The 144,179-nt window shown below is 40.5% G+C and overlaps 1 protein-coding gene across 2 annotated transcripts; it reads left to right on the top strand.

The window, feature by feature from the left end:
• Nucleotides 1-76,212: 76,212 nt before the first annotated feature.
• Nucleotides 76,213-141,791, top strand: SNRK (SNF related kinase). Of its 2 annotated transcripts, XM_007983844.3 has the most exons (7): nucleotides 76,213-76,349; nucleotides 90,825-90,886; nucleotides 94,117-94,811; nucleotides 122,194-122,335; nucleotides 130,951-131,163; nucleotides 133,666-133,800; nucleotides 137,992-141,791. In XM_007983844.3, exons 3-7 carry the CDS (start codon nucleotides 94,223-94,225, stop codon nucleotides 139,208-139,210), a joined length of 2,298 nt encoding a protein of 765 aa, XP_007982035.1. In that variant the 5' UTR covers nucleotides 76,213-76,349; nucleotides 90,825-90,886; nucleotides 94,117-94,222; the 3' UTR covers nucleotides 139,211-141,791. The 2 variants fall into 2 exon arrangements, with proteins under 2 accessions (XP_007982035.1, XP_007982037.1); XM_007983846.3 differs by lacking the exon at nucleotides 90,825-90,886.
• Nucleotides 141,792-144,179: the final 2,388 nt, after the last annotated feature.

Raw genomic sequence — 144,179 nt, 5'->3', positions numbered from 1 at the left:
AGGTTAGGAAAAGTGCAGGTAGTCTTCCTGTTCCTCCTAGGACCAAAGACTGGCAGATAGGAGGGGGTGTCCAAGACTACAGCTGCTGGATTAAATAGAGGCCATACAGTTTAATCCAGAGTGCAGATAAATAACAGATACTCTTTTGTTAGTATAAGTATGTCCCAGATGTCTCATGGGACATACTGATAGTGAAACATTTTTGTTGCTTATCTGAAATTCAAATGTAACTGGGCATCCTGTATTTTTATTTGCTAGCTCTGGCAACCGTACCCCAAGGACTTCACCACAAGAACTTTTCTCCTTTAATTCCCTGCTGAGGCCAGAAGTGGGAGGCCAGATGGCTAAACAGGACTTCATATCAGGCTGGATAGGGAGTTCAGATCTCCCTAAGCAAGCTATTGATCTGAGGTCAAATAAAATTGCTTTTCAAGGTCTTCCCCTAACTGTTCCTGGGAAGTGTGTTCATGGGTCAGGAAATGAAGGCCAAAAAAATGACCAAGGAAAGAATTCCTTGGCAGAGCCTCAAATTCCAGAATTCCTATTTCCAATGTAGCTCCTTAGATTTTTAGTCTGTCATTAACTTGCCTTATGCTTATGAAGAAGTTAAATACTACTTTATTTTTAAAACCACAACAAGAATGGAGAATTCATTTAAAATTAAATGCCATGTGCAGATTTTAAAGCCATGGAGATGTACAACCAGCCCCAAACTCAAATTTGCCCCACACCTTTTTCCTAGCAGAGCACTTTCCCAGCAGCTACTACCTTTGGACCTTGACACAGTCTTGGGGACGGGCAACACAAATGTTATCCAACCCGCTGGCAGGTGAGGCAGGTTGGGCCAACACAAGTTGAGGGGCCCGTCCAGAGCAATAGGGACGGGGTCAGAAGCCTCACCTATGACCTATCATCTGAACAAGTTGTTAGGAAGTGAACCCGGAGCTTGATCCTGGATTTCCAAGTCAAGGTCTGGGGTATGTTATTTAAGCATTTCAGACCCTGCCTTCCATGGTATATCTGGCAGAGTCTACAAGTGTATTCTATAAATCTCAATGGAACATGTGCAATGTGCCAGGCATGTTCTAGATGCTGGGGACACAGCTGAGGAAGGCAGACAAGGTTCCTGCCTTCGTGGGGCTCACATTCTGGAGGGGACAGGCAGGCAGATCATAAACAAGTAAACAGATTAGTAAGCATGTAGCAGATGGTGACAAGTACTGGGAAGCTAGGGACAGAAGTACAGGTGGAAGGCGGGGCTGCTTTATAGAGGGTGAACTGAAGCTCTTTCTGGAGAGGAGATGCCATGTGGGGTTCCAGCTTTTAGGCAGAGCAGCTGCGGTGCCAGGTGGGACAAGCCTGGTTTTTGAGGGACAGCAGTGAAGTTGACCAGTTGGAGAGCAGGGAGACAAGGTCCAAGCACCAAGCACCGTCAGGCCATGGTAAGGAGTTCAGATTTTATTTAAAGTGTGATGATGATGCCGGTGGAAAGCAAGTCTTAGCCTAGGTTCTCAGCTTCTTCTATAAAGATCAAGGTCACAGACTGGAGAGGACCCAGAGGCCCTCATGGACAACCATGAGCTGGGCCATCTCTTGAATGAGCTCTGGAAGGGGGCAGGTGAGACACCTGGCCACTGCCTCATGGACAAAGTTGGGGTCCTAGAGCTTAGGGTTTTCTCAGGATATAAAATTCTATCTTCCTTCAACTTTATGTGCTTCTACAGGAAGCTACTGAATACGCTGATAAGGTTTCAGACCCTGCAACAGTGATTTGTAGGCCCTGAAGGCCTTCTAACCCAGGCTTGGATGGCCCAGTCTGCTTATGCCTTCCTGCCAAAAAAAGATAGCCCAGTCCTGACATGGGGATGAGCAGAGCTGGGCCCTGGCACAGTGGCCGAATATTCTATATACCTATTTTCTTGGATTTGGGCGGTTAATCTGGCATCTTGTCCAGGGCCAGATGAAAACATGTGGACCAGTGGTTCTCAAACTGTGGTCCCAGGCCAGTAGCCACAGCACCAAGTGGGAACTTGTTAGAAATGATAAAATCAGAAACTTAGGGGTTTGAACTCAGCTCTCTGTGTTTTAACAAGCCCTCCAGGTGATTCTGATTCTCAACAAAGTTTGAGGACCAATGCATTAGAAGAAAGCTGGGCAGGTGGTTAAAACAAAATCCTCCATTTGCTGAGACTTGGCTCTCAATGCAAAGTCAAAGCACAGCAAAAAAAGAAACCTTTCAGGGCACCAGGATGTGTGATGTACTGTCTTCCAAATACCTGACCAACCACAGAACCTAATATCTGAGGTATAACTTTTCTATCCAGCGAAACTCTGTGGTGAAACAGATTGATAAAGAATAAACTTTGGCTGTTTCTCCCAACTAGATTCTGAGGCCCCTGTTTATTCTTGGTGTACTCTAGATGCTACTGGGTCATTCATTCATTCTCACACTCATATCTGTTTAAGACACAGAGATAATAAAATCCTATCTCCACTCTCGAGTAGCTTGTATCAAGAGGAGGAGTGTAACTTGTGAATGAAAAAAGTGACAACACAGGGTAGTAAGCGATTGCAAGAGAACTCTGGTTTGGGGTTGGGAAGTCATGGGGAAGGAGAGGAGGGTGTCAGCCATGCCTAGAGGAACAGAAACACAGGAGTGTGGCAGGGGCTGGTCTAGTTCAACGAGTTTGGTGGCTGAGTCATTTCACAAAATCATCAGATGGGAAAACTTGAGTTCACATTCCCACATGCTCCCTGAGAACAGACTTGCCTGTAGGTCCAAATACACCTGATGGATTCCCAGGGACCCCCACGTGTACTGGAGGTGCTGAGAGGAGCCTAGAGGAGTGGGAGCACCACTGGCAGCCCCGGTCCCCAAGGAGCTGACCAGGGGCTTTTTTCCTAGCTCCTTTTTTGACTGGAGCTCTCACTGACTGATCGGCCAACTCCAAAGACCAGCATCCCCTTCTCAGTCTTGTCCCACTTCTACGTCAGAATGTTGTCCATTGGAAAGTACTTTCCATTGAGCAAGGCAGGACTGGGAATAAACTCCTGCCCATAAAGTCAACACTTGAACCACTCCAGTCCTTAGCATCTAGACTTAGCAATTCTACTCAAACCCCCAGCATGGCCGCCTTTGATAATTCATTCATTCAAAACTATTTATTAGCCAGGGCCTGACCCAAATGTCCCTCTGAGTCATCCTGTTACTGATGGTTAATAATTATTCAGGAATTTTTAGCCTCACTAGTAATCAACAATGCAACAAAGAGCTACTCTTTTTCACCTGTCAAATTAGCAGTGCTTTTTTTTTTCTGGAGAATACTCAATGCCAGTCAGGAGGCTGTGAGATGGGCTCCTTCAACCCTATCATTAGTAAAATAAATGCGACATCCTTTCTGGAAAACAATTCAACAACATGTATCAAAAACTGCTTAAATATTAAAACTCATTAACTCTGCAAATTCATCTAAAAGTTTACTCTAAAGGAAATAATCAGGGATTTAGGCAAATATTTATACTAGTTACCATTTATTATGCTGAAGGGAGTATACCATGTGCCACGCACTTAATACGTAAATTATCTCCCACACCAACAAAGATGTTCACAAAAGCATTGTTTTTAATAGAAAAAAATTGTAAACAAGCTACATTTACAAAAATGGAGAATTCTTACACAACTTAGAATTAGTCTATAGAACATTATACTACACATTAGAAACTAGGTCTTTAAAGAAAGTTAAATGTCATGGGGAAAGTGCTTTTATATACAACATAATTCTAACTTATGAAAGATATATAACAAATATACACACATTAGAATAAAGAAAAATAAATAAAAACACTAGTAGGTAGTACAGGAACTTTTTCAATGCTTTCTACATTTTCCTATTTTTCTATGATTGACATACATCCCCTTTTATGATGAAAAAGTTATAAAAATAAAAACACGCACACACAAATGTGACTTTCCCCTGGGTGTAAGGAACTCCTTTATCTCATTCTCCCTTCAGACAGTTGCCTCCTCATCCAGCCCTGGTGATTCACTCACTTTGTCTGAGTGTTTTATTTTCTCTTTGCCAAATGGGTGCAATAATCCTGGCCTCTCTACCGCCTAAGACAGTTGTATGTTACAGCGACCTTCTGCTAATAAAACCCCAGGTAAACGCTAATTACTATGGCTACTAACACACTAATGCTTTCTGGGAGTGGTGAGTCACACCAGGCTCACATAAGGAAGGAATGGTCTCCGGGGACAGGATTTGACATGAAGACTCCTCTTCCCAGAAGCCTTCTGCCTGTATAGATTTCCAAGACAGACTGGAAGGTAGAGTGGTGTCTCCATCAGCTATTACTGGGCACCAAACAACCCAAAACCTCAGTAGCATACCCCTGAGCATTTGTTTCTTGCTCACACATCACAGATCAGTGGGTATCTGGCTGATCTTGGCTTGGATCAGTGGGGTTGTGCCCCAGGCTACAGTTTGGTCCAGATCTGTTCCACATGCTTGTTGTCCTCCCAGGACCAGCAAGCTAGCTGGGGCATGCTCTTCTCATGGCAATGGCAGAGGTACAAGAGGACACACACAGTCCCACAAGCACATTTCGACCCCTCTGTGCGTCACACCTGCTAATATTCCACGGCCAAGCCCAAAGTCAAGGGGTGGGGAAGTTGTTCTTCCAAAGTTGTGAAAGGATCAGCAAAGTTCCATGGCAAAGGGTGTGGATGCGGCAAAAGGCGAAGAATTGAGGCCAAGAACTCAGCGTAGCACAAGGAGGGTGGAGAAGGTAACATGAGCCACAAACCTGTTGTCTGACTGTCCAGACCAAAGGAAAGGAGGAAAAGGGATGGAGAAGAGATGGGCTATGACCTGTTGGAGGCAGCTGGGAAATGCCTTCTTTAGGTTCATTCACTCATGCAGCCAACAGACATGTATTGGGGTTTGGGCTTAGAGCTTGGTGAGGCTCTGAGCTGGGTGGTGATACAGGTGAGAATGAATGCAGGACTCTATTCCCTCTAATTGTTTTCCTAAAAAACTCTTTCGAAACCTGTAGCCTACAGCCATATTTTAAATGCACTTTAATTTTCAGCCTTCTTGTCTCTTGTGTTGCTATGGTTTTAAAAGGTTGAGTGTATTTTTATAATCTCAAGACCATATCTCAAGCACTTCTCCCACATGTAAATATCTTTATGATCTGAATTCCCTTTGAGAAAAAAAAATGGATGTGACCCCAGTCTGGACTATAAGGAGGCATCTGACAGTGCTGTAGCCTGGGATGGTGGGTTTGCTGGGTGCCTGGGTCCTAAGGAAGGTGGTGGGGGTGGCAATCCTACAGATGTGCACATGCAGGAGTAACTGAGGAGATGCCTCTGCAGAGACAGCAGAAAAAACACAAGAGGTTACAGAGGCAGCGTCAAGGGTCCAGAGCTGGGAGGCAGCTAGCCATGTGCATGCTGCAGGCTGTTACTCTGGGTTGAGTGGGGTAAGACAAAGGCATGAGGAAGAGTTGCTTACCAGGAAACAAGTACAACCAGATGACAGATAAGTGGGCAGGGCAGAGCCCTACAGTGCCAAGCCCCCAACAGTGTGCCTTTTACCTTTTTCTGTGCCAGGGCCCAGTTTTAAGAGGGATGAATGAACAGGGCCAGCCGGGGGTGCAAAGGAGCCAAATGCAACCTGCAATCCTGAAATATGGAGGCTAACACAGACCAAGGGCCCTTTTGCCTCATAGCTACTGGAGAGTCTGTGTTAAGATTATTCTTTTTAAATGGAACCGGATGACCCAGAACAACTACAAAACAGGAGTCTCTTTCTTCCTCCAAAAAGAAACAAGTATGTAAAACAACAACAACAAAAAACAAAACTAGTGTGGAATTCTGCATTATACCTATCAAGAAACAAGGACTGAACCCCAGTCTAATCATGAGAAAAAATAATCAGACACATCCCCAGACACCTGACCATCACTCCTCAAAATCATCAAGGTCATCAAAAACAAGGAAAGTTGGAGAAACTGTCACGGCCGAGAGAAGCCCAAGGACAAATTATGATTAAATGTAATGTTGAATTCTGGATAGGATCCTGGTACAGAAAAAAGGAATTAGGTAAAAATTAAGGAAATCCAAATGAACTATGAACTTTGGTTAATAACAGTGTATCAATAGTGCTTCATTAATTGTAACAGATGTGCCATACTAACATAAGATGCTTATAATAGCATAAACTAGATAGGGAATATATTGGAACTCTCAATACTGTCTTCTTAATTTTCTATAAATCTGTTCTAAAAAAATAAAGCCTATTTAAAAAAATCTAAGTCAAGGGTCAAGAGCACAGATTTAGAAGCCAGGCTGCCTAGAGTCCAATCTCAGCTCCTCCTTACCAGTCGTACAACTGTGGGGACCAGTCACTCAACCGTTCTGTGCCTCCATTTCCTCATGGTGCAATGGGAATAACCATACTAACTACCTCCAACTGTCATGGGTACTAAATGAGTTAAAACTTGTGAAATGAGTTAAAACTTTACCTGGCACCAAATAATACACGTGTTTATTTCATACATAAATGAAACTAAAGGTACAGGTTCACTTCAAATATTCTGTAAGACAGGACGAAGTAAACACTAGCTGAGTTTCTCTCTCTCTCTCTCTCTCTCTCTTCTTTTTTTTAAAAAAGGAGCATGCTTAGGGCTCAGAGTGGTCTCCACTGTGCTACAACTCCCCCAGCTCTGCCCTCCTCCCTCTAGCTTAGCCTGAGTTCCTTTCTTCCTGAGCTTTCTATACTTCCTTCTTAAGGATTCCCATTCTCTGCTAGGGTCAGAGGAGATGACCCAGCCTGGAATCTTCTTGCCAGAGACCATCTTAGCACAAGTAGATCTACCGCCTTCTCCCCCAGAGCATCTTTCCAAATCTAGGATCCAGCAGTAACCCCCAGATACCTCCAATCCCACCATCTTCCTCCAGATGCCTAATCCCAGGCCCCAGACCATTCATCTGCCTCTCCTGACTGCACTGACACCCTTTCAGCTGGAAGCACCTTGGTAAGGAAGTGAACATCACCACCCAACAGGATGCTTGGGAAATGCACATGTTCCTCATTGCTCAGGAAGAGGTCTCCCTAAAGAACAATCCTGAAACTTGTCCAAGTGACCGAAAGTTTGACATGGGTCATCTTCCTGTGAACATCTGGAAAAGAGCCTCCAGGCAGAATCTGACTAAGGCATCTGCAGTTTCCTTCAGGCAAGACCTTGAATTCCCGGAGCATTTCCTTTTGCTACTTCCACCACACCCCCTTTCTGGGGCTGCTGGGTAAAATAAAAGCCAAACACTGCAACAATGTGTCAGCAACTAAAAACTTAAAGCTACAGGATAAAGATGAGTCTACCAACTCTATTTCTCCTGGCTGCCCCCCTTCTTCTAAAAAAGCATATTGTCGAAAATCCTAAAACACTAGTGAAGGAGGTCATTCTTATGACCCTCATTTTACAGGTGGGGAAATCAAGTCCTTTTTGGTTTTGAGACAAAAAAAGAAGAGATTTCATGTGTGTTTCTTGTTTGGAGAACAGGGTTGCAGTTCCTCATCCACGCTCTATCTGGGGTTATTGTGTCTGCTTTGTTTTTCTTTTCTTTTCATCATGCCAGTAGTTGGCAATGACCTACATAGACCACATGCTTAATAATAATTCAAGCTTTCTTAGCACCCAACCTTCAAGGGCCTCTGGGGATCTGGCAAAGAGCAATATTTATGAAATCATCTCCTTGTTGCAAACCAACATTCATGCCTCTGGGGTGGCCTTTGAAGAGAAGAAACTGCAGGCTGAGAATATTTGACATGGCAGTCACATGTCTGGCTTTTTTCATTTTTTATATGGAAATGTCTAAGACTACAGCACATTTGCACAGGGTTGATATTTAAGATTTATATCAACTAGTATGGCTGAGGCATCAACCAATTAAAAATAATGTTGGCCAGGGTACCCAATCAAAGCCCCACTGGCATCCTCCCACTCCCAGTTGGCCAGGCATTGCCCCTTAACTTGCAGGATTAAGGGAAGGTCCAGAGAGTTCTGGGGAAGGGTCTAGGTGGTCATGGTGGTGGGCAGATGGCTATACCAAGTGATATGGAAATAATTCAGTATTTACCTAGCTATCAACCTCAAATTCATACATATTCTTAATTCCTACAAAGTGCAGATCCGCAGCACATGGCTGAACACAGACTTGTCCCTAGGTGTACATGATGGTTAACTGTGGCCGGTGTGTTTGGATTCAGGAGACTTGAAGATGTCATTTGGCTGCATCTCACCTCCCTTCTGGGCTGCTGGAACTGGAAATGAAACTGCAGGTGGGTCAGGTGAGTGGATAACTGAAATGGACAGACAGAGGAAGAACAAGACAGTAGGTGCAAGTCATGAATGACAGCCTGAAATGGTCCAAGCTGGGGAAGCCCAAGAGGGTCCCCAAGCCCAAAAGATGAGTAAGGAATCAGACCTAAGAGATAGGGGAAAAAAGAGGGCAGTTGCTGGCGAGATCTTAAGACAAGAGAGTTGAGAAGACCAGAGCACAGTGAAACAAGTGGGTCTAAGGCCACTGCTTCAAAAGCTCTACCATAGCATTGCCATGGGAAGTTTGGTTATGATTGAAAGTTTAGAGTAGGGCTGGAGCTCCTCAATGCTTATTCAGCTCTTAGAACTTCCTTGTGAAAAGATTTCCCCAAGTGTTTGCAGTTCACACAGCAAGTTCTTTCTAGAAAAAGTGTCCCAGATGCCAACACTGATGCTTCAGAAGGACCTTCATCATTTGAAGGGCTACTCCTCACTGGGAACAAGCATGATTTGGGTGAGTAGCATTTTTGATCACAGAGTCCCAATTCTCTAGGACTTTGGCTATCTCAGGGCAGAGTAGCTTATACATTTTTGCCTATGCAGTAATTTTAACAGTCATTTTCAAAGCAGGCTTCAAAGCACTGATGGGATACAAGAATTCTCCTGATGAGTGCAAACTGCTTTCCAAATAGGTAAATCCGCTCTGCTCTTCTGAGGGAATGCCACACAGTCCTCCAACTGTCGTTTTTATGGAGAGTTCGTTGCTTCTTACTAGTAATCTATTAAGAGAATCAGCAAGGATAAGTGAATTTGGAATTTGTGAACCAAAAGTAGTATGTGACCTGAATACTTTAATTCAGGCTTCTACTCCAAATTCTGTCATCCATGCAGCAAGCGGCAACCGACAAAATTTCTGCTGTGCATCCATACCTGCAGATGGCTAGAAGTCCCACACTTGGAAGGAAGCAGTTTGTTCTCTCATTCATCAGTGGCTGCTGCTGTGCTATCCACGTAGTTGATTGCAGATAATCTGCTCTCCCTTGCAATATCTAGATTTCTATATTTACCACATCAGTGTTGGGGTCTTGTAATTTTCTAATTGGATTGAAATATATGCATCCATTTTGGTTCAAATAGGAATCACCAATATCCTTCATGCAAAAGCAAATGTTACATAATACCACTCCCTCCAAAAAGAGCCCTGCTCACACAGCAACATTTTGTTATTATACGCAGGTCTCATGGTTTTTCCTTGAGAATGTGTAAAAGGGTGGAATAGACGAACAGTGAGTCTTTTCCTCCACTTAAGTGTGTGAAAGTAAAAAATATTTGAGGGGTTATTTTTCTTCTCAAGGAAAAATTTTTAGATGTAATTTTATTTCATTTTTGAATAACTTACATATTCTTATGATTCAAAAGTCAAAATAATATCAAAAGGAATCATTGAGAAGTTTTTCTCCACTGCTACCCTAGTCTATTAGGATCCTCCCCTCCATCCCCTGGAAGTCACCACTTTATTAGTTTCCTGTATATCCTTCCAGTATTTCTTTATGCAAACAGAGATGTATTTCACTAATGCATAAAGCTCCCCTGCCCCCACATTAGCAGATAAAGCTGAAAAAGGTAGACAAAAGCAGAAGTGACCTCAGAAGACTGAAACTGCATCTGAAGTCTATCTCCCTATGACCTTCAGCAGCACAGGTATTTTTTTTCTACATCTGATCCTTGGGAAAATGATGGAATAAAAACAGTCTTTTTACATCTCCCTAGCTCTGCTTTTATACTCTTCTACCCCATCCCATGCCAACACCCCACAAAGATCTTCAACAAAGTTTTGCTTTTTGTTCTACACTTCACCCCTATCTGCAATAAACACGTCTGTTAAGGGTCCCATCACATCAGTGCCTGTGAGAATGGGCAAATGGATTCTAATGTATACGGTATTCAAGGAGGAGGTGGCTGGCTCATTCAAATCAAAGTGTCTTCCCACTGTAAATAGTCCTTCAAAATGGATCTCATGAGGAAACTTTATACTGGAGGATATCTCAAATGTGCAATGTTCAACATATGTATGGAGTGCTTATGTGCCAGGTGCTATGGCCAAGTGCCAGGTAGAAGGGTGAACAGGACACAGATCCCGCCCTCGCAGACCTCACAGCCTCATGAGGAGAGTTACAACACGTTGTAATAAGAGTCATGAGGAAGCACAGAAGAAGGGTCCCTAACCAGGGTGGAGAGCTTGGAGAAGGCTTTGCAGGGGACGCCTCATTAAAGCTGAGGCCAGAGAGGTCAGCAGGACTCAGCCAGGCCGTGAGTGGGGCTCTGAGGCAGATTATGCACAAAGACCTTGGGTTGAGCAAGCCATGGCTCATTCCTTTTCTCTTACAACTTTCTCTTTGACTGGCAGAGGACCTTCTGGAGATAATTCAGGTAACCAACAGAGTGACTTTAATAGAGGGATAATAGCAGCAGGAGTTGGAGCTTCTTGGGAGTGGGTAGAGATGTGGAATCCCTCACATCACAACACATGGATGTGGGCTTTGCTCTGTGCATGATCATGTTGGGGGTGGTACCAGGGAAGAGTCAGGAAATTAAGGGCCTTCTCTCCTCGGCCCCCCACGTTTATTCTAGATACCATGCATGGCTTGGAAACCTCAGGAAAGCTCATGGCAATAGGAGCTTCAGGGGGAAGGCCTTGAAATGTGAGTCAGGAAGTAAATCAATCAGATTCCCAATAGAAAACAGATGGCATGCTCAATACAGGATGACCTGGGGAGGGAATATTTACAAAAGTGCAGGTGGGTAGGGGCACAACCAAAAGTGCAGTTGCTATGGCCTTACCATCCTTACACCTAAAGGTCCTAAGGGACAGTAACCAGAGCACAGCAGGAGACAGTGTCTCATTAGGCTCCTGAGTCTTGAGAGGAGCAGCGATCTGTAACAAGGTGACCTTGCAGGGAGTGGGGCAGGGGAAAAATTTCACTGACTTTGCTCTCATTCCTTCTGCCAAGCCTTCCAAATAGCCAAACACAGCCATACAAGAGGGCACAGGGCCTGCTGATGAGGCTGCAGGCACACAGCAGCACAGGGCATGGATCTGGAGGGCACAGAGGGCAAGGATACAGAAGGCAGCCCACCAAGTCCTCACCACAATTCGGGGTGGCAGGAGACCAGACAAGTTTTCTTTTCTTCTTTATGCTTTTCTCCATTTTTCTAATCTTCTCAATCTTCTGATCTTCTCGCACATATCACTCCTAGAATTGGAGAAAATATTGTTTGTAAATTAAAAAGGAAAACAAACAAACAACAATAATAACATCAACAAGAAATATGCACCAAGGAGGTACCCCAGGGCAGTACAAAAGCCTTCATTAACAAGAGTTGGGAAAAGGAGGCTTTAAGAAATTTTTGTTCCACTCTGAATAACCAGCCAACCTTTTTCCACAGGACACTGACTACAACGAAGGCAAATGCAACTGGCAGTCTCAACTAAGTTCTTGGGAAGAAGAATCATTGGGGCATAAAGAAAGTGGTGCCCAAGCCCCTCTTGTTTCTCTGAAGTGAATCTTGTGGGGAAGGAGGTAATCAGAGGGAAAGACACTCAGCATTCCAGGGGCATCTGTTCAAGTCCCAGCTCAGCCACTTCATCAAGGTAAAACCTCAAGCACATCATTTGCAGACTCTTGAAATCACTGTCAGGGTCCATGGTCTTGTAAACAATTAGACATTCTACAAGTCTTCCTTGTGAGTATCAGAAGGGAGTGCACAAAAGATCAAAATCACCACAAAAGGCACAGAAAAATACCTCAACAGGCCCCTTCTGTTGCAGCCCGTAGCACCTAGAAGGCCTGTAGCACAGCTACTCCTTGAAGGGAAAAAAAACAGTCTTGGGTTAAACTGAGCAAAACATACACGGAGGGCCAGAGGCAGGTGTGATCAATTTCTCTATTTCCCATTTGATGGCCTCTCTCTCTCTAGCATTCTCCTTTTTTCTGCCTTTTCCATGCCTCAGCCCCCTGAGTTCCCTCTGCCTGGGACATGGCCAGGAATCTCTCATAGGGGTCTCTCCTTACTTAGAGGGTGGAGGTAAACTCTCAGGTTTAGGAATTCCAGTGATTTTGAAGGTGAGTTTACTTAGTGAGTTATAGCTGGGTCTAGGGAGGCTAGAATTCCAGGGCTAGAAGTGACCTTCACACATTCTAGCATCCATTTATCCCACACATGTTTGGGCATCCACTATGTTGTAGGCATTGTGCTAAGAACAAGGGACACAAAAGGAAGTAAAAGCAGACATCATAGAGAACATTGAGTCTGGCAGGAGACAGGCATTAACCAAATAATCACGCAATAGGGGACCAGTTGAATAAATTTTAGTAGATTTACATATTGAAATAAAGTTAAGTAGAAACTCTGTAATTTGAAATTTGAATTGGAAATAGCGTATGAAATTATATTATTTCCCTCTAAAAAATATTTATTTGTAGTGTCATCCACTGAAAAAGTCTGATGATGACAAGCACCCCTAGTGCCCAGATTGTGGTTTCTAAATACCATTTCTCAATATGAGAGGCAGAGTTCCTTGGAGAGGTGCCTGATTCCAAGGGTGAGTAGGAAATGTACAAGATAAGCCTGGGACATCTTGTGCCAGAAAAAAAAAAAATATATGAAGACTATGTAAGAGATACCCAGAGGTCAACCTGAAGAGTTTCCACTCCTGAAGACTGGAAATTCTTAGCAACAACAACAACAACAAAAAATATAACAGTAGATTAAAACAGCAATATAAAAATCCATGAGTTCAAAATAATACTTTAAAAAAAGAAAAGAAAGGAAAAGATCATGGTTCTCCTCTAGAGGTTGCTAGGGCTTCAGCTCATTACTTCAAAAATTGGTAAACAGACAGAAAGAAAAACATTTATTTTAACTTTCTAGTCTGTATAACTGTATTTCTGGATAATTGAATTGTTTCTGGGGAAATTTCTTTACAGAAAAATTTCCACTATTAAATGCAGAAGGAATGATATAATTCCATTTGTGACTTTAGTGGAATAATTAATTTAGGAAACAATTATTAGTGGATGCTGAAAACCTTAGAGGAAATGTTGATGGGGAATTTCATAACAAAGCAGTGAGGCTGACACCATCTAAACCCACTGATCTATCACTATTAGTGAGATAACCATGCCTTATGTGTCTACTGAGGTGAGGCAACATGAAATACACAACACCAACTATGACATATTCTTGCCTTTGAAAAATTAATCCTGAATTTTAAAAAGCCTCTAGATCTCTTACCAGTTTACAGGAAATATAGGGGACTGAAGAACAAATTAAGCAACACTGCAAATAAGCAATCAGCCCAATCTAGATTGTGAGACATTCAACAAGATAAATGACCAAGTTTCTTCAGCAAATCAATAACATGGAAAAGAAACAAAAAGGAATGAGAAATGTTTTTGTTTTTAATAAAAATTGTGTATGTTTAAGGTGTGCAATGTGATGTTTTGATATATACATATAGTAAAATGATTACTACAGTCAAGCTAATTAACATATCCGGCACTCTGCATAGTTGTGTGTGGGGGTGTGTGTGTGTGTGTGGAGAACACTTAAAGTTCTACTCTCTTAACAAATGTCAATATACAATACAGTATTATTAACTGCAGCTACCCTGCTGCACGTTAGGTCTCCAGAACTTATTCATCCTTTCATCTCTCCATTTCCTTTGCTGCACTCCCTATCCGTGGTGTTAAAAGGTAAACTTAGGCACATTAAAATTTTAAAGAGTTTATTTGAATAGACAGCGCTTCATTAATCAGGCAACTCCAGACCATGAGTGGTTTGGGGACTCCCCTGCAGAGGCACAAAAGGAAGACTTTTATAGGATAAGCACGAAAGTAAGGCAAAGAAAATATTTGATTGGTTAAAGTGGAGCAGTAGCCTTATTTCAGTGGAAAATCCCTAATTAGAGATTTGTTGGCAGTTTCTGTTTGGTTAAGATTAGGTAAGACCCAAGGCCTTACCTCCTTAGCCTAATGACCTCCCAACTAACTATTTTAACTATTTTAACACTGGTAACCACCATTCTTCTTTGGTTCTATGAATTTGACTTTTTTAAAAGATTCCACAATAAAGTGAGATCATGCAATATTTTTGTGTGTATCTGGCTTATTTCACTTAACATACCATCCTCTGGGTTTATCATGTTGGGACAAATGGTAGGATTTTCTTCTTTTATGGCTGAATAGTATTGCATTGTGTATGTTTACTACATTTTCTTTATGCATTCATCTGTTAACAAACACTTAAGTTGATCCCATATCTTGGCTATTATGAATAATACTTTCATGAACACGGAAGTGTAGATACGCCTTCGACATGCTAAATTTATTTCCTTTGGATATATACACAGAAGTGAGATTGCTGAATCATACGGTAGTTCCATTTTTAATTTTTTGAGAATACACCCTACTGTTTCTTCATAATGGCTGTTTCAATTTCTATTCCCACTAACAGTATCCAAGGGTCCCCTTTTCTCTACAACTTCACCAGCACTTTTTATCTTTTGTCTTTTTGATAACAGTCATCCTAACCGGTGTGAGATGATCTCTCACTGTGGTTTTAATTTGCATTTCCCTGATGATTTGTGATGTTGGGCAACTTTTCATGTACCTGCTGACCACTTGTATGTCCTTTTTGGGAAAATGTCTATTCAGTTCCTTTGCCCATTTTTTAATCAGATTATTTGTTTTTGTTTGCTATAGAGTTGTATGAGCCCCTTATATATTTTGGATATTAATCCCTGATCAGATGTACATTTTGCAAATATTTTCTCTGAATTCCATAGGTTGTCTTTTTATTTGTTGATTGTTTCCTTTGCTGTGCAGAAGCTTTTCAGTTTGATGTAGTCAGGATTGGGAACTATTAGAGAATAAAAGAGACTTAAACATATGACAGTTGAATGAAATGAATGAGCCTTGTTTGGATTCTGATTTAAAAAAAAAAAAACCCTAAAGAGATATCTTTGAAAGAACTAATCTAATATTAAGGAATAATTATTAACTGTGTGAGGATGGATAATGGCATGGTGGTTACATTTCTAAAAAGTCCTTATAAACCTCAGATACACGTAAGGGATGGAATGGCAGAATGTTTGGGATTCAAGGGCAGGGAGTAATGGGAGGCGGTATTATCACTGTCGAGTGGGGTGATGAGTGTCTGAGGTTTCATTATACTCTTCTGTCTATATCATGTACATCTGAAAGTTTTCATAATAAAACATTTCAAAATATCAACAAACATATGACTATAAATTGTGTGAGGTGCTGAATCAGACACCTCTGGTGTGACTTCAGCATCTGCCAGGCTTACTTACGCTTGCATCCATAGCTGGGGTGGACAGTTCCATGAAGGCTTTGATCGTCCTCATTCCAGAGTGAGTCACATGTCTCTGATTTGTGGCACTGGATGCTAACTAGGGACTGCCCAGGATTTTGCCATCACCACATATGCTTCTACACAGCAAAGGAAACAATCAACACAATGAAAAGGCAAGCTATGGATCCAGAGAAAATATTTGCAAACCATATATACAGTATGTCTGATAAGGGGTTAATACCCAAAATATATAAGGAACTCATTCAACTCAATAACAACAAAACACAAATAATCTGATTTTAAAATGTGCAAAAGACCTGAACAAACATTTTTCCAGAAAGGACAGACAAATGGTCAGCAGGTATATGAAAAGGTGCACTGCCATGAGGAGCTCACAGTGTAGGGAAGTTAATGCCCAGTGGGATAGTAAGCACAAGTGTCTTGTTTTAAAGGTGTATAAACTAAGACTCCTTCATCAACTGGTAGGTGAAAGAGCTGGACTAGGGCTTCTGTCTTGATGCCTTCCACAGAACTCAACAGAGGGCTTTGCTCAAACTGGGCCCTCAATAAGGATTTTTGCATGATTAAGCAAATGCGTGAGCAAAAGCATAGAGACCATAAAAACACAACACAATTAACAATGGAGAGTTCTAAAGATAGGTCTAATGAATAGACATTTCTCAAAAGAAGATATATAAACAGCCAATAAACATAAAAAAATGTTTAACATCACTAATCATCAGGGAAATGTAAATTTAAACCACAAAGAGATACCACCTCACTCCTACAGGAATGGTTATAATTAAAAAGTCAAAAAACAATAGATATTGGCATGAATGTGGTAAAAAGGGAATACTTTTACACTGCTGGTAGAAATATAAATTAGTACAACTTCTATGGAAAATAGCATGGGGATTCCTTAAACAACTAAAAGTAGATCTTCCATTTGATCCAGCAATCCCACTGCTAGGTATCTACCCAAAGGAAAAGAAGTCATTATATGAACTATTCCAAACAATTGAAAAGGAGGGACTCCTCCCTAACTCATTTGATGAGGCCAGTGTGATCCTGATACCAAAACCTGGCAGAACTATAACAAAAAAAGAAAACTTCAGGCCAATATCACTGAAGAACATCAATATAAAAATCCTCAGTAAAATACTGGCAAACTAAATCCGGCAGCACATCAGAAAGCTTATCCACTATGATCAAGTAGGTTTCATCCCTGAAATGTGAGGCTGGTTCAACATACACAAACCAATAAATGTAATTCATCACATAAGCAAAACTAAAGACAAAAACCACATGATTATCTCAATAGACAAAGAAAAGACTTTCAGTAAAATTCAACACCCCCTCATGTTAAAAACTCTCAATAAACTAGTATTGAAGGAACATACCTCAAAATAACGAGAGCCATTTATGACAAACCCACAGCCATTATCATACTGAATGGGCAAAACCTGGAAGCATTCCCCTTGAAAACCGGCGGAAGACAAGGATGCCCTCTCTCACCACTCCTATTCAACATAGTATTGGAAGTTCAGGCCAGGGCAATCAGGCAAGAGAAAGAAATAAAGTGTACTCAAATAGGAACAGAGGAAGTCAAATTGTCTTTGTTTGCAGATGACATGATCCTCTATCTAGAAAACCTCATCATCTCAGCCCCAAAGCTTTTTAAGCTGATAAGCAACTTCAGCAAAGTCTCAGGATGCAAAATCAATCTGCAAAAATAACAAGCATTCCTATACACCAACAATAGACAAGCAGCCAATTCATGAATGAACTCTCATTCGCAATTGCTGCAAACAGAATAAAATACCTAGGAATGCAGCTAACAAGGGAAGTGAAGGACCGCTTCAAGGAGAAATACAAATCATTGCTCAAGAAAATCAGAGAGGACACAAACAATGGAGAAACATTTCATGCTCATGGATAGAAAGAATTAATATCATGAAAATGGCCACACTGATCAAAGTAATTTATAGATTCAATACTATTTTCATCAAACTACTATTGACATCCTTCACAAAATTAGAAAAAAATATTTAAAAATTCATATGGAACCACAAAAGAGCCCATATAGCCAAGACAATCCTAAGAAAAAAGAACAAAGCTGGAGACATCATGCTACCTGACTTCAAACTATACTACAAGACTATAGTAACCAAAACAGCATGGTACTGGTACAAAAACAGACACCTAGACCAACGGAACAGAATAAAGAACTCAGAAATAAGACCACATATCTACAACCATCTGATCTTTGACAAACCTGAGAAAAACAAGCAATGGGGAAAGGATTCCTTATTTAATAAAAGATGCTGGGAGAACAGGCTAGCCATATGCAGAAAATTGAAACCAAACCCCTTCCTTATACTTTATACAAAAATTAACTCAAGATGGATTAAAGACTTAAATGTATAACCCAAAACTATAAAAACCCTCAAAGAAAACCTAGGCAATACCATTCAGGATATAGTCACAGGCAAAGATTTCATGATGAAAACATCAAAAGCAATTGTAACAAAAGCAAAAATTGACAAATGGGATCTAATTAAACTAAAGAGCTTCTACACAGCAAAAGAAACTATCATCAGAGTGAATAGACAACCTACAGAATTAGAGAAAATTTTTGTAACCTATCTATCTGAGAAAGGTCTAATATCCAGAGTCTACAAGGAACTAAAACAAATTTACAAGGAAAAAAAAACCAACCCCATTAAAAAGTGGGCAAAGGACATGAACAGACACGTCTCAAAAGACATTTATGTGACCAACAAACATATGAAAAAAAGTTCAACATCACTGATCATTAGAGAAATGTAAATCAAAACCATAATGAGATACCACCTCACGCCAGTCAGAATGGTGATTATTAAAAAGTTATGAAACAACAGACACTGGCGAGGCTGCAGAGAGACAGAAATGCTTTCATACTGTTGGTGGGAATGTAAATTAGTTCAACCATTGTGGAAGATGGGGTGATAATTCATCAAAGACCTAGAACCAGAAATACCACTGGACCCAGCAATCTCGATACTGGGTATATACCCAGAGGAATATAAATCATTCTATTGTAAAGATATATGCATGTGTATGTTCATTATAGCCCTATTCACAATAACAGAGATATGGAATCAACCCAAATGCCCACCAGCATGATAGACGGGATAAAGAAAATGCGGTACATATACACCATGGAATACTAGGCAGCCATGACAAAAAAATGAGATCATGTCTTTTGCAGGGACATGGATGGAACTAGAAGCCATTATCCTCAGCAAACTAACACAGGAACAGAAAACCAAACTCATAGGTGAAAGCTGAACAATGAGAACATATGGACACAGGGAAGGGAACAACACACACTGAGGCCTGTTGGCAGGGCAGTGGGGAAACGGAGAGCATCAGGAAAAATAGCTAATGCATGCTGGACTTAATACTTAGGTGATGGGTGGATAGCTATAGCAAATCACCATGGCACACGTTTACCTATGTAACAAACCTGCACATTCTACACATGTATCCTGCAACTTAAAATAAAATTAAAATTAAAGTTATAAAAGAAGTCATTATGTAAAAAAGACACATGCACACGCATATGTATAACAGCACAATTCACATTGCAAAGAAATGGAACCAACCTAAGTGCCCATCAACCAATGAGCAGATAAAGAAAATGTGGTATATACACACCATGGAATACTACTGAGCTAAAAAAGGAGTGAAATAATGTCTTTTGCAACTACTTGGATGGAGCTGGAGGCCATTATTCTAAGTGAAGTAACTCAGGAATGAAAAACCAAATACCATATGTTCTCACTTATAAACGGGAGCTAAGCTAAGGGGACGCAAAGACATACAGAGTGATACAATGAACTTCGGAGATTCAGAGTTGGGAGAGGTTGCAGGGGAAGGCATAAAAGACTACATACTGGGTACAATGTACATTGTTTCAGTGACGGTGCATTAAAATCTCAGAATTCACCACCATAGAATCCATCCATGCAAACAAAACCCACTTGTATCCCAAGAGCTACTGAAATTTTAAAAAATAAAATAAAAACAAAAATAGGTCTAATTTGTTTCCTGTGACTGATTTTAAGATCCCAAAACAGCATATGAGAAAATGTGTAACTATAAAAGAAGATAGTCCTTCATCCCATAGCAATAAACTTCCACGTAAGTGTTAAGATACAAATCTTACTGTCTCATAGCTCTGCCTTCAACATGATGAACACAAGCGTCCAGGCACATTGATGTGCGTGCAAACAGGTGTATGTGCTCCATATTGTTGCAGATAAAAATAGCTCATGAGCTTGGAAAAACAGTTTGCTTTAATCCTCGGATTTTGGAAAAACACTTGTAGCCAAGAGCAGAATCTCATTTTTAAAGATAATTGGCATTTCCTCCTCAACCGCAAATATTTCAAATATTTAAATAAGCTTGATAGCATGCAGAGGCAACTCCTCAGGCCCAAGTCCCTGTGACCACAGAAATTCGATCTTTCTCCCTTCTCTCTTTCCATCCTCTCAGAGCTTTCGGGTGCTGTGATAGAATCTGTAGGATTGTCAAGATTTAAAAAAATAAGGTACTTAGCTATCAGGCCAAAAAAAAAAAAAAAAAAAAGTCATCATGCCTTCTTTTTTGAAATAAAGAGCAAGATAGGAAATATTTTTTTATTAACAAACTGGCAAGAGGAAAACTAGTTGACTGATGAAGGTTCCAACTGTGTGGGTAACCTGTTTAGCCAGGACCAGATGGTTCAGAGAGCTGGTAATGAAATAAAACATATTCTCTATCTAGGTCAGCACTGAATCCAGCCTAGGTCACAAATTACAGACAGTTGTTTGGCCAGATGTGTGTTCAGAGGCTGACAGAAATGAAAGGATGTCCTGGAAAACGGATATGTCTGAATTTGGTTCTAATTTGGCTCCTTTTTTGGCAGCCTTCGGTTCTGAGTTCTCAGATGGCATTGTCGTGGAAGAAAAGTTTTCTGTACAGGACAGATCTATAATTGTGGTTCTGTTCCAAAAGATTAGAGCATATCATTGACTTTCCAGAACTTTAAAGAAAAACATAGTGTCCACCATAAACTAGAATGTAGGGAATCCCCTCAGATACCGTAGACAAGAGTGTAAATTATTACAACTTTTCTATAGGTTATTTGACCACATATATCAAAAACTCCTAAAAACTTGCAAAGCATTTGCCCAGTATTCTACTTCTAGGAGTTTATTCTAAGGAAACAATCAAGAATGTGCCATAAGATCTTGTTTATAAAAATCATTTAAAAACTAGAGCAGTATATTAATCTTATCACTCAATAAGAGGGGATTTTTTTAAAAATGGTGATGGAATGGAATATCTTCAGCCATTAAGAACAATATTTCAAATATATATTTATTAACATAGAAAGATGCCAAAATTAGTTATAAAATAGCCAGACTCGACTTAAGCTTTTTTTTCTTTTTTCTTTTTTTTTTTTTTTTTTTGTAGAGATGAAGTCTCAATCTGTCGCCCAGGCTGGAGCGCAGTGGCGCAATCTCGGCTCACTGCAACCTCCACCTGCTGGGTTCAAGCAATTCTCCTGTCTCAGCCTCCTGACTAGCTGGGACTGCAGGCACAGGCCACCACGTTCAGCTAATTTCTTTTGTATTTTGATAGAGATGGGGTTTCACCATGTTGCCCAGGCTGGTCTCGGACTCCTGAGCTCAGGCAATCCTCCTGCCTCAGCCTCTTAAGGTGCTAGGATTACAGGCATGAGCCACCACACCCGGTCGACTTTTCCTTTTAAAAAAAAGCTTTATATACACACATGCTTATATATATATAATACATACATACAGTGCTTAAAAATAAATTAAAAATTAGCCACAATGAACCCTGGGAAATAGAAAAACAGGCAATTTTTCTTTCCTTTTAGAAATTATCTATTTTCTAAACTTTTTATAACAAATAAGTGTTTACTTGTATATTTTTTGTCGAAAAGATATTTAAAAACAGAAATTAAGAGCTTTTCAGAAGGATTTGACTTAGCGGTCAAAAGGCAAGACGGTGGAAGTGTAGTTCAGGAGAGAAAGGAGGTCTGTGAAAGGAAGAGGTAACCAAGATTCTATCCTCTTTCACAGGAACTGTGCTTCTAAGGAAGTCAGCTCCAAACTCCCATGGAATGACTTTGCTGTGGAATTGAGAAGAAGCCTCCATGGTCTTTCCACAGCAATACAGAGACATCTGTGTTTTCAGAACTTCCAGGCTGCACCCAGCCAGCGACCTAAGGAGAAACCTTCCCCTCTGAGTGTTGGGATGGAGTGAGCAGCTCCCAGGCAGGAACAAAATCAGGCCACCTGTCCCTTTTCAAAAATGCTCTTCTTGGCTTATTTCTCATCCTCGGTGACTTAAACATTAAATTTTCTAATCCCCCAAGAGGGTTCTTTGAAAATATGAAAATAACCAATATAATCTGTCAAGAGAGAATAGAGCCAGTAAAAGTAGACTTCTTCTTAGCTTTGTTGGTTTCAGGTATTATCTCCTGACAACAGATGTCTCAGCACTGGGGGACGAGCACGATGGGGCAGCAGGTGTGTGGGGTTGGACAGGACCCAGCTCTGTGGTTGATGCCCCTTTTCCTCTTTGGTCCTCTGAGGCCTGCAATAAACAAATAAACATCTCTGTCTCTCTGTCTCTCTCTCTCTCTCACACACACACACACACACACACACACACACACACATCTTTTAGCACAAGCATGTTCTCAAAAGAGAGTGCAGCGAATGAGTAAGTCCACTCCAGAATGCTAACATCAGTTCAAAACCCAAGTAAGCCAGCAGACCAGCCTTGGTTTTCAAGACTCCTAGGTAAAAGGAGAGCTGAGATGACGTGCGTAGTTTCTGTGCAACAGGCTCCTGGCCTCCTCCATAGCAGAATGTGGAATTGAGAAGACATATGTGTTTAGAAGTGACCATGCCTACAGCTGAGAGACCTACGATAGACCAACGCAGCTGTCCCCTGGCTAGATTCTACTTACCACCTCTTGGTGCCACAGGGAAAGGGGCTTTGGGAACACACAGGGCTGATCCTGAAGAACTTGGAGGCCAATAACACAATTTATGGAGCTGCTTTGGATTCAGTGACATAAATTCTTGGAATCTTAGTGCCTTTGTTTGTAAAGTGGAAATGAGACCATAAACCCAGGGAAGTTATAAGGATTAAGTGAAGTGATTCAGCCAGAGCATCTAGAAGTGTCTCATGTAAAAGGTTTACAGTACTTGGACTGAAAAAGACTCTCAGAGTCCTATCTTCTGACCTAACTTTCCAGTGCTGAAGATTGCAAATCCTCTATCTCGATATTAGTTTTCCCTATCTAAACTGGGTAAACAGCTCCCTGGAATACAGACCACGTTTTCTAGCCTCTAGCCTCTCTTGCAGTTAGGTGTGGCCATGAGACTATGTTCTGGCCACTGGGATATAAGTGGGAGTGCCATATACAGCTTCTGTTACTGGAAGGAGTGGGCCTCCTCACCCCTCCTCTTTCCCTGGGGTCAGAATAGAACTTGATGGCCAAAGCTTAAATAGTCAAATAGTCACATTGACCCAAGAAGTGAGAATGACAGAACAACAAGACAGAAGGACAGAAGGAGGCTGAGTTCCTGACAACTTCATAGTCGCCACATCATTCCCTACCTCTGGATTCTGTTACATGAAGAAAATAAAAACTTCTGTGTTTTTAAAGCCACTGTTGTTTTGAATTTTCACCTCATTTAAACATCACTCATACTGTATTTAAAGCTGACGTTTTTTGGTCTCACTGTCTGTGAAAACAATGACTAGCAGCTTACCATCCTAATAGCAGACTTTCATATTTGTGGAATCTCCTACCAAATGCCTCCTCTCCTCCTACTTGCAGCATCATATATGACAGGCTCCCCTGCTCCCCATCTTGTCTGTCTCCATCTTGTTTATAGCAAGTCCTGCCCACCCTGAAGCACCTCCCAGCTGAAACAGGGCTCTTCCGCTGGGCGCCCACCAGACTCGCCAAATATATTTGAACATTCAAAAAAGATTAATTTTATAAGAGAGGAAGTAAACGCACACTTCAGGAAGTGGGGAATGGAGATGGTATTCTAAGGTCTTAAAACTGCAACATTTCAGAGATGTTTTTAATGATCCAGAAAGACTTGTTTGTAAACTTTTGGGAATTATGTTTTCCTTTAAATAGAAGATGTATTTTAGTCTCCCACTTCCTGTTTCTCTCTGTTTATTTTATGATGAGTGACCCTGACATGATGTTTGTTTTGTACTAATTTTATTTCCTAGAGATTTTTATCTCTGACAGTGTTTTGTACCCCCAAAAAAGTTATTTTATTGGCTATGATTTATTTGGGGCAGCTTATTTCCTTGCTAGAAAAAATATCTCATGATTTGTTTGGTGGTTGCTGATGGTATGTGGCTGAATGTGTAAGCGTGTGTGTCAAAAGATACATACGTATTTATATATAGAGAGAGATACATATAAAGCATTTTATACATATATATATTTTATGTGCCAAGTGGCAGTTGTCATGTTTTTTATATATATAAACATAAAATACACAAATAAAACATAAAATGTATCATTTTCAAGTGTAGAGTTCAGTGGTATTTACACTCATATTATACAACCATTACCACCATCCACCTCCAGGACTTTTCTATCTTCCTCAACTGATACTCCATATCCATGAACAAATAACTCTTCATTCTTCACTCCTGCAGTTCCCAGCAACCATCATTCTACTTTTTGTCTCTGTGAATTTGCGTATTCTAGGTACCTCATAAAAGTGTAATAGTATGGTATTTGTCCCTTTTGGATTGGCTTATTTCACTTAGCATAATGTCCTAAAGGCTCACCCATGTTGTAGCGTGTGTCAAAATTTCCTATCTTTTTAAGGCTGAATAATATTCCATTGTATATGTATACCACATTTTATGTATCTCTTCATCCATTGACAGTCAATTGAGTTGCTTTCTACCTTTCGGCTATTGTGAATAATGCTGTTATGGATGTACAAGTATCTCTTTGAGACCCTGCTTTAAATTCTTTTGGGTATATGCCTAGAAATGGAATTGCTGAATCACACGACAACCTCTACATTTAATTTTTTGAGGATACCTCATATTGTTAAGGATTACTTCAGAGTTAGAGCATGAGGGTACAGTTATTCCAGTAGTGAGTAAAACAATGGTTCCAAAACCAAATTATGCGACAGAATTACTTGGAAACTCTTAAATACAAACCCCCCGAGTGCCCCACTCCCCCAGACTATCCAATGAGACTATCTGTGGAGGAGCTTGGCATTTGGAACTTTAACAAGTTTTCCAAGCCACTCTTCTATGGAGTATCCTTTGGGACCATTGAGGAGAAGAAAGAGGGTTCTAGCTGCCTGTATGTCTACTATACACACTGACACAAAGATAAGCTTTGTGTAGACACTGGGTCACACTCTGTCGAGATTGCTATGCATTGTAGAATTTTTATGTAAGAGAATGAAGGAGCAAGGAAAGCCTTCTCTGTGGCTTTGTGGAAAACCACAATAATACCACTTACCTTTGGAGATTCACAGTTGCTGAAGGGCTGGGTGTCCTTGTTAATCTCTCAGGGGTGGACAGAGATGCTTCCTCAGGGAGTTTTTTACATGCACAATTCCTAACTGACCCTGTTTGTCACTCTCCAATATCAAAGGCTTCTATTTGACATGCCTTGGGTCAAGGCTTCTCATAGGTGATTGGGCTTTCTTCTACCCAGTCTGCTGGAGTTTTTACCTCTAACAGGGTTTCCTGGTTCGATGGATTGTGGCAAGGGTGGCAGGGTCACTTGGCACAAAGCGTGACAACTCTGTGCAAGAAGGAAGATCTGTGTTTGCCTGAGCTTATGGGAATGCTTATAAACTTCTATGGATTCTCCAGGACAGACACTATTCACAAGAAGTGTGCACCAGGGTATTTTCTTTAAATACGATATTTTTTAAAGCTTTGTTTTATAGTTCGGTATTGGTGTAAAGTCATTCATATGGAGCTTAGTTTGGAAATGATAGAAAAATAAAAGGAAAAAATCATTCCAAATCCACTCCTAGACTCTGCCATTTTAGTGAATTTCCTTCTTGTCTTTTTCTCTGCGTAGTTTTTTGTTTGCTCCCTTATTATATCTTAAGTTTCTCCCCATGTTATTATAGATTCATAAGCACATTTTAGTGGGTACATGGATCTGCCGTAATTTACTTAACTGTTTCCCTACTGTTTAACATTTTTCCATTGTTTCCAGCTTTTCTCTGTTGAAAATAGTACTGGAATGCACATGTTCAGGCAGAAAACCTTTTACAAATTGTTTTCTTGGGGCAGAGTCTAAGAAGTGGAATTATTAAGTCAAGGTCATGAACATATTAAGGTCTTTGATATGTAGCCCATCTAATTTATGAAAGGATTGGTATCCAGTTGCACCCATTAGCAATGTATAAAAATGCACATAATTATATGGATTTTAAATCAGTGGTTCTCAACTGTTGGCAATTTTGCCCTCAGGGAACATTTGGCAATGTTTGGAGGCATTTTCAGTTTTGTAACTAGAGGTATACTGTTGGTATCTGTTGGGTAGATCCTGCAATGCACATTAGAGTTATACACAGAAAGAATTATCCGTCCCTGAATGTCAACAGTACCAAGGCTGAGAAACTCTGCTCTAACCATTAGTTGGCTCACAATCCTCTTTTAAAAATAGAGCATCTTAGTCCAATTTCAGGGCTCAATTGTCACTTATTTCTTCTCTCAGTGTCATATGATGTCAATGTTGAACATTGGCCTAACACCAGCTCAATGTGTTCTTGTTCAGAATTGGCACTTTGTTCCAGAATCCAATCTCCCCTTGACCAGCCCAAGGTACCACTAAAGCATCCCTTCTTCTGACACCCTGAGAGTTCTCACCAGTCAGCTGTCAGTGGCTCTCAGTCCAGACCACTTGCACCCATCAGAAATGTCCTAACACAATTGCACTTCAAAAAGGGGGATCCAGGTGTCCAGATTTTGAGAAGTGTTCTTGAATCCAGTGCAAAGTTTTCCACATGTCCCCCATCCCAAACCTACAGTAGCCACTGTACAACATACTAAAACCCTAGGATTTTGATAACACAATTTAAAAATCACTGCTTTAATCTGTGGTAGTAACAGCTAGCTCTTCCCAATATCTGTACTCCCTTTCCTCCATGGTAACTGAATCCTCAATTTTTAGCTGATCAATAGCTTCTCAGAGTATATATCTCAATTTCCAGATTCTCTGGCAGCTATCCAGTGGATTATAAGTGAGTGTTGAGTGTGACTCTGGTGGTACCTTTTCAGAGAGGAGACATGCCCTTTTTTACTAAAAGCAGAAATATTGGCTTCATGGCTTGAGCTAGAGTGGCCATCTTAGACCAGGAAGTGGAAGCCATGTTTGGAGGATGGCAGAGCAACAAGACAGAAGGAGCCTGGGTCCTTGATGATCATGGAGTAAAACTGTACCAGCCCTGCATGGTTTACTCCGGGCTTCACTTACGCGAGAGGGAAATAACCCTATGCTTAAATTAAGCCACTGTTATTTTGGTTCTATTACAATTGAGCCTAATCTTAATTCATACATAATCCAACTCCCTCATTTGAAAGATAAAAATGGAGGCTGGAATTGACCTTTTCTATCAGCTCTCTTAGAGTTTGCTGAATAGGTTAAAAAATGTGTGAATCATTTAAAGAAAATGGTATATTTTGGGATATCTGAATACAAAGACTAGAATTTGGAGTAAAGCAAAGGTTTCAGAATATATGAGGTGAAAGTTGGGGCACAACCAAGAAAGAGAAAATAAAACATCAGCTCTCATTTTTCAAGCTTAGATCTTCTGAATCTTGGAGTAGTTATAGCTCTAACGACACCCTTAGTGATGTAATGATCCATTTTTAGCAATTGGCATGTCTGAACGCAGAGACTGTTTATAGAGCAGTGTAATTAGTAGATACTTCATGGAAATGATTGTTGTTGGTTCAATTATTCTTTAATAGATTGGATAGATCAAGAGACTGCTCTAGAAGGAGAATCAACCTTTCTTTTCTCCTCATCAGGATAAGAGAACACTCATAATTTATTAAGATCATCTCCTCAGTTTCATTTCGCTCACAAAGGAAATATATGCGCCTTCTTAAAATATACAGATTTCTTTCCCTGAGGGTCTAGCAGGTAAAGAAGATAATTGGCATTCCATTGAGTTAGAAAAAAGCTGTCTGCACATTGCCTAAGCAACCAGCCACTCAGGACAATTCTGCCAAAACACTCAATTCTGTGAAAAATTCATCAGCCTGGTGATTTGACATCCATGGCCTTCTGCTTGCACCTCCCAATTGAGTCACTGAATTTCTCCTTTTCTACTGCCTGTGATAGTTTTCTATAGATCCTGCTGCAGGTAAAGCTTTGATTTCACAGAGGAAGTCATCTATCTTTAAAACTCCCCACTGGGTGCCTTGACTCATCATCATCAGAAAATTCTCTGCAGAAAAGAGGTTCAATTGCCTAGTGGAGCCTGGAAGGCCAGACAAAACCCAGTCCGTTGGATGAGAAGAAAGAATTTGAAAGATGATCATTAATTGGCATTCTCCTTTTACTTCTTTCCAGTGCCTAGAAAATGGTTTTTCTTGGCTCTAAGACTAAATGGAGTGAACACCTGGTCCAGCTTTGCTTGAGCCTACTTCTCTAAGCAACTAATTCCCAACAGAAAATATGCTCACACCACGTAGCCTCACAGCAAAGGGAAGGAAAAGCCTCTGTTTATCCTGTCTCTTTGATTTCATTTCAGCCTCTGGGAGGCCAAGTCAGTCCAGGCAAGCCTCATCAGGTGATTCACAGCAGCAGAAAACAGTTTGGTCTGAGTGACTGCACCATTATCAAAGTGCAACAGAACCGTGGTAGCAGCCTTTTGAGTAGGTTTCTGTGTTTCTGAAGGATATTTGCATTGTAGAAGAGAAACTCAGAGCTGCACCAAGATTCAACCTGCAGAACATGGCCTTTCTATGCCAAGTGACTCTTCTCATCTGGGACTGGCCTACTTTCATGCTGCCTCCTCCTCTCATACCCGCTAGTCTAGCTAGTTCCAACTTCTCATGAGCTGCCACACCCTGATTCTATCTGTTGGTTTAATCCCTTACTTCAATCAGTGGTGTGTTAGAGCCAGCTCTTACCAGCTCAAGATAGTCAGTTATGCCTATCTCTCCCCATTGACATGTTCAATAGTATCACTTTGGTAGCATGAAATTGAGCAGGGTGAGTGTAGTTATAGCACAGAAATGAGCAAATCCTGCAAATAGGGTTTTTTTCCCTCCAGTGAGCCAGTTTTTAAACATTTGCCACCAGGCCACTGGATTTACTTCTTTTTAAAAGGTAAATCTAATTAGGACCGACTTTATGTTGATAAGTGTTTAACTCTAATTTCAGACTTAGAATAACAAAAAGGGAATACCAGTTCTGAGCAAAACCATAACATGTGCCCTATGCAACTCCTGCATAGTTTTCTTCAGAACTCTTTCCTCCAGATTGTTCCTCCTCCCCTCCTTCACTCTCATCTATCCCCAGGCCAGCCCTTCTCCAGTAAGACTGGGCTTCCTGGACATTTCTCGACCATTCCTTCCTTTCAAAATTTACCTGGCCAGGCCAGGCATGGTGGCTCGCTCCTGTAATCCCACCACTTTGAAAAGCTAAGATGAGAGGGTTGTTTGAGCCCAGGAATTCAAGACCAACCTGGGCAACATAGCAACACCCCATCTCAAAAATAAGTAAATAAATAAAAATAAAAAATAAAAAATCGACCTGATCAATGTTCCATTCCCCCAGGCCAAGTGGATAAACATTTTCTAACTGGAATTGGCTCCATATTTTATTTATATTAAAGGAGTATATTTTTAACAAAAGGCATTCAATATCTTAGCTTTAAGCAGTAAGATTGGGGAAATTTCAGTCATATTGGCAAGGCTAGCAAATATCTGGACAGCAGTAAAACCAATTGCTGTCTCTCAAATACACCCTACATACTTACTTCAATAAAGAATGATAAAGGCCAGGTGTGGTGGCTCACACCTGTAATCCCAACACTTTGGAAAACCAAGATGGGTAAATCACTTAGGCCTAGGAGTTTGAGACCGGCCTGGGGAACATGGCAAAACCCCATCCCTAAAAACAAAAAACAAACAAACAAACAAAAAAATTAGCTGGGCACAGTGGCGCATGCCTGCTGTCCCAGCTACTCAGGAAGATGAAGTGGGAGGATCACCTGAGCCCAGGGAGGTGGAGGTTGCAGTGAGCTGTGATCACACCACTGCACTCCAGCCTGGTAACAGAGTGTCTCAAAAATCATCATCATAATAATTATTATTATAAAATAATGCCACTTTGGAAAACAGTTTGACATTTCCTTGAAACGTCAAATGTAGAATTACCATATGACTTAGAATTCTATTCCTAAGTATACACCCTAGAGAATTGAAAACATACACTAAAAAAAGTATATGAATGTTCACAGCCACGTTATTCATAATAGCCAGAAAGTGGAAACAATCCAAGTCAAATGTCCATCAGCTAGTGAATGAGTAAACAAAATGTGATATATCCAGACACTGGAATATTATTTAGCCATAAAGAGGAGTGAAATACCAGTACATACAACATAGACAAATCCTGAAAACATTATACAAAGTGAAAGAAACCAGGCACAAAAGATTATATATTGTATAATTCCATTTCTATGAAATGTCTAAAATAGGTAAATCCAGAGAGACAAAAAATAGATAAGTAGTTGACAGAGGCTGATGTAAGGAGGAAATGTGGAGTGACTGCCAATGGGTATAGGATTTTTTTGTGGGGGTGATGAAAATATTCTTAAATTGAATAGCAGTAATGGCTGCACAATTCTGTGAACATAGTAAAAACCACTGAATTACACACTTTAAAAGGGTGAATTATATAAATAAAGCTATTATTATTATTATTATTACTATTTTGAGACGGAGTCTCGCTCTGTCGCCCAGGCTGGAGTGCAGTGGTGCGATCTCGGCTCACTACAAGCTCCACCTCCCGGGTTCACACCATTCTCCTGCCTCAGCCTCCTGAGTAGCTGGAACTACAAGCGCCCACCACCATGCCCGACTAATTTTTTGTATTTTTGCTAGAGACGGGGTTTCACGACGTTAGCCAGGATGGTCTCCATCTCCTGACCTTGTGATCCACCCGCCTCGGCCTCCCAAAGTGCTGGGATTACAGGCGTGAGCCACCATACCTGGCCACAATAAAGCTATTATTTTTTAAAACTAGATGTACACTAAATATGTGTTAGGTAATATCCTTTTATCATAGTCAATATAAATAACTTTACCACATTAAAAAAACAAAAACTAGAATTTCAGGTTAATTTTGATAGGATTATGATTACAGTAAGCTATAAAAAGACATTTACTTCATCAGTGTCTTTCTGAAACATTAATTTGATGCCAATTAATTGAGTGCTTTACTTAATACTCCTAAAATAAAAATACATATTTTAATACCAATTGCAGGCCAACTTTGATTAGATTCTGCTTTGAACAAACTAAATATAAAAATACACTTGGAAATTTTTAGGAAAAAATCCTATAGTTAATATCATACTTAATGGGGAAACCTGAAACTTTCTCACCAAGACCAGGAACATGGCAAGAATGTTCGCTCTTACCACTTCTTTTCAACATTGTACTGGAAGTCTTAGCTAGTGCAATAAGATAAGAAAAGGAAATAAAGTATACAGATTAGGAAGAAAATAAAATGGTCTTTGTTTGCAGATGGCATGATTGTCTATGAATTGGCCAAAAATCTTCTGGAACTAATAATTCCTGGGAGGAGATTACCCTATAAGCTCTCATAAGAACCTTCCATGTGCAGCCACATCAGAGAAAACTTAAGGGCACAGCAGAATCTAGTGGAGGTGGTTTGGCTCCTATGCGATGTGAAAGATACCCCCCACTGTGCCCATGTGCCCTCTTAGGGGACAAGGAAACTGAATTGAGAGGCATTGGATCTGCCAAGGGACCTTGGTGAGAGGTAGTGTGGCCCCAGAGCATAGGATATGGGGGCAGAAACTCAGAAGGGTCAGTAGTGCCAGCAGAAGCCATGGTGGAGCAAGTCAGCCTGAGAGAAGCCAGTCTGTGAGTTACACCAGCAGCAGAAGACAGCAGGAACACCAGGAGGGCACTCAGTCCAGTGGTCACCACCCATGCAGCAATCCCAGCCAGCTGCTCCACGGCAGAGACTAGCAAGGAACTGATAGACCTCACATCTACCTAAGAACCCCAACCTCCCTCTAACATCATAGAGTCATGGCAAAAATAGCCATCTCCCTTATACTTACATGACACCTTAGAGGAGCAGAGGTGGAAGTGGAGCATTGTCCTGAAAAGATCTAGAAAGACCATTTACATGACTGGATCTAATCAAGCACATTGGACCTAACTAAATAGAGTTACTCCTACCCCTGCCAAGCCCCTCCCCCACTACAGGGTGGGCTCTGATGAGGAAGATTAGACCAGTTTGGGAAAAACGAAGGAGCTATGTCTTTTTTTGCTCATTTGAATGTAATGTGAGAAGATGTGAATCATCTACAGACAAATTGTTCTACATAACCTTTCTCCCAAGATGCTCACGTGGCAAGGGTCCCATGGCCAAATAAATCTGGGAACCCCTGCATCCCGAATGCCCCTTCTGGAACTGCACAGCACACCCTGGCATATTAAAGGGTTTGAATGTTCCATGATGAAAAGCTTGCTGAATTTGTGTTTAACCTACCACCATGCTTGGCCCTGTAGCCTTCCTTCGCATAACTCCTGTTAATGTTCTAAAGAACTCATGCTCTGGAGAATGCACTTGGAAACTTTGCTAATTGAAAAGAAAGTTTGCTGGGCTCAGCTATGCAAAGCTGAGTCATGGATCTAGCAGGCAGGGGAATTACCTACACTTACCTCCTCACAGAAGAAATGGAGCATTCCCCCAACCAGAGATTCTCCATCCCTAGGTGGCTCAGGCACACAACGCAGATGCTTTCCAGCATTTCTGGTCCCTTTCCATCATTTTGGGCACATCTGTGTGATTACAATCATATTCTTTACACAAGACTTTATTCTAGCTGATTCACAGTTTTCACTTTGCTGCCAGAAACGAGTTGTTACGATGCACACACATCTTTGGTTTTCCTATGCAAACCATTTACTGAAGTGGAGAAAGCACTAGACTAAAGAATCTAGAAAAACCTGGATTTGAGGCTCTCCCTACCCATTAGTAGATTACCAGCCCCAATTTAAGTGTCAACAAACCATCAAAGGCAAATGGAAGAAGAGCCTTGGGCCCTTCACCAAAGCCCTACCACAACAGGATGTGGGCTTCACACATTCCTCAGTTATCTCTGAAGATTGCTCCAGTGACCTCCTTGCCATCTCAACCATCCCTTCTCAGCCTCATTTTTTACTTGCCCCTCAGATCATAAGACTAAAGCAGCCCTGAATTGTATGAAGGGTGTTTCTGACCCGTGATTCAGGACCTTCTAGGGGCGAATGTCTCCAACTCCCATCCTCTTTCCTTTAGTTACTGACACAGAGCTTCTTCTTTCTCTCTTGCTGTGGTCTGATGGCTTGAAGAGAACCACAAAGCTGACACAGGACAGACTGTAGTCTTGGACACCCTGCAGAGCCTTGTTTCATTCCATAATGGGATTAATAAAAGCTATCTGTTTTATCTGCTTTACAGAGCTGTTGTGAGGATCAAAAGAATGAAAGTCTACCCAAGTCTGAGGTTTGCTATAAAGCCCATTATAAGTGTTCCTTGTTATTATCTATTTTTATACAATTGAATGTTTAATGTTATACAGTATCTTTAGTGACTCTTCAAACAGCCCAATGTTATTTGCTTTCTCATAAAAAAATGAGGATTAATGCAATATTTTTCCACCCAGAAAAAACTTAACTAAGAGGAGGGGTAGTAATCAGTGTCCTCAAATACATCCATGAAATGGTCCTGTAAACAGGATGCTCAGGCCCATATAAATGGATATGTGGCTCCTAGACCATGTTCCTGCTCTGGTCGTTAGCTACAGATCTGGCTTTTGCTCGTTTGGGAACTGCTGACATTGACTTTTCATTGGTTTTTAATTTTTCTTGGACTTCAGTACTTCCTTCCTTTCTTCCTCCCTCCCTGGCTTCCTAAACTTTTGTGATGTTCAAACTTATGGCACAAAGGACTGCTGATGTACCTTTTGTACAACAAACTGTCATACTTTACTTTCAGAAGTAGACACAATCAAACGCTATTTTTTAAATCTTCTAGGAAACTTTTGAGAACCGATTTTGTCCAGTTCTGTCCATATTTTGAACAGAAACTGTTCAGTTCTTCCTACTTCCCCACCTACTGGTGGAACACCCACTCCAGGTTCAAGTGTCAACAAAACCATCAAAGGCAAATGGAAGCTGAGCCTTGGATCCTTCACCAAAAACCCTCCAACAACAGAATGTAGGATCAGATATTTGGCACCAGTTATATATCTGGTGGTGCCGCCAAAACTCCCAGCCTGAAATCATCTTGGGAGAGTTGAAGTTGCAGCCAAAACCCTGGAGATCGGCTGTTAAAGCACTGCAGGTGAAACGGATGACTTTTAATACCCCCAAGAAATTTCCCTCTTGATTAGTTCTGGGCCAAATAAATCACAGCTGTATTGAACTTTCGGCTGAATCAATTTCCTCACGTGAGCCTCTCAGTCCTCAGAGAGACATCAATCAACAGAAACAATTCCAGGATGGGGCCAAGCTATTAATAGGTCTTCAGCACGCTGGCAGATGAGGGGCTCTCTAAGGTGGAATCAGAGGCTGAACTAGATCTGGAAACCTCCATAGTCCCTAATATCTGATCACCTTCTTGTCCCTCCATTATAATAAGATTTAGATTCAATTTGTCAAAGCCTGTCATTTAGTTCACCTTGGAATTTTCATTTGTAGAACATAGGCAATCACGAACCTTCACCTCCCTCCTTTCCAAGAGGTGAGATTTTGAAATCCTGGTCAATTCACACGTGTGGTAAGTGCTCAGGTGTAATAACAGTCATCTGCCTTTAGATCCATTCTCTCACTAAAACCCCACTAAATGCCAGGAGGCTAAGGCAAGTACTACCAGAATCCCTTTTTATAGTTGAAGCAACTGAGATTCAGAGAGTTGGAGGGGGTTTCTCCAAGGTCCTACTGTTGGTAAACAACAAAGCTACATCTCAGCCCCACATATGTCTAAGTCTCACGCAGTTTCTTTGCATTCAGAGGGTTCTCAACCTAGAGTTGTTTGGCTGGCCTCAGGAGATTGCCTAGAAGAATGTATATGTATAGCACATGCATTTTTCTAGAAAGGGAGTCCAGAGCTATCCTGGAATTTTCGGAGATGTAAGACTAAAACATTGTTAAGAACATTCTGCCTGCTTCATCTGGCATAGAGCATGCATTCAACATTTGTATGCTGAATTGAGGATTCATTGTGGGGGAGCAGCAGGAAGAGGTGGGTCTCAGGGGAATAACACTGTTTATTCAGAAGAGACCCAGTGGAGAATGACCTCCAGGCTGCAGCAGCTGAGGTTCTGGCCGTGGTTACCTAGAGAGCATGTGCAGTGTGCTGTGGGTAAATTAGCAGATGGCTAGGCAAATTTTATGATGGATGTTTAGTCTGAAAACCAGAACCAACCCAATACACCTGGAGAGGACACATCACTGTAGAATTCTGTAGAGAGAAGCCTGTTGAAAGAGAGAAATTTCCTGCCCCTCTTCTGTACTTGGAGTGTAATGACCAGTTTAGGGGTTCCTGAGTCTTCCCTGGATGAAAAGACCCTCTAGGGCTTTTTAAGAAGCAAAGAAATAAAACCTTCCTGGGGAGATACCCTTTATCGGCTGGCCAAGCCTCATCCCAGAGTGAGATAAAGGGGAAGGTTGAACTTCCCGGCCTTATGCAGAGAAGATAAATGAATATGAGGCTTTGGCAATAGAACTGGAACAAATGTGTGGATCAAGGAGGATCATTGTCAAGCCAGTTTTCATCTCAGCAACTGCACTAGCATTAGAGACACTCATGTGAACACCTTAAAGAACTCGACATGCATGATGGTGTGGCATCCCATCAGACATGTGAAGTACAATCAGGACATTTTTATCCTAACGACAGAATATTATGTGCTCCCCTCTTGGTTAACAGGACACATGCTGCTAGAATGTGTAAAATCTGATTCACTTGGGCAGTAAGAAGCAAGCATAACAACCCCAAGTCAGGCTTCCAGTTTCGGATGGTTTGGGTCTTTGTGTTTAACAGGATGTGTTTAGAGGAGAGATTTCCGTAGCCACTGAAGCACAGAGAAACCTGGTGCCCAAAGAAGAATGAGGGGAAGCAAGAGCTGCGTGTGTCTCATGGTAAACAATGAGGCCGGAAGCATCCATCTGGAATGCAGTCAAAAACGAAAACCCTGGCCTCTCAAATGCTGGAGCATCAATGCAGCTTTTCGGCAAAACTTTGACAGATGTCAGATATTAAAGAATGCGTGTATGGAAATGAGTTGTATGGGGAAAAGTTAGGAACAAGAATTATTAGTAACCAAATAGTGTATGTTTGTGCATGAAAGGTGGGGAGGGCGTCAAAAAGAAGCCCAGAGTCTGTTGCTGGAAATATCCTAAGTTTAAAATTCAGCCCACAATCCATCTCAGTCCCTTTCAGTAGAGTCCTGGCACTAGACTTGGCTCCTGGCAGCTCTTTGGGGGACCCCAAGAATAATAGCATGGGAAGAAATGTATTACATATTTCAAGATCATTGAATGCTTCTTAATCAAGTTATAGTGAGGAGGAGAGGTTCAAGCAGCAGTACTGGCATTATTTTAATTCACCTAGTAGAAAGTTATTGAAGCATATTTTATATAATTAGGGTCAAGAATGGATTTGGTGTCATTTAAGGCAAATGCCCTGAACACAAAGCCGATTCAGCTGGCATGATTTCTAGCACTGAGAACAGCAAGTCTGGCAATAATTAATCAGGCCAGAGGAAACAGTACAGAGACCACTGTTTGGCCACCCTCTGCACAAACCAGGGCAAGGAATTATGGAACTTCAGCAACTAGCAATAGAAGGGGCCCTCTGGAATACAGCAAAATGTTGTAGGTAATGGCTTGTGTCTGGAACATCTCAGGAAGCTCTATGAATATTAATTAATTGTGCAATAGGCCAGGAAAGTCAGTAGTCTTTGTTTTACAAGCACTAAGCATGCTGGGAGCTAAGTCTCCTTAGGGCTCACCAGGTGTCCTGGAGTGAATTGTCCTGGGGGTGAATTGCTGAGAGACCAAAACGAAAAAAGAAAAAGAAAAAGAAACCAACATTATTAACAACACAGCTGATGAGCAGAAACAGGACTTGGAGCAGAACCATGATGCTTAGCACAGATGCGTCCATTCAGGACCAAAAAATGTTGTCCTGAGCCTCAAAGCTGTCAAGCTGTGTGCAAGAAAGAATGAAAATGAAACCCCCCAAGCAGCCTCATGGCATTCTTGGACCATAAGCCTCTGAGGAGACTGGCTCCCAGCATGTGGAAGTCTGAGGTTCAAGTGTGGTAACAGCTTGCTAGTGGATGCAATGGAGCCAGAGCCAAAAGACACACATGGCACTCATTGTTTATTGCTTTACTTTTCCCCTTTGGCCACTCCCTGTAGATGCCTTGGGGATAAGACCAGCAGACTTGTCTCCAGGCATATTCCAAGGAGAATATTGGGAAGCAGAGCCCCAATTCTACTATATACAATAGAGCAGATAAATAGATGAATGGAGAAGGGAAACCTCATAGACAGAGGTGACATAGTGTAAGAAGACTCACAATTTCAGTGACTCAAACAAGATGGAATTTGCTTCTCTCTCATGTAACAACCTGGACATAAACAGTCTTGGGAAGTATAATGGCTTTATAGTGAAGGGACCCAGACTCCTTCAATCTTGTTTCTCCTCTGTGCCTAGGGCATTGCCCTCACCTAAATGGTCCAAGATGACTCATGACCATCATAACCACATTGCAACAGGAAAGGAGAAGGGGAGAGCACTCCTGTATCTGGTATGAGAACAACCTGGATATTGTACACATCACTTCTACTCACATCCCATTGGTTAGGAAATAGTCATGTGATCACACCCAACTGTAGAGGAGGCTGGGAAATGTAATCTCTTTTTTTTTCCCCGGGTAGCCAAGTGCTTAGCTAAGAATTATATTTCTATGGGAGCAAGAGAGAGGCAGTCTAAAGGAGCAAAGTGTGATGGCAGCCAAGTCTTTGGCTGTCTGTTGGAAGTCTCCCACCCCACACTCCTTCATCAGTTACTTCTCCTTTTCCTCCCTCTGGCCCCCAACACTCCCTTTCCTGTGCTCCACACAGCGCCTCCAGACCTGCTCTTTGCCAGTCCTCTGCTACCCAGATTCCATTATCCTGCTAGCACTCACTTCTTATTTTTCGCTTTTCACATTCTCTTTTTCCCTCAGATCAGAGAAACTTAAAAATAAGGAAAGAATGACGCAGCTTGCATGAACATCTGGGGAACACTTTTGCCTGGTTATAACTCCTTGTATCAATTATCTTGACACTTTAAACCATCACCTCCCTAAATGCAATGGGAGGCTTCTCTACATAGAAAGTGGCTCTAGCATTTTTCTGTACTATGTGTGCTCAAAAACACCAAAGATATAATTTCAAACACACAAATCAAGATTCACTTTGCCTGGGTAATGGTGACATATACATTTATATATGTATATATGACTAAATATGCAAATATATGTGTATATGTGTAGATGACTATGCACATATGTATATATGAGAGTAAATATGCAAATGAGCAATGACCAGACCATATATGACAATAGAATTCAGACTCACATAAGAAGCCCAGAAAGCCAAATCACAATCTCTGAAGCAATCGGCACAGGTCAGGACTTGGTGAATGACTGCCAGCTTCCCTATATTTTGGCCCTACTCTTCCAACTCAGAACCAAACAGAAAAAAACAAATATGACGCCCTAACAATCACATAGGATGCCCCCCTTGTTGTTAGCCCACCTCCAGCTTCCCCCATGCTATCAGTGTCCAATCGGCACACCTGAAGCCTTCCCATTTTGCTGCCATAAAGTTTTCCCACTCCTGCTTGCCGTTGAGTCTCTGCCGATGGGAAGTGATGGTGCTGATTCCCTTGCTATAGCAAGTTCTGAATAAATAACCTCTTATTTTCATTTGGGTGGTCTTTGTCTATTTTCACACTTGCAAAAAACTCACTGAGCTGAACATTTAACATCAATGCTCTTTATACTAATTACTGTATATATTTCACTCATCAAAAAATCTTGGAACCTGCCTGGTGAGGTGATGTGCACGTGTAGTCCCAGCTGCTTGGGAGGCTGAGGTGGGAGGATTGCTTGAGTCCAGGAGTTTGAGACCAACCTGGGCAACATAGCAAGACCCATCTCTAAAAAAAAATATTAAAATCTTTATTTTGCTCAGCTGTCTGAAGAAGAAGTTAGTAATAAGGACTAGTAAAGGAAAGGCAGAGTCAATGGTAAGATAAAGTATGTACTACCAGTTTCCATAGGTAGCGACAGAACTAACAACTTCTCATCGCCTGTTCATTTGAAATACCACAAGCAGACTTAGGGATGTCTCCTTCATTTTATGGAGACACTATAATCACTGTGTTGAAAAGGAAGATTAGAATAAAACATCCAGAGAAATTGTGTGTCCAGAGCTTCTGGGCCCCTGTTCCATTCCCTAGCATCTGCATGGGGGGTTAAGGGAGAGACAGCCCAGGATATAGCTGACCCTAACTATTCAAACTTTACCAACAAACCCCCACACACAGCATGTTTTTTGCTCCCTACCTCTACCACAGTGACACAGCTCTCTGTAGGAGTCCATTTCATCTTAACATATAACTTATGCTGGCCAATGCCTCCCTGGGACCCACCATAAGGACGGCAGAACCATCTTCTATCCCCCAAACCAGCTCCCTAGGAGATCTCAGAGCACAATAAGGAATGTTCTTCAGTGCTCTCCCATTGGGCAGTAGAACACATCTTGCAAATTAAACCCAGACAATTAGAATATAAAGAACTTCCCTGCCAACAAACTGACTTTTTAAATATATATATATAAGAATTTAATTATGATTTAAGAATGTATTAATTATAAATTCTTATATACATATAAGAATTTAATTATGTGTAGTTCTAGAAACAGAATGGAACTTCCCCCCATTGTTTTGGCTGAGATTCTGACATAAATTTTAAAGCATTAAATATTCAAAAAAATCAAATATAAAAAGAGTGACACCTAGGATTAGGGTTGAGCATCACTAAAGTCACAGAGTCAACAATGCTATTTGTTACAGTAACACAAGCCTGGTCTTCCAAATTCCAAAGTTGAATGTCAAATGTAAAGGACAAGCTCTTCAGTTTGTACTCCAGCATAAGTGGAGAAATGTGAGTAGAATCTACCAAAATAGAACATTATACACTGACGACTTGACACCCGGCAAAAGATCCCTGGGGATCCTAACTCATGGTTTTCACCAGGGACATAAAAAGATAATAAATGAAGGGAAAGATAGCTAACAACAGACAGTAGGCGTCAGAGTCAACTTAGCAATGCTAATTGGTTACAAAGTAGCAGAGACAGGACATTAAATATGAATGCCAGGAACAAACTGGTTATACCCAAGTCCTGCATGTAGCATAAGCTTCTCACCTTCCAGACACAACATTACCTGTTACATGTTACCGAGCCCTTCCATGCTTTCTTAATTAATCCCCTGAAGCTCTGGGAGGGAGTTCTAATATTTCTTTCAGTTAAAATTGTCTACAGGTGTCCTTATTCTGGCACCAAATGTGGTGGCAGTAAAACCCCAACCATCACCTCTTCCCTGACACTATCTCAGCATGCTCCCTGCCCAGGACCCGCTTACAGGGACTCTCACCACTGAGTCCCTTAGCCCTCCTTACTGCTCATATCCATCCCTTTCTCTCCTGTTTCTCCTGCCTTCCACTGATCAGGCTTTTGTGTAGGCTCTGCTGGACCCTTGTCCTGTCCCCTGAGCAGGTGGCCTTGTGACCCAGCCTCTCTCTGCTCCTGCTGACAACAATAGCTGTTCCCCATTGCCTTCCAAACTAAACCACATTCTGACAACCCCGCCTGACATTCCAAGCCTCCTCCTTCCAGCTCAACCCTTAACCTGACTTCCCTGACAATCCTTCAGACACCCTCTTGTCTAGCCTTATTCTTTCTGGCCAATATTGCTTTTTTCTCTTTTTTATAAAAAATATTTTTTATTATGAGATATCAAAATTCCTCTTAGGATGTAGAAAGTCACAAGAAAACAACATTCCTTCTCTAGTCATGTTAAAAGCTAGATAATCTACAAAATCATAAATTTTCTTGAATCCATTAGAGAGCTAAGATCACAAAGAAACTAAGTGAACTAAATTCCAAAGATGACAAACCCCTTCAAGGAGATATGAGATACAACAATTGTTTCACCTTTGACAGATAGTGGAAGGATGAGGTAACTGTGGGCCAGTATAAGACATAAACATATAAAAGTGCATAGAACAGGTCTACAAAGCTTCACGAATTATTGGAGATCAAATACCTGTATAATCACCTCCCAGGTCAAGAGACTCCTCCTGGTATTCCTCCTCCCTCTGCCTGGTCTTTATGGTAAAGATGCCTTGCTTCTCTTTACCCTTTTACTGCTAAATGTGAGTCTCTAATCACTACAGTGCAGTTTGTCTTCTTTAAAACTTTACAAAATAGAATCCTACAATCAATAGATCCTCTTCAGCAACTGGCATCTTTCACTCAACATTGTGTGTGTGAAGTCCCACCAAGTTGCATAGAGCTATAATTTAAGCCCGTTCATCTTTGCTTCTGACTTCTCCCTCCTAAAATGTCTGTCCTCACCATCCCAGGCAATCCCAATATCCACACACCAAATTATCACCCATCCTGGATTCAATGCAAATGCTCCTCTTCCTCCAAGAAGGCCTCCATATAACCCCGGGGAAGCTACAATACCTGCATGCAGCTCCTCTACTTGGAACGTCTCTTCTACTCTACCTCTTGGCCATTTTGCTGCTCTGCACAATGGTTAATTGTGTGTGTTTTAACATGTAGAGTGTGTCCTCCAAACCAAACAGCTGGACTATTCTATTTATGTGGGATCCTGCAGAGTGCTTGGCACTGTTCAATGAATTCAATAAATGAATGTTTAACAATGTTCAATGAATTGCTTAGCAATGTTCAATGAATTCAATAAATGAATGTGTCTACTTATCAAACTCCGCCTGCAAGACACAAAAGTATCACGGACTCCAGTAGGCCAGAGCCTGGCAGTACCCCGAAGTTTTTCTTCTTACTAAAGAAGTATGTTTGAATGTCTCATGTGGTCCTGTAGATGCTGGAGTGTCAGGGACTAGAAGCAAGACTGCAGCTTGAACTTGCAATTGCTTTGGGAATTAATTTCTCAGTTCAAACTATTTCCATTTTATCTGCCTCTTTCTCAGAGGAGTGACATGCAAAACATCGTCTGGCTTTTTGAGCTTCCTTATTTGGATTTTGGGCAAACAGGCATTTCCTTTTTGGCTCTCTCAGATTAAACAAGTTGGTATATTATATCAGTTTGAATGAAAACAGAGCGATGTTTCTGACATTTGCATTTTGAAAAATGGAAACTGTAGAGATGATCTTAGTGCATCTTGGGTGACCCATGGCAGGGAAAGAAGTGGTTGAGAAATCGTAGCAAACCTGCCTCTGCTCTGAAAAGGGACCTAAGGATGTAGAGGGAAATGTGGGAAGCAAAGCAGCTGAACAGGACCCCAAAACACCAGGTCTCATGACAATAATCACTAGGACTGCGGCTCTTGCCTGCACCTCAAGGGGCCCCGTTGCCTGGTAGGAACACTGCGTAAGATGTGAGTCCTTGATCTCTATTATTGTTTGCACTCTATGGAGTCTGGAAGTTGAAAACACCTGTAAGCTGGTAGTAGGAGGAACAACACTTCTCCCTCAAAAAGCCAAACAAAAGAACAGTGATTATTACCAAACTATTAACAGTGGCTGCTCCTGGCAGATGAACTTATGGTGGGGAGTAAAGGCAGGTGTCCTTCTTCTTTCTGTATTGCACCTTTTGGAATTGTCTGTAATTCTTTATAAAAATCAAAATATTTTATAAATGAAACACAGGAACAACGTATGACATTGGTTTCTTTGCAAACATGAAGACATTTACCTCCAGACTCCCCCACCTCCCCTTCAGTTTCCCATGCCCCATCCCAGACAGGTATCGAATGCCCTCCTCCCACTGGCAGCTTCCCTCAGGTTGGCCATCTTCCTCCCTTTTCCTCCCCTCTTTACAGTCCTCTGCAAGAAACCCTTGGCTTGCCAGGCCTGGGAGATAAAGCTCTTATCCTCCCCAGCCTTGCTGATATGGTTTGGATGTTTGTCCCCTCCAAATCTCATGTTGAAATGTGATACCCAATGCTGGGGATGGGGCCTGATGGGAGGTGCTTGGGTCATGGGGGCGGATTCCTCATGAATGACTTGGTGCCCTCCTGAGATAATGAGTTCTCACTCTGAGTTCATGCAACGTCTGGTTATTTGAAAAGAGTATGGCTCCTCCTCCCTCTCTCATGTTCCCACGCTCACCACGTGACACACCTGCTCCCACTTTACTATCCACAAAGAGTAAAAGCTTCCCAAGCCTCCCCAGAAGCTGAGCAGATGCTGGTGCCATGCTTGTTCAGCCTGCAGAACTGTGAGCCAAATAAACCTCTTTTATTTATAAATTACCCAGCCTTGGATATTCCTTTATAGCAATACAAAAGGACTTACACACTTGCCCACACCATATTCCATTCCTTCAACTGGTAGCCCACCTCAGCTGGCTGATGTTTGATCAATTAACTCATAATGAAGTATTAATGCTCAGACTAATGCCTAAATTTCCTGCACTAAGAAACATGTTCTAAGAGTTACATACATGTTCCACCATTTTATCTAATAATCTCATTTCTTGAAATATATTCCAAAGAAATCATCAAAAGAGTGTGTAGTGGATCCTGTTGATTCCCCACTAGCCTCCCTCTGCTGAGAGTGTTAGCTGCAAACAGTGCTCAGCTGATCCTTTCTCTGGAGGAAGTTACATGCGCTTCCCAACTAACCATCATGGGCAGCCCATAGCCGATGACCGACTGAAGTTCCTCTGCCTCAAGGTAGAATCAACTTTGGTGCAATTTGAGTCCAGAGCTCTGCATGTGGACAGGCCAAAGCCACCTCCAGCTGAGACCCCATCCTTCCATAGCTTCTTCCCTGCCCCAGCCTGCTTCCCACTCCTGTCCTCCTCTGCCCCTGCCTCAATAAATCACATGTACCTGAATCCTTTTCAGGCTCACTGTATGGACAACCTTATCTAAGACACAGGGAAACATTACACTCATGAAAAAGATTTATTACAGCGTAATAGAAATAATCAGAGAAAAACTAAGTAGACATCGATAAGAGAGATTGCCTTGAAGAGATGGAACAGGGGTAGGATACTGTTGCTTTTCACCATAAGCTTCCTCTCCCCTCCGACTTTAATTCACCAGGTGCTTGTATTAGTATGATTAAAATATTTTAAATTTAAAAATAGAAAACACTCACGCCTCTTCCAAATGAAGTGATGGTCGTGTATTTAACGGCTTTGATTTTGGAAAGCAAATCCAGAAAATTCAGTAAGTTCTGTTGGGCCTACAACAAAATCTACACTCCAGGAGAATTTTCTCTCTATATATGTATATTATTTTCTGCTGGAATTTGGCTGTTAACTGAAAGTAACCAAATCCCAAATCAGTATAGAGTGAAAAAAAAAATGGAGCCCCAACCATTTGTTACTAAACCACAGGACATTCCGATTATCTTAAACTACCCAGTGTCGATAGCCCCTAAAGTGGTTTTAGATTAAATGAAGAGGAAGGAGAATTTGAGGAACAGGATAGACAGCTGAGCAGAAACTCTGAAAGGCATTGGCCCTAGTGGAACTGACCCAAAAATTCTGCCTGTGTGTGGGGTAAGGCTCTGTTGGGGAGGAGGGCTGGTCCTCACTGCAGTAGGGAGGGGACAAGGAAGTAGGGAGTTGAGCTCGGCCAGGTGACTGAGTTGGCCTCACTGAGGTGTGAGGCAGGAGTGCCAGCTGCAAGAAGCCTGGGGAAAGGACATGGCCCACAGGCATCCATGGAACAGCTGCTGTTGCCCTCTCTGTGCCAGGCACCGTGAAGGGACTGGGGACACTGGAGAGCAATGAGGAGAAGTAAAGAGTATCAGTCAAGGACCTTTGATTGCAGGCAGCAGAAACAGATTTTGTTTAACAGCAGCAAAACTGAGCTTATTGAAAGGATAATGAGCCGCAAAAGTACAAGAAAGTTGTAGAACCAACTCGGAAACAGGCAGGAATGAAGGCAGTTCAAAGCGGAGGGGCTGAGAAGAAGGAACTACAGGAATGGTCTGAGGGCAGTTGTTGTCAGTGTTAACAGCATGAAAGGCCGGCAGCCATTTCTTCCATCTGGTTTGTTCCAGAAAAAAGCATCTAAGCATAGGCTACACATCTGTCCCTGGCTGTGTACAGTGATCAAAGTCATTTACAGTGATCAAAGCTCTATTGTGCCATGATCACAGGAGGGGTCAACCTCCCATATTTGCGAGTGGTGGGGCTCTATTGAAGTTACTGTCCCAAAAAGACCACATACCATGGTGGATTCCCCACAAGGAAATTGAGGTGCTGAGAATGTGAATGAAAAGACTTTCTGGAGGAGCTGAGATCTAAGCTGTGATGTGAAGGATCAGCAACGAGCTGACCCACCAGAAGGGAGCAGACAGCCGAGGAATGCTCTGGACAGAGCATACTGCCAGTGGCTGGATGCTGGAGAGCCTGGAGCCGTTTTGGAAATGGTAAAGACTGTATTTCCCCATTTTACATGGTTCCTTATTCTTATAGGAGTGATTCAGTTGATGGTGCAACCTCAGGTAATGATGCAACCTCAGCTAATGAGGCCTGGGATTGGGGGACATCAGCATCTCCTTGAGCTGGATGCACAGCATGATCTGGGTATGGCAGGAGAAGGACCTGAAGAGGTCAGCAAGGCCACCCATGAAGCATGCTCAGCGTTAAGCAGCTCCAGGAGGGGATAAACTGAAAGAATCCTTCCTGCAGTGGGTAGAAGATTGCAGAGCTAGAGACAGGCTGAGAGTCAGAGGCTGTTGCTGTAATCTATTACAGTAGAGACAAGACAAGAGCTGAAGGTGCAGTACACCGAGGGCAGTGAGCAGCAAGACATGGCAAGCTTTGTTGTAGCATAAAAGGGATCCCCAAGGACAGTCTCTGCATGTACACAAAGTTGCAAAGCCTCTGGGTTTCCTGTTGACATTCTAGCCACAATTAGGACAGCCAGGGTTAGGTCAGGTCACAGGTTCAGAATGGATCTTAAAGGTGGAAGGACTGGGTTTCAGGCTCATGGCTGCCACTTTCCTATTGGGTGGCCTGGAGACAACACTTTGTCTCTCTGGGTCATGGAGAATAGTCTCCCCATGTGGTTTGACTCCTCAGCATCTGCTCCGTCTTTGTCTGGTAAGACCTTTGATTTTTGTTTGGGGATCTACCCTATCTTCATTCTCCAGGAGTGGAGCTTATCCCATGGGCAACAATGATTGGTTCTGGGATGGGCACACATCCTAAGCCAGTCCAATAAGAATGAATCTTGGGAATTTCTGTGGACGTCCTGAGATGTTTACTCTTTCCTACTGAGCTCAACCCTGAAGTTAGTCATTCTGCAGCCATCTAGACTTCAACATGGAGAGAGCCACAACATGGGGTTCAAGAATGGCAGAGCTGAGAGACTAAGAGAAAATGAGTCCTGGTGGTACTCTCAGCCAGCCCCTAGAGCAATCTAGACCTGAAGCCAGAAAAATACTCCTGATTTTTCTAGTGCTTGTGACGTCCTATACAAGTTGCTGGGATCATCCAACAAAACAATAGAAATAAACAAGCTCTTGTTTATTACCTTGACACCAAGGCCAGAGTTTGGTTGGTGATGTTTTTCAGATGAAGTAGGTCCTCTCCAGCAACTGCCTGCCCCTCTGGGCAGTGTGTTCATTTGTTAAGGACATCCTCAGACACATGCATGTTGGCCTGCTGCAGCTGGCAGTGGGGACACAGGGGCAGGCCCTGCTCACTGAAGTGGGAGCTGCGTGGGAGGGCACAGGCAGGTGGTGCCGAGCCCAGTTCTGGGAAAGCTGGCAAGTGTGATTTGCTGTCTCTGTGCCAGCACACCGTGCACTATAACCACCTCTCAAAGAAATGTTTCTCCGAAGGAATGCAATGGAAGTTTGTGGTGCAGCCAGGAAGGACACAGGAGGCCCCAGGAAAGGAGTATGATCGCAGCAGCATCCAGTGATGGAGGCAGCAAGACCTCCCTGTTTGGGGTCATAATAAAAGGTGTGGAACTTGGTGTGTGTTTAGGGTAATTGTACCAGCCCCTTCCCAAAGAAGCTCATGTTCTCCTCACAGGATCTCCATCATCATAGTGATCACAGCACTGACAACAGAAGCTTCCCTTGCTGAAGTGGCAATGGAAGGTGTCACAGGGCTTTGGCCTGCACTATGCATTTCTCAGTGGCACACAGTGTGCAGGTGTTGGAGCCGGGTGGCTGAGTTTGAATACTGGCAGCTGCGTAAGCATGGGCAAGGGGCTTGCCCTCCATGCCTTAGTTTCCTCTCTATAAAGTACAGTTAATAATAGAGTTGGCTTTATGAGTTGTTGTGAGAATTAAATGAATACATCCAGGGAGTTAGGACAGGGCCTGGCCTGTAGTGAAGGCTCTGAGTCTGTGGAGTAAGTATTATAAAGAAACTTGTCTTTAGCTGACTGGCAAGGCAAGCCTTGAATCAGGGCTTCTGACTCTGGGATCCACTTCTGACTCAGCCGGGAACAGAAGAGTGATGTTCAAAAACCCCAGAGTGGTTCATGTGGGCACATCCACACCCTCAGAACACAGAAGCCTCCAGCGGAATCCCTGTCAGGTGCTCCCTCTGAGTCAGTGGCACACTGGGCACATTGTCATTAATTATACTCAGAGCAAGGATGTGTCAATGTTCCCATACCCCACGTCTGCAGCTGCAAACAGCTGGGGAAACTGAACAGAAACCCATGGCATTTTTATCAATGTTCATATGCTATTCCTGCCTTCTTAGCCTCCCAACCGCTGGCTACTTTGGTATTTAAGGACAATAGGCAACTGGGGATTCAGTTGAACATCTGACCTAATGTTCATGGTGGCAAAACTTGAATCTTCTGCCCCCACCTGGTGTGAGTGAGGTGGTTCTTGGACATGTGACTCCTAGGAGTTGGGGATCCTGGCTCTGGAGAACTCACAATGTTCACATAACAAGCAAGATCTACCGGAGATAAAATGAGATTCATCCTACTAGGTGGGATGCCCAGATTCGCTAGTTTACAATTTTGAAGGGACTCCTATCTCCCAAATTGGGCTGGGAGGACATCAGGACTGAGATGAAACATTAGTCACCCAGAATATTCTCCACTCGGCTTTGCACAAAACAAAGGGGGACAATTCCTCTGTTGTGACCATAGCCTCTGGGCTTGGCAGTTTCTATCGTCTTCTAACTGATCTCTAGCCTTCTGTTATGCCCCTTCTGAACCATCCTCAAGTGGCCACAAGGAGAACTCTGTGAAATCCAAATATGGATATGTCATTCACTTGCATAAAATTCTCTCACAGTCCCTCTCCTGTGGTCTAGAACAGCACTGTTCAATAGGACTTCCTGTGATGGTAGAAATGGCCTGTATTTGCTCTGCCCAATAGCCATATTGGACAGCTGGGTGACTGTATGGCTATTGAACAAAGCAGATATAGAACCCTTAGTCACAAGTGGCTCCTGAGCCCTTGAAATGTGAGTAATGTGTCTGAAGAATGGGATTTTTAATTGTATTTCATTTTAGTCCATTTAAATTGCCACATATGGCTACCATATTGAACTGCATAGGTCTAGAGAATAAAATCCAAAGTCTCAGGCACAACCCAGTTCTCCCTATCTGAGCAGCCTAAATTTTTTGCCAGAATTCATTCAAGTTGGGAATTCCAGCCCTAACAAATGGCTTACAACTCCTTAAACATTGTGCCTACTTCACACCTCCATGCATTTGCATCTGCTGTTCTCTCTGCCTGGAATGTTCTGATACCTTGCCTAAACTCGCAAGCTGCCTGTCTAAACAACCCTCCTTCAATAAGTAACTCCAGTGTTACCTCTACTATCAAGCTTTACCAACCACCCCTGCCCATTTCCCCAATCAGAATTAATCACACCTTTGCACATCCAGCACAGACATGCTTAGAGGCCCTTCCAGCACTTATAGTACTGATGTGTCTCCCATCTGCTCCCTCCAAGGGTAAAGGCAGGCTCCTGGAGAGACCGTGCTGTGTCTATTCCCCTTTGGGGTTCCACTGCCTAGGATTGATTTAATCATATAAGGCAGTCATTGGATGATGACTGAAGAAATAAAATGATCATAGCAGACATATGACATAGTATGGGTTGTCTTGCATCCAACTTCCTGCTTTATTCTACCTCTGGGACACCCTGGGACATCTCTTTATGTGTGGCCTTGAGATTTAGGGGAAGTCAAAAAGAAGATCCTCCTCTCACTGCCCCAGCCAATTCTTCCAGGGACTGATGAAACCATGAGGGATGCAGTAATGCCGGGGCAAATAGTAGCATTTCTGGGCCTTAGCATTTCTGTTGCCCAGTTTGCCAGCAGCTCTAGGATTAGGTCTCCAGTCTCTTGTCAAGCATGCCCTGATGGCCTTCCAAAGATTCCCTGAGATAGTCAGCTACCTCCTGGCAGTGGGCTACCAAGTGATCTTCAGCAGCAGTTATGCAGATAAAGATTCCAGATCAACGGGGTCTTGCAGGAGGGGAGAGTATGTCCTCCTGTAAGGAGATTCAGTGGATGATGGGATGAACTATTACATTGCACACAGCTGCAGTTGAAGCTAGAGCAAAAGACCCCCAGCACACTGGGGAGGACGCACCTAAAACTGGAGGGAGGTGAAACTGACAATGCCAGGGGCCTGGCCCATGCCAACAGGGCAGAGCACCATCCACTCCAGCCAGGGTGGCTGGGATAGCTGGGTGACTACATGCTGGGCCATAGGTTGGGCTGAGGGAAAGAAAGTAGGTTACCTTGGAGATTTCAAATAATGCTGAAAGATTGTTTTGATAGGAATTGGGAGACTGGGGGTCATGGTCGGGATCTGGGGTCCTATTGGCAAGTATTTTTGTTTGGGTTTCTAGTCTCTTAAATAAACATACCTTCAAATACATCGTAAACTGAGAGCTTTGTTCATCTGTTCAACAAAGTTTGTGAAAAGCCTCTTTGTACAAGGGACTATGCATGCCAGCACTCTTTCCCACCTTGGGTCTTTGCCCAAGTTGTGTCGTCTGCCTGGGTTGCTCTTTATGCCTTGTCTGAGCAGCTCCTACCCATTATTCACACTCAGCTTAAATGTCACTTCCCCACAGAAACCTTCCTTGCCACCCAGATTAGATCAGCTGGACCTGATTAAGTCTCCTGGTAGCTCACTTCATAGCCCTTACAGAGCTGTAGTTGTGTAGTTATTGGTGGGGTCATTTGAAGAAAGCCTCTCCTTCTTGCTAGGTGGCAGGCTCCATGAAGGCAGGGATGGTGCCTGTCCTGTTAACAGATACATCCTCAGCACCTCATAGCACAGTGTCTAACAGTCAAACATTTGTTGAGTGATTGAACAAAAGAGGAATGGTAAAGAGGAAAGGAAGGAAGGGAGGGAGGGAGGGAGGAAGGAAGAAAGGAAGGAAGGAGGAAGGAAGGAGAGAGAAAAGAAGGGAAGACTGCAGCATTCCCTCTTGGCCCTCTGTGTGCCCACAGTATGTTACTGTATGTTACTTGTCCCCATGTGTATGCTCCTTCCTCTCAAGAGAGGAAATAACAAGTGTCCTCTCTAGGCCAAGCATTCGAAGCCCTGGGATCCTGCACCCCTGCCAAGCAGGGTACCACTGCTGTGTCTTAGCCATTCTCCTCAACTTCACACCAGGTCCTCTGTAGGGTCCTGGACAAAGACAACTCAAAATAAACTCCCCACCTTCCCAAACTACTGATCCAAGGGTGGTAGGTATCCAGTGTTTTATTCTGAAGCTCAAACATCAAATAATATAAAGACAATATTTCATTATCAGTATTTTGCACGTTACACCTGGGAAGAATGAAGACTTTTAAAATCTGAGCACTAAGTCCACCCAGTGTATACCCTGAATAGGATCCTAGACAACACAAAGGACATAGTGGAAAAACGCAAAATCTGAAGAGACTTTGTGATTTTGCTAACAGTATTGTACCAATGTTAATTTCTGAGTTTTGACAAACATTCCATAGCTGTGTATGATGTTGACATTAGGGGGAGATAGGTGAAGGGTATATGGGAACTCTGCATCATGTTTGCAACTTTGGTGTAAGTCTAAAATTATTCCAAAATAAAAAGTTAATTTAAGAAAAGAGGCCAGGCACAGGGGCTCACGCCTGTAATCCCAGCACTGTGGGAGGCCGAGGTGGGTGGATCATGAGGTCAGGAGTTCGAGACCAGCCTGACCAAGATGGGGAAACCCCGTCTCTACTAAATATACAAAAATTAGCTGGGTGCGGTGGCAGGCGCCTGTAATCCCAGCTTCTCGGGAGGCTGAGGCAGGAGAATCGCTTGAACCCGGGAGGTGGAGGTTGCAGTGAGCCAAGATCGTGCCACTGCACTCTAGCCTGGGTGACAGAGCAACACTCTAGCTCAAAAAAAAAAAAAAAAAAAAAAAAAAAGAAAGAAAAGAAAAGAAAAAAGAAAAAAAAGGAAGGGTTCATTCCATCTCTTCTTTAAAGTACTGCAAGACATAAATTTCTGGGTGAAGAAATGATGGGTGATTTTTACTGCCTTTATTATATTTTCTCTACCTTTTACAATAACATATATTGCTTTTCAAATTAGAAAAGTATTTTTATTAAAATAATTAAATAGCTTGGTTTAGAAAATGTTCAAGTGTGTGTGATAAGTTGGGTTTTTAAAAGACAATGGCATCATTAAGAATAAATTGTACAAGATACAATAACCCATAATATTACTACCACAACAGAACTGGATTCTCAATTTTGCATGTAACTGTTCACATGCAAACATAATTCTAAACTGCAGTCATTGCTGGCTGTCATTCTAACGCAGGTGTCTGCTTATATTTCCTTCAGATGCAATTAAAACAGACTGTACAGTGATATCCAAATGATAAGTGCTTGAAATGTGCAGCTGCTCATATAAAACAAGTATGCAGAGGTTCTGAAGATGGAGTGCTCAGCCCTCTTGGCCCCTTCAAGACCTCCTGCCCTTTTCATGAGTACACGGAGCATAGTCAGATAGGGGTCTGGGAGGGTGATCCCTCCCTTGTCAGCGTGTCCCAAAGCACACCCATGTGGCACCACTCTGAGCCACAGCTGCCTACTGGGAATAGAAGAAGCTGCCTGAGAGCCCTCTAGAGCTGGACATGCAAAATGGGCACTGATGGGAGCCTGTTGTCCTGATGTCATTCTAGATAGGAGTTTTGGGAGAAAAAAAATGGATGCCTCCATCTCCTCTTGCAAAGTGAAGTGGAGAATTAAGTTAATTATTCAGAGTCAAACAGCCTTCCTGAGCATCAAACAGGAATCAGGAATCCTGAGATTTTGCAATGCTCTGTCACTGCCTAGGCCTCCCCCATTCCATATTCTTATCTTGACTTGAATAACTTTCTCTTGAAGACCTCTCACTGGTTGTGTGAGCTAGTCCAAATCCTGTTAAATGAAAGCTTTCTTCTTTTACCAATTTGGGAAACAAAATACCATTTCCCACATAGAAAAGTGACACTTGCCTTGCCTGTCTGAAGAAGTTAGCCCAGTCCCATAAATGAGGAAAGCAGCCCTTTGTCCACTGCAGAATATAAGCAGCTCTGGAGCATCCCTGCAATTTGTGACTACACCTGTGTCCCAGGAGAGGGACCAGAGTGACACATTCTCTGCTTGGGGTGGTGGAGGCCTGGCTTGCCAGGGACCCCTGACCTTGGATCCAGCCCCAACTCAGGATCATTGGCTGCTCCTTGGACACCTGTGCCTGGGACTATGATCTTGCTCCTCCCAATTCCCCACGCTGCTGGAACACTGGGCTCCCACCTAAAACCACCAGCAGTTGCTGATGGGCCAAGTGCCAGGTCCTGGGCCTGGCATCAAGGTGCCCACCAGGCTCTCTGCTGCTTCTTCCATCAGGCCAGTTCCTCTGACGTCCCTTGGCACAACTCCCTCACTTCTACTTCCTCACATCTGCTCCTTCTTTTCCGACGTCCTTCCCGCACCCGTGAATTTCTACCCATTTCAAAGACTGACTCAAGTCAAGCTTCACAGAAGAGGACCAGCAGCATCAGCTTGCTACAGATACAGAATCCTGGGCCCCACCCCAGAACTGCAGCAGCAGAAATGTGCTTTAATTAGCCCCCTGGGTGATTCATGTGCACCTTACAGTGGGAGAGGCAGCTTTTAAAATGAAATGTTCTCAAAGTGTGGGCCTTGAGCCATCAGCAGCAGAGATCTCTTTGCTGAAAATTCAGGCTCCTGGGTCACACCCCAAACCTGCAAGAATTAAAATATCTGGGTGTGAAACCCAAGAATCTACGTGTTTACCAGATACCCCAGAGTGATTATGTTGAATTTCACATACAAATTATAAACTGCATACATAAAAATCATAAATTGCTATAATAAACCTATTTAATACATTGCTTCAGTAATAAATTGTGTTACATTGATTATAAATTATTATACATTGCTACACAGATATTGTATGTAAAAATACGTTATTAGCTATTACATGTGATGATTTTTACTTTGTGCTTGAAACACATTGGAAAATAGCAAAACGTCTTTGAGATGGCTGACTTCTCATTTGACCACTCTAAGCTGCAGCTGTCCCGTTCCGAGAACATCTTTCTGTTATTTACACACGCACATACATGTATTTCCAGAGAACGAAATACAGTTATTTTGCATTTGGGTTTTTACATTACTGTTACTTTTTGTTTCATTCTGCAATTTTATTTTTCTCACTCAACAACGTGCTTGAAGAACGGCCTATGATAGGGCGCGGTGGCTCAAGCCTGTAATCCCAGCACTTTGGGAGGCCGAGACGGGCGGATCACGAGGTCAGGAGATCGAGACCATCCTGGCGAACACGGTGAAACCCCGTCTCTACTAAAAAAAAAACAAATACAAAAAACTAGCCGGGCGAGGTGGCGGGCGCCTGTAGTCCCAGCTACTCGGGAGGCTGAGGCAGGAGAATGGCGTAAACCCGGGAGGCGGAGCTTGCAGTGAGCTGAGATCCGGCCACTGCACTCCAGCCTGGGAGACAGAGCCAGACTCCATCTCAAAAAAAAAAAAAAAAAAAAAAAGAAAGAAAGCAGAAGGCCGCCTCATCATTTTTAGCTGCATGGTGTATCATTGTATGGATACACATTGTTTAAGCTATTAATGGACACCTAGGTTATTGACAATTTTTCTGCTTGCACAAGTATATAGTGAACATACCTCCTTATGCCAAGGTGTGTGGGTTTCTTTAGAGGAAAAACCATGACACGCTGGAAGGTGGAATTGCCAGTAATGGAGGGATGAGCAATTTTGAATGTTAACAGCTCTTGCCAAAAAAGCTGCAGCCCCGTGATCCCTTGCACCTTCAAATTTAATCCCTTTGTTTGGGGGTTGATTCACACTAAGTCTGGAATTAAACGTTATGTTTTGGCATCAGAACTTCTGCTCCGAAGATGTTCAAACCCACTTCCTCGCACTACTGGTAACAGCTGACATTTACTAACCTTTCTAAGCACTGCTTATGACTTCACTCATTTAATCCTCCACCTCAACAGCCCTTTGAAATATTTGAGGGTATTTGCATTACCCTCGGAATACAGATGCCAGCCTGAGGCCTTGACCAAGTTTGAACAGCAATGAAATAACAACCCGAGATTCAACGTCAGTGTCTGCTGCTCTCCCTTATTTGCTATTCAGAGTTCTTGGTAAGCCAGGGACCTGATCAGACTGAGGCATCTTCAAATGTTGGTTTGAACCCACATATTTATAATGGACTTATCTCAGGAAATTACAGGTAGGATTTGCACTGTGTCAATCCTGTTATATGTTTAAAATATGTACATCAGAGTGTTATCCAAGGCTTATGGAAGGTTTAATAGAGGTTGCAGTGGCAGAGACAGAAATTTCTGAGAAGTCATCATAAGCACTATTGAAAACAAAACAAAAGGCAGGCAAACATTTTCCATCCATGCGTAAGAATGTGCCCAGGCCTCGGCATTCAATTTTCACCTTGTGAAGTTTCTCTGACATGAAACAAAAGGAAGCTGACCTCATCTACCTTTTCTGAGTGGAGCTTTCTCTTGGTTCTCTGGAGTTACATTCAATTCAATATATATTGAATTTAAAAACAGTCCTAGCCCTCAGTGCATCAGGACGCAACTGCACTCAGTCTTTTTTTTTCTTTTTTCTTTGACACTTTTTACAGAGAGAAAATGTGTCACTTTTTTGATGAGCAAACAGCCAAAGGTGTTTAGGAAAGGTCTGTCATTTTTCTGGTGGCAAGACACTCCAAACTAAATTCATTAACAGTTCTTCTGTTTGGAATTTTAAAATATTCTGTGACCTATATAAATTCTTTGTTATGTTGTCTACTAATATAAGAAAAGTAACTGGCATACACTGTGCCTACAGATCAAGGAAGTAGCGTGGAATCGCAGAAAGGAGATGGGAGGTTGTCGCTTCACCGCTGAAGACGTCGAAATCCATGTCGTATGCCCTGCTTCTACCCCTCCCAGGAAATGATCTTTGTGTCTATAATTTTGTGAATAGTAATAGTTGCTTTTTGAACATTGATTCATTTTCTCTTTAGTTTGACATGTATATGTCATTCAGTCAAGTGTTTCTATATTTTCATAACTTCTAGAAAATATTAGAGGAACACCCAGACAGAGGAACAGGAGTTTGGCTGTGTTTTATGAACAACTAAGTATAATGAGTGCCATCAGCCACAAGCTGGGCTGGTGACCCTAACCTCAAATTAATCAATTCACTTCCTTGCTTCTCAGTTTTCTTTCCCAAAATATCTAATACATGATACAGATTTGTGTCATTCATTCATGCCAGCATACACGGCATTGGTTCATCCACATAATAAATATTTACGGAGCCCTTACTCTGAGCCTTGCATCAGTGAAAGGGGCTGGAGCTACAATGGTGAACAAAATCCACGAGATTCCTGTCCTCATAGAATTTAAACTGCAGAGCTATAGAAGCATTGCAGAGGCAAAAATTTTGTACCAGTCAAAAGCAACACATGCATCTGCTTACAGAGTCTTCTTTTTTCCTCTATATCTTAAATCTAAAGCAGCTTGCATGTCTGCACTGTGTACTGGCACTTATTCTACAACACCTTGGCAGCAAATGAGCAGCAACCTCCTTGACAGCAAGATATGGCTTAGAGTTTTCATGTCGCCAGTGTTTAGGTTGATGGGGTAGCTGGCTCTGAGCTCTGAACATAGCCAAGAGTCCCTAGGTTTTCTCCTTTCCCAGTGGCCTTTCAGCTGGGGCAGGTTATTGTGAATATTGAATAAAATGATGATGATGATTATGGAACTGACATTTTCCTACCAGAGCCAACGATGGGTGAATCTATTGAGAGGACACTTTAAACAATATTAATGATTTGAATGATGTGGTCTTGAGTTTTTGGACATTTGCAGACAGTACATTTTATGTTCATTAAACCTCAATTGGTTTAGTCTAGTGACTTTTTCTCCTAGTTTATGACCAGGATTAGCAACTCCAGAAAGCTGAATTAGGCCCTTTGGTTGATTTCATTTAGAGTAGGGTTAGATATAGCTCACTGGTTATAAGGAATTATCCTGTTTGTACTCTCAGTTAAGATTCGGGTATTTTTCTGGCCCTTCCCTTATCTCTGAGCTTCCACAAGTACGCCATCACCTTGAACAACCAGGAGTTTACTTTTGGGAAGTATGGGGATTGTCATGAATAATCCACACCCATCCTCTTTATTGCAGATCGATATCTCTAATTAGCATCAGGTACAGGCAATGGGCCCTTGTTGGGTGGGTCCCCATACAGATTAGGGATCTGAGTTTAGTCATTTTCTGGATGAGTCAGGCTCCCACGTAGCATCAGGAGTGCGTAAGTGTCAGAAAAGAAGAGTTCAGCTCTTTCCAGCAACCTTTGTTCCTTTCCTCACTATCCACACCCCTCAATTTTCCTCCGTTAAAAGAGGCAGACGTGGATCAGATGAGGAGGACAAATCAAATGACCTCCTCCAGTCATTCCAGAGAAGGTGTCTTTTTTTTTTTTTTTTTTTTTTACTTTTTTTTTCTTTTTTTCTTTTTTAAATTTTTTATTATTATTTTTTTATTATTATACTTTAAGTTCTAGGGTACATGTGCATAGCATGCAGGTTTGTTACATATGTATACTTGTGCCATGTTGGTGTGCTGCACCCATCAACTCGTCAGCACCCATCAATTCGTCATTTACATCAGGTATAACTCCCAATGCAATCCCTCCCCCCTCCCCCCTCCCCATGATAGGCCCCTGTGTGTGATGTTCCCCTTCCCGAGTCCAGGTGATCTCATTGTTCAGTTCCCACCTATGAGTGAGAACATGCGGTGCTTGGTTTTCTGTTCTTGTGATAGTTTGCTAAGAATGATGGTTTCCAGCTGCATCCATGTCCCTACAAAGGACACAAACTCATCCTTTTTTATGGCTGCATAGTATTCCATGGTGTATATGTGCCACATTTTCTTAATCCAGTCTGTCACTGATGGACATTTGGGTTGATTCCAAGTCTTTGCTATTGTGAATAGTGCCGCAATAAACATACGTGTGCATGTGTCTTTATAGCAGCATGATTTATAATCCTTTAGGTATATACCCAGTAATGGGATGGCTGGGTCATATGGTACATCTAGTTCTAGATCCTTGAGGAATCGCCATACTGTTTTCCATAATGGTTGAACTAGTTTACAATCCCACCAACAGTGTCAAAGTGTTCCTATTTCTCCACATCCTCTCCAGCACCTGTTGTTTCCTGACTTTTTAATGATCGCCATTCTAACTGGTGTGAGATGGTATCTCATTGTGGTTTTGATTTGCATTTCTCTGATGGCCAGTGATGGTGAGCATTTTTTCATGTGTCTGTTGGCTGTATGAATGTCTTCTTTTGAGAAATGTCTGTTCATATCCTTTGCCCACTTTTTGATGGGGTTGTTTGTTTTTTTCTTGTAAATTTGTTTGAGTTCTTTGTAGGTTCTGGATATTAGCCCTTTGTCAGATGAGTAGATTGCAAAAATTTTCTCCCATTCTGTAAAGAAAAAAGGAGGGATGATGGATGCCTGTATAACTCATTCCACTTCTTATACCAAATCTTTTCACCACTTTCTGAAGACTATGGTTCCTCCCTTTCAACATTATGAACTTAAATCTTGGGGACAAAAGGGTTTTTGTTTGTTTATTTGTTTATTTGTTTGTTTTAAACACCTTAACAAGTAGGATAGTCTAAATTTAAGGTCTTAACTACTAGACTCTTGAATCTTGAAAGTCATTCATTCAACTACTTGGTATATTCACTGAAAAGTGTTTATTGAGTAGCTACCATGTGTAAGTCACTGGGGATTCAATGGTAAGAGACTTTTAGTCCCTGTGTTAGAGAAAAGTTTACAAATTAGTATGAAATTAAGAGATTATTGTAATAGCACATTGGAAGATCCATGACAGATGATTTGTGTTGTGTTATGGGAACAGAAGGTAGAAAGTAGGCCACCCAATCCAGATGAAAGTGGGGAGGATTTGACACTGAAGCTAAGACCTGAGGGTCATGGAAGTAAGCAATGAAGGTAGGAGATGGGTGTTTGGGTGTGTAACTTTGGAGGGCTACAAAATTGTGGTTTGTAACTTTAGGGGGCATCAGAAAAAAGAGGTCTTTCCTGAAGGTGAGCTGGATGGAGTAGCTGAGTATGACCTCTGACCATAGCCTGGCTCAGAGTAACCAGCAAGGCTTGGAGAAAACCAAGGTTGTTTTTAGTCAGGAGTGTATTGTCAGGCACACAATGTATGGCCATGACTTGGGGGCCAAAAGTCAAGCAACAAGTAAACCAAGTAATTTCCTGGTTTCTTTTCCTTGGTTCAGCAAATTCAAAGCTAGAGCAGAAATAAAGGAAGAGTTAATGGTTCTGAAAACACTAGTGCTAAGGATTTCACTTTTACTATTATTATTAAAAACAACACCATGTTGTCTGTGTTATGTAACTACTTATAATCTCCCCTGCCTAAAACAATTTCAGTAATGTCTTCTAGAAGGATCCAAAACTATCATGGCAGAGAACACTGAGTTTGTTGTGAGAATTGGGGTTGGGGTGGGAGGCATTGAAAATGATACATTTGGCACTGGTAGAGGAAGGATATTCCCATAAAGAGGAAGACTTCTGGAATCAGCAATAAGATTCAAAAGTAGCACTGGATTAGGAACCAGGAGTTACAGTTCTTGGGAATGGTTATTATTCTGATGAGTTGCATCCTAGCTCAGGAACTTAAACCCTTTAGGGTTTCAGTCTCTACAGATATAAAACATAATGAATTGGGTTCTGTTTATATATTCCCCAAATATGTATTGAGCACCTACTATGTGTTAACACCACCCTAGATGTGGGGAATGCAGATAATTATAGGAATTGATTCTTGGTCCTTGGTAGGAGATGGGAGGACGGCTCACAGTCTGGTGGAAGAGGATGAATAAGTTGTTAGAAGTCAATGGGAAGGCCAGGCCCGGTGGCTCATGCCTGTAATCCCAGCACTTTGGGAGGCTGAGGCAGGCAGATCACTTGAGGCCAGGAGTTCGAGAGCCTGGCCAACATAGCTCATCTCTACTAAAAATACAAAAGTTAGCCAGGCATAGTGGTGCATGCTTGTAATCCCAGCTACTCTGGCGACTGCAGCAGGAGAATCACTTGAACCCGGGAAGCAGAGGTTGAGGTCAGCTGACCTTGTTCCACAGCACTCCACCCTGGGCGACAGAGAGAGACTCCATCTCAAACAAACAAACAAACAAACAAAAAACAACAACAAAAAACCCAAAAGATGTCAATGGGAAGAGCAAAGTGCTCTTGGGAACACATGGAGCAGTGGAGAGAACCATCCTGGGAGTCCCACAGTGGACAAGAACATGGAAGTATGCTGGGCAAAAGGACTTGTAAAATCCTACACTTTACAGGTACATAGTATTGCTTTATATCCTAGTTTTGTGAATGTAGCATTTGCTTTAGCTTTTATGAAAATAACACTATGAAGAAAGGAAATATAGTTCAGGGGCTCTGACAGGATTTTTTTACTGCTTTTTCATTTCGCTGCTATTACCATCTAGAATACAGGAAGGAAAAATAATCACCACTTAAAAAACTTTTTATACAAAATGTTCAACTATGTATAAAAGTGGAGAAAAAATTTTAATAAACCCCTTTTTGTGACACTCGATTTTGTTTCCTCCCTATTCTACCACACACAATATTTGCTGAAATATTTTAAAGCAAATTCCATGAATCATTTCATTTCATCCAGAAATATTTAAGTAAGTATCTCTATCAGATAATAATGTTGTAAAACCATAACTACACTACCATTATAATGGGACATAATACTCAGAACTTATTAAAATTGTCCTAATTAGCTCAAATACTATTTTTATTCAAATCAGTATCCAAACAAAAGCTAAACATGGTATTGGTTTTTTATTTTATTTTATCTCTCTTTCTTTCCTTTTTTTTTTTTTTTTTGAGACAAGGCCTCATGTTGTCACTCAGGTTGGAGTACAGTGGTGCAATCTCGGCCTACTGCAGCCTCGACCTCCCAGGTTCAAGCAATCCTCCTGTCTCAGCCTCCCAAGTAAATGGGACTACAGGTATGCACCACCATGCCTGGCTAATTTTTTTATTCTTTGTAGAGATGAGGTCTTGCCATATTGCCCAGACTGGTCTCAAACTCCTGAGCTCAAGAAATCTGCCTCTGTCTCCCAAAGTGCTGAGATTACAGGGGTAAGCCACTGCACCCAGCCTATTCTCTCATTTTCTCAGATAGGGTCTGACTCTGTCACCCAGGCTGGAGCGCAGAGGCACAATTATGGCTCACTGCAGCCTCAACCTCCCGTGCTCAACTGATCCTCAGCCTCCCCAGCAGCTGGGACTACAGGCACGCATCACCATGCCTAGCTAACTTTTTTTTTTTTTCTTAGACAGAGTCTCGCTTTGTCACCCAGGTCAGAGTGCAATAGTCTGATCTCAGCTCACTGCAACCTCTCTCTCCTAGGTTCAAGCAATTCTCCTGCCTCAGCACTCAGAGTAGCTAGAACTAAAGGTGTGCAACACCACATCGGGTTAATTTTTTTGTATTTTTAGTAGAGACAGGGTTTCACCATATTGGCCAGGCTGGTCTCAAACTCCTGACCTCAAGTGATCCACGCACCTTGGCCTCCCAAAGTGCTGAGATTACAGGTGTGAGCCACCACATCTGGCCTAATTTATGTATTTTGTTTTGTAGAGTCGGGGTTTTGCCATGTTGTACAGGCTGATCTTGAACTCCTGAGCACAAGCAATTCGCCTGCGTAGACTCCCAAAATTCTGGGATTACAGGCTTGAGCCACTGCACCTATCTTCTTTTTAAATTTTAGATTGAGGGGGTACATGTGCAGGTTTGTTACATGGGCATATGGCATGATGCTGTGGTTTGGTCTTCTAATGATCCCATCTCCCAAGTAGTGAACATAGTATCTAATAGGTAATTTTTTCCAATCCTGACTCCCCTCCCTCCATCCCCCTTTAGGAATCCTCAGTGTTCGTTGTTCCTATCTTTGTGTCCATGTGTACCCGATAAACAATGTATTTTATTGAAAGGACTCTTAAGTTTCTTTTACTTTACAAGTCCTTCCCCTTCCACCTTCCCCCTTTTTATGCCATTCACATGAGGAGGGAGAGAAAGGAGTCACTTTTCCTATAGAATATCTCACTTTTCCTATAGAATATCTCACATGCTAAATTTATCTGATTGTTTCTTCTTGAAGTCATTTAGCTTGATCATCCATTTCTGGTAAACTGGATTTGATTCTTCTTAAAACAGTTTTTTGGCTAGAAAACTTCATAGGAGATGGTGTGTACTTTCTAATGTATCACATGCTAAGGGACACGTCCAATTGTTCCACTGTAAGAGATGTGAAAATTGAGCAGTGGGTTTAAGTGTTCTTAGCCTGATCTATCCATTATTAACAGTTCTCTGTCATCCTTTTACCTAATGGTTATTGATGGTCATTGACTAGATTCATTACTTCATTACATGCTGTGAAGTGGTGATTTTCTAGTTCTATCATTCCTTCTGTCTTTATTAACTGGGATTCTTCCTTAAAGAACTCCTTATCATCTCTTTGGTTACTCTGAAATACAGTTCATACAGGAAAGGCAGGAGAATTGCTTGACCTTTCCCTTTATTTATCCATTTTCAACAAATTTTAATTCATTGTAGGTTTTTTTTAATGCTCAGATTATCCCCTCCTTGGCCAGTGGAAGGCCCTTCAAGTTGGCTTCTGTGCTGTTTTGATCTGATCCCAACAGTCTCTGATACCTCCTGTGCTTTCAGGAACTAAAAGCATCCACAGTTTCTTTCTGAGGCATTAATCAGACTTGGAAAACCCTTGCTGTACCCCCTACCTCCACCCTTTTTCCTATCCATGACAAGTAATGGTTTATATTAGTTGTATCCATTAGGAATGCTTTCAGCTATAAGGAAGCATAATGGACAGATTTCTCCATTTATTCACAGAACAAAACGTCTGAAGCAGGCAGCTGTTAGCATTTGTTCAGCAGCTCATGAGGTCCAGAGCCAGCGTGGCTATGCTTCTCCCAGCCACTCCTTCATGGCTTCAACGTGGCAGCTCCTATTCCAGGCATCATGCCCACCATCAGGGCAGGAGGACAGGGGAAGGCCAGAACCAGCTGCAGCTGTCCCTTTATATGAGAAAAACAAAAGCTTTCCACAAACCCTTTCCCTTGCCCCACAGTTGAATTCCATCTGGATCTATTGGCTAGAACCAGATTCTATGGCCACCGCTATCTGCAAAAATGGATAGGAAAGTGAGCAATTAGTTTTGCTAGTCTCTACAGGCCAGGCAAGGGAGTGGGGTTTGAGAGTGAATATAGGGCTACTGTTTCTGGGAGAGTGGTCTTGGTCCTGAATCAACTTGCCTTACCCTGTTTTCATTATTGTCAATGTTACATGTCTAACACTTCCTAATTTTGAAGCAGAGTAGAAAAGTTAAAGAGAATTGTGATCTGAAAATTAGTAAAGCTAATTTACTTCCACCTAAGGAAGTAAGCATCAGCTGTTTTGACCTCCAGGCCACGATGCTTCAGCTCAGCTCTGTTCAGTTATCAGATGCCAAGTCCAATGGCAGGGTCTGCACTGCCAAGTGTCCTGTTTCCTCCTGTCTCTAAAGGGACGGATCCATCTCACCCTCATCAAAACACACACTTCATTTGAGCTACAGTGATTCCTCGTGACGGTGGAATACCTTATGGCCACAGTCTCACCAGAGGCTGTACAGCTTCACACTGTTTTAGTACAGAGAAAGGGAAATGTTCGGCAGCACTCAGTACTGATGTTAAAACACTAAGCTTATTCTGCACTAACTGATAAATGGCCACTGCCTGGAGCCCCCAAGTCCTACTGCCTTGGTTATCCCGGTACCTTTTGGAAGTCCCGACAAGATCTCCCCTAAATCCAACAACTAAGGGCGAAGACCTGGCCTGGTGGGGGCCCGAGGACCCTACTCTAGCCAGCACTAGGGCCCTCTACTTTGTGCCCATCCATTTAGGGGTCATATGACCCCCATTTTTAAAGTGTCTTGAATACTTTCCATGAGAAAAAACCCTTGTCACTATTCTTTCCTGTCATTTCTCTGGACCTTCCCTGTCTCAAGGACAAATGGGTAGTTAACGATAACTCACTCAAGAAACAGAGGTGGGTAACTTCATCACTGATAGTCTTGCTTTCCTCAAAGCTAATTCATACATTTCTTATTAGAAAATTTCAGCTGCTCTGACACTGTTTTTTTCCTTTAATATTCCTACTGCAGGTAAAAAAAGTCAGACACAGAAGAACCCACTTGTATGATCCCATGCATATGAAGTTGAAGAAGAGGTAGCACTAAACTGTGTTGTAAGAAATCAGGTAGTGGTTACCCTTGTTGGGATGCTCATGAGAAGGAAGCACATGAAGGCTTTTTGGGTGCTGGTTTTGCTCTTTTTTCATGATCTGAGTGTAGAGACTGATAGTCAACCCAGTATCACCCTCCCTTTTCTCTTTTCTATCAGAACCCTGATTTCCTTGTTGGAGCTGGGGTGGCACGTGATGAGCTGAAACTGTATTTCCCAGTCTTCTTTGGAACTAGGGCTGGTCATTTGACACTCTTTTGGCCAATGAGATGAGATGCAAGTGAAAGTTCTTGATGGGACGTCCAGGAATTCTTCAGGTGGACAGGCTTTGTGGCCAGTGTCCTTCACCCTTCCCTAAGTGCACTAAAGGATACATTGCCATCAGCCTTGGTCATCCCAAATGTCCATTCACATGCTCATGTGTAAAAATCTCCTACTTGTTGCCTGTTCACTCATTCAACAAATACTGAGCACTTACTACCAGTTAGGTTGTGCTGATCAGGTGTTACGGATTCAGATATTCCAAAGCCAGTGCATTAGTCCATTCTCACACTACTATCAAGAAATACCTGAGACTGGGAAATTTATAAAGAAAACAGGTTTCATTGGCTCACCTTCTGGGGGCTGTACAGGAAGCATGATGGCTTCTGAGGGGGCCTCAGGAAACTTTCAATCATGGTGGAAGGCCCAGGGGAAGCAGGCCTGTCTTTCATGGCCGGAGCAGGAGGAAGAGAGAGTGCGGAGGTGCTATACACTTTTAAACAGCCAGATCTCGTGTGAACTCTGTCAGGAGAACAGCACTGGGAGATGGTGCTGAACCATTAGAAACTACTACCATAATCCAATCACCTCCTACCAGGCCCCTCCTCCAACTTTGAGGATTACAATTCGACATGATATTTGGGTTTGGGCAGGGAGAAAAACCCAAACCATATCAGCCAGGCCTATAATTGGAGATGTAGGCCTCCAGTGAAGGACAAAAGCAGATGAACTGCAGGCCCTAGACCCTGTTAAACAAGGAGCACAGGGAAAGTGCTGCTGAGTTCTGGCAGATGTTAGAAATTCAAATCTCAAGTTGCAAGACCTTCCACTTTTTCAAGAGAAGCCAGAAATCTTTATTTTATTTTTCAAAATTAACTCTGCCAGGAGGTAGGACTTCTAGCTATGGCAGAGTCAAACTGGACAAAGTTGTCATATTAGTTTTCTATTGCTGCATAACAAATTACCACAAACAGCAGCTTCAATAACACACATTCATTACCTCATTTTTCTGTAGGTCAAAAGTCCAGGTAGACTCTACTGGGTCCTCTGCCTAGTGCTTCACAACATTGAAATCAAAGTGTTTACCAGACTGGTCTCTTACCTGGAGGTTCTGAGAAAGAAACTGCTTCATTCAGGTTGTTGGAAGAATTCCATTTCTTGCAGCTATAGGACTGATGTCCTGTTTCCTGGCTGTTGGCTGGGAATCACTTAGCTTCTAGAAGCTGCACTCTGGTCCTTTGTATGTGGCCCTCCATCTTCAAAGCCAGCAATGGAACATTTTTAATTATTCTCATGCTTTGAATCTCTGACTTCCCTCTTCTTCCCACCAGCAGGAGAAATTCTCTGATTCAAAGGAGCTCACTTGATTATATTAGGCCCATCAGATAATTTCCCTTTTGCTATAAAATACAGACAGACCTTATTTTATTGTGTTCCACTTGATTGCACTTCACAGACAATAGGTTTCTTACAAATTGAAGGTTTGTGGCAACCCATAATAGGTTTTCTTATAAGTTGAAGGCTTGTGGCAACCTTGCATCAACCAACTCCATTGGCACCATTCTTCCAATTACACGTGCTCACCTTGTGTCTATGTGTCACACTTTGGTAATTCTCACAATGTTTCAAACTTTGCCATCAGTACCTTATCTTTTATGGTGATCTGTGGTCAGTGATCTTGATGTTACTATTGTAATTGTTTGGGGGCACCACACACAGTGCCCATAGTAGACAGCAAACTTATTGTGTGTCTTCTGACTGCTCTACCAACTAACCATTCCCCCATCTCTCTCCCTTTCCTCAGGCTCCCCTATTCCCTGAGAAACAACGATACTGAAATGAGGCCAATTAATAACCCTACAGTGGTCTCCTAAGTGTTCAAGTGAAAGGAAGAGTGGCAATCTCTCACTTTAAATCAAAAGCTAGAAATAATTAAGCTTAGTGAGGAAGGCATATCAAGCTGAAATAGGCTGAAAGCTAGGCTTCTTGCACCTAACAGTTAGCCAAGTTGTGACTGCAAAGGAAAAGTTCTTGAAGGAAATTAAAAGTGCTACTCCAGTGAATGCATGCATGATAAGAAACTGAAATAGCTTTATTGCTGATATGGTCAAAGTTTTAGTGCTCTGGATAGAAGATCAAACCAGCCACAATATTCCCTTAAGTCAAAGCCTAATTCAGAGCAAGGTCCTAACTCTCTTCAATTCTATGAAGGCTGAGACAGGTGAGGAAACTGCTGAAGGAAGTTTGAAGCTACCAGAAGTTGGTTCATGAGGTGTTTTTTTTTTTTTTCTTTTTTTTCTTTTTTTTTTTTTTTTTGCCATCTCCATAACGTAAAAGTACAAGTGCTGATGGAGAAGCTACAGCAAGTTAGCCAGAAGATCTAGCAAACATTATTGATGAAGCTGGTTACTTTAACAACAGATTTGCAATGTAGAAGAGACAGTCTTTCATTGGAAGAAATTGCCATAGACATCAACAATTCTGCAACCCACGGATCAAGGAGAAATTTTACTTTTAAGTCTTATTGTTTAAGAAGTGTATTATGGAGCCTGGGCAATATAGGGAGGCCCCATCAGTATGAAAAATAAAAATAAATTAGCGGGGCATGGTGGCACATGCCTGTGGTCCCAGTTATTCAGGAGGCTGAGGCGGGAGGATCTCTTAAGTCTGGGAGGTCGAGGCTGCAGTGAGCCATGATCATGCCACTGCACTCCAGCCTGGGTGACAGAGCAAGACTCTGTCTACCTTCTAAAAAGGAGGAGGAGGAGGAGGAGATGAAGAAGAAGAAGAAGAAAAAGAAGAAGAAGAAGAAGAAGGAGGAGGAGGAGGAGGAGGGGGAGGAGGACAGGAAAGAAGGAGAAAGAAAGAAAAGAAAGAAAGAAAGGAAGGAAGGAAGGAAGAAAAGAAGTATATTTTGTAAGGCTATAGCTGCCATAGATAGTGATTCCTCTGGTGGAAATTGAAAACCTTCTAGAAAGGATTCACTAGTTTAGATGTCATTAAGAACATTCATATGGCCAAGCACAGTGGCTCACGCCTGTAATCCCAGCATTTTGGAGACCAAGGAGGGAGGATCACATGAGCCCAGGAGTTTGAGACTAGCCTGGGCAACATGGTAAGACCCTATCTCTACAAATTTTTTTTTTTTTTTAACTCCAAGATGTGGTGGCACGAGCCTGTGGTCCCAGCTACTCGAGAGGCTAAGGCAAGAGGATCACTTGAGCCTAAGAGATCAAGGCTACAGTGATCCCTGTTTGTACCAATGCACTCCAGCTGGGTGACCAGAGCAAGACCCTGTATCAAAACAAAACAAAAAGAACATTCATGATTCACAGGAGGAGGTCAAAATACAGACATTAACAGGAGTTTGGGAGAAGTCAATTCCAACCCTCATCGATGACTTTGAGGGGTTTGAGACTTCAGTGGAGGAAGTCTCTACAAATATGGTGGACATAGCAAGAGAATTAGAATCAGAAGTGGAGCCTGAAGAAGTGACTGAATTGCGGTAATCTCAAGATAAAACTTGAATGGATGACGAGTTGCTTCTTATGGATGAGCAAAGAAGTGGTTTCTTAAAATGGAACCTACTCCTGATGAAGATGCTGTTAATATTGTTGAAACGACAACAAAGGATTAGAATACAACATAAACTTAGTTAATAAAGCAGCAGCAGAGTCTGAGAGAATTGATTCCAATTTTGAAAGAAGTCTGACCATGGGTAACATGTTATCAAACATCATCACCTGCTGCGGAGAATTCTTTCGTGAAAGCAAGAGTCAACTGAAGCGACAAACTTCATTGTTGTCTTATTTTAAGAAACAGCCACAGCCACCCCAACCTTCAGCAACCACCAACCTGATCAGTAAGCAGCCACCAACATCGAGGCAAGACCCTCCACCAGCTAAAAGATTACAACTCATTGAGGGCTCAGATGATTGTTAGCAGTTTTAGCATAAAGTATTTTTAAATTAAGTTGTGTACATTTTTAAAAATATACACTTAATAGACTACAGTAGAGTATAAACATAACTTTCGCATGCACTGGGAAACAAAAAAAGCTGGGTGACTCACTTTAATGAGGTGGTCTGGAACTGAACTTGCAGTATCTGTGAGGTGTGCCGGTATTACAGATCACAGGAATGACATCTCATCATATATACAGGTTTCACCCAGACTCAAAGGGGTAGAGATTATACAAGGGCAAGGGTCATTGAGGGTCATTCTTAGAATTCTGCCTATCACAGTTTTCAAAAACAATGATTTCCTTTTTGAAAATTTTTAAACATTTTAATTTTTGTAGAGATGGGATTTCACCATGTTGCCCAAGCTGATCTCAACCTCCTGGCCTCAAGTCATTCTCCCACCTCTACCTTCCAAGTTGCATGGATTACAGCATAAGCCACAGTGCCTGGCAAAAACAATGATTTCAGAACACTAGAAATAGACCAAAATCAAATGAACAAAACAAAACTGAAAAATGAAAAAAGAGAAATATTTGTTCATGAAGAAATTCTAAAACTTCAGATATTAATAGTGGAAGTATGTATTCCATTCCCCAGTCCAATCCTCAGCTCAGTTGGTGAGGTAGTGTTTACCAGGGGATGACTGGCTATGAAAACCAGTAGTGTTGTTTTGAAAGAGCTCATTTGATTTGGAGTGGAGGGCACAAACCCACACCCTGTGGTATTGTCTGTAAAAGTAGTAAACATGGTAGGAAACAGAGGGGGAAAATACATAGCTTGGCTAGTCTGAGCCTGCAATCCTTGGTGTAAGGAATGAACCAACAAAAATGTAAAAGGAAGAGCATGTAAAGAAGAGAGCCATTGAGGGACTAGATAGATAAGCTTTCCTCACATCCCTGGCTGACTGGGAAGGTAAGCACATGTGCCAGGGAGAGACCTGAAAGGGTTTAGCAGAGAGTAAACGCTGAAATAGGCTTGAAAACTACCTTGCTTTTCAATTCATGCACAGATTCATCAGCAAAGTGTGGAAACCTTATGGGTTTGGACGCAATGTCTACCCAATCATTGGCTGACCGTTAAGATATGCAGATACAGAGTCAACCATGGGGAAGCTAGACTAAAAAATAAAACTAAGAACAAAACAACTGAGCAGAGTCATGTGCTGCACACCATGAGGGAAGATGCTGCAGATTAAGTTTAGGCAAGCTACTAATGAAAAGGGGGGAAAGCTTTCAAAGGAGAAAATCAGAATCCAGAATTGCTACAACATATCATTTTAAATGTACAGCTTTTAATAAAAAATACAAGACATGGAAAGAAACAGGAAAATGGGACTCAAGATGAGGGGGAAAAAGTAACAATTAGAAACTGACTGGTCAGGCACGGTGGTTCACGCCTGTAATCCCAGCACTTTGGGAGGCCAAGGCAGGTGGATCACCTGAGGTCAGGAATTCAAGACCAGCCTGGCCAATGTGGTGAAACCCCGTCTCTACTAAAACTACAAAATATTAGCTGGGCGTGGTGGCAAGCACCTGTAATCCCAGCTACTCAGAAGGCCGAGGCAGGAGAATCGCTGGAACCTGGGAGACAGAGGTTGCAGCGAGCCGAGATTGTGCCATTGCACTTTAGCCTGGGCAACAAGAGTGAAATTCTGTCTCAAAAAAAAAAAAAAAAAAAAATGAAAAAGAAAAGAAAAGAAAAGAAACTGACTATACATATCATATTCATGAATTGAAAGACTCATTATTGTTAAGATGATAATTCTCCCCAGATTGATCTATTCATATAACATAATCTTATTCAAAATTTCTAAAAGTCAACAATTTTTTTTGTAGAAATTGACAAGTTCATCCAATAGTTACAGGGAAATGCAACATACCTAGAATAGTAAAACAATTTTGAAAAAGAACACTATACATGGAAGACTTACTCTACTCATTTTCAAAACTTACTATATAATAATAATAGTCAAGACTGGGTCATAATGTTGTAAGAATAGCCATATAGATCAATAAAAATGAATAGAAAATCCTTACATTAAGTTGATTGTCAACAAATTGCCAAGGCAATTTAATTGGGAAAGGATACCATTTTTAATACATGATTCTGGGATGATTAAATATCCATAAGCAAAAATCAAATGGAAAAAAAAAAAACCCCATAGCCTCTAAACCTCACATCATGAATAAAAATAAATTCAAAATGGATCACAGACTTAAAGGCCAAACTTAAAACTATAAAACTTGAAAAGACCAGAGGAGAAAATCTTGTGACCTTTGCTTAAGCAAAATTTCTTAGATATGACACCAAACCATGATTCATGAAAGAAAAATCTGACAAATTGGAATCCACCGAAATTCAAAACTTTATAACTTCTAAAGTCATCATTTTAAAAATGAAAAGAGAGGCCATGGCCTGGAGAAAATATTTGCAAATCGCATATCTAATTAAGGACTTCTATCCAAAAAGCATAAAAAATTCTTACAACACAATAAGACAAACAACACAATTAAAAATGGGCAAAAGATTTGAAAAGGAGGCCGGGCGCGGTGGCTCAAGCCTGTAATCCCAGCACTTTGGGAGGCCGAGACGGGCGGATCACGAGGTCAGGAGATCGAGACCATCCTGGCTAACACGGTGAAACCCCGTCTCTACTAAAAAATACAAAAAACTAGCTGGGCGAGGTGGTGGGCGCCTGTAGTCCCAGCTACTCAGGAGGCTGAGGCAGGAGAATGGCATGAACCCGGGAGGTGGAGCTTGCAGTGAGCTGAGATCCGGCCACCGCACTCCAGCCTGGGCGACAGAGCGAGACTCCGTCTCAAAAAAAAAAAAAAAAAAAAGATTTGAAAAGGCCGTTTATCAAAGAAGATATATGAATGACCAAAAATCACATGGAAAGCTAATGAACATCATTAATCATCAGGGAAATGCAAATGAAAATCAGGAGATACCGCTATACATGTATTAGAATGGTAATAATCTAAAAATCTAACAATGCGAAGTGTTGGCAAGGATGTGGAAAAACTAGGACCCCCATACATTGTTGGTGGGAATGTAAAGTGGTACAGTCATTTCAGAAATAATTTGTCAGTTTCTTAAAGCGTAGAGTTATTGCGTGACCCCAAAATTCCATTCAGCAATGTACCCAAGAGAAATGAAAGTATGTCCCCACTAAGGGTTTAAATAGTCATAGCAACAGTATCCATAATAGCAAAAATCTGGAAATAAATGAAATGTTTATCGCTTGAATGGATAAAGAAAATCTAATATATCCATATAAAGGAATACTGTTTAGCAACAAAAAGGAATGAACTACTGATACATGCTAGATCGAAAACCATTATGCTACATGAAAGAAGTCAGACACAAAAGAGTACACATGGTATGATTCCAATTATATGACATTTCTAGAAAAACACAAATCTATAGAGACAGATAACAGATGGTATGTGTTGAGGGCTGGAAGTTGGAGTGGGATTGATTGCATGTGCACAGGAGATACCTTTTGGGGTTGATAAAAAAAATTTTTTTTGAGATAGGGTCTCACTCTGTTGCCCAAGCTGGAGTGCAGGGGTGAGATTACAGCTCACTGCATCCTTGCCCTTCTGGGCTCAGGTGATCCTCCCACCTTTGCTTCCCAAGTAGCTGGGACGAAGGTGCATGCCACCACGCCCAGCTAATGTTTGTTATTATTTTTGTGAAGACGGGGTCTCTCTGTGTTGCCCAGGTTGTTCTTGAATTCCTGGCCTCAAATGATCCTCCCACCTCTGCCTCCCAAAGTTTTGGGATTACAAGCATGAGCCACCTCTCCCAACCCAGATGAAAATATTTCAAAAGTGGATTGGGGCGATGGCTGAATAACTTTATAAATTTACTAAAAAACCATTGAATTGTCCACATATTATTGGTGAATTTTATGGTATGCAGATTATACTTCAACAAAACTGTTAAAAGTATTAAATCTCCCAATTTAATAAAAATGTTCTCAACTAATTCAAATTCTTAAAGAACCTATGTGGGGAAAAATAATGCCACATGTCTGTGGGTGAAAAGCCCTGAGACTGCCTATTTGCAACCTCAGTGCTAGGTGGCAGGAATAGAAATTGGAATAAAACACAATCCTTGCCCCCCCCCCCCCCCCCCCCGGAGATTAAGATCCAAAGGGAGAAAATGGAACAATAAAGTTACAAAACTGTATGATACTATGAGTGGGATGGTATGGGGGTCCCAGAGAACTCCTGGCTCTGACTGGAGTGGGACAGTTAGGAGTAGCACAGAGGATGTGACACGGGAGCTGGGTTTTGATGGGGAAGTAGGAATTCAGGAAACTGCAGATGTAGAAAGTGGAGAAAACGAGTAGGTGACATTTCTAGACAGAAGGAACAGAATAGACAAAGGCTGGGAGGTGTGAAAAGTCAATTCTCTTTCTGAGAATTGGGAAGGTTGGAGACAGGGTACATATGCAGAAAAGAAAGTGCAGGAGAGGAAGCCAGGGACCAGATCAGGAAGGGCTTGGTAGGCTGTATTGAAGTTTTTAGATAAGGGATTTATCAGGATTTATTTGTTGGAAGAACAACATGGACATGCTTCTTTTGGCCTAAATTAGACTTTGTATATTTCGGCAAGATCATATTGCACACATTAAAAACTATTTATTAATATACTGCTTACTGTATGCCAGCCTCTGTTCTAATACTTTATATAAACTCAATCTTATCAACTCTGGTTCTCAAACTCTAACCTGTCTCAGAATCACCTGCAAGTCTTAAAACAGAGAAATCAGAGTTTCTGCTTCAGTAGGTCTGAGGTAGAACTGGAAAATCTGCATTTCAATCCAGTTCCCAGGAGAAGCTGATGCTGCTAGTCCAGGGAGCAGACTTTGAGAACCGCTGCTTTACATCAAACTTATAGGAAAGGTATTATTATCATCACTGTCTTTCTCATTTTACAGAAGAAACCTATAGAAGGTTATGCAACTTTCCCAAAGCCATCTTGCTCTTAGCAGTAGAGATGGGGTTAAATGTCAATGTCTGTCCTATCTTCTAGTTCACTGGTTGCAAACAAGCAGAGTTAAGGACTGGCATTTCCAATCCTTGTTTGCAACTATCAAAAATAACACACACACACACACACACACACACACACACACACACAGGACCTTAACTGACATCTGAGATAAAAGAGTAGAAGATGTTAACTGATGCCAATAGAGCGGTGAAGGAGTCTTTGAGGAACACTTTAGGTCATTCCAATTAAGTATTATTTTGATCCTACTGGGGTGAAGCCAGAATCTAGAAATGCACAAGTATAAATATATGAAATAACTAATTAAATATGTAAAAGGGAATGTTATTAAATAAAATGTCACAACTCAAAATTGAACTGTGTATGAATATTCAATGTCTGTCATTTTAAATACATTTATTTTAAAATTTGAAATAAATTACAAAAACTAACAATATCCAGAGAAGATTACATATGCTGCTTTTGGGGTTCCAAAGATGAAAATGACAGTTCTTTCATCAATCTGCTCAATTTTCACATTTTGATCTAATTTGTAGCACCTCCCTGGTTTCCTTCCAATAAACAACATCTTCCTTAAACTGGTGGCATTATGTTATTTTTGAGATCTGAATCACAGAGACTGTAATACAAGCACGCATGCTTCATCTTGTCGTTTTGTAGAACGCTGTACATCTAATTAAAGCTTCTTACAGGTCCATAAAAAGACCCAACATTAAAAAAGCAGTGTGTTGGAGAAAGCCCCAGGGCAGATTGGAAAAGGGGTTTCTTCATTAACTATAAGCACATTTGCTTAAATTCCAAGTTAAGTAATACTATATTAATTTGTACTTGAATATTTTTAAATATTGCCCAAGCATAATCAGATCATGCCACCACATTTATGGTGTGGAACCAAAAATGGGTCACGTTCTTGCCAGCAGCACTTCAGCTACCTAAGATATACTGGGGATGAATAAATGATTTACCATGTGGCCAGTACTGCATCCTTCTCTAGAAGAGTTTTGGTGCCAACTTCATTTAAATGAATTTATTATTTTGCCCTTTTTCATTTGTTTTGCTATTCTTATGCCTTTTCCTTGGAAAATTCATTCAAAACCTAAACAGTAGCAATATAAACACTCTATTTTTCAAGAGCTTATATATTAGTCATTGTTCTGTAGTTACTGATATAACTCAGGGACTACAGACCTGGTGGTGGAGGCCTTCAACCACTGGAAATTCCCTGGGAGACCATTGCAGTGGTATTTTCTCCCTTTAGCTGGCTACAGAGTTCCCGCATAGTGATATCTCCCTGAGGAGAAAAGTGCATGGTCTTCCTGCTTTCTAGCAACAAAGGAAAAAACTCTACAAATCCAAGTTAGGAGCTCTTGCTTAATATGCTGCTACAGTTACGATTTCCATGTCAAAACGAGATGATTCTTTTACGGTCTTTTCAAGTCAAAGTGATCCCAGGTGGGACCCTAAGGCGCAGAGGCCTTATCTGAGGCTTTCCCTGGTGCCCTTCCACCATCTGATGCAAGGGCATTAGGGTAACTGGAAGTCCCCCTCGATCAGAAAACCCTATGTTATTACCCTAAGAATCAAACTGTTTGCACCTCCCAATAATCCACTCCTGCTTCCCAATCATCTTCAGACGAGCAAAGTTGATGTCATAGAAACTAAAAGGCTTTTGACATTTGCAGGTCGACAGAGATTTGCTAAAACCATCTAGATTTCTCTCCGCAGTCCAGTCAATTCAACCAAGCTTGCAGCATCTAAGCAGCTCTTCTGGCTCGTGTCCTTTGCTAGGGGTCCTTTCTTGGGGCAGGGTGGACACAACGTGGGAACAGAAGCGGAAAAGCAGGTTGGAGAAATCCGGCGTCTGGTTTGTTGGTGCTGCCTTCCAGGAACCCCGAAGAGCTGGTCTCTATTGCCTGCCATGCTTCCAGGGGTGGGAGTCGGGAGTCCCCTCTCATCCTCTGCGGCCATCCCGAAGCTCCCTTCCAGAGCAACCCGGCCAGGCGACCATACCGCTGAACCATCCAGGGCTATGGTTAATGCCCGGCGTGTTTTAAATCTCTGACTTCATGTGCTTTCATATGTCTCCACGACCGTTTACTTTTCTACGCTGTTGGCCAGAGGCTGCCTAGCCGGGCCTGTGTCTCCCGCTGACCTTTAAGGCCAGCACTGCATTCAGATGTTGGGCTTTTCCAATTTTGCTTAAATAACAAAATCAACAGAATTTTTTCAAATTAGATTCCCAGCGAGAAGAATTACAGAGGAAAAAAAATCATATTATGTACATATATGTGTATATATATACGTGTATGTGTGTATATGTATGTATTTTTACAATTTTTTTAATCCTTGTTTAAGCCTGGGCGGGAACCAAAGAGTAAAGCGCGTGCGGCTCCCTGCCCCCTGCCGCCAAGACGCAGTCCTGTACAGACGCGGTCCCTTCCCTCCGATTTCCCCTGACAGCTCGCGCTACTTTTCCCGGCCATTGTTCCGTGTCCCTGGTGCTTCCTCCTCCCCCGTCCTCCATCCTCCTTGGGCGCCTTGCCCGCTTTGTCCCGCCAGCCGCCGCAGCCCCGACTCGCCGGGGTCAGCGAGCCTCCAGGATGCCCTACAGCAGCCAGCGCGCCGGCCGCAGGTGCGCGCCGCCCCGCCCTGCCCTTCCCGCGGCCCCGCCCCAGCGCTGACGTCACAGTGACGCGCAGCCCGCGCAGGCGCAGCTCGCCGGCACCCCCCTCCCCGCGGCCGGCAGCCCGCTCGGTATTATGATTAGCGCTGGGTGCGGGGTTTCGGCGGCCGGGAGGGAGTTGTCGGCGCCGCGGCCGCTGCGGACGGACGCTTGCCTGCCGGCTGAGGTAGGGGCGAGCGCGGAGCGCGGCGGGGCGCGGCGGCCGTAGGCAGGGGTGCGGGACCGGCCTCCGCCGCCTCGGTAGCCTCCGCCGTTGTCGGGCTGGGCGCCCGGGCCGGGGCGCTCGCCGCAGGCGGAAAGTAAGTTGCGCTCTCGGCGCCGGCCGCAGCGCGCGGCCCGGGAGGACGCGGGGCCCGGGCTGCGGCGGCCCGGACCCCGCGGCGCGGCCTGGGCTGCGGGGCGGCGGCGGGGCCCGGCGGGAGCCGTCACTGCGGCGGCGTCCGCGGGCGCCTGGAGGCCCTGCCCTTGCGGCCGCGGCGGGATTGCGGCACCTCGGAAGGCGCCCGCATCCCCGCGCCCCGCCCCGGAGCGGGCCGAGTGCGGCGCCCGCGGGGCCCCGCGCCCGGGGCGCTCGGTAGGGTGTGTGTTCTTTGAATGCGTTTTCCCCTTTCAGAAGACTGTAGAAATCCGGCCGCAGCAGAAGGGTTCCTTGGTCAAACTGCTTTACAATAGAGTAGGAATGTTGTCTGTAGAGAAAGGGCAACGGGGTAAGGCAGGAGGAGCAGTGCCATTCCCCAGGGAGAGCTAGAATTTTTCGGACCGGGAGACTGGGAAACCTACGTTCTTTTCCATAATCATCGCCTGTTGATTTCTTTCTGGACCATTTTACAGGAACCTTCCTGCCTTTTACTTGGACTTGGGTTGCAGGAAAGTGGCAGCCTTTTATCTTCGGGGTTCTTGGAGCTGTGCTATTTGTAACTGTTGGATCGCATACAATCCAGTAGCTTCATAGGGAGTTTCAGGATTTGGGGAGAATTTAGCAGTGGAGTTCCTAAATCTATAGAGGTCTGAGGATATGGGACCTTTCAAACTGTCCTGTTACTTTCCACCCCACTTCCCTTTAATTATTAAATGTGTGTTCTCAAAGTCTTAGGAACCGTGGTAAAGTTGACTTAATGCGTTAAACATTTGGTCAGGTTTTAAGGTGAAGCATGGCTTACAAGTGTTGGACATCCTGTTGAATCTCTACCAAATTCCTATCAAACATGAAATGCCTCAGTTTGGGTTCCTTGTATGGGATTGGAGCACTATGTCCCAAACCAGTCTTTAACTTATGGGAATATATATATAGCAGTGTACTTTAAAGCCCGGGTTGTCAAGGCTTATGTAATCAGTTTGTTAATTTATAATCTTGTTACGTTGCTTTCCAGATTTATAAAATAATTCCCTTAAGGAAATCTGTCCTCAACGTCTGCTTAAATATTTCTCACGGAATTGGATTCCTGAAGAGGAATGTACTGTACAAGTGATGATTAAAGCATACTAATTAGACAAGTTTCTTTTTTTAAAGAACACCAAATACCGAATTTTTAATCTGATTATCTGTGTAATTGTCCCTGAGAGGAGAACAGGTGACATTCCCATTTTACAGAACTAGAAATGAGAGAAATTACATGACATTCCCAAGGTCACATATTGAAGTAGTGTAGAAAGTCAAGTGCACGGTGCTAACTTTTTGTAATACTCTCATCCTCAAGGCTTTTCAGGCAGGAAACTTTCAGTCCCACCTTTCAGTTTTTTTTTAAAAGTTTTTATAATCAGTTTTTAATTGTTCATTTTGTGCACAAAAATTATTCTCACCGTATTTTTAAAATAATTCTGAGTATTTTTTCTCTTTTATTGCAGTAAGATCCATTAGTTTAAAACATGCTAGAACTCAGAAGTTGTACTAATTTTTATTTTTCTAGACCAGAAGTATAGATTGGGGCTTTATGGTTTAGATTTAATCACATAATCCTAAAAGAAAGACTTTTAAATGTCCTTATTAAAATTGAAGGACTTTCATGATATTTTTACTGGTCACAGGAAATACTGTTCATCTGAACTTCACTGTGAGTATTCCCTCATATAGAAAGTGAAACTAAATAGAAAAATACTTATTTCTGGAGATACTGAGCAGCCATGGTTCTAAGCACTGGTATAAATAAGGCATGATTTCTTCCCTGTAGCAGCTTGTCTAATCCTAAGAACTCTTTACACCGCCCAAGAAGAAAAGGGTACAAATGAACTTTCCATAGGCCAGAATCTTAGGAATTAAAAACGTAGATGAGAAACTCTAGACTTAATGTAACTGCATCCTAGTTTGCTTAACAACCGAAAGATAGAGTGTTTATAACTGAGATACTTTAGTAAGGAAACTGTTATTCAGAATTTAGGTATTTCCCAGTGTGTATGTATGTGCAGGTAAACTTAGAACAACTTAGGTGGAAAAACTGAGTGGATCCTAGCAGTTCTGAAGATAAATTTAACATTTGATCATTTATTCATGGAATGTTTTTGTGTCTCTTTTGGGGGCCCTAAGGTAGGGGGAGGGCAGCAGTAGAAAAGTGAATAAAAACCAGTTCCTGACTTTAGGTTCTTAGAAGCTATTGGGGAACACCAAGGTAAACAATATCAGTACGAACAGATGAACTGTGGTGAGGCATAGGGAAAACCCTGCAGAAGCACAAGGATGGTGGCAGTAACAGCCTGACATGGAAATACTTCACAGAGGGAAGTGATGGTTAAACTGGTCTTGAAGGATAGGAATTCCCAGGCAGAGAAGAAGGGAAAAGGCTCAGAGGGTTCAGAAGACAAGGTCAAGTGGTGGGAGAAGAACATAGATCCAAGTGGGTGAAAGGGAGTTGAGAAGGCTGAGACAATGCAGCTGTTTTTCCTTAAAGCCTTTGCAAAGGAAGGAGAGAAATAGGGCAGTTGCTTTGGGGTATGGAGGAGAAGGTTGTTGGTGAGGTGTTTTGTTTTAACTTTGGAAAGAGCTGGTATGAAATTCCTCAGATTTAATGGCCTCACAAGTGAGCACTGGAACTGTGTTGTCTGCTCTGGATAATGCAGAGCTGTGTCATTGATCCTCATCTGCTTTTCTGCACATCTGCTTTGGGTTGTGGCTCTGTGTCTCATGGGAAACCATTTCTTGCTGGTGGTAGGGAAGGAACCTGTCTAAAGAGGATTCCTGTTTTGCCATCCCTGAACATTTATTTCTCTGCTGTCACTTCCAGAGCCTCCTGAGAGTCTGCTTTGGCATCGCCAGCATTTGGCCTCTGCTCAGGTAGGCTCTTCCATAGCAAATCAGTCCTCTTTCCCTTTCCTTTTGCTGTTATGCCCCCTAGTCTGCTGCCATGTGGCTACTCAAAAGTTACTTCGGACTCAGAGGTCATTAGTTTTTCATTTGACATGTTTTAAGTTTTGGAGTATCTTCAAACCCAAAGCAAGATTAGGTCTGTCTGTACATCTAAACACATACCCTTTTGACTAATATTTGTCGGGAGCATTTAGTATAGGTTGACAGAATGCTTCAGGAGCCTGGATTACACAACATAATGGTGGTCAAATCACAGCCTCACTAGGCCTCAATTTCTTAGTTGTTGACATGCAGTTATCTCTCTTAAACCCACAAGACTGCCAGTTCTTTGAAGGCAGAGACGACTTCTTTGATCTCTACATCATCAGACCCAAGTAATGCCTGGTATATAGTCTGTACCAAGAAGTGTCTTGGTGAAGAAGGTTAAAAAAAATCTAATCTTTAGTTTGTTGATTTTATCAGCCTGTTATAGAAACCACACCCTTTCTAATAAAGCCGGGTTGGATTTGAATTGTTTTTCAGTCATACAATTTCAGAACTAGAAGCAAATCCTCTACTCTCTGCTAGCATGTTGTAGATGTTCCTGTCCTGAAAGTCCAGTCTGAGAGAATGGCATCACCAGCTACCACTCTCCACTAGAGTCATTCTGGATTTCCGCCTTTGCTTAGCCTCCTGTGCGTTGAGTTCTTGGATTCTACTTCCAAAATGTGTCTCCTCCACAACATCGTTATCATCACTGCCCATATCAGCTGCTCTCATTTTTAAGTCTTTAAGTAATTTACCTGGAGGCATTTTCAGTTGTCTTCTTACCTGTCTTCTAGCTCTATTCTTGTCCCTTCAGTCTGATCTTCACTTTGCTGCCAGAGTAATTTGTTAAACCATTGTCTCTGATTGCCGTTCTCCTGCTCAGGATTTTTCTTGAGCTCTTTTTTTGGCTCTTTACGCTGGCCTTCATTTGTTCGTTTAATAAAATGTATCTGTATATTTTGAGTAGATGCTATACTTGGCAGGCCCTGGGATAAAGAACTAAATAAAATGAACATGATCCTTACGTGAACTGAGCCTGTCATTTAATTTAGTGGGGGACACAGATTATTAACCACACAGTCACACAAATAATTATATGACCTCACAGTTGTGATAAGGGTCATAATGGCAAAGGACGCGGTGCTGTGAGTGAGTATAGGGAGCTGGTATGTGCAGGGGGTTGGGGAGGACAAGGGGATGGTCAAGAAGTCGTTCTTTAAGCTGGGCCCTAGAGCACGGGTAAGGGCTAGTCTAGACCTAAGAAGTAGAAATTGATGAATTATATGGAATACAAGACCCTTTGGGTATCTGGTTCTTACCAACCTGCCTGACCTTGTCCCCTACGCTCTGCATATATTGTTGTCTGAGTCACACTAAACATCCTTGGGTGTCTTTCCTGAAAAGCCTCTTCCTTACCGTTGCCAGTTTCAGTTCTTAGCTCAAACATACAAAAATTATTTCTCCAGAATGCTGTCTGTGGCATTCTCCAAGGCAGATTTAGGAGAAAAGAACACCTCTTTTTGCATATCTGTTCCCGTAAGAGACTGTGAACAAGTTGAGACAGGGACCTTCCTAGTATCCAGTACAGGTGTTTAGGGGCCAGTTTATTGGGCCAATAGGGGATGAGGTTACTGATAAAAATGAGATGGAGAACTATATATGCAACCCCTCTCAAATACTGTAATCTCGTGGGAAGGAGGCCAGTTCTAAAGTTAGGGGGATAAAATCCTTAGGTGATTTGTATTCTACTCACACCCTGCTAATATATATTATCCCATTTAGCTTTCACAGTAACTGTCCAAGGTGGTGATTATCTTTATTTTATCAAGACATGCCTTTTCATGGAAGTCGAGTAACTCGTTGGGCTGTAGATCCTGTGGTGCTCTTTCCACTGTGCTGTCATGCCACTCTGCATATGTGCTTAATAAATGAATTTTGATCATTCCTAAAGTGTGCTTCCATGGTGAAGATGATAAGAAAAGTTAACTGTGGTACTTTGAAATGTGGAACCTTAGGACTGTTATCCTAGCTCCTCCTCTGATGTTCCCTCGCCCCCATGTGTATACATACATACTTAGGTTATTGTGTTTTACTCTATTGCATAGCTAGGGGAATAATAATCAAATTTGCTTTAATACTTAGCTATGTTGGTTCTTCTATTTTAGAGACATTGTAGATATTTTAATATAAGTTTTACTCTTACAGTATGACTTATATGAAGTTCATTTTAGACTTAGGACAATATACTAACAAATATTCATAGATTATTAAGCTAGAGTGTACTGTATTCACGGATCTCTTTTTAAAAACAGCTGTAATATTACACAACCTTTTTATTTAATAGTGGACAGAAACGGTGATTACTTTTTTTTTCAAAAACTTAAAATTTGTGTAACTTAAAAAGAAATAAGTTTTAGTGATCTGTTGCACTGCATGGTGATCACAGTCAACAATAATGTATTGTTATGTCTTTAAATTGCCGAAAGAGTAGATCCTTAACATCCTCAACACACAAATGTGATAAGTAGGTAAGGTGAAGGATATGTTCGTGAGCTTGATTGAATATTTCTGCAGTGTATAGGTAGATCGAAACGGGGTGATTGTATTTTAAAGTGAAGTTTAGCTTTCTGCTTTACCTCATTTTTTGCATGTTAAACAGTTCTCTCTTTATTGGCATAAAGTTTTATGAATGGTACTAAAGAAATTTGGAGTGAGAATATTCAGTCTACAGTTTCAGGGCTTGGTTTTTGTCCTTTGCTTTTCTATTTTCTGAGTATTTGCTAATCCTCTTGTGAGGAAAATGCTTTTTCAGAAACAAATGGAAAGAGTATAATTTGCAAAATACATCAAAATTACAGTTTGGGAAAGAATAAAGGACAGTATTTTTAAGGGGAAAATAAAACCTGCTTAAATTTTACCTGAATTACTTGGTGTTGGCTGGGAAGGAATCTTGCTGTCACAAAATTGTATGCAAACAATTGTGTGAAGTTATTTTCAAGGGACCCTTCCATTTTTAAATGACCAATAATTACCTCGGCCTGTTTTATGAATGGCTGTTTTCCTGTAACTTCCTTTCTCAACTTGAGATGCAGTTTCTAAACATTTCAAAAAGTTTTAAATGGAATTATTTGTTCTTAATGTTTAAACATCTAATGTTTATTAGATGAATTTCTTCCCCTTAAGACAGCTGGAGCAGGTAGCTTGAATAGTTACCTGCATAATTATACATAGTTGCATAATTGGAGGAACACTAGAAATGTCAAAATATATTAATTTTACTGTCTTTGTTTTTCTTTGAATTAGAAAGGAGTAGGTAGAAACTTCGTATTGTTTAAGGGAAAAAAAAGCAAGGCTCAGGGGTTGGTGAGGACTAGAATCCAACCCAGGCAGCTCTTAACTGGGTATAGGACCTGGACAAAGTGAGTTCTTAACCTCATTGGCCCTGCTTTTTCATTTGTAAAATGGGTATCACTCTTAAGGAATTAAATGATATAATAAATGTAAAAAGTGCAGTACGTGCATAGATTCCTAGAAATTAAAATCTGTTTCCTCATTTTGAGACCTGCATTCAGACAAAACTGGAATTCTAATGGGCAACTGTGGCAGCAAAAGACATTTTAAAAATTAGAAATAAGACAAAGAAAAATCCATGGTTTTGCTTTACTCGTTTCTGTATAAACCTGTTTAGGTTAGTAATAGATTTTTAGTAGTATGTATATGGGTGATAACGAGAGAGATCTATTAAGCCATAACAAAAATTTATAGTTTTATGAAACTTTGTAGTGAAAATGAACTTTTAAAATTTGTTTAAATTCTCGAATAAGCTTATTTCTGTGTTGCTTTCATGTTAATATGTAAAGGATTTTCCTCTTCCATTGAGGCTCTTTGATGAGAAGCTTTTCCTATGCAATTTTTATTCTTTAATGACACTGACTAAACTTAAGTATAATTCAAACACAGATATGTGGTGAATTATTTAGTATAGCAAATTTTCCATTTGTTTTGTCCAGCACCGTTGCTTAAATGATGAGCCATTAGGTATTCTTCAGAATCAGCTGCCTCTCTTAAGTTTACTAAATGTATCTCACTTCTACCCCCAAGTCATCACTTTACCCAAACTGGTGTTCTCCTTTCCTAAGCCAGCCAGCAGTAGGCACTCTTACTTTGTTGCTTGTTTACCCCACTTTCAGAAATGGTGTTCCTCTACTCCTGTTGAAGGATAAGCCCTGGTCTGTGGGCTGCCCCTGTCCTTGGTGAGCCTGCCTTCTACAGTATCCTCTATTCTTCCTCTCACATGCCTCACCTAGGCTCACTTGTATAATTATTTCTCTTTTTATGCGTGAATACTATTTTCTTTTTTTTTTTTTTTAAGTCCTGGGATACATGTACAGAATGTGCAGGTTTGTTACATAGATATACATGTGCCATGGTGGTTTGCTGCACTGTAGATCCTATTTTCCTAAATCATTTTTGAGATTTGAATGGACAGGGACTGTGTTGTGTCCTGTACAGTTAAGGCTCAACTTATTTGTTAACGAAAATGACTTAGTGTTTCTGTTATTCAGACTAAAGCAGTTGCATACCTTTATTTCTTTTATTTGTTTTTCTTGTTTTTCTTTTCTTTTTTTTTTTGAGACAGGGTCTCGCTTTGTCTCCCAGGATGGAGTGCAGTGGCTGATCTCGGCTCGTTGCAGCGTGGACTCTTGAGCTCCGGTGATCAGCCTGCCTCAGCTTCTCAAAGTGCTGAGGTTACAGGTGTGAGCCACCATGCTGGGCTGCATACCCTCTTTCTCAGAGGAAGTAAATATTTCATTGAATATGCCTTTATTTATGTTTATTAACATTACATAAGTAAGCATTAGATAGTATAGTACACAGTGTATTTTCAGAAAAATTGGTGTATTTCATAGATCGCTTAATGGAAAAGTAAATGGAATGGATAATTATGTACAGAAAGTCAAAAATTTAGTAGCCTCTGCCTTTCCTGGAGTGTAAAAGCAGCACATATTCACTGCCAGAAATTTTAAAAGAACAGAAAAGCATAAAGAGAAAAAATATTCTGTAATCTTACTAATTTAACATTTTAAGTTTTTAAAATATATACATTCATACAGATTATATGCTTTTTAAAAATGATTGGGACAGACCAGGTATGGTGGCTCACACCTCGTAATCCTAGCACTTTGGGAGGCCAAGGCAAGGTGAATCACTTGAGGTCAGGAGTTTGAGACCAGCCTGGCCAATATGGTGAAACCCCATCTCTACTAAAAAAAAGTATAAAAATTAGCTGGGTGTGGTGGCATGTGCCTATAATCTCAGCTACTTCGGAGGCTGAGGCAGGAGAATTGCTTGAACCTGGGAGGCGGAGGTTGCATTGAGCCAAGATTGTGCCACTGCACTCCAGCCTGGGTGACAGAGACTCCATCTCAAGAAAAAAAAAAGATCGGGATTATATGCTGTAAAGTTTGGTATATACAGTTTTTTTTTAAACTTAACATTATGTTGTGAGACTTTCCCATGAAATTAAATAGCCTCAAAATATGGTGGCATACTGTTAACATTAGGTATGTTGTGTTTTACTTAACCATCTCCTTATTGTAGACCTTTAGATTATTTGATTTTTTTTTGCATGTATAAATATCACTGAACATTGTTGAATGTAAATATTTGTCCTCATCTTTCTTTGAGACGTGAATCTAGTAGTAAGATTATTGTCAAGGATATTAATTATTTTAAGGCTCGTGAGACAGGTTGAGTATCTCTTGTCTAAAATGCTTAGCACCAGAAGTGTTTTGGATTTTGTCAGATTTCGTAACATTTGCAATATACATAATGATGGGACCCAAGTCTAAACATGAAATTAATTTCTGTTTCATTTACACCTGTACATATATGCTAAAGGTAATTTTATACCCCATTTTTAATAATTTTGTGCATGAAACAAAGTTATGACTGCATTTCCTCTCAAAAATTAATAGAAACTGTGATTGGTCACATGAGGGTTTTTTTTTACTTGTAGTGTCTTGTCAGCACTGAAAGCTTCAGATTTTGGAGCATTTTTGGATTTCATATTTTCACCTTAGGGATACTCAACCTGTACACTTATCGCCAAATTGTTTTTCAGAAAGGTAGCTTGCTTGCAGTCCCACCAGTGGAAGAGAATCCCTGGAATGAACCTGTTTTTGAGTCAAAGTCAGTGAAATGTTAGGTGCCAGTATTTTGGTTTATTGCATAGTTTTTTTTTTTTTCTTCCTGTTTCACGATTCTTTTTTGGCCATTTTTTAAGTATCACTTTTATCAAAATATTAGGAGGAATAAAAAGATGGTAGGGAGTTAAAGTGAGTTTTGACAGTGGTAATAAAAGCTTTAGATCAGAAGAGATTTAGATTATTAAAATTCTCCATAACTTAATATTCTGTTTTCCTGGGCACAATAGTAATTGTGGGTTGGCTTTGTTTATTTTGGAGTAATTTCTATATATACCCAGCTTTTGTTTAAGTCATTACTTATTATGTGAACACTTAATGCTGGAATTGTTACCATACTAATTTTTAAATCCTACTTACCTATAGGTAGAAAGATGACATGCTTAGCATTTTTCATCACTTTAACGAGAGACAGAATCTGTTTAGGAATTTCAACTTATTGTCTGTGTTGCTGGTCCAGGTCTTGTGGCTTGGATGTTAATCTCTTCCTCTCTACAAATACTAAGTACTATACATCAGTTAATGATTTGCTTAACTCCTGAATACATTCAAATTCCTTTATATATGCTGGACTGCGCTTGTTTTACTTAGAGGAAATAAAGATTACTCAAACCAGTGCTTCAAGGATTCTGCATTGGCAACGAAATCATTGCCTCAAGCAACTGGAACAGGCTTCTCACCATGACATTCCTAGTCCCCTCAGCAGCCCCTAGTCCATCAAAATTGATGAAAACGAAGAACATACTTTAGTAGGTAGCTACCTTGTCTTGGAAAATGGTTTCTTAGAGACTTGGGAGTACAAATTGCCCAAAAGAAGATTTCTAATAATAAATGACTTTAATCTTTTAATTTGTAGATCCCATCTTGATCCCATCCAGCGATTGCAGACTGATAACTGCATAACCACATAGTAATATTCAACCAATCCAGTGAAAAACTCTGAATTCTTCTACAACTTAGGACCTATTGACCTGTTAATGGTTCTTATCTTTGGTTTATAGCTTATATTAGTAACTCCTAGGAGAAGCCATGCTATCATTAAAAAGTGAAATATTGTTTACTTTTTTTTTTTTGTTTTGAGACTGAGTCTTGCTCTGTTGCTCAGGCTGGAGTGCAGTGGTGTGATCTCGGCTCACTGCAACCTCCACCTCCTGTGGTCAAGCGATTCTCCTGCCTCAGCCTCCCAAGTAGCTGAGACTACAGGCCCGTGCCACCACGTCCAGCTAACTTTTGTATTTTTAATACAGATGGGGTTTCAACATGTTGGCCAGGCTGGTCTCGAACTCCTCACCTCAAGTGGTCATCCATCTGCCTCAGCCTCCCAAAGTGCTGGGATTACAGGTGTGAGCCACCATGCCTGGCTGACATATTTACTTTGAATAAAGAAAACAGCAGTGGTGACTGCATAATGGGGTCATGTTTATTTTACTTGACCTAAAGGTTATTCCTGGAAGACTTAGTTTACTGTCTTCCTTTCAGCCTATACCATTTTTAAAATTTTAGCAGTAAAATCAGGTTGGTAATACCATTGAGAGAGTGTTAGTTCCTCTACTTAAGTTGGTTTTTCTATAGATGTACAGTTTGGTCTACTATTTTTCAGGAGTAAGGATTACAGTTTTCATTTTTTGGTATTTGTAAAAGATACCAGATAATTTCTATGTGTAAGAAGCTTAAATGCAGTTTTAGTGGAGCTTTGCAAAAACTCAAACTTTTAGTTGTCTGTATTAGATTGATATACTGGTGCATATATATGTGTGTGTGTATATATATATTTAAGCATTTAAATGTTTGAGAAGAATATTGGTGATCTGATTTTGGAGGAAAACTCCAAATAAACAAAATGTTTATTACTATAAATAAGCTATAAAAGTAGTACAATTTTTGTGCACAGTCGTTTTTGTTCAATTCCTCTACTTTCTCATGCCATGGATTGGTTCAGAGTGGTATCCAGGCAGAACTGCCTTTGTTGAGCATACTGTTTTGTCCCTGCCTCTCTAAGAGGTGTGAGGAAGAGGCATTTGTTTGATGTACAGTTGAGACTGCAATGGTGATGATGTTGATGAAAAGCTAAAAGTTAGTTTTAACAAGAATAACAGGGTGAATTCCAAATTGATAGTAGGTTTAACAGAAGCTGGTTCTACAACTGTTTTCAGCAGCTTGCAAAACGTGTGTAGGGCCACCCACACTTCCTTCCTCTTCTCCAGCCACACCCACATGCTTCAGTTGCTTCTGCTGTCTTTAGTAGGAGAACATCAGTATATTCTTGCAGCACATAACAGTACTTGTTTCTCAGACACAAGTTTTTATATTATGAGCATTCTTGGCAAGTTGGCCTATTTCATTTAAGTCCAGCCTAGTTATATGCCTGTGCTAAATAAAAAGGTTGCTTTAGAACGGCCTATTTAGTGGTTGCTGTTTAAAAACATGTTATCTTAGCTGTATAGTCATTTAAAATATCGATTTAGAAGAACTTAGTGCATGGGAAAATATTCACTTTTTAAAGTAGAGGAAAAAGTAGTTATCAAACTTCATGTCCAAAATCTTAGCTTTGTGAAGAACTGTAAGTATAAAGGATGTACACTCGGACCTGATGAGAAGTCATCCTAGATGAGCGTATAGCTGATTTTTATTTTCTTTTTTGTGCTTTTATGCATTTTCTAAACTTTCTAAAGTGAAAGTCTTGTATTAACTTTTCCAACTTGTTTTTTGGAGAGAAGCATTGTGAAAATAGTTACAAATCTCTTTTTACCCTGACATCCCCCCAAGCCCCTAAGTATTATCCCCATTTTATTTTTTAAAATTGTGTCTGGCCATATATTATAAATAGAAAATAATTTGAAAGAATCTATACCAAAATGTAAACAGATGTTATCATAAGGGGTGGGATAATGGATTTTTGTTTTCAAAATTCCCCCTCCCTTTTTTTACTGGTCTATATGTTCTAATTGTATTTTTCTCCTGAACTAAACAGATTTTTCTTTCGTAATTGTTTTTGAGATTTCCTATAAGAATATATTTGATGCGAAAAAATGTAAAGGAGTATTAAGTCCTTTTTGAAAAGCTAAATTTGGTAGAAAATTATATTAATATCATTTTAAAAGCAAATACTTAGATTTTGTGAGATGTTTTATTGAAAAACTCCCAGACTTTGATGCCTAACTAGAGACATTATTTCCTATATCTTATAGCACTCATTTTCAATTTAGTTTATTTTAGGAAACTGAACAACAGTTCAGTCTCTGAACTGGTCTCTGTTATGAAAGCAAGAGAGATAATAGTTTGGTGAATTCATTCTCTTGAAGTAGGGTAAACAGCTGAAAGAATTTCTCCTTGGATGGTGGGAACGTCATCTTTGTAACAATGATGGTGGTGGTGGTAGCTGGTATTTACAGAATGCTTACTCTGTGCCAGGCACTGTTCTAAACACTTTACCTGTATTAACTCATTTGATCCTCACCATATCCTATGAGATTGTTTTCTTATTACTAACATTTTCTAATGAAGAAACTGACCATACAGAGAAGTCAAGGTAACTTGCTGAGTTCCTTTGGCTAGTGATTGGTGAGCTGGGATTCAAATGCAGTTGTTGGTCTTTAGAACCAGTACTTACCACTGTATACTGCACTGCTTTGCCACAGAGACTAGGGATGAAACAGGGGCTGTTGGAAAAGGAGAAACAGGCAAGGATAGTGGAAGGAGCTACCATATCCCTCTTGGAGCTGAAGGACCAGTCAGGTAGGCATCCCAGGGTTCATCTGTCACTAGATGTAGACCTGTGCCCATGGCTTTGCCAGCCCTGTGTGTGCTGCAGAACTCTTGCTCCTTGTTCCCTCATTCCTGGCAGGACACTTGCTTTCATATCCAGATGTCAACCACCTTTCCTCCTCCTTTCACCTTTCGTATCTTGCTTCCCCCATTCTCTTGCACTCCTTTTCTCCCAAGTGCATTTGAACTTTACTTGGACACCTCTCACCTTTAGTGTATAGTGTAAATTATTATGTTGGCGTCATGTGAATGTTTAGGCCTTTCTGTTATTCATGTAATAGTTCATTTTCATGGAAAGACCTGCAAGGCTACCTCGGTCAGTATTCCCTCATCGTGCCACGAAGTTGGATATAAGTGATTTGCTTACATTCCTTTTGTTTGTGGTGATAGTTTCTTTGTTACTATCAAGTGGCGGGCCTCTGATGGCGAAGGTGTTTTGTGTGATCCCTGATGCTGGCATCATAAGTGATTTCCACTTGCCTTCTGGAGGACAGTGTGTTGTAAAGCTTGCCCTCCTTGGCTGCTGTAGTGTATTTCATGAGCCTGTAGGGGCTTCTAGAGATTGGGTGGCTTTGATGCCAGGCTGAGCATGATTGGAGCTAGAGATCGCTGCTTGTCAGGCAAGTTAAGCTTCATGGTACCTAGCATGCAGTTTCATGGGGAGGATTCAGTGAAATGTGAGTTTGGGGCCTGTTGTAGGAGGCATTTAAAAAATGACAATTGTACTGTTGTTCATTATTCTTTTCTTTTCTTTTCTTTCTTTCTTTTTTTTTTTTTTTTTTTGGTTGAGATGGAGTCTCACTTTGTCACCCAGGCTGGAGTGCAATGGCGCCATCTCGGCTCACTGCAGCTTCCGCTTCCGGGTTAAAGTGATTCTCCTGCCTCAGTCTCCTGAGTAGCTGGGAATACAGGCGCCCGCCACCACGCCCAGCTAATTTTTGTATTTTTAGTAGAGACAGGGTTTCACCATGTTGATCAGGCTAGTCCTGAGCTCCTGACCTCAATGATCCATCCGCCTCAGCCTCCCAAAATGCTGGGATTACAGGCGTGAGCCACCGCGCCCGGCCTTGTTCATTATTATTTCTTCATTTCAGTGGAATAATTTTTCTGACCTGTCTACCTGGAAAAATCTGTTCACTCTGAAATCCCTGTTTACTAAAGGTCACTTAAAGGAGTTGTAATTCACAGAAGGCAGAAGGATAATCGGGGAAACTGGGTTACTAAAGACAAATTTTACGATTTTTATACATTTGTCTAGATCCAGCCTTAGAGTATGTATTTTGACTTTAAGCAAAATTCAAACAAATACAACTAAATCTGAATCTTTTTCTGTATTTTCTTTTAGGAAAAAGAAGCAACTAACAAAACACTGTGATAACAAGGATTATTCAGTATGCAGTTTGCAGGGTATGTCTTGGAGACATTACAAATTCACCTTTATATAAGCCACATCTTAACATTCGGCATTGATGTTCAGAATGACTTTTGGGAGCTGCAAGATCCTCAAAGATCAAAAAAAACGATTTAGTTACTTTGTACTCTAACTCAAAATGTACTTGATAGTAGGATTGGACAGTAGACTAGTATTTAAAAAGATGTTCACTAACAAGGATGTTTTTCGTCTAAACTTTGAATTAATCATAGTGTCCTGTTCTTAGCTATACAATTTAATTGTGGTTTCATAGACTATGGAAAAGGGGTGCTCATAAAAAAAGGACATTATTTGGTAGTAAGAGTGATTGTTTCACTATGGGGTACTCATTGTGAAGATACCAATTAGATTCTTTCCCATGAGCTTGCTGTAGATTAAAAATTATTTCACCATGCCCTCTTGTTGGCACAGGTTTGGGAAGAGAAACATTCAGGTTTAATAGTACTTATCTGTGGGTGTCTGAGGCTCTGAAAAAAAAAATTTTTTTTTCATTTATTTTTGTGATAAAAATAGTTTTGTTTTCAAAAATCAGATTCATTTGTAAAATCTGATTTATGTAACTTTCCAGGAACACATCTAAACTAAAATGATAGATGAAAAGAACAAAATTATATAATTTGGGGGCAGCCTGAAGGAATGTGTTTTAAGAGCTAAAGTGGCATTTGCAAGCTTATGCAATAGAAACGTAGACTTGGGTAGAATTTTAAGCATAATTATTGCCCTTATAATTAATTGAAGTTAAAATATTTAAAGTTAGTTTCCTGCCACCCCCACCAGAGTTTTTATATCTGAACGTTAAATATACCAACTTAAAATTTCTTTGGGAAACTACTGTCCAAATAAAGCAAGGTCTTTCAATTTGGATTTTCCTGTTAATCCTGTCATTAAAGTTACTAGTTCAGATGACAGGGATAATATACATGTAGAAGAAATTTGCTTCCCCCAGCTCCCAACACCTAGGCATTGTATCAGTTTATTATTTAAAAATCTTAATAGCAGGATTAATAATTTTGGTTCTAAAATCAATTTGCAAACACAGCGTAGCATAGTGTTTTAAAGCATGGACTTTGGTGTCAGACAGCCCTGGGTTTCAGTCCCGGCTCTTTTACACACTGGCCATTTGGCCTACACCAAGTTACTGTGCCTCAAAAGGGGGCTAATAATTCCTGTCTCTGAGGGGAATTGTGAGGATTGAGTGAGGATGATGTGAAGTATTTGGCATGTGACTGGTGTGTAATACTCATTAAGTAAATGGTAGTGCTATTTATTATTACAATAATTACTAAAATGCAAAAAATATATTAGTAAACATATTAACATTGACTTTTTGAACTTGTAATTTAACTTAACATAAATTTTTTGAGGGGGTTCTAGGTATGTGATTCAGATCATTTCTGAAGTGGTATAAATATAAAAGTGACTTTATGCTTCTTTTATAGTTAGTATTTTAACTCTTAAGATGGTATTATCCTAAATGGGGCATTGATTAGAGTGGCCAAATGTTTATAAAGAATGTGGACTTTGAAATTTATTAATTAGGTGTGAATCCTAGCTTTTGCAGTTAATGTCACTTGTACCTAGAGCAACCTATTGCCTTAGCTATAAAAATGAGACCAGTGCTGACTGGCCAGGCACGGTGGCTCAAGCCTGTAGGCCAAGGCAGGAGGATTGCATGAGGCCAGGAGTTCAAGACCAGCCTGAGCAACATAGCAAGACCCTGTCTCTAATAAGAATAAATAACAGTTTTTAAAAATTAAAAAAAATCTTACCCATTATATGTCAAATTTCATTTTTTGGGATATTTTTATCTAAGTGGACTCAGTAATTAATGCTCTTAATATATAACTGAAAATGTGAAACTATATATTGAGAGGCATAGAAAAAGTAGAAAAAGCTTCTTAAAGGGATAGATACTGACTAATGGGAGAGAGCTGACCTAACGAGGTTGCTATATTCCTCGTTGGATTTTGTTATTCAGTTCTATTAAATGTTGGTCAGAAAAAAAAGTGAGGGTTCAGCCTGTGAGATATAAAGTTGCATCTTGTTTAATTTTATTGTTTTTCTGAGTCAGTGTAATTTATGGGGAACCTATTTCTGTTCATTTATTATAAAAGTTGAAATTTTTAAGTGCAGTATGAAATGCGGTTCTTAAAAACCAAATGATCTTTAAATCATCTGTAAGAATGCATGCCTGTTTACTCTTGGAATATAATCACGTTATGCTGGGTTGTGATTCAGAGTTGGAAAACGATCATTAAAAATCAGCATAACTGATGAATACCAGTAAATTAGCAAATATTTATTAAGTACCTACTACCACATACCTAGAACCCCCTCAAAAAATTTAAAGTTCAGTTATAAGTTTAAAAAGTCAATGTTAATAGTTTACTAATATGTTAAGCACCTACTGTGTGCCAGGTGCTTATCCTAAACAATAGTGATGCAAGAGCAAACAATTACCTCTGAAACATTTTGGAAAAAGTTGCATTTCAAAATTTAATAAGACAGTTTGGATTACATGCTATTTGTAAGCACTGTTCTAGGTATTGGGGGAAAGTAGAAGAAAAAAGAATCTTAGAATAGAAAATCCCTGAGAACCTGCTGCTGTCAGGATAGAGGAGATGGTGTACCCGAATACCTGTAGAATAAGACCACATAAAATAGAGGTGTCCCAAGGTGCTCTAGAGATATTGAGGAGGGAAGGAGTTAGAGAAACCTTCACAGAATGGAATTTTTCTTTTTTTCTTTCTTTTTTTTTTGCACTTAAAGGAAGTGATGTTGGTCTTGGGGAAACTGAAAAGTTGTTGGGTTTCTGTCTAAATGTTTATTCTTCGTGTTTTCCCTTGTCAACTCTTGCCTTATTTTTTAAGACACTAATTAAAATTACTTTTAGAAAATGTTTGTTTTTTAAACATGCTTGTCAAACTTGCCAGTTTTCTTATTACTGACCACCAAAAAATTGCTTCCAATGAACTAATTTTTTTTTCCAGTTTGCAAAAATTTAGTATTTAAATTCTCAGCCTTTGTAATATAAAGTCTAAATATAGAAATGGGTTGTTATGAATGACCCTGACTCATTTTATATCTCAATTTATTTTCTTCAAGTTTCTCTTAAAATGAAAAAAAAAACAAAAAATGAACTGATTTTAAAGTTTGTGAAGAAAAGTCACAGAAACTTAATTTTGTTTCTCTTCTTATTTTGTAGATATCCATGACGACATTGAAAATGAATTTTTTGTATTCACCAGATATTCTTATATGAGAAGATCTATTTCAAACAGTCTAAATATTTTTTCTTCTGTTGGACCAGCATGGCGGGATTTAAGCGAGGGTATGATGGAAAGATTGCTGGATTATATGATCTGGATAAAACCTTGGGTCGAGGCCATTTTGCTGTGGTTAAACTTGCCAGGCATGTCTTTACGGGTGAAAAGGTGGCAGTAAAAGTTATTGACAAGACAAAACTGGACACTCTAGCTACTGGTCATCTTTTCCAGGAGGTGAGATGCATGAAACTAGTGCAGCATCCTAACATCGTCCGCCTTTATGAAGTTATTGACACCCAGACCAAACTATATCTTATTCTAGAACTTGGGGATGGAGGAGATATGTTTGATTATATAATGAAACATGAGGAGGGTCTTAACGAAGACTTGGCCAAGAAGTACTTTGCTCAGATAGTTCATGCTATATCTTATTGCCATAAACTCCATGTGGTTCACAGAGACTTAAAACCAGAGAATGTAGTCTTCTTTGAAAAACAAGGTCTTGTAAAGTTGACAGACTTTGGGTTCAGCAACAAATTTCAACCAGGGAAGAAGCTCACTACAAGCTGTGGATCTCTTGCATATTCTGCTCCAGAAATTCTGCTTGGTGATGAGTATGATGCACCTGCAGTAGGTAGGTAACCTCGGTCCAGTATTTGGCCACTTGCATTCTGCCAGCTAGAGTTGGTCAAATCAGTTGTTTATCTAAAAATGATTTCTAGAGAATTTAATTGGCCTTAACTAGCAAATTGGGTTTCATAAATGCCATATATTCCTAAAGCTGGCAATTTGTTGATTTCAACTTTTAGATGGCAAATGTGTAAAGTATATTTGTGAGTACAAAGGAAAATGAGTAAGTTATCATTTAAGGTAATCTCTTTTCTTAAGGTCCAAATGCTTTTCTTATCTTAGATTTTTCTTTTAGTGGCTGTGTTTAGCCATTTCCTTTCTGTGCATATCCTCTAACAATCATTGGAGACCCATATTGGAAAGGTACTGTGAATATTACAGTGCAGTGTCAATAATTTGGGTATTAGAATCATTTATTAACTGTGAACTTGAACAAGTGCTTGACCTCTCTGCTTCATTTTTTATCCATAATATAGAATTGAATCAGGTACAGGTGTAGCACTCCCATATTATCTTGTTTACTCTTCACAGTGACCTGTGGGGTTGTTATTGTCCATCTCATTGTTCAGAATAGGAAACTGGCATACAGAGGCTTTCTGTATGGTGGATTCTGGAATTGTGGTACCTTTGGCATTCCTAACTGCCTTCTTTCCCTCTCCACACACTTTGTGCTCTTTCACTTGTCAAGATTTATCTATTTGTGGTGAAAGTATTTACTGCCTTTCAGTTTGTGTAAACTGTGTCTCCTTGGGATTGTATTTGTTTTGAAGTTCATGTAGGAATTTGTTCTTAATTTTTTTTAAGGATTTGTTGGTCAGAAGGTGCAGTCAGCTTTTTGTTAGTTTAATCTTGGAAAAATGTACTAATATTACATGCACATGATGTCAGATTCATACATGTAAGTATTCTGCTTGCATTTGTGGTAACTTGAAATGCAAGTTAAAGGATTAATGACAAAGGTGCACTTAACGTTGAAGAGTGTTGATGTTATATTGAATACTTTGTGCACCAAGACACTGATTTTCATGTTAAGACTATCATGTTCTGGAAAAGAAAGGGGTAATGAGCGGTTTCTGCCTACTACAGATAACTAGACTTCACTGAAGTCTTTCCTTAGAATATTTGAGTGGAGATTTTTGATTAATGGAGCCATTCTAATCAGACAGTGAAGCCAGGAATTTCCAGAAGAAGAAACACAAATGTCTACACATGAAAAACTCTTGAACCTCATTAGTGCAAATTTAATAAGAGTATCCTATTAAAGATAAGGTACTCTTTAAAATCTATTAAACATAGGATACTCTTTCATACTTTTCACATTGGGAAAAACTAGAGTCAGACAAAACTAAGTGTTGATAAGACCATGGACTATCAGGAACTCTTACACTATTTAGAAGACAATTTGGCAATGTCTGGTAAAGTTAAAGATGTACACATCTGGTAACCCAGCAATTCTCTCCTACATATGCACTCCAGAGTAACTCTCACTTATGTATACAAGAGATTTTCAAAGAACGTTTTTAACAGCATTATTGAATGTACAGTAGGGGAATAATTTGTTAACAGTATTCATATTGAATTCTATATATGGTAAAAATTAAACATTTTTGCCAGCATGATTGGATCTCACACACAAGCATACTTTTTAAGGGAAACAAAGCAAATTGATGAAGAGTACATACAACATTTATATAAATTTTTTTTTTTTTTTTTGGAGACAGAGTCTCACTCTGTCACCCAGGCTGGAGTGCAGTGGCACGATCTCAGCTCACTGCAAGCTCTACCTCCTGGGTTCACACCATTCTCCTGCCTCAGCCTCCCGAGTAGCTGGGATTACAGGCACCCGCCACCACGCCCAGATAATTTTTTTTGTATTTTTAGTAGAGATGGGTTTTCACTGTGTTAGCCAGGATGGTCTCCATCTCCTGACCTCGTGATCCACCCGCCTCGGCCTCCCAAAGCGCTGGGATTACAGGCATGAGCCACCACCCCAGCCAACATTTATATAAAATTTTAAAACATACAAAGCAGTGTTATATATTATTTACTAGTATGTGCACATGTATTACATGTAGTAAACTCTGAAGAATGCTTGAGAGCAAGATAGGTTACTTCTAAGGGGCAGGCATATCTGTAGGCTTTCAGCTGTATTGGTGATGTTTATTTTCTAAGTTGGGTGGTAGGTACACAGGGGTTCATTGTAATGTTCCTTCCCCCCCCCCTTATATCTTAAATATTGCATAATAAAACTTTTAAAAAGCTATTAAAAAAGGAAAAGAAAACCACTTGGGAAGATGTTCACCAGTCTAATAAATGATCACCATGTGTTGGTGAAGTAGGCTTGGGTGGAGTTCATGGGTAACATGTTCATTTTCATTATTTATAGTTATTTCAATTCGTATTGTGTGATATGTGATTGAAATATGGAATTGCTATTTTAAAAAAATGGACAGGTGTCTTTCTGTTAATGTACTATTAGTTTATCGTGCCAAAAGTAGTCTGATTTTTCACAAATGTTTACTAAAATGAGCATACACAAAAATTAAAATCAGACATATTTTGTGATGTTACTTAATAAAAAACTTTGATTCTTTTTTTTTAAAATAAGTGTTTATAGTATGCTGGTCCTCTGCATTGAGAATTCACTGAGGAATTGTCTATTTTATTGTTCTTTTCAAAAAAATCAGATTTGATTTTACTTATCAACTATACTTTTTGTTTTAGATGTCTTTTTTTTCTTTATTCTTTCTAGGATCTTTGAGGTTTTCTATTTTTTAATAGCATCATGTATCAAAAGCTTATTTCTGTGTGTCTTGATTTCTAACAAATGGTTTATTAATGCTATTTAGAAGACAATCTGATGTGTACATCTTTAATGCTATGTGATTTGAAGCTATATGATACCCTCTCCCAGAATCTCTGAGGACGTCCTAGGGGTTTCACTCTGCAGTTGTTGTTCATTGCTAAAATTTATCTTTGGTTTCTTATTTAACTGGGAAGTTATATAGAAAGGTGTTCCTTTTTAAAAATTCAAAATGGATAGATTTATTTTTCTCTTTAGTTGTCTGTTTTTTAACTTCTAATTTTAGTACATTGAAGTTAATTTATGCCCAATTGGTTTCTGCTTTGGATACTATTTTTAGATTTTCTTTGTGGCTTGATACATGGTAATTCATACCATGGTGACTATTCTTTATGTGATTAAAATATTTGTATAGTTGGAGTTTTTATATATACTTAAGATTATGCATTATGCAGTTTGTTCCTTTGTACCCTTACATGTTTTTATTCTGACCTGTCATTTTCTGAGAGAATAATGCTAGTCTTCTATTCTGATCTGTGAATTTTGTAATTTAACCATTTTCTACTTTATACGTGGCATTGTCAAGCTTTGATTGACAATAAAGGTATTAAAAGTTTCTAATATCTTTTACATGATGAGTTATACCTTTCATCAATACGAAAGTATACTCTTTGATACATATTGCCTTAAAGTCTGTTCTGTCATTGCTTTAAATTTATCCCTTTTAAACAATAAAGGCATACTTCATTTTATTGTGCATAACTTTATTGCATGTCTCAGATCTTGCAGTTTTTTTGTTTATTTACATATTGAAGGTTGCCACAACCCTTCATCAAGCAAGTCTCTTGGCACCATTTTTCCAACAGCATATGCTCACATCATGCCTCTCTGTCACATTTTGGTAATTCTCAAAATATTTTAAACTTTGTCGTTATTTATTTTTTATGGTGATCTTTGATCAGTGATCTTTAATGTTACTATTGTAGTTGTTTTGGAGTGCCAGACACAGCACCCATATAAGACAGCAAACTTAACTAATAAATGTTGTATGTGTTCTGACTGTTTCACCTACCAGCCATTCCCTCATCTCTCTCTCTCTCTCTTCTTGGGCTTCCCTAGTCTCTGAGACACAACAATATTGAAATTAGGCCAATTAATTACAGTGGCCTCTAGGTGTTCAAGTGAAAGGAAGAGTGGTACATCTCTCACTTTTAAGTCAAAAGCTGGAAATGAATAAGCTTAGCGAGCAAGACATGGTGAGCCAAGATAGACTGAAAGCTAGGCTTCATGCACCTAACAGCCAAGTTGTGAATACAAAAGAAAAGTTCTTGAAGGAAATTAAAAGTGCCACTCCAGTGAACACATGAATGGTAAGAAAGTGAAACAGCCTTATTGTTGATATGAAGAAAGTTTTAGTGGTGTGGGTGAAAGATCTAGCCAGCCACAATATTCCCTTAAGCCAAAGCCTAATCCAGAGCAAGGCCCTAACTCTCTTCAGTTCTTTAAGGGCGAAGAGAGGGGAGGAAGCTGCAGAGGAAAAGTTTGAAACTAGCAGAGTTTAGTTCATGAGGTTTAAGGAAAGAAGCCATCTCCATAACATAAAAGTACAAGATGAAACACCAAGTGCTGATGGAGAAACCAGAAGATCTAGCTAAGGTAATTGATGAAGGTGGCTCCACTGAACAACAGATTTTTGATACAACTAAAACAGCCTTCTATTGGAAGAAGATCCTATGTAGGACTTTCGTAGTTAGAGAGAAGTCGGTGCCTGGTTTCAGTGCCTCCAAAGGTAGGCTGGCACTCTTGTTTTGGGTAAATGCAGCTGGTGACTTAAAGTTGAAGCCATGCTCATTTACCATTCAGAAAATCCTAGGGCCATTAAGAGTTAAGTCAAGTATACTCTACCTGTGCTCTATAAATGGAACAACAAAGCCTGAATGACAACACATCTGTTTACAGCATAGTTTACTGAATTTCTTAAGCCCACTGTTTGAGACCTACTACTCAGAAAAAAAGATCGTTTTAAAATACTACCACTCACTGACAATGCACCTGGTCACCTAAGCGCTCTGATGGAGATGTACAAGGAAATTGATGATGTTTTCATGCAGATAACACAGCATCCATTCTGCAGCCCATGGATCAAGGAGTAATTTCGACTTTCAAGTCTTACTGTTTAAGAAATGCATCTTGTAAGGCTATGTCTGCCATAGGTAGTAATGCCTCCAATCCATCTGGGCAAAGTAAGTTGAAAACCTGGAAAGGATGCACCATTAAGACCATTTGTGACTCATGGGAGGAGATCAGAATATCAACATTAAGAGGAGTTTGGAAGAAGTTGATTCCAGCCCTCATGGATGACTGTGAGGGGTTCACAGTTTGTGGAGGAAATAACTACATATGTGGTGGAAATAGGAAGATAAATAGAAAGGGAGCCTGAAGATATGACTGAATTGCTACAGTTTCATGATAAAACTTGAATGGATGAGAAGTGGCTTCTTAGGGATGAGCAAAGAAAGTGGTGTTTTTTTTTTTTTTTTAAATCTTAATTTTTTTAAATCCATGAACGCAGGTGAAGAAATGGTTTCTTGAGATGGATTCTATTAGTGAAGATGTGAATATTGTTGAAATGACAACAAAGGATTTAGACTATTAATGTAAACTCACATAGTAAGTTTGATAAAGCAGTGGCAAGGTTTGAGAGAACTGACTTCAGTTTTGAAAGAGGTTCTGCATTTCTACTGTAGGTAAAATGCTGTCAAACAGCATTACATGCCAGAGAGAAATCTTTCATGAAAGGAAGAATCAAATGATGCAGCAAACTTCATTGTTGTGTTATTTTAAGAAATAGCCACAGCCATGCCAACCTTCAGCAACCATTACCCTGATAAGTAAGCAGCCGTCAACATCAAGGCAGGAACTTCCACCAGCAAAAAGATTATGCCTTGACTCATTGAAGGCTCAGATGATTGTTAACATTTTTTAGAAATAAGTTTTTTTTTTTTTATTTTCTTTGAGACTGGGACTCCCTCTGTAGCCCAGGCTGGAGTATAGTGGCATGATCATAGTTCATTGCAGACTTGAACTCCTGGGCTCAAGCAGTCCTTGCACTTCAGCCTCCTGAGTAACTGGGACTACAGGCGTGCACCACCACATCCAGCTAATTTTTAAAGTTTTGTAAAGATAGGGTCTTATTATGTTGCCTGGGCTGGTCTTGATAAAGTTTTTTTGTTGTTTGTTTGTTTTTTTAATTTTTTGCCCGTGACACAGCCCCAGGAGATTCTGAGAACATGTGCCCCTCGTAAAGTATTTTTAAATTAAGGTATGTACAATATCTTTTTTAGACATAATGATGTTGCGCATTTAATAGACTACAGTATAGTATAAACGTAACTTTATGCACTGGGAAACAAAAAATTGTGTGTCTCGCTTTATTGCAACATTCGCTTTATTTCAGTGGTCTGAAACAACCCACAGTATCTCCGAGGTATGCCTGTGTATAACAGTATTTCGTGTCTAATCTATGAATCAGTCTTTGAATAGGTGAATTTGATTTATTTATATTTAATATTACTGGAGTGTTTGGACTTGTCCTATCTTATTTTGTGGTTTTCATTTGCCTTATTATTTATTACCTTTTCCCATATTTTGTTAGATTATGCAAGCTTTCTTTGCTCTTTCCCCCGCAGTGGTTTGAACAATGTGTAATCTGTTTCTTTTTTGTGTTGGTGTCCACCTTTAATGTCTAGAGTCAGACAGTGTCCACATTATTTCTCCTACCCTACAAATAAGAATCAGTTTGTTTCTACTTCTTTTTTGGTTAATAACATTCTTGTTTGCTTGTGTTTGTCTGTAATAAATACTTACTTTTTACTTAATTTTTTGAATTTCTTGGCCTCCCTGTCCCTTTCTTGGATTATTTTTATTTTGCTTTGTTTTGTTTTTAACCCTTTCAGAGAGGATTTTTGAAAAATTCGAGTCCGTGTGTGTCTAAAATGTCTTCACATTTGAATGCTAATTTGACTGGATATGGAAATATATATTCAAAATCATTTTTCTCCCAACTTTGAAGATACGTTTTTCACAGATATTTTTCTGTCATCTTTTTGCTTTTAAAGTTGTCGGTGAGAAGTCTGATGCAAGACTAATTTTCTTTGTAGAACTACATTTCATTAATTCAGTGGAGCGTATTTTGTTTTTCTTATTTTAACAGTTCCGAAAGTGCTTCATTAAGCAGGTTTTCTTGGGTGCTGCTGCTTCTGTTTGATGAACTTGGTTCCTCTCTCTCATTTTTCCTTCATTCTTGGGGGTGTTAGTTGTTTGTTCATCTCTGTTTTTGAGATTTCCAGATACTTTGCTGTGAATATGATGTCTGAGTACTCTAGGGGATATGGGAGAGGAGCAGGGTCATACAGCTAACTGGGAAGCGCTGGTATCTGGTCTTACTATTTGTCAGGTTGTTAATACACCTCTTGGACACCATCCCTCTCTCTCTGCTCCTAATGTCCACAATAGAGAGGAACATCCTCAACTTGATGAAGAGAATCTACAAAAATCCTGGAACACATGTCTGCGTGGACATGCTTGGTGCTAGTGTAGAATTATAAGGTAGGAAATTAGTCCTCAGTTAATCCTTCTAATGGTTGTCTGGGTGCAGTTCTTTCCTGTTTCTAGTGTGCATCATCTAGAAAAGAGCACCACAGAAGCCCCTGCTAGCTGGATTTTGGGGCTCTGGTTTCCTCTTTCAGTCTGATCCTACCTGCCTTCTACCGTTTCTGTCATATTTAGGAATTTGGAAAGAGGAAGGGTAGCTAGATCATGCTCATGCACTATTGATTCAGTCAGCTCTCTGAGCTTTCAAGAATGTGTATTAAGTTGATTTCACAGAGTCAGAAAGGATGGGGGAAAAAAGGATCTGTGGGAAAAATCCTGGACTCTCTCATTGCAGTCTGTGGAATTACTGTAGTAGAGTGCAGTGCAGTGGTGTACACCGTGGAGAACTCATTGCTGCTTGTCACATCAGGTTATGCAGTGGAAGAAGAGACAGGGCAATGAACCTGTGCCTGCTGGGTCAAGACAGGTGTAATGTCTTTGCTCTGAGCGACCAGGCTCTGCTGAAACCGATGGATGCCTGGCTGCTTGTCCTGTGGGGTGGCCTGCTTGTAGTGAGGTTCCAAGTGAATTTCTTGATAAATAAAGGTTTTGTCAGAGCAGCATTAGGAAAGAACTTACTCTTTAAAAAATTGTACTTTAAAATTTTCTTCATTATTATGGGAACTCTAAAATGGGAAAATTGTTTCTTAAATAATAGATTCACAACTTTTCAATAATTGTAAAACCCTGACATTATTTATGACCTTTTTCTACTTTCCTGAAAATTCTTATTTTCAAGTTAAAATGAATTAAATTTGGTATTGAGAACTTCATCATCTCACCTAAGGTTTGGAGTCTTCTAGGATATTACAGATCTAGATTTAAAAACCTTTATTTTAGGTGTTTCCTAGTTTATAGACTATTTCAAAGATGAACTATTCAGTCTCTGCATTAATTCTTACGACGAATTATGCAGTAATCAATGAAAGCTGAGTTACTTGAAACATGGCTCCATATGGATACAGTGCAAATGTTTGGATTTAGATTAAGTCTTGAATATGCACACACTCTACAACATTTCTCATGTGCAGTTCAGCATTTAATGGAAGTTCTTTAGAGTCATGGGGTGTGTCCTCACACATACTGGTGTGTAAAAAACTAAACATCTTTTCTTTATACTCTGTATTTTGTCCTACATTAAAATATTACTCTTTGCCTGCTCTAACCAAACAAGGAATAGAGAGGAACATCAACTTTTATATGAAGAGAATCTACAAAAACCCTACAGATAACATCCTACTTAATGGTGAAAGACTCAAAGCTTTCATCCTAAGTTGAGAAACAAGGCAAGGATGTACACATACCACTTTTACTCAACATAGTACTGAAAGTTATATAAAGATGGGAGAAGAAGAAATAAAACTGTCTCTGCTTTCAGATGACATGAATGTGTACATAGACAATCTCATGGAATCTACAGAAAAATTCCTAGAATATCAAATGAATTCTGCAATATCACAGGATATTAGATCAACACAAAATCGATTGATTTTCTACACTGATAATGAATATGTAGAGACTGAAATGTAAAGTCATGCCAAAGAAAGTGAAATACCTAGATACACATCTAACAGAACACATCTAACGAAAAAATAATATTAGTGATAGAAATCAAAGAAGGCCTAAATAAATGGAGAGACATATGTTCATGAATTGGAATACACCATAGTACAGATGCCAGTCTTCCCCAAATGGATCTATAGGTTTAACATAATTCCTGTCAAAACTCTGCAGGGCTTTTATAGACATAGACAACATTATTCTAAAATGTGTCTGGAAAGGCAAAGAACCTAGAATAACTGAAACAATTATGAAAAGAATAAGGAGAGAAATCACTACCACAGACACTCTGAAAAATAGTTTGACAGTTTCTTATAAAATTAAATATGCTCTTACGAAACTAAATATGCAGTTGCATTACTGGGTGTTTGTCCCAGAGAAATGAATACCTGTATTCACAAAAATCTGTACATGGATGTTCATAGCAGTTTTATTTATAATAGCCATAAACCGGAAACAGCCCAGGTGTTATCCTTCAACATGTTAATTGTTATACTGTGGTGTATTCATACCATGGAATACTGTGCAGCAATAAAAAGGAATAAACTATTGATACAACAACTTGGATGGATTCCAAGGGGCAAAAACAATCATCTCAGGTTGCATGCTATATAATTCCATTTATAAAATTCTCTTGATATAACAAAACTGTAAAAATGGAGAACAGATTGGTGGCTGCCAGGAATTAGAGATGGTGGTAGGTGGTGTGCATGTAAAAGATAGCATGAAGGAGCCTTGTGGTGATAGAGCACTTCTGTGTCTGGTGGTTATACAAATCTCCACATGTGATAAAAATTTCATAGAAACTACATACACAAATACATGTGAAATGATGAAATCTGAATAAGCTCTGTGGACTGTACCAATGTCAGTTTCCCAGTTTTGGTATTTTACTATATTTAAGCACGATGTTACTGTTGGGGGAAACTGGGTGAAGAATACATGAAACTTACCTGTCCATTTGTTTTGTTGGCCACTCTTGTGAATCTGTAATTATTTCAAAATGAAAAGTTTGAATATAGATACATATTATTCATTAACTGGAAGGCAAGTATCCCAGTGTGGGTGTTTTTGACTTACTGTGTAATGTGGTTTTCGTTTTTAGCAGTAATGCCTGATGATGGTCTGGGAATGAAGGCCGATGTGACAGAAACACACTATTTTGCAGTGTGTTGCATGCTAACAAATGTCAGTCTTACACTGGTATTTTTATTTTTAAAAAATAAATATAAAATCAGATAATCAGCCGAAAAATTATCTCTACTGAGGTGAGAGCATTTACCCCCCACCATGTTAAAAGTATGTACTTGTATTTTATTTATTTATTTATTCATTTAATTTTTTTTTTTTTTTTTTTGAGACGGAGTCTCGCTCTGTCGCCCAGGCTGGAGTGCAGTGGCCGGATCTCAGCTCACTGCAAGCTCTGCTCCCCGGATTCACGCCATTCTCCTGCCTCAGCCTCCCGAGTAGCTGGGACTACAGGCGCTTGCCACCTCACCCGGCTAGTTTTTTGTATTTTTTTTTAGTAGAGACGGGGTTTCACCGTGTTAGCCAGGATGGTCTCGATCTCCTGACCTCATGATCCGCCCGTCTCGGCCTCCCAAAGTACTAGGATTACAGGCTTGAGCCACCGCGCCCGGCCTGTACTTGTATTTTAGAGCACTGATTCTTAACTTTTTCTGAGTTAAAATGTTCCATAATGAGGAAGGATATAGAGTTATCTTAGAATTGCATTCTTAAACATCTTTATTTATTTGGCTTAACTTACTACATGTAAAGAACATTTTAAAATCCGGTATGCATTTAAAAATTGCTATCTCTGGTCTGTCTGAAATGAATTGCCTTGTCTTGTGAAAAGGTAAATTAATAAAATATAAATTGAGACATTCTTTATAGCTATTAACTTACTGTTTCTTATCATTTGTATAATATGCCAGTTTTTGGAACTCTTGACATAATCAAGCCAAGAGTTATACTTAAGACTGTAATTTCTTTCTGTCTACCCTAGTCTGTGATAAAATAGCTCCTCAGTAGACTCTTCCCTGTAAAAGAGTCTTTTAGAGAATTTTGGAAATGGGTGTCCACCAAAAGAGTTGTGATTGTAGCATTATGTATAATGTTAAAATGCTTAAATATTTTTTAAAGGATTGCTCCTGCTTGTAAGATAGTACAGCCTAAGTAAGTCGTAAAACCTTTTGATAAAACTTTGAACTATTTCAGAAGGACATAAATGAAGTCAGGCCTGGTAGTGTGTGCCCGTAGTTACTCAAAAGGCTGAGGTGGGAAGATTGCTTGAGCCCAGGAGTTCAAGGCCAGCCTGGGCAACATAGACTCCATCTCTTAAAAAAAAAAATTTAAAAAAATGTCATAAATGAATCAGAAATTTTCTCTTTGGTTTATAAATAATCTGCAGTTATAGCTGTGTGTGGTGGCAAACACCTGTAGTCCCAGCTACTCAGGAGGCTGAGACAGGAGGAAGACCACTTGAGCCCGGGAGTTCTAGGCTGTAGTGTATTATGCTGATCGGGTGTCTGCACTAAGTTGGACATTAATATGGTGACCTCTCGGAAGCCAGGGTTACCTCTAGGCTGCCTAAGAAGAGATGAACTGGCCCAGTTCGGAAATGTAGCAAGTTAAAACTCCTGTGTTGATCAATAGTGGGATAGTGCCTGGAAATAGCCACTGTGCTACAAAGCCTGGGCAAGGTAATGAGGCCCCATCTCTTAAAAACAAAAAACAAACAAACAAACAAAAAAACTCTGCTATTATAAGTTATACAGGAATCGGTAACACCTTTTATTTCAGATTCCAGAGATGCTATTAATGTATTTACTTTTATAGTCCTTCCCAAGTGGCACCAAATTTGAATGTGTAGTTTCATTTCCCGTTTTAAGTTATTGTGTATTAGAAACAAATGTTTTAGTAATGTTTCAGTTTTTCAGAGGACCTTCTCTTCCCAGAGGCAGAATTTAACTTTTATATTACTTACTCTTGTACTATTTACCGTTTGGATATACAGGCCCTGATGAGTTCTAGATTAGAAGACATTAGGCTTGTGTCACAGGGACTACTCCCAACTGTGGAGTTTGGGATTATCTATTTTAAAGGGATGATTTGTGCCTCTTCTATGGTTAGGAAAAGAAGTTTGATCTTCTTTAAAGTAGCACGTCAGTAAGTTTTATTAAAAATAATACCTGCATGGATAAGTGTGCCCAGCACAAACTGCCTTGCAGCCTGGAGCCCAGGTATGTGTAATATTAAAATTGTCAAGAAATGAACAACATATCCATAGAAATGTAGCACACACCTTCCATAACCCAGCTGCCAAGTGAAATGTTACATACTCTGAAAGATACTTTATGCATCTGTAATGTTATCACTTGTCATATAAAACCAGAAGGAAAAAATGAAAATCTTTTCCTAAGCTTCCTGAAATTTCACATGCCTGTAAGAAACAGATATTTCTGAAATCACAATTAAAAATTGATCTGGCATAAACTCTCTGTAAATAAAAAGTATTTAGAATTAGTAAAGATTCTTGAGCATGAGATGTTTATGGGAAGTAGTCTATAGGTACCATATAGGTGGGTTTTTCAGTCATATAAAAGTATTTGAGCAGACTGAAAAATATGATAGAAATAATTTATGTGTTTTTTATTTTCTCCACTGATTTTTAGCTGTGGTACTTATTGTTCTCACTGTGTTATAAGGCTCAGATCAAACAAAATATATGTTAATACAAATGTATAATTTATTCTACTTTAGTGGTAGGGTAAGATTTAAACTGGTGGCTCTCAGTGGTCACCATCCATCAGTTTCACCTGGGGGAGATTTTTCAAAAATACCTATGGGCCCCACCCCCAGAGATTATGATTCAGATTTACGTGGCTTAGGCTCACATTCAGAAGCTTCCATGCAATTCTAATAGCATCCAGCCTTGCCTACTGCTGATTTTAACCTATAGAATCAAATATTTTTAGATATTAGTGGAAAAAGATATTTTCAACATTTTAAATCCTGATGTTCTTTAAAAATTGTTTTTAACTTAAGTTTAAAGAGTAAAAGGGAATATTTCTTTTTTGACGTTCATAATTGGAGCTTAATTTTTTTTCTTCTTCCCTGCCTCCCATTTTTAACCACTGTCTGCTCATTTAGGGATAAGTGAAAACCACATTTTAGACCCCTTGGAAATTTTTTCTGATGTGAAACTTCAAGCTAGACCCTCTCCCACACACCCCCTTTGGAAACTCCTCTGCATTGATTGCTTGTCCTTTCCTCTTCCCTGAGGAGCCCAGAGACTGTCCTGCCTGCTTCCTTTCCACTGCCATTCCCTGGAGCTTCTGATTAGTGCCCCTGGTCCTCTGCAAGTCAGATTACCACACCGCCTCATTCCAACTCATTTTCTTGGGTTCATAGTACCTTTGCAGTTTTCTAAGGGCTCTTAGTGCTTTTAACTAGGAAGGGATTTTTTCATTTTGTTTGTTTTAAAAGGGTCCTTAGTGCCCACCCCCTTCCTCTAAAATCCTGTGTAAAATGACAAAGTTGTGCACAATTGATTATTGTAAGTTCTAGTACAGGAACAAGAACCAAAACGAAAAGTTAATATTTATATAAATTTCAAAGCAGAACTCATGTGCTGAATCTGGGTAGTTTGAGCTTCCTAATGGGGCTGACTGGCATAAGTGTGTGTATTTTAGAAAGACAAGAGAAAGGAGGGATTTTAGGGGCAGGTTTTCTTTCCTTTGTTTCTTCTACCACAGTTCTCTGATGTGGAAAGTTCCAGTTGAGAGGATGATCTGGGGCTTTGGGCAAGAGTATGTCGGGAGTTGCAGTGGGGAGCAGCTGTAAGGAGAGAATTCCTTGGGTCAGCAGACTAAGGTGGCAGTTTCAGGTAACCCCTACTCATAAGGAAAACAATGTTTACCCTTTCTTTGTACAATTCAAGTTGGATCATGTTATTTCTCTGCTGAAAACTATTTAGAGACCTTCCATTTCAGTCTGAATCAAAACCATCATCCTCACTGTGGCCAACACAGCCCAAAAGATTGGCATCTCCATTTCTTCCCAGACTTCCCTCTCACTAGCTTCCCAGTTGCTCCCTCAGCTCCAGCCACGCTGCCTCCTTGCTGTTAGGCACACTCCAAGCCTGGTCCTCCCTCAGGGCCATCCATCTCCCTCTGCTGCCTAGCCACCCTTGCCCCTGATTTTCTTGCCTACATGTCACCCCTCAGCGAGGCCTCAGCTTCTCCAGAGGTGCAGGACCCCAGCCCTGCCTGTTCTCTTTCCCCACTTGACTTGCATCTCTGGGCTCTTTTACCTCCATTTGTGAAATGGGGTTCGTAGTTCCTGCCTTTAGGATTGTTGAGGCGATTAAAAGAATGAATATAAGTAAAGTACTTAGCATAATGCCAGACACAAAATTAGCCCTCAGTCCATCAGATGTCACTGTCTCAGTGCTGCTGCTTTGGGAAAAATCACAGGATGCTTTATGTTTCTATGGTGTTGCTGCTGTGGTCCCAGAGGGACACTTAACATTAGACCCTGGCCGCATTTTCCTTTCCTGCCTCTTTCTCAATGTGGGAGGAAGTGTATCCGAGATACCCTTGTCCCCTTTGCAAATTTGTCCTCGGGAATTTCTGAAATGTTGGCTGCCGTGGGAAAATGGGGAGGAAGGGCAGGCCCGGGACCTTTGCTCTTGTGTTTTTCTCGCATGTTGTTTTTAGTTGTATTTAACTTTCAGAATGTTATTTATATTTAGGGAATAAGTTAACTTCTAAAGTAGGGATTTTTATTTCTTTTTAAAAATGTTAGATAAGAAACGACAGTCTTGGTGTTTATTTGATAGCAGACTAGTTTCTTAGAACTTCAGAAAGGCTTTTCAAAACACTCAAAACAGTAGCTATTTTAGTACAGAAATACATATGGAAACTGAATCAACTTACCTTAGGTCATAACATGAGAAACCTTTAGGGAGTTGAAAATGCCAAATTTTCTTTTTTCTGTTTCTTTTTTTTTTTTTTTTTTAAAAAAGCTTCTTGAGGTAAGAAATATATGCCTGTTGAAGAAGAAAGATAAGTTTGCAATACAAAAAATCAGCAGTTAGAGCAAACTTTCTAACACAATAAATTTGGAATCCTGTTATTCGCATTGCATGTTGCTGAACAGACTGAACTCTAAAAGTTATTTTAGTGTTTTAGAATGTACTAAAGAATCGAGCCGGGTGCGGTGGCTCCACGCCTTTAATCCCAGCACTTTGGGAGGCTGAGGCAGGTGGATCACATGAAGCCAGGAGTTTGAGATCAGCCTGGCCAACCAGATGAAACCCTGTCTCTACTAAAAATATAAAAATTAGCCAGGCGTGGTGGCACGTGCATGTACTCCCAGCTACTCAGGAGGCTGAGGCAGGAGAATCGCTTGAACCTGGGAGGCGGAGGTTGCAGTGGACTGAGATCATGCCACTGCACTCCAGCCTGGGCGACAAGGCGAGACTTTGTCTCAAAAAAAAAAAGAATTGGTTTGTTTGTTTACATGCAGGCTGCTATGCTTGATCACTCTCTTGTGCTTACTGAGAGGGGCCAGGTGGGACCGGTTAGTGACTGGTCTCAGTTCCTGGTGAATCCCTGTCCCAGCACATTAGGAAGTTGTATGTGTGGTCATCAGGTTGATCTATTAGCCTTATATAGAGTCGTTATAAGAAATTATTTCTAGTGTAGTGTAAACAGTGTCTAATATTTTTAAAATTTTAATTTAGATTTTAAACTCTGAAACCCAAGAAAAAAAATTATAGGTTCTCGGCCTTTGTGATACTGTGTCTGGTGAGTAGGAAAACAACACCTTTTAGAGTGAGACTCTCTTCATAGATATATCTAAATCTTGGCACCTGGGATGCAGCCAGGCACAGAGTAGGCATACTATTTTGCTGGGTAAAAATAAAAGAGGGGCTGTGGATGGCTAAAAAAGGAGGATGAGGAGAACACATGCCCTGATTGCCCTTTCTCTTTGGAATTGGATGGGGCAGTGCCAAGCCTGCCTCACTCCAGATGGCTCACTTGTCCCCCTTGCTCAATAGTAAAGTCCTTGAGAGAGGGGACTGTGTGTTTGTTTATATTTTATCAGTGTCCTATCACCTGGCAAACATGACAAGCTCTTAATGTTTATTTAAATTAATAAATGTTACAGAGATGAACCAAGGAAATGAAGATTACATTAATTGTGGTCACCCTCTGTGGCTCTTCCTGATTTCTTTGCTCATGTCATAATTCCTTTTCTTTGCCTTGTATATATTTAATGAGTCCTAGACTCTTAGAGGACCCAGTGAAAGCTGTGGTTCCTGTCTTTAGAGAGATACAAACATACATTTTGGGTTAGTTTCAGAGGTGTTTGTTGAACACTGTGAAGCCCTTTCTGGATCTGATCTTGCAAGCTTATGAGGTTGAGTAAAAAGTGGACCCACAACTATTTGGATGAACACAAACAGTTTTGAAATAAGCTTTGGAACATAAAATACACGTGTAAAATAGTGTTCTTATTTTTGTGCCTCTGAATACGTGACTCGTTCATTGTTGTTTTATATACTTGATCTCCCATTTTCCCTAGTGTGTTTTAAATTTCATAGATATGACTTGAGTAGGAGATTGTAATGGAAAATTGGAGGTAAGGTTATAAATGGATCTGTTTCCAAAAGAAACATCAAGTCATTGGGTACAGTATTCTTTTTATTTCCTAAAGTCAAATAGACTTGTAGATGTTTGGTATATTTTATATGGTTTTCTTAAAAACCCATTTTGTATAACAGAGTTTGTATGTAGCAACTCTCCACTGACATTTGGAGGCCCTTGTTAGAGTTTAAAAGAGACTTAACATGGATTGAGAGCTCCAGTAGATGGAAGGATGCCCCTGAGATGGTGTCACTGATTCATCACCATGTTCCAGGTTGTGAGTCTCAGCTTTGTATTCAGTAGTGATTAGTTTCTAGAGGACCGAAACTGGCTTAACAAAGTGTTTCGTGTATATACTAATGTATTCACTAGAACACCCATCAGTTGATTTACAATGAGACGTATTAAGTGTTAGTCAACACCAAGCTTGTATTCTTGTATCAGAGTGGCTGGGGTTTTTTTTTTCCCCCAAATTTACCTACTTTCAGAGTTTTAATAAGATACTCTACCAAAAAAACCTGATAATTTGTGTGTAATATACATTGATTAGGTTTAATCATTTTTGGGAACATTTGTGATCTATTGAAACTCCCGAAGTCACACTTTTAAGATTCTTATATGGATTTTTGCTTAAGGTCTAGAAAGGGCTCTTATGACATCGAATTTCAGCTCATGTATTCCTGTTACTCCCAAAGCTTTTCACAAGGCCTTTTTTTTTTTTTTTTTTTTATAGTTATAGCAGAACCTTCACTTGGCTGAAACCCATTATGTTCCACCTGGAGACAGAAGATTCCCTTGGTTTTAGATTAGTTCTAGTTTTGTACTCAGTTATCAGTTTGTGAGGTACCTTGCCCTCTATCCCATGCAAGGCTGTATTATCAATATCAGTAAACAACTTGATAAGAATTTCTTGGATTTACCGTCTAGCTTGGGTATCAAAATGAATTTATTAATTAGTAGAGGCAAGAATAGAGAGAACTTGAGTGTTCCCTGACTTTGTAACCTTTGACTCCTCCAGCTGTTGTCAGGAGAATAAAGGGGGCAGCTTTTCATATGGTAAGGAGGCTTTCCAAAATTGTTTTTATGTTACTTTATGTAAGATAAACAGTCTTCAAAATCCTTGGCTATCCGTGAATCTTACCAATTAGAGGACTGCCTATTGATCACTTATCAGTTTTTGAGTTGTCCTAAACCCAGCAGAGCACTAGGAAGCAAGCAAATAAAGACTCCTGGTAGATGAAATGGACTGTCCTAAGTCCATGTACAAAGCTCATGTATTTTGCTGGTAGCTATCATTCAGGGTCTCACTCAGACCCTTATTTAGTTAATTTTACGTATAATTCTAGCAAGTTCAGTAAATTTGTATTTCCAGCTGTCAGCTGATAGGTAACAGGGACCTCCTAAAGTCAGGTGCCCTGACTGATAGCAGCAAGATGAGAAAGAATCGTGAAATCATCATCGAAAACTTAAAAAACATGGTGTGTGCCTCTCCTTGCCACCTGAAGCCCAAGTGTTTAACAGTGCTTCTGGGCACCTCTGGAGGTAAGGCGAGGCACCTACTTACCATGGAAGCAGCTCTAAAAGGAGAATCTTTGATGGAAGATAAGATGGAGGCATCTTTTAAAGCCAGGTGGTTGTTACTTTGTGTGTGAGTGAATGAACAGAGGTGAATTTTGGCAAGTCTCAGGACACAAAGTGCAGTGGTGCTGTCTCACCTAGGTCCCTTCATTGCTCAACCTTTTAGGTTTCATTATGATTATATCTGAGCACCTAGCACAGTGCCTGGCAAATAGTGCTGCCACACATTTTTTGAATATGCATATCAGTGTCTGCTTTGTGGCTTTTTGGCATACAGACTGATGCCCCCATGGGCACCTCTGTATCCTAGCATGGTTTTTCAGCTGGTCATTCTGAATGATGCAGAAAAAAGAACAGGGTCTAATCATTTTAAATTCCTCCATTATTAGACAACACAAAAGGAAGAATTAATAAATTGACTGGAAAAATTCAACATTTGGAGAAGAAATGATTGATTTCTATGTATGTCTATATCAATGTAAATTCCAGGTGAATTAAGGATTTGTACATGAGTAATTAAGAAAAAAAGCGAATATTCATACTATCTTGGCCTTTCTAAGCAAGAGTCATAAGGAAAAGGGTAATAGCTTTGATTGCAGTTGATGGATGTAGTACACATAATATTTGAAACAAAATTATAATGCAAACAAGTTGGGGCAATATTTGTAATATAGGAAATAGTATTCTTAATGTAGAAAGAGTTCTTAAAAATCAATGACAAACTCCCCTATAGACAAGTGAAAAGAGAATTTATTAAAGAAGTGATATAACTAGCCAGTAAAAGAAGAAAATGTTTAACCCTGCAAATAATTATTCAGGACTTAGTAGAAAAGCTACAGTGATAAAGATTGTATTGACAAAGGGTAGACTGGTAGATCTGTGAAATAGAATAGAAAGTCCATAAATAAACCTACACATACGTGGCCAGTTGATTTTCAACAAAGGTGCTAAAGCAATTCAGTGGAGAAAGAGCCTTTTTTTCAGCAATGCTGTGGCAACAGTTTGATATGCATATGAAATAAAATGAACCTTGATCAGTACCTCACGCCATTTGTAAAAACTCAATCTGTGTCATAGATGTAAATGTAAAATGGAAAACTATAAAACTTCTAGAAGAAAACATAGGGGATCTTTGCAACCTTAGCTTAGGCAAAGATATTCTGTACAGTACCAAGAGCATGATCCAAAAAAGAAAAATTATGAATAATTCATCAAAAAAGACATAATATGGCAGATAAGCACATGCAGATGTTCCACACCATTAGTCATTAGGGAAATGCAAGTTAAAACCACACCTATTAGAATAGCTAAAATTTTTTAAACTGACAATACCAAGAGCTGGCAAGGGTGTGAATGGAGCAATTGAAACGCTCGTACATTTCTGGTGGGAATGTAACATTGTATAACCAGTTAGAAAAATCATTTGGCAGTTTCTTAGAAAGATGAACATACACTTACCCAGCAGTGGCCCAGCAAACTCACTCCTAGGTATTTACCCAAGATAAATGAGAATTTATGTTTATACAAAAGCCTGTACACACTTTTTTTGTGACTTTATTCATTACTGTCCCAAACTGAAATTGTGGAACATTTACACAATGGAATACTACTCAGCCATGAAAAATGGTGACCTATTGATGTGTACAACAACATGAGTGAATCTCAAATGCATTATTGGGAAAAACCAGACGGCAGAGACTACATACGCTGTGACTCCATTTCTAGGCAAAACTTGCAAGGACACGCAATAGCTGTGGTTGTCAGGGACTGGGCTTGGGGAAAGGTTGACTACAAAGAGGTACAAAGGAAATTTTGGGGTAATACAGCTGCTCTGTATCTTGATTGTGGTATTTGTTACGTGACTGCATTTGTGAGAACTTGGAGAAATGCACCCTAAAAATGGTGAATTTTGTTGTATATAAATTATACCTTAAAGAAATTAGGGAAAAAATAATCAGGTCAGTATACATTAAAACAGATCTTTATAATTTTACCTAATAGGCTAATAGTCAGGATTATCTATGGTGTTGGTGAGTAGGGGGCCCTCCCACAGGCTGCTAATAAATCTTACTGGCATTAAATATGCACTACTTTCATAATCTGAAAAAAGTAGTGTTAATTTGAAAAACAAGAAATGTGTGGTTATATTTGAGAGAACGTTTCTAAAATTTTAATATGAAGGAAAATCTGAAAGTTATAATCCTACATGGAACCAACCAGGTTGTGTATTTATTGTAATTCCTAGAAAGATATACTGATTTTTTTAAATACAGGAAAATAAGTTGCATACATTTTAAAACCACATGTCTCATTTAGGTATTATGCATGGAGAACTAGCCAAAACAAACATTTCAAGAGCTAATATTTTGAATTTTGAAATTTGTTATATTAAATTTGCTATTTAAAGTTCATTTCTCTTTATTCTCAAATGAGGAAGTTAGTTTCCTGGCAAGCTTAAACATTTTAGAGAAACCTGCATAATGTATCTTCTGTTAAAGGACATACCTTGCTTGACTTTTATCCCCAGTGCCCAGAAAGCTTTGTTTCATTAAACTTTTTTTGCTTTTTGAAAGAGAACCCATTTTCTTAGCCTGCCATTTGCAGCAGGTGATTTTTATCAACTGGTGTTTTAATAGCTTGTATATTCGTCTTATGTTAGCACACCTCGGCCTCACACAAAAGACTGTGTTTTTAACATCAACTTAAGAAAACATCAAAATACTCCACTAGCTATCAAACTAAAACATTTAGTTGGTGGACACTCCAAATGTATAAAATGCTAATTCATATAGGTCTCTAATCTCGTTGCATTTGACTGACTAGACAAATAGAATTGGACATTTTTAGATTTGGTACTAAATTAAAATGTTTCTTCTTTCTAGTTTGAAGTTAGGCATACACGCCTAAAATTGCATTGCATTTGTCATAATCTTGTGAGAAATTTGAAATGTGAAATCACTGCTTGAAAGTAAATTTAAAAAGTCACTCTGTATCCCTGGTGAAGCAGTTCTCCAATGGGTCCCCCCTTGGATGAGTATCCATATTGAAACTCAGCTAAGCAGCCATCAGAGGATTTAAACCAGGTCTCTCTGAAGCTTTAGGCCAAGCATGCTATTTTCATTAGGGCACACTGAAAGAAATCGCCCAAGTATGATGTTTTCGCCATCTTAGCTTTCCATTTTCATTTGTAAAGTATTGTTCCTGAGTGGTACCAGTAGCAGGTTTGTAAAATGATTTTATGAACGAATGCTGAGTTGGTAGGGTGTCTGCTCCTTGTCTGGTTTGGATTTGTGTGAATGTGTGCATTCCCACAATATGTGATTGATAACACTTTGACTTCTTGAACTTTTTCTGTTTTACTTGAAAAAACAAGTTTTCACAGGGCCTTAAACAGGTGACTGAAATAAACTGCAGCTTATCTTCATTGATTTATCCCACCACAGTCTGCTCTGAGCACTTCTTAGTCTCCCTTTCCTCTTACCTTTTTTTTTTCCTTTGTGTGTGTGTGTGTGTGTGTGTGTGTAGGATTGGGAATAACCACCACCTTCCTCTGTACCCTAAAACTCTGCATCAGCTGCCTTTTGACGGGGCCCCAGAATATTTGCAGAACTCTTTAATTTCAGGTTTTCATTCAGCAAACTTCTGTTGAGCAGGCCCTAGCTGAGTGTAGACTAGTGCCTGCTCAACAGAAGGCCCTATTCTGCACTCACGGAGCTCCAAGTAATGGAGGGAAATAGAATCTCTGTTATCACAGCCCATTGTGATGATGCTGAAATTGTTAGGTAGCCCAGGTTTCTAAGTTGGAGGACAGTGTGGGAATACCTTGGGGAAGATGAAGATCATTGGAGGATTTTAAGCACGTGATAGAATTGGCAGTGCCTCCTTGATCTGGAAGTCAGAGGACCCTCAGAGTAGGGAGTCTGGAATGTCTCCTAAGTTTACATTGTACCGACCAGGGTAGATGGGGAGAAATAAACTTGGGGGAAAAAAATGATAAGCTTAGTTTTAGCAGCATTGATTTTTGAAGTCCCCAAGGGACATTTAGATGAATTAAGGTCAGGGAAAGGAGTGTTTTAAAGTAGGTATCAGATGATGGCATTCATTCTTTTTAGGGGGAAAAAAAAACCATTTCCCTGTTAAATAATAAAACCTTGCTTCTAACTAAAGTATTGATAAAACTAGGAATACTAGACATATCAGAAAACAGATCTAAAAAACTTGTGCAAGTTCTTCATTCCTCTTCTGTTTCTTTCTTATGCTGTTCAAATGACCTGACCGTTTTCTACTTTTGGAATGCTTTCTAGTCATGTTCCTTAAAACTAACCACTGATCTTTTTGGAACAAGAAATAATCATTAGTAACCAAAGCTCTACATAATTTTGAATGCAGACATGTAGTTCTTCTGTGTAAATAGGAACTCAGATGGATAAACGTGGGCAATTAGGTTTCTGAGTGCTGTACAAAAAACAAAGGTCCTAGGTTTTATTATAGAACTCCTGGGACCTACACACTTCTGAAACAATACTTGCTATTCTAAGAAAGCATTGCCTTCTACATTAGTGTTAGGTCTTATGTCAGTGGCTTGTGACCGTACTTGGAACTGAAAAGTGATTGCATAAATCCTGGCAGCTGTTAAGTGGTGTTGTAAAAGGTGCCCCATTTTATCTGCTGTGGTTTCAGAACATTCTACTTGTATTGCTTCTTTCATGATTTATGGCTATACTGATAAAAGAAAGCTATTAAAAGGAAAAAATAGAGGTTTCTACCTAAAACTCTTCTTCTGGTCTTCCCATTTTTATTATTTTCTAATCCTCCTCTTTTGTTGTATAGATAATTCACTTTAGAAATGACTTTTTAGGAAACCTCTCAGTAGTCCTGAAGTCCCCTCCCCACGCTGTTGGCATTTGCTTTTCCTCAGATGAATGATTAACATGTTCTCTGTTTTGTTTTCTTTTTGATCTTAAACTCTACCCCAACCCTAGAAATAGCATAATTCAGTTATATTATTATATATAGACCTGCTGAGTGTTAGCCAGATGAGACTTCAGTGCTCCTTTCTGTGACCTCATTTCCAGCTAACTCGAAGGCAGCCAGTAAGGGGAAACTTGTAACTCCCACCCTTTATATTATCAAAAACTTCATTATCTCTTCACTCCTTCCTATAGTTCCATGAGTTGGGGTTTTGTTTTTTAACCAAGCCGATTACATTTATTAAATATTTCCTTTTTTTCATTTTTATTAACCAAGCACCTATAGCTGGGTCTGAAATAAAAACATACACTTCAGATAGTCGTATCTATATGAAATTTGATTCAGATGGTTGATGTTTGGTAACCCGTGGATCTTTAATGTGAATAGACAATTCCATTAACATTTTTTGGAAATGATTATAGCGTAAGGTCCCCTGTACATTTTGCTCCCTTACACCCCCATCCCCCATTTACGGTTTCAGTGATCCCTTGCAGTCTTAGGATCTCAAGCTAAGGCTGTGGTCTATACCTTAGGAGTTTGTAGTTTTGTTAACATGTTTTTTTTTTTTTCTTACAGAAAAAGATAACCTAAAATATTCTCTAAAATGAACGGTTTTTCTTTTTTCTTAAGAGATGGGGTCTGGCTGTGTTGCCCAGGCTAGAGCACAGTGGCTATTCACAGATGTGGTTTAGCACACTGTGGCCTCAAATTAAGTGGTCCTCCCACCTCAGTCTCCCTACTAGCTGGGACTGTAGGCATGCACCACTGTTCCCGACTTAGAATGAATGTTATATTAAGACAGATACCACTTCCCACCCCCATTTGTGGAGGAATATGGTGGATAATTTTTGTTGATGCCATTCTTAGTCCTATAATACCAGATGTCTAATTCTGGGGACCCAAGCTCCTGAATCATCACCTTTTTTTAAGAAACCTCAATTACTAAGAATAAGAAGCTTTCCCTGTTTCTTCTCCCTCTCATCTCAAACCGTGTTGGCTTTGTGCCTCCTTGAACTTACCTACTGTCTTTTCCCATATCTGTTTCGCTAATTTCCACTGGAGCATCCTTAGTGGCTTAGGAGGCTTGTAAGGGCAAGGGCATCTCTCATTGATCTCTGTCTGCTATGCCAAGAACAATGCCTGCCACAGATGAAGCAGGGCAGGGCAGCAGCAGCCACCTTTGAATGTTTTCTCTGTGCTGAATACTTAGCATGGATTCTGTTTTAATTCATTTAATACCCACAGCAGCTTTACAGGAAAGTAGATGACTGTTAGTACTCCCATTTTAAAGATTGTGAACACATTTTAAAATAGTTTGGTTAAAGTCATAGCACTCTGTTTAGTGGCCTGTTTTTATTCTTTCCTTTGGCCCTTGGGATGAAAAAGTAAAATTATTCAAAGACAAAAGTAAAGTAAGAAGAGAAATAAAAAGTATGGAAAATAAATATATGGAATAAATGGCCCCTTGAATAATCACATTGTCTCAGTGGGAGAGTCATTTGCCCTCTCTGAAACTTAGTTACCCTGCTGTTCTTTTCTAGTTTAAATGCTTCAAATTATGTCATTTAGCTTAGCCAACTACTTGACATAGAATTGTATTTCTATGTTTTTCAACCTTTTAGCATGTCTATATTTAGAAATTATTTGAGCCTTAACTGGAAACTGCGGTTTTATGTTGCTTTTCTTCTTTTTTATTCTTCTAATTGTGTGTCACATCATAACAAGCAGAGTGTGTTAAGGTGATTGAACAAATCATCCTGAAGAGAGAATTTCCAAATAATTGAACTTCTTGTTGTTTGTGAGGCTAATCTTTAACAGAAAAAGAAAGTTTTCTTCAGTCAAATAAGAATGTTGGGTAATTGTTAGTTGATATTTATATTGTTCATTATATTTTTAAAACATTATTTTGAATAATTGCACTATCAGATACCCAGTTTGGCATGGACAAGAGGTAAAAAAACCAAACTGGTTTATGCACAGTTATAGTATGAGATAGTAGAGGAAACAATGTAATTAAACTCATTTTATAAAAGTTGATGTTTTGTAGGACTTATATGGAAAGATATATATTTATTGTATTTCAAATACATATGTATTAGTAGTTAGGTATGATTATAAGTAGTCACATTAAACATTGTCAATATTTGAACAATAGAAGAAAAAGTTTTTAACTACCTGGATTTTTATTGTTTGTGTATTTTCATTGTAAGCCATTTAAAATCATCCCCTTTTTTGCTGTGGAGGGATAGCCAAGTATATATTATTTTTTAAAACTTGGTAGGTTACCCTCCTTGTATAATGGACATAGTTGGAAAGGTGGGATTTACTTTACAGTGAATTTCTAGAACATAACTTTTTGTAAATGAAGGACACATTGCAATAAAGGGAGAATAATTGTAATTGCCACTTGTTCACAGTGGTGGCTTGGGAGTTGGGACAAGTGACCCAAAATAGCAGGTTCAAGTGGTACAAAGAGGAGGATTTAAGTTAAACATCAACTGTATAAATGTCCTTTAAAAAAATCTTAAGGTACTGCTAGGACTGGGGTTATAGATTGTTTTCACTGGCTATTTAAAGAATAGATGTGACTAGTCACCATTATTAAGATACGTTTGATTTTTGAATGGGAATGGCTCTCTGGATTCCAAAGTCAAGGCAAAGAAATGAAAGTGAGTGGAGTGGACTCCTGAGTCAGCTTGCTGTCTGGGGACAGATAATGCATGCATTCAAAAAGCAATGTCAGACCTCTTAGGGACACTGCAGAGCCAAGGGTTTGGACTGAATGATCCACAGGTCCCTTTCATCTTCATTTATGTAAATGTTTAATTTCAGTCTGTTTTTTTTCATCTGATTCATTAGTTTCCATCAGAGTATCCTTCGTAAAATTTATTGTACATATTAAAAAATCACATTGTGTGTAACTTTTGAGTTTCTGCCTTTGTGGCCAGTCTTTGTTTAGTTTGAACCAAGGAAAAGATATTTTATTAAGTTTTAATTTTCTTGGGAAATAACATGGAACCTACATTATTTTGGGTGTTTTAAGTGTAAATGGAAACAGCAGTTGAATGTTAACAGATGTGATGACAAAGGCCGTGTGGTCTGCCTTTCCATTCTCTTTTAAGCCTTTTGTGGTCTAGAATACTTCTTGAATTGGTTTCTAATTATGTGAATGTTTATATTATCATGTCTGTTCTTTAGTTTCTGGAATGAATGAATGATTTGTGATGCCTTTCCTAAGTCCTTTTCATCTTAAAAATTTTTTTTCATCTGAACAAAAGATCGTTTTCCCATATGATTGATGGATTTGCTTTTTATTTAATGATAAAAGAGGTAAGGAGTTGTTTCTTACTGTCAGAGTTAGTCTAATGCTAGAGTTGAGAGGTCCTTAGATGTCAGGTAGTCCAGCCTTACCATTGGTGCAGAAATGCCTTATGCAGAATTTTAGACAGATGTTTCTCCCGTCTTTGCTGGAATACTGTTAGTGATGGATAACTCACTGCCTTTTCTGGTATTGTAACGGCTCCATTGAGTAGTTCCCCATTTTTAAGCTGAAGTGTGCCTCTTGGTTACTTACACCTTTGGTCCTAGTTTCATCCTCTGGAGTAATACATAACCAGTCTTTTTCCTGATTGACTATATTGATGGCCATGTTTCTTTCCTCCTTGAGCTTTAATTTTCTTGCCTATAAAATGACATGAGTTACTTCACCTGGTTACTTCACTAGCATTGAGGTAAAGAACAACTTGAGATAATTGTGACCTTAGGCAAAATTCTTTTCAGATCTCAGAGTATTAATATATTAGTTTTATTTCTGGTATATATTCTAATGGGAGAAACAGCAGTGTGTTGTCTGTTGGCTTGGGCACCTGGATAGATACTTTCCAGTTGATGTTATTGCTATATTAACAAAGACATTAGTTTATCTCTTCATTGAACATTCATTGACCGTTCACTGTTTACTAGCACTTACTATAAAAACAGTGAAGAAGACAGACACCTTCCCTGCCCTATCGGGGCTTCTTTTCCTTCATGGATGTTTGTACTTTGAGATATAAATGCTTTTGACTGCTCAAGATAAAATAATATTGTTAGCCCACTTTTACTCTTAATGTTTTTGGTTTTCTAATTAGTCCGGTATTTAAAAGTATGTCTTTGATTTATAGATATTTGGAGTCTGGGAGTGATCCTTTTCATGTTGGTGTGTGGGCAGCCACCCTTTCAAGAAGCCAATGACAGTGAAACACTGACAATGATCATGGATTGCAAATATACAGTACCATCCCATGTGTCTAAAGAGTGTAAAGAGTAAGTAAAAAAAAAAAAGTATGTGGAAACCTTAAGAACTCAGATTAAAACCAGAAGTTTTAATTCCATTAACATGTCAAGAAAATGTGAGAGGACTTCAAACATCCAAGCATCTGGGTTCATTTTAATTTTTGAATTTAGTATTTCTACTGTTGTTAAGAGTGTTTGGGGGGGGGTGGTAAACCCCTGAATATGATCTGAAATTTAATATTAGAGTACGAAATGTATTCATCTATTTCTTATTCAAGAAATCTATTACATGCCTCTTCAGCCTTCAGGAGTGGTGGTTATTTCACTTGAAGTGAAGAAATACCATGGCAACTACCTTTCTCTGCATGAGCAAAAAGCAAGATCACCTGGAATTGTTTTAAGTTCCAGAGAAGAGTTAGGGCATTTTCTTTCCTGAATAGACCATCAACACACTATTTGAGGGTTTACATAGTATGTCTCATAATTTGCTTCACACACGCCTCCTGCCTATTGACTAAAGCTGTTTAGGTTTATGCGACTGTGGGAAGCCAGCAACAAAAAGTATACTCGATTATTTGGAATTTAAATTAGTACATAGTACTATGATAATGTGTAGTGAGAAATATAGTAATGGAATAGAACTGTTGGAAGTTCAGTATTTCATTGACATTGTAAGTGACATTTTTTTAATGACCTCAGCTGAGTTTATAGCCACTACTTAGAGGACTTTGCTGTAGAAACAGTTTTGAGTTTCTCCTATCAACTGGTAAGAAGGAAATCTGATTGCTTGAGGAATTTTTTTCTCTAAATGAAGCCCCATCTCAGGTGGATGTTTAAGAACTTAGGTATTCAAGGCTGAGGCGGGTGGATCACGAGGTCAGGAGATTGAGACCATGCTGGCTAACACGGTGAAACCCTGTCTCTACTAAAAATACAAAAAATTAGCTGGGCGTGGAGGCAGGCTCCTGTAGTCCCAGCTACTTGGGAGGCTGAGGCAGGAGAATGGCGTGAACCCAGGAGGTGGAGCTTGCAGTGAGCCAAGATTGTGCTATTGCACTCCAGCCTGGGTGACAGAGTGAGACTCCGTCTCAAAAAAAAAAGAACTTAGGTATTCAAACTCTGGATTCAAATATTGACTTCTCCATTTACTAATAATGTCAGAGTGGTAGAAACTACCATATAGGGTTATTGTGAAAATTAAATGAATTAATATGTGTGAAGCTCTTAGCTCGGTCCTTAGCACGTAGGAAACTATGAATATTGATGATGATTATTTTTATGACCTTACTGTTAACTATTCTCTACCCCAAGAAGCAGGGCAGCTGTCTGGGGGCATATGTTGTCTGCATGTTGGATGTTTGTGATTCATGTTATAATTCAAGGAGTATTTCCACAGCTTCTACTGAAAAAGCTTATTTTTATATTGATATATATATCATTCAAATAAGTATACGTTGTATATGTAGTAAAATGAGTACCTATGTACCCCATTATCTAGCTTAAGAAGTAGAACAGTTCCTACTGTCTAGTAGCTGTCTGTGTCTCCCTCCTAGAAGAATTATTTTTAATACTTATTGGGGCTGGGTGCAGTGGCTCACACCTGTAATCCCAGCACTTTGGGAGGCTGAGACAAGCAGATCACAAGATCATGAGTTCGAGACCAGCCTGACCAACATGGTGAAACCCTGTTTCTACTAAAAATACAAAAATTAGCTGAGTGTGGTGGCATACGCCTGTAATCCCAGCTACTCAGAAGGCTGAGGCAGGAGAATCACTTGAACCCGGGAGGTGGTGGTTGCAGTGAGCTGAGATCATGCCACTGTATTCCAGCCTGGGTGACAGAGCAAGACTCTGTCTCAAAAAATAATTATTATTATTATTGGCGGGGCGCAGTGGCTCACGCCTGTAATCCCAGCACTTTGGGAGGCCAAGGCGGGCGGATCACGAGGTCAGGAGATCGAGACCATCCTGGCTAACATGGTGAAACCCCGTCTCTACTAAAAATACAAAAAATTAGCCGGGCGTGGTGGCGGGGCACCTGTAGTCCCAGCTACTCGGGAGGCTGAGGCAGGAGAATGGCGTGAACCCCGGAGGCGGAGCTGGCAGTGAGCCCAGACCGCACCACTGCACTCCAGCCTGGGTGACAGAGCAAGACTGTCTCCAAAAAAAAAAAAAAAATTATTATTATTGGGGCCAGGCATGGTGGCTCATGCCTGTAATCTCAGCACTTTGGGAGGCCAAGACGGAAGGATCGTTTGTGCCCAGGAGTTCAAGACCAGCCTGCAAAACACAAGGAGACCCTGTCTCTACTAAACAAACAAACAAAAAAAGAAAAATTAGCCAGTTATGGTGGCCCATGCCTGTGGTCCCAGCTACTGGAGAGGCGGAGGTGGGAGGATGGCATGGGCCCAGAAGGTCGAGGACACAGTTAGCTGTGATTGCGCCACTGCACTCCAGTCTGGGTGACAGAATAAGACCCTGTCTCAAAAAAAAAAAAAAAATTATTGGGATTATTTAGGTTTTTAAACTTTTTTCCTGTATCAGTTTTGCTAAGCTGTTTTTTTTAAGGGACATGTCTGTTTTATCAAATTTTTCAAATGTATTAACCTCAAGTATTTATCTTTTTTATTTTTTTGAAATGGAGTCTAGAACTGTCACCAGGCTAGAGTGCAGTGGCACAGTCTCAGCTCACTGCAGCCTCCACCTCCTGGGTTCAAGCGATTCTCCTGCCTCAGCCTCCCAGTTAGCTGGGACTAGAGGTGCGCACCACCATGCCCAGCTAATTTTTGTATTTTTAGTAGAGACAGTGTTTCACCATGTTGGTCAGGATGGTCTCGATCTCTCAACCTCATAATCCGCTCACCTCGACCTCCCAAAGTGCTGGGATTACAGGCCTGAGCCACTATGCCCAGCCTATAGTATCTTTTAGTTGTATTTTTAAGTCTATAAGAAGTGTGGATATAGTGTCCTTTTTTATTTCAATAGTGATAATTTGTGCTTTTTTGTCTTGATCAGTTTTACAAGAAGTTTGTTATTTTATTAGTCTTTTTCTAAGAACTACCTTTTGCTTTTATTAACAATTATAATTTTTGTTTTATGTTTTCTTAATTTTATTTTCTCTTGTCTGTAGTATTTCATGCCACTCACTTCCATGGGCTAATTCTGTTCTTTTTCTTTCTGTTGTCGGATACTTAGCTCACAAATTTCCCTTTTCTGTTGTAATAATTTAAGGCTATAAATTGCCTTCTGACACCATTTTAGCTGCATCCCACTGGTTTTGATTTATAGTCCTTTTGCTATTATTCAGTTCTAATAAGTATTTTCTAGTTTGTGTTGATTTATTTCATGTGTGAGTGTTTTACAGGGGTGTTTTACATTTCCAAATCTATGGCATTTTTCTAATTAGCTTTTTATTTATTTCTACCTTAATTGTGTTATGGTCCAAGAATAATAGCCTCTATGGTACCAGTGTTGTTTTTGTTTTTTTGGTTTTTCAAATTGCTGAGGCTTGCTTATGGCCTAGCATAAGATCTTTTTGTTCTGGAAAATAGTGTATATTTTCCAATTTTGGAGTTCTGTTGTATAAATCCTTAAAATCAAGCTTTTTGATTATGCTGTTCAAAATTATTTGCATCCTTTCTGAGTTTTTTTTTCTCCTAGTTGATCAGTTACTGAGATATTCTTCCACTGTGATGGTGGATATGTTTTATCCTTGGAGCTCTGTCAGTTTTTGCTTTGTTTTGAGGTAATGTTATTAGGTGCAAACAAGTTGAAAACTGTCTTATCTTCCCATTCTATCAATTTGTATCAATGAGGTAATGGCCCTCTTTAGTACTGCTTTTTTGCCTTAAAGTCAGTCTGTGTTGTCTAATTTTAGCCCCACCAGTCTTCTGTTGGTTACCATTTGTGTGCTGTATAGTTTTTCTTTCTTTTCTTACTTTAAACTTCCCATTGTTCTGGTTTTCAATACATCTTTTTTTAACAGACTGGAGCCAAGTTTTTCTTTAATCCCATCTGATCATTTTTGTGTTTTAAATGGAGAGTTTATTCCATTTACATTTATTGTAGTCACTGATAGATGTAGATCTATTTATGCCATCTTTTTATATGTTTTATGTTTGTCCTACTTGTTTTTTTCCTTTTCTTTTTTTTTTCTTGAGACAGAGTCTCGCCCTGTCACCCAGGCTGGAGTGCAGTGGCGCGATCTCCACTCACTGCAAGCTCCGCCTCCCAGGTTCATGCCATTCTCCTGCCTCAGCCTCCCGTGTAGCTGGGACTACAGGCGCCTGCCACTGCGCCTGGCTAATTTTTGTATTTTTAGTAGAAACGGGGTTTCACCGTGTTAGCCAGGATGGTCTCGATCTCCTGACCTCGTGATCTGCCTGTCTCAGCCTCCCAAAGTGCTGGGATTACAGGCGTGAGCCACCGCGCCCGGGTTTTTTTTTCTTTTTACCCCATTCTTCTTTGGAGTTGATGGAGGATTCCTTACCTTTCCCTTTCGCTTCCTTCTTTCTCTTTTTCTTTCTTTCTTCCCTCTCTCCCTCCATTTCCTTCCTCTCTCCCTCCCTTCCCCTCCCCCTCCCTCTGCCCTCCCTTTCCTCCCCTTTCCTTCTCTCCCTTCTTCCCTTTCCTCTCCTCCTTCCCCTCCCTCCATCCTCTCTCTTGCTCTCTCCCTCCCTTCCTCTCTCTCTCTCTGTCCTCCCTCCCTCCCTCTTTCTTTTCTTGGGGTCTTGCTTTGTTGCCCAGGCTGGAATACAGTGGTACAATCATACATCACTCACTGCAGCCTTCAGCTCCTGGGCTCAAGTGATTGTCCTGCCTCAGCCTCCTGAGTAGCTAGGACTACAGGTGCTTGCCACCATGCCTGGCTAATTTTTAAACTTTTTGTAGACACTGGGTCTCACTATGTTGCCCAGGCTGTTCTCGAACTCATGGTCCCAAGAGATCATCCAGCCTCTGCCTCCCAAAGTGCTGGGATTATAGACATGAGCTACTATGCCCTGCCAAAGTTTTTCTTTTTCCCCTTGTTTGACTTTCTCCCTGAATTAGCTAGGAAGTTATAGTCTGTTATTTCAGCGATTTTTCTACCTGTTTTAACACAGATACACCTTTTTTTGTTTATTTTTGTTTTGGTTTTGGTTTTTTTTGAGACGGAGTCTCACTCGTTGCCCTGACTGGAGTGCAGTGGTGCGATCTCAGCTCGCTGCAAGCTCTGCCTCCCAGGTTCACGCCATTCTCCTGCCTCAGCCTCCCGAGTAGCTGGGACTACAGGCGCCCGCCACCATGCTTGGCTAATTTTTTGTATCGTTAGTAGAGACGGTGTTTCACCGTGTTAGCCAGGGTGGTCTCGATCTCCTGACCTCGTGATCCACCTGCCTTGGCCTCCCAAAGTGCTGGGAGTACAGGCGTGAGCCATCGTGCCCGGCCAAATATAGATGTTTTTATACCTTTTTTTTTTTTTTTTTTTGAGATGGAGTCTCACTCTGTCACCCAGGCTGGAGTGCAGTGATGCAATCTTGGCTCACTGCAGCCTCTACCGCCTAGGTTCAAGTGATTCTTGTGCCTCAGCCTCCAGAGTAACTGGGATTACAGGCACCTGCCACCACACCTGGCTAATTTTTTGTATTTTTAGTATTGACGGGGTTTTGCATTTTGCCTAGGCTGGTCTCGAACTCCTGAGCTCAGGCAATCCACCTGCCTCAGCCTCCCAAAGTGTTAGGATTACAGGCATGAGCCGCCATGCTCAGGGGCCTCATGTTTTTATACTTAATTTAACAAAATCTATAGCTGATTCTTATTTATTTTAGGAGGGAGGGGTGGGGAATGGCCTCACCCTGTCACCCAGGTTGGAATGCCGCAGTGCAATCATGGCTCACTACAGTCTCGACCTCAGCCTCAAGTGATCCACCCAAGTAGCTGGGACCACAGGTGCAAGTCACTACACCTGGCTATTTTTTTTTTTGTTTTTTATTTTTTTGTAGAGATGGTGTATTAGTCCATTTTCATACTGCTATAAAGAACTTCCCCAGACTGGGTAATTTATAGAGGAAAGAGATTTAATTGACTTGCAGTTCAGCATGGCTAGAGAGGCCTCAGGAAACTTAGAGTCATGACCGAAAGTGAAGGGGAAGCAAGGCGCCTTCTTCACAAGGCAGCAAGAAAGAAAAGGAACTCAGGAGAAGCTACTGAACACTTAAAACCATCAGCTCATCATCACTATCATGAGAACAGCATGGGGGAAACTGCCCCCATGATTCATTTACCTCCACGTGGTCTCTCCCTTGACACGTGGGGATTATGGGGATTATAAGGATTATAATTCAAAATTAGATTTGGGTGGGGACACAAAGCCTAATCTTATCAGACAGTGTCTGATATATTGCCCAGGCTGGTCTGAGACTCCTAGACTCAAGCCATCCCTCCGCCTCAGCCTTCCAAAGTGCTGCGATGACAGGCATGAGCCGCTGTGTCCGACCTCTTTATTCTCTTCTTGAACACCACAAAATCTTTAGAATATTTTAACTACCATACAATATTTTAATAATTTTTCAAATGCCACAAATTAGATATGATTATCATTCTACACAGTTAAAAATTTCATATTTACCCAGATGCTTGACAGAAACTGTTCACCCTTCCAAGTGGAATCACACTATCCTGTCAAAATAAAATTGTGTAGACTTTGTTTGGATGAACATCTGTTGGTGATAAGCATTCTCAGTTTTTATTTGGAATGTCTTCAAGTTATGTATGCTCCGAAAAGATGGTTTCATTGAGTATAGAATTCTAGGTTGATAGTTATTTTCTCTCAGCTCATGGAAGATACTATTCCACTATTTTCTGGCATTTGTTGTTGCTGTTGAGAAGTCAGCTGCCCATCTTATCATCTTGTTATCTCCGCGTAGGTGTCCTGTCTTCACTTAGGCTGCTTTAAGATTTTCTGTTTATTGTGCTTAGGATACGTTAGGCTTAGTGGTTCAGGATTTGTGCTCTTTGATGAATTTTGGAAAATTCTCAGCCATTATCTTTTCAAATATAGTTTCTTCCTGATTTTCTCATTTCCCTCACTCTGTCCTCTTCTTTTTATAAAACTGTATTATATTTCCTATCTCAGTCTGTTGATACAATTATTTCCTTAATTTTATCTTACATTGATTCTGTCTCATTTTTAAATTTTGTTTATTGATTTTGTTTTTATAGTGATTATTTTTCATTTTAGAAGCCCTATTTAGTTTTTTCTCGGTTGCCTAGTAATTTTATGTATAGTAGCTTTACTTATAGTATAAAGTATCATCTTTAGTTCACTGGCTATATTATTTTCAAGATTCTCTTTCATGTCTTAAACATATTTAACACAGTTACATTTTACATCTGAAAATTTCAGTATCTGAAGTATTTGCATTCTGAGTTTGCTTGTTTTCGAGGTCTTGCTATTGGTAACTTGTTTCTTTTGTGTTTTTGACTGATATTCTTTGTAATATTATTTGGAGAATTATTTGAGGCTGGTTTTCAGTTACATTCCTACAGGAGGGGTCTGTATATTTACTAGTTGCGCAGGAGTACTTCCAGCTGAAAGCACTATAAATTAACTTCTGTGTACCACACAGATATCATTAGTTTGGAACACAGACTTGTGTGAGGACCAGCTTGTAGTAAGAAGTTCTAAGTTGTTTCTCATTTTTCATTTACCCTCACATCGAAGCTGGAGTCCTTGCTCTTTGCAAGGACTCTAGTTTTACTATCTACCTTCAGTAGGCCTTACACATTATATTCTGTTATATGCACCCAACATAGCCTGTAAAGCTGAAGCAGATGTCATTCACTTCATAAGGGTTCTGCTTTTACTTCATTTTTAGTTGCTGAGTGTTACTTATTTATTCTGCCAAAATGGTGCCTTTAAATAAAATATTTTCCTAAAAATACATTACATGGGCCGGCCACGGTGGCTCACGCCTGTAATTCCAGCACTTTGGGAGGCTGAGGCGGGTGGATCACTAGGTCAAGAGATCGAGACCATCCTGGCCAACATAGTGAAACCCGTCTCTACCAAAAATACAAAACTTAGCTGGGTGTGGTGGCTCATTCCTGTAGTCCCAGCTACTTGGGAGGCTGAGGCAGGAGAACCGCTTGAACCCAGGAGTCAGAGGTTGCAGTGAGCCGAGGTCGCGCCACTGCACTCCAACCTGGTAACGGAGCGAGACTCCGTTTCAAAAAAAGCTAAAAAATAAAAAAAATTATGTGGTATTTTAGTTGTCTTCATCAGAAGCATCATTCATTTTTTTCTGAAGCAGAAGTGGGCTTGTGTACTCTATTCTGTATGTCATTGCTGATCATTGAATTTGATTCTGGTATGTCACTAAGCCAGCAGTTAATTCAAGAACAGATGTTGATACCTATAGTTAATTCTAGATGATAGGGAGCTCTTATTTGTGCATTTGGCTTATCAGTATACCTGGAGGTTGTGATTTTTTATTTTATGACTACAGTGGTACTAAATTTTTATTATTCCCATCTGCCCCACTGCCACCACTAGTGCACCTAATTTAATTGATGATATAGGAAATCATTTTTATTAATAAAATGATCCATCATTACTAATCCTTGCAAGCAGTTTGCTTTAACAATGGACTTACCTTCCTTTCCAGCCTGATCACACGGATGCTACAGAGAGATCCCAAGAGAAGGGCTTCTTTAGAAGAGATTGAAAATCATCCTTGGCTTCAGGGAGTGGACCCTTCACCAGCCACAAAGTATAACATTCCCCTTGTGTCATACAAAAATCTCTCGGAAGAGGAGCACAACAGCATCATTCAGCGCATGGTGCTTGGGGACATAGCGGATCGAGACGCCATTGTAGAGTACGTCAATGCCTGTCAGTACAGGGGGCCACAGGTTTAGGATTCTTGGAATGGGCTCTCTCTACTTAACACAGCCTTTGGACACCTGTGTAATAGGTGGCAAGAGTTGTGTCATTTATCTCTAAAGTTCTTGGCCCAGGGTCTGACACAGGTTTTTTTTGGTGTTTTGGTTTTATGCTAGTGAACAAGTAAGCCATTGCTGGGTGTTGTCAGTGAGTGCTGTGACCTTTTTCCCTTTCTGTAGGGGTGGAATGAAACAGCTTGTTTTGTATCCCAGTATATACCTTATCTGTAGCACTATTCTCATTCCTCTGTCTCCTTCTGGTCCCCACAGTGAGTAGGGAGAACAGTACCACATGCCTAGAGTCCTCTAAGTCAGGAGATAGTAAATGGTGCCGGCCACACATTTTTATAAGTGAAGTTTTATTGGGCCACAGCCATGCCCATTCATTTAAGTATTGTCAATGGTTGCATTGTGCTACAATGGCAGAGTGGTTGTGGGAGAGACCACATGGCCCACAAAGCCTGAAATATTTATTATCTGGCCCTTGAGAGACCCTGCTGCAGCCACTTGGAGCCTGCAAGTTATACAAGTTGTTAATTACATCCTTTAAAACCAAAGCCAGTTTTTAATAAACAGTTTGGAATCAAAGATAATACAGAGAAAAAATGCATTTTCTTTGTTCTGATAATGATTAATTTCTGTAAGAGGTCCTGACTGTAAAAATAAGGAATATTTCCACAAATTAAAGGTCAAAGGTTATTTAATGTGTTGGATGAAACAGTTGGGTATGTTGGAAAGAGAGTATGCTCTAGAAGGCAAAAAAAAGGGGTTTCCATCAGGAGGGCCCTTTCGGGATTTGATCCAGTTCCCTGACTTGGGGGAAGAGAATCCTGTGGGCTGGACCTGCAGACCCCTGCCGTGTGTCTCCTGCCACACGCATGCCCACTGGAAGGCTCTGATCCCCAAGAAGGGCAGTGTCTATCTAAAGGACACTTTAGAGTGTTTTACATTGATGGAAAGAAAGGTTTATAAAAATAAACTCAGGTTCTTCATTTTGGTTTAAGTACAAATTTCTGTAAGTTTCCAAATGTATTATGATTCTTTATAGTATTGACTCACAGCTACTTAAATGACGTAAACATGTGACAAAGACAGGACACTTGCTGTTTCTGCTACACTCACTCACTTTTGGAATGTGTAGAAAATGATTTTTCACTTCTGAGTGGATAAAAGGCTGTTTATATCTCTCTGAACTGGCCTTGTGTTCTTAGCTTAAAACATATATACATGCAGTAGTGTCATCTAGAACTACTTAATATAAATTCAATTATAAATCCAAAAGGTAGTACAATTTAAATGGTTGAGGTGACTCCAGTTTGCCAGTTTGCTGGTTTCCTGATAGCTGGGCGAGCCAGTCTTGCTGTCCCCTCAGCTAGCCTTACTCCGTGCTTGCTGCTCACATCCTGAGAAGCTGCTCATTCTGAGGGTGACTCCTGAGTTCCAACACACACCTTTGTCTCACAATACATTTCCAAACCCAAGCCAACTCCTGTATTCAGTACTTTGCTGAAGAAACTAGTAAGTCATTCTACCCTTGAATTTTACCTTGGACACTTCCTTTGGAATCTCATGCCTCAGCCTGCCCTGCCCCCATTAGTTGTGACCCCAATGTACATTTTGAAAAATGGGTGTCTGCTGTTGCTTCTTTCCTAAGTGTTCATTGTGTGAGTATTTTCAGTAACTACAGAAAGTTTCTGAAAACCATAGTTATGTATTTCCTGGCCTTGTGGGATCCGCCAAAGCACGCCCCAGTATATCCTGTGACAGGCCAGCTACAAAAGAGTGGGCAGGGCTGTGGGCCTTGTTGGACCTTGTGTCCCAGCACCCTGTCTAGCCAGACTGGGTACTCGGTGAGCATTACGTTTTAAATGGATGAATGACTACATTGACCTTATTCACAGCAATTAATGGTGACATATTTTCAATTTCTTTAATAATTCTGTAGTGCCTGAATTGCCAGTAAATGCAGAGGGAGTATGAAAATAAAAACATTTTCTGATTTTTCTGACTGATATTAGTACTTCAGTGCACATTCATGTAACACAGACTTCGTCTTCATTTCATACTTCTAGTGGAAGCAAGTAAGCCACCTGAACAAACACTGTACACACAAATCCAGATTTTGAATAATGCGTGTACTCATTATCTTAAGTGTCTAAAACTGATGTCTAACTCAGCTGCTGTTGGCATTTTGGATTTTTCTCTCATTTATGAAAAATGTTCATAAAAATATGAACATTTTTATGCAGTTGTTTTTAGAATTTTGAGTGACCTAAATAGCTACTAGTTTGATTGTTTTTCTGGTTTGCATTTTTTTGCATAATTTTAAAGATTCCAGCCATTGAATTTAACTTGCTTGTACTTTTAAAAATCAGTTCTGCTTCTTGTAAAAATCCTCCTGATATGGCTGATGTTTGCTCTCACCTTGTTTTCCTCAGAGCCCTGGAAACCAACAGGTATAACCATATCACAGCCACGTACTTCCTGCTGGCTGAAAGAATCCTGAGAGAAAAGCAAGAGAAAGAAATACAGACCAGATCTGCAAGCCCGAGCAATATCAAGGCCCAGTTTAGGTGAGAAAAAAATCTTCACTGATTTTAGTAAGTTTAACGTTTTGAAATAGCGAACTTTTTTTTTTTTTTTAATGCTTCCTAACTCTTTGGGGCAAGAGAGTACAAACAGTGATGATGGCCTCATTGGAGAGGCCACACATGGGCTCTTCGGGGGTACATGAGGGTCTGGGTTCCCTCGTCACCAGGGATGCCGTCCCCTCCTGGGCTCAGTGGGGACGGGCCGTGTCTGTTGGCGTGGTCAGGAAAACATGGAGAAGCAGCCTCATGCCAGAGTGTCTTGCTAGTTATTTTCATTAAATTCTTCCAACTCCAACATGTATTAATCTGTTATTTTCTGTAGTTTTTCATTCTAGGAACAAGGCTGAATTTTCCCTCAGTTATTTGAAGTAATTTTTAAAATTAAATAGAGTATTGCTATGCCACAGTGTTCTCTCAGGATATCCAGAATTGGATAGTCACATTAGCTAGTTGATTTCTTAGCTGCTTGACCTTGGGAGGTTGCTTAACCTCTCTATGGCTTAGCTGCCCAATCTGTAAAACAAAAGTAACAATGCTATTTACCTCATGGGGTTGTGGAGAGGAATGATGAGTTAACATATGTAAAGCACTTAGAACCAGGGCTTTGTGTGTTTGCCGACACTGCTGGGAATATTTTACCACCATTATCGTCAAGTCAGAACGTGCTGCTCCCCAAGCCTTTTCTAACAACCTCCTCCTCCTCCTCCTCCTCCTCCTCTCTTCCAGCCTTCCCAGTTTGCTTTTCCTTCTGCCAGAGTAACTTTCCACTTAAAATCAAAGCATGGAAAAGGCTTACTTTTTTCATTATCATTATGAAATTTATTTCAAGTTTATCTTTATGCACTCAGATAAAGTAACCCATGGAACTGTAGTTCAAAAACAGAAGCGTGCTCCTGATTCTGAGTAAAGCTGTGTGTACCTCCAAATATTTATGAATATATGTGTGTGAATATTATTGTGAATAATAATACTATGATTGTAAAAGATTAAGAAAGCCATTTCGATTTTAAGTTACTTGCAGTTGTCTCGCCACATGAACTTCGTTGCTTGGGTAGAGTGGCAGAGTAGGGGGAGGAAAACATTCCCAGCTTGCCAAACAGTAAAGATTTAGAAGTCTAGTTTAACTAGAACATGAATTTAGTAACTGTATTCATTTCTTGGATGCATTCCTCTGTAATAAAAACTAGGCACACTGTCTAGTGTCTGCTTAGAAGAGGACTGAACCCAGGGAGTGAGGGGATTCTTGGGGATAAGATAAACCAGAGACTGATGCTCAGAAGTTACGGTCAACCTAGTCCTGACCCGAGCTCCCTGGCAAGAAAGAGTAACCCCAAGGCAGATCATCACTACTCGCCGAGACAGGTGCACCGAGACTGGCGCTACCACCGGGCTTCTGGAGGAGAGAATATTTAGATTTGAACTCTTCTATTCAATGAAACATACCAGAACTCAGTTTAAAGCTGATCGTGTATGTGAGACCAACATTAGCTATAAAGAAATAATAGGCCAGGCACAGTGGTTCAACCTTTTGGGAGGCCAAGGTGGGAAGATCCCTTGAGCCCAGAAGTTCATGACTAGCCTGGGCAACATAGACCCTGTCTCTATAAAAATTAAAAATAAAAAGAATTTAAAATACTAGAGCTTTCTGAACTGTTTTCCTTTTGCTGTCATGAGGACTCTGAAGTGGAGAAGCTATGAGCGCCTTTTTTTCTATGGCACAGGACCTCCTGGCAGTGGCAGTGTCTCCTGACTTGCCTTCTCTTTGTTGTCAATGTAACTTTATTGACAAGACCCTGGACCTCCTTTGGTTCCATTGCTGGGTATGCCTTGTGGTCAGAATGACCTAGGAGGTGGAAACCTGGACTGAGTCAGGAGACTGTATTTAAAATGGCAACTAGCTGGAAGGAAGGGTCAGGCCAGTGAGAGCCCCAGCCACAGAGAACAGATACATGCTGTGTGCACCAGTGGGTAGTCCGGAAGAATTGGTGACAGGCTGGTTGAGATGAGTGGTTAACTGGAGACTGATATCCAGCCTCCTAGCTGGGCTGGGTGTCTTCGCAAGCAGATCGGTAGGCAGAAAGAAACAGGGATTTGGCCTGCAGGTTCTGGAGTCCAGGGGCAGAGTCCTAGACCTGGAATTGAGCGAGAACACAGTGACTCCACTAGAGAATGAAGTCCCAGATGCCATCTCAGGAATGTAGGTATAAGATGTGGCTTAGCTGAAATCCTATTGCTACAGATGGGATCCTGCAGCAGTGAGGTGGCGTGGTATTTGGGAGTTGTCAAATCAAGTAGCTTAAGGTTTCTGAAATTCTAGAACGGATTCTGTTTCAGATATAGTAGCATTAACTTTGTTAAAAATATGAATAATTGTAGGGCTGCCCCAAGACATTTGTATGGAAGAACATGAGGTCTGAGGGAAGGGCCTAGGCATTTAGAATTATTTCTAATTGAGAACTGTTATGACTGACTGTGTCCGGGGCCTGTCTGCAGACTCCAGAGACTCTTCCTCCAGCCTGCCCTGTAGAGCCCAGGACAGCACTGTTGGAACTCTGTAGGGAGGAGCCAGATAGCAGGGTAGGCATCTCATAGACTGCAGCCAGATAGTTCTGGAATGCAAAATCAAGAAGTTAACCCAGAAGCAGGACGTGGCCACACAGTGTTAGCCATTGTTCGGTTATGACCACTTCAGAGAATACTGCTTCTTAGCTTCAAATTTAAATGTTTTTCTTAATGACACGTTTATTTTATTAAAGGAGAACCTGTGCAAAACAAGAAAACTTGCACATAGCAAGTCTAGTCGATATTCCACATACAGTGGCCACTGGTAAAATTTTGTTCCTGCCTTTATTATTATAACTATATTACTATGCCCCCTGGGGAGAGAGGATAGTTGACCATTCAGAGATGTGTTTTTGTTTTTGTTTTTTTTGTTTGTTGTTTGATACGGAGTCTTGCTCTGTCCCCCAGGCCGGAGTGCAGTGGCCGGATCTCTGCTCACTGCAAGCTCCGCCTCCCGGGTTCACGCCATTCTCCTGCCTCAGCCTCCCGAGTAGCTGGGACTACAGGCGCCTGCCACCTCGCCCGGCTAGTTTTTTGTGTTTTTTAGTAGAGACGGGGTTTCACCGTGTTAGCCAGGATGGTCTCGATCTCCTGACCTCGTGATCCGCCCGTCTCGGCCTCCCAAAGTGCTGGGATTACAGGCTTGAGCCACCGCGCCCGGCCAGAGATATTTATTCAGAATAGCAGCTAGAGAGCCTCATTTAAAAAATTCATCTTCTCTGGGAACCAAGCAGTATTCTTGTTACTTTGGCAACTCCAGGTTAGGAGATAAAATGAAAGTTTAAATAATGGCGAATTTTGCTATTCACTACTCTTGTATGGGCATTTAAAAATATACTTATTTAAGGCTGGCACTGTGGTGTGCGCCTATAGTCCCAGCTATTCGAGAGGCTGAGGTGGGAGGATTGCTTGATATTCCCGGGGGTCAAGGCTGCAGTGAGCCACATTCATGCCCTTGCACTCCAGCCTGAATAACAGTGAGACCCTGTCTCAAAAGACAGACATTTTTATTTAACCTAGTGAGTTTTTTAATTGGAGAAGAAGAGATTTTTATATGATTTTGTATAATGTATACGTGTTACACATATAACTTTTCTTTCTATTCAGATCCATTAAACTGTTTCCATTTCATTTTATAAACGCCAAGTTCTTACCCCATGGTAAAATCAGGAGCCCTGGAAATTTCAGGTGAATTTTATTTGTAGTAATATACCTTTAAAGGTTGTGATCTAAGAACCAAAGAAACACAACGTGTGCTGTTCAGGTTTTGCTTTGCCAATAGCCTCCATGGGCTTTTAAAAAACGTTTATCTTGTAGTATAAAGCTTTTGTATAGAAAAGATGGAGTAGCTCTTTTCCCTGTTTTCTTTTCTGACAGCTGTGATGAAGTTGTCACTTGGCCAATAAGCCACAAACTGAACCATGTTTCAAAACCACATTTGCCCTTCTGGTGGCCTTGCTGATGTTTACAGGATGTTGAATGGGTTTGCAGGGTTGCTGCTTTTTTCTTTAAGTCTGTAGATTTTGTCCCAGTAAGTTTGATGGGATGTACTTTACTATCATCTGCATAATGATTATATGGCTTTCCCCCTCCAATCTATCTGTTACATAGGCAGTCATGGCCAACCAAAATTGATGTGCCCCAGGACCTTGAGGATGACCTCACGGCCACTCCTTTGTCCCACACGACTGTCCCTCAGTCTCCTGCTCGGGCTGCTGACAGTGTCCTCAATGGCCACAGGAGCAAAGGCCTGTGTGACTCGGCTAAGAAAGATGACCTTCCCGAGTTGGCTGGACCAGCACTGTCTACGGTGCCACCCGCAAGCTTAAAACCCACAGCCAGTGGGCGGAAGTGTCTATTCAGGGTGGAAGAAGATGAAGAGGAAGATGAGGAGGACAAGAAACCCATGTCCCTCTCAACACAAGTGGTTTTGCGCCGGAAGCCATCTGTGACCAACCGCCTGACATCCAGGAAGAGCGCGCCCGTCCTCAACCAGATCTTTGAGGAAGGGGAATCTGATGATGAGTTTGACATGGATGAGAATCTGCCTCCCAAGTTGAGCAGGTTAAAGATGAACATAGCTTCTCCAGGTACAGTTCACAAACGCTACCACCGGAGGAAAAGTCAGGGCCGGGGCTCCAGCTGCAGTAGTTCGGAGACCAGTGATGATGATTCTGAAAGCCGGCGGCGGCTCGATAAAGATAGTGGGTTCACCTACTCCTGGCATCGCCGGGATAGCAGCGAGGGGCCCCCTGGCAGTGAGGGGGATGGCGGAGGCCAGAGCAAGCCGAGCAATGCCAGCGGAGGGGCGGACAAGGCCAGCCCCAGCGAGAACAATGCTGGTGGGGGCAGCCCCTCCAGCGGCTCGGGTGGCAACCCCACCAATACATCGGGTACCACACGCCGCTGTGCTGGCCCCAGCAGCTCCATGCAGCTAGCCTCTCGCAGTGCTGGGGAGCTCGTTGAGAGCCTCAAACTCATGAGCCTCTGCCTCGGTTCCCAGCTTCATGGGAGCACCAAGTACATTATCGATCCACAGAATGGCTTGTCGTTTTCCAGTGTGAAAGTCCAAGAGAAATCTACGTGGAAAATGTGCATCAGCTCCACAGGGAATGCAGGGCAGGCCCCTGCAGTGGGCGGCATAAAGTTTTTCTCTGACCACATGGCAGATACCACCACTGAATTGGAACGGATAAAGAGCAAGAACCTGAAAAATAATGTGCTGCAGCTACCTCTGTGCGAAAAGACCATCTCTGTGAACATCCAGCGGAACCCTAAGGAGGGGCTGCTGTGTGCATCCAGCCCAGCCAGCTGTTGCCACGTCATCTGACTGCGGCCCCATCTGGCCGCTAGCACGCTTCCTGCTCAGAGCAGTGAAGACCGGCTCACTTCACTGTTCCTATTTGGTTTTACTATTTTAAAGTGGGCGTTAGGAGCAATTATTTATTACCTTTCCATTTGTTCGCCTGATGATGTGACAATGCATGGTCTTTGTGCATGCTGCTAGACACTTCTTTTCTTTTCCAGCCGAAAAGCCTATTATGTAATTTTTACATTCATAATTTTAATGTGGATGATCAGGATTAAATTAAGATGTATATCTGGAACCTCTTATAAATGGAGCACTTAGAAATTTGATGTTCTGCACTTAACTTAGAGAGAGAAAAAATACTTTTCTTTGTGAAAAATCTGAATTCCTGTCCTGACCTTCTGTGATGTGGAAACTCTGGGCTCTGAGACACACTCTCTGGTGTCTGAGACAGAACCAAAGCAATAACGTTGTGATGCCCACAGGCCTGGAGCCAGCTAGCGACCTTGTGCCGCCCAGCCGTCCATGGCCTGTGCAGAGCAGAGGACAGTGAGTGTCTGCACTGAAAACCTTAAAACAACAATTTGAACATACCCACACCTGTTTGTCTTAAGCTATAGTGTAAAAACAAAGTTCGGGCTCTTAAAATTTAACTGAAAAAGACTTCCTTGTTTTTGTAATAGGTGAGATAAAGTACTTAGATTTATAAGGCAGCTTCCCCTGTAATGATAAATTACAAGCAGACAATCTTATTTTGTAATGTGATGAAGTGATGATGTCTTAACTCTACTTAGAGAGTGTATGTCTGTCTAACAGAACAAAAAGATGCTCTGTGTAAATTCCTTCCTGTAGGGCACACTGCAGGATTTCCATGTAGATAGAAGAACTATAGGGCCTAGTACAGAAGGTGCACACAAATGTTGGCAAAGTTAAAACCCTATGAATTAAAACCTAATGGGATTTGGTTTTTAGGAGTTTGGTAATTAGGTTATCTCTTTTGTTATTTTCATTCAGTTACATCCTTTGGCTCAGCTAGCTCTGAATGAAAAATATACATAAAAGGGTAAAATTCACACATACAGCAAACAAAAATGCACAAAGCCTGCTTTGTAACTTTTTTTTCTGGAATTGTTTTTCACTTTGCCTTTTCCTGCCAAAACAATAATCAAAGAACTCTTGCTTTAACCTATTCCTGTACAAAGACTGCTTTTGACCAGAGAATCATCTGTTGTGGCATTTTATCTTGTAGGACACTGTATATTGCAAATTGCTAATTATGGAAGGGGCCAGTTGCTGTTTTTTCATGCAGTGCCCTGGGAGTCTTAAAAGCAGTGCTTAGCAACATTGGTGATAGAATGTGGCTGGGACCCGGGGCCCTTCCCCACTCTTCAGCCCCACATCATGTCTCTGAGGTGACGGACTGAGACGCATCTGGTCCTGTAATTCGGAGAGTGGGCGGATCACCAAAGAACTGCATTGCTGTGGTCACTGTTTCTTCAAGTACACACTGACTCTGCTACTTTAGGATAAATATATTTTACTCAGAACTCTGAATTTCACAGTATACTTACTAAACTAAGTAAAAATGATACTTAAAATACTTATTTTACTTTCTAGACCTAGGCTAGATATGTTTTAAGCTACAGCTCTAGTTCATTGTGGTATTTATAATTTGAAAGCTATGAGAATAGATGTGTGGGTGAAGCCATAGAACATATTTGCTTGAAATTCTTGAGCAGGGATCTTATAAAGGGCCAGAAATAAGATGTGTGGTTCACATAGATAGTGAGCGTAACATCTGTATTAAACGTAGGAGAGAAGTTTATAAAGGGCATTGGCAATAAACTCTTTGTTGCAGCTGTTTTCCAAGCAGTGTAAATACTTTTTCCTGTGATTATGTATAGCCTTGGAATGGCACCTTTTAACTAACCCATATGTGTTTGGTTTCAATGGTTTTTTATATTCAGATGTATATATGGTGCTCACTTTAGGATCAGCAGTGTTGACCATTTATGCTGCATAGCTGTATTATAGCCTTATTAGTTGTTTGGTTGACCCTCGGGGTGTACAAATGTCAGTCTGAGTGGTGTCTTACTCCTTTGTTTATAAGTGAATGATTGTGCATGTGTTGTATGTCATAGTATGTCGTCACATAAAAGGGAGGGAGCGAAAAACCATTACATTAAGATAATATTGGACCAAACTACTTACTTGCTCTAAACAGTTACTTGTACCCCTTAACCTGTCTTCAAAAGTTGCATAGAGTTACAGTAGTGTATAAATTAAATATTGTGGAAGAACAGTCTTGTATTTTTCTGTATGTGTGTATATATATAATTATGTACTTCTGGCAATTCTATCTGTATTTAAAGATGTGACAATCTTGACACCAATTTTAAGAATAGCTGTGAGACCGAATTAAAGATAATCCCTACCAAGTGAAAAATTGATGTGTGTTAAGAGGGTACATAATTATCAACTGATTTGGTCAGTTGCTTCCAATGCTGGTTGATTTCCCTCATTGTGTAAACATTGACAGGTATGTGACAAATGGGAAAAAATCCAAATAATAAAGTGACATATTGGTGTTCAGCAATATAAACCGTGTCCTGTGTTGTATTGCTTCTCATGAGTGCAGCTTTGTGTGCTCCCACCTCAGTTAGACCCAGCCTCCTCCATGCCCTGTGCCTGCACCACCAGATGTGGCTGAAAAAGTACAGTCATTACTGTGTTTAAACTCATGGCCACAAATAAGAGGTGGGGCCAGGGTGCCCATTAAGTATACTTTCTCTATTTCATCTCCTTTCCTCACTCTGCTGGTCACCATGCTGCCCAACTGAATGAAGGGAAGCAATGGGAACTGCCACAAGTTCTCACCTCTGCCTTCCTCCCTTCCTTCATACACATTCCTCCTGTTACTGTGGTTCCAAGGTCAGCTACTCGTACTCAGTTCTCACAACCATTACCATAATCGACTTTCACCCCACCCCCACCCCCCAAAAAAGAAATCTTGTGCCCTTTGGCCTACTTTACCTTTGTCCGCAACTCACCTTACTCCAGCCTCATGCAACCACTTCCTGTGATTCATTTTCAATTCCATGTTAGAATCTGATAAATTGCTCACTCTCTTCCTTGCGAACTTCCCATCTCTCTGTATCTCACTTCTGCCTTGCTGCTCTTCAAGTCCAGTGGTTCTTCCTCATTCTTCCAACCTCTAAATTTGGAATGTCCCAAGGTTCAATTCTGGACCCTGCTCTATCTGCAGTGACTCCTCATCTCATTTAGTCTAGTATCTATATGCTGATAGAAGCCCAAATTATATTTAGCCCACATAGCCTGGGAACACTGAATTTCAACTACCTATTTGACTTTTCTACTTGGATGTGTCTGTGTGTCTACAGCATCTCAATTTTTACAAGTTCAAAACTACTAATCTTTCCCCTCAAATCCTTTTACTAGTGCACCCATTTTAATAAATAGCAACTCCTAGCCTTCAATAGTTTCATACAAGCTGAAAATCTTGGTGTCATCCACTTTTTCATCCCAGCATTCAGTCTATGAGCAAATCTTACTTGCCTTTCAAAGTTGACGGCTTCTTGTTGCTGCCACCACTACCACTCTAGTCCGTGGCACTCAACTGTAAATGCCTCTTAAAGGGTTTCCCTGCTTTTGCCCTTGTCTTTCTCGTTTATTTTCCACTTAGCAGTATGAGAGATAATTTTAAAGGCTAAAACATACCATGTTTTGAAAGGTGTTTAGTTTCCAAATATTTGGGGTTTTCCCACATACGTTTCTATAATTTTTGGTTTAATTCCATTTTTATCAGTGCATGCTTTGTACAGTTTAAATCTTTTGAAACTTTTTTTATGGCCCAGCATATGACCTATCTTGGTGAATGTTTCCTGAGTGCTTGGAAAGTGCTGTTGGTGGAGTATTCTACACGTCAGTTCGTTCAAGTTGGTTGATGATGTTCAAGTTTTCTATATTCTTACTGATTTTCTGTGTCAATTATTGAGAGAGGAATGTTGAAATCTCCAACTATAGTTGTGGATTTGTCTGTTTCTCCTTTTAGTTCTAGCAGTGGTATTTTAGAAAATTTGAAGCTGTTTGGTACATATGCATTTAAGATTGTTATGTCATATCAATGGATTGATCCCTTTCCTCATGAAATGTTCTCTCTTTATGCCTGGTGAATTATTTGTTCTGAAATCTACTTTGTGTGATAGTGATATAGTCACTCCAGCTTTCTTTTGACTTACGAGAATATATCTTTTTCCATTCTTTACTGTTAACCTATTGTGTGTTTAAGGTTTGTTTTTTGTAGATATCATATAGTTAGAGCTTGCTTTTTCATCCCATCAGCAAATGCCTATCTTTTACTGAGGGTTTAGATGTATTACATTTAGTGTAATTGTCAATATGGTTGAGTTTAAACCTACCTAGTTTTCCATTTGTCTCGTCTGTTCTTTTTCCCTCTTTTACTACCTTGTTTTGGTTTAACTGAGCACCTTTTGTTACTCCATTTTATCTCCACTATTGGCTTATTGGCTGTACCTCTTGTTTCTCAGTGGATGCTATAAGATTTGCAATACATGTATTTTATTATATCACAGTCTTAATATATCACTTCACGTAGAGTATAAAAACCTTGCAACTGTATGCCTCTACTTTCCTCTTCCTGTTCTTTATACTACTGTTGTCATACATTTTATTTTTGTATATATAAATATTGTTTTAACTAGTTTTTAAGGGATTAAACATGGGTGGGGGGGAGTATTTTAGCTACATATTTGTCATTTGCAGCACTCTTCATTTCTTTGTGTAGATCCACACTTTGGTTTTCCTTCTGTCTGTAGAACATTCTTTAACATTTCATATAATGCAGATCTGCTGGCATTACATTCTGTCAGCTTTTGCTTGTCTGAAAAATTATTTTTCCTTTATGAAAGATATCATTGGGTATAAAAATTGATTTACTTTTATTGCAAAG

The sequence above is a fragment of the Chlorocebus sabaeus genome, chromosome 22, assembly GCF_047675955.1.
Source record: "Chlorocebus sabaeus isolate Y175 chromosome 22, mChlSab1.0.hap1, whole genome shotgun sequence".
Classification (NCBI taxonomy): Eukaryota; Metazoa; Chordata; class Mammalia; order Primates; family Cercopithecidae; genus Chlorocebus; species Chlorocebus sabaeus.
The sequence above is the reverse complement of the archived record's forward strand: the minus strand, read 5'-3'. Positions and strand labels throughout refer to the sequence as shown.

Bases quoted from the DNA above. Each gene is read 5' to 3' on its own strand.
- SNRK (XM_007983846.3), top strand. From the start codon at position 94,223: ATGGCGGGATTTAAGCGAGGGTATGATGGAAAGATTGCTGGATTATAT. The intron at 94,812-122,193 runs GTAGGTAACCTC...TTTGATTTATAG, and splicing joins GTATGATGCACCTGCAGTAG to ATATTTGGAGTCTGGGAGTG. The intron at 131,164-133,665 runs GTACGTCAATGC...TGTTTTCCTCAG, and splicing joins GATCGAGACGCCATTGTAGA to AGCCCTGGAAACCAACAGGT.